The sequence below is a fragment of the Caretta caretta genome, chromosome 3, assembly GCF_965140235.1.
Source record: "Caretta caretta isolate rCarCar2 chromosome 3, rCarCar1.hap1, whole genome shotgun sequence".
NCBI lineage: Eukaryota > Metazoa > Chordata > Testudines > Cheloniidae > Caretta > Caretta caretta.
In genome coordinates, this window is record NC_134208.1 from 152,405,415 (window position 1) to 152,531,224 (window position 125,810).

The 125,810-nt window shown below is 44.1% G+C and overlaps 2 protein-coding genes across 3 annotated transcripts; one reads left to right on the top strand and one right to left on the bottom strand.

The window, feature by feature from the left end:
- Positions 1-33,212: 33,212 nt before the first annotated feature.
- KCNK5 (potassium two pore domain channel subfamily K member 5) lies at positions 33,213-101,713 on the bottom strand. Of its 2 annotated transcripts, none has more exons than XM_048843473.2 (5): positions 101,393-101,713; positions 42,743-42,854; positions 41,285-41,451; positions 40,033-40,201; positions 33,213-38,875 (listed from the first exon to the last, which is right to left on the bottom strand). In XM_048843473.2, exons 1-5 carry the CDS (start codon positions 101,576-101,578, stop codon positions 38,055-38,057), a joined length of 1,455 nt encoding a protein of 484 aa, XP_048699430.1. In that variant the 5' UTR covers positions 101,579-101,713; the 3' UTR covers positions 33,213-38,054. The 2 variants fall into 2 exon arrangements, with proteins under 2 accessions (XP_048699430.1, XP_074983132.1); XM_075127031.1 differs by lacking the exon at positions 101,393-101,713 and adding an exon at positions 99,790-99,897.
- On the top strand, positions 57,693-80,639 carry LOC125633754 (uncharacterized). Its single transcript, XM_048843475.2, has 4 exons — positions 57,693-58,064; positions 68,082-68,685; positions 69,274-69,672; positions 80,518-80,639. The coding sequence occupies exons 1-4, from the start codon at positions 57,693-57,695 to the stop codon at positions 80,637-80,639; spliced, it is 1,497 nt and encodes a 498-aa protein (XP_048699432.2).
- Positions 101,714-125,810: the final 24,097 nt, after the last annotated feature.

Consider the following 125,810-nt stretch of genomic DNA (forward strand, 5'->3'; position numbering starts at 1 on the left):
CTCTTCCCCGCTAGTGATGTGTTTGACTTCTAAAATAGTCATTTCCTCCTTTTGCCCCCACAGAATTTACAAAACAATTTGTGGTTCTCTCTCAAACCTTCCCAGCATCCCACACATGTGCATCCAGAAACAATCTGACACCCACAGATTTTTTTTTATTAATGCTCTCCTCCTACCCACCCCATCACATGTGAATTTGTTTCAAGCAGCTGACCTTGAATTTGCAAATAATTCTTAAACACTTCAAAAATAGCTTTTCTAAGTGGTTTACTGCTGGTGAAAGCTGCTGGACTGAAAGCATTGTCGAGAGTGAAGGCTTCTGGTCATCCAGAGACTAGGTAAACTATGGGCAAGCAGTGCAAGCTTCTCTCTCTCTCTGACACAATGTGCCTTATCACAGAGGGATCAGTTCAAAGGATGAGAGTGGAGTTTAGACTCTTTTAATCCTCTGCTGAGATGCCCAGCAAGGGGACAAACTCGTGTCAGTTTTGTCATTTGGACATTTGTCCACCGCAGACTGGATTAAAACCACAAACCCAGTCACACAGGGTGCCTACGAGTATGTGTACACAGCCGGCGGCAGCGAGCCTCAGCTTGGGCTAACAGACTTGGGCTCATGCTAGCACTCTAAAAATAGCTGCATGGACAGCGCTTTTGAAGTGGGGACTTGGGCTGGAGGTTGGCCTCTGAAACCCAACCACCACCCTTGGCTTCAGAGCCCAAGCTTGAACCTGATCTGCAACTTAAAAGCGCTGTCCACACAGCTATTTTTATTGTACTAGCACAAGTCCCGCTAGCCCAAGTCTGTCAACCTAGGCTGGGAGACTCGCTGCTCTAGGCTGTGTAGACGTATGTTAAGAGTCAGTGCTTTCAGTCACTACTGACCTGGGTTATGTTCAAACTGGCTGCTTCCGTTTCTGTGAGAATGTTTGTTCACAGCATTATGGGTCACGTTTTCTTACTGCTCAGTGCTGATTTCTGTCCCGAAGAATGGACTAGAGTAATTTCTACAGAAATGACTGACTTAGCATATCATCATATTATGAAGAAACCCACAAGCAAAAAATATCTTTGTGGTTTATTTGAGCAATGATCTGCTCTGGGCCTTATTCTGTGTTTCCTCATGGAGGCAAAACTCTCATTGCAATCTTCCCTCCTCAGTCCCTTCCCTCCCCTTCAGTGGGAGTTTTGCCCGAATAAGGATCATGGAGCTTAAGTTTTTTATGGGGGATTTTTTATTTCCAGAGTAGCAGCATTGCTATGGGGAAAGTCTGTAATAAGGCTGGTCAGACCAGAACTTGTGAACTTCATCACTCAACCAAAGGGCATTAAACAATAATTTAAAAGATTCAAAACCAGGGTATATAGTAAAAAAAGAAAAGGGTCTCTTACCTGACCCTTATGGACTGGCTCCTTTCTACAGTGGGGCCTAATGATGGCTTTGACATCACAGAACAGTGAATTCTGCCGCATCACAGTAGAGATGGAGACACACCCAGCATGATTTTTGGGAACCTATGGGGTTAAAATTAAAGGTAAGCTTAGAAAAATATTCACAAACCATAGCTAGTGACAGTAAAGGTCGTGGCAGGACACACCGCTTCCAGCCAAGAACTTAAAAGGGATCGACAAAGAGAAAAGCCTCTGGCATTCCTTCCACCTTCACATTGCCTACAATGATGTCAGTAACACTCCAATGCTCTACATAGTTTTCATTTTTATCTCCAAGAGATACCCAAAGAATGCATACCCATGATCTGTCTTTTCTGGGAATGACCAGCTGCCTTCGGTCTGTAAGGGTATGTCTACACTGCAATTAAACACCTGTGGCAGGCCTGTGGCAGGTGACTTGGGCTCGCAGGGCTGTAAAATTTTGGTGCAGGCATTTGGGCTCAGGGTGGAGCCTGGGCTCTGTGACCCTCCACCTTCATAGAGTTTGAAATGAACTCACATGAAAGCTAAATGTGTTTCATGAATGGATTCTGCCTCAATGGGCCTGATGGGCTAAAATGGATCTTGGTCCCAGAAGTATAAGAGTCATGGTAGACAATATTTATATTACGTTACTGCCCAGTTTCCAAAACGTGCTGTATTTCACACTGTTCTCCTACAAAGCAGAGAAAAGCTACAATCTGCTTCTGAAATGAGCCTATTATTTCAACAGAGGAAAAAGCCCCTGTGAAAATATGGAGACATGCACAATGTCAGGAAATAATATTCAGGCAATTAAATCCTCAAGGGTGGGCATGCTGGAGATTGTAAAGCCATCTTGTTATGAAGAATTCTGCTGTGACATAAAGTTTGCATATGAAGAAGTCACTTTGCATTATGTGAGAACTTGTTCTGGTGTGTAATGGAATCAGACAAATTCTCTCTCAGTCAGGAGCTTGTCTTGTTTCCCACAATAAAGAGGAACTATTGCTGCAAACACTTTCTATCTAGGATCAGAGGGGAACAGAGCAGGAAACTGCCTGGAGTGGTGATGCTTGTTTGCTTTACCTACTTTGCAAAGCCCTGAAAATTACACAGAAATGTTGACAAGAAGGGCAGGTAAACACAAAGTAGATGGAATTTTCTTTTTATCTGCAAGGACCAACAAGAGTCGCCAAAATCAACACAAGGAGCAGTTTTTAGTCATAGAAATCCTGAGACTGTTTCAGTGGTTCGGGATTTTTTTTCCTTCTCCCTCAGATTTTTACCTTAGGCACTTGCAAGTAAAGGAGCAGGCATACCTGGGCCAGATCTGTTAAGCAGTTGGAGGACTATGAGTAGCATTCTAGTTTTATGTTTCCACACATCTCCATTCACATCTATACCAGAGTACAACCCTGCTGTGTACCATGCAAGGATTTGCAGGGCCAAGATCTCAACGGGGATTGTGGCATTAATCTCTAATGAGAGCTCATTCGTCTTATGTAGGATTGGGATCCTAAGACAATGGCTACAAGGAGAGGAATTGGCTCTGTTTATATTAAAGGGGGATAGTGGTAGGGCTTGTCAAAAATTTTTATGGAAAATTGGGTTTTTGATTAAACCAAAAAAAAAAAAAAGTGTGTGAAAGAGAAGTGTCTGGTTTCCATGGAAAATTTTGAGTTTTCAAAAATATTTCAGCTCCAAAGCAAAAAACATTCAGATTTTGAACTGAAGTTTTCATTATTTTTTTTAAATGAAAAGCTGAAATATTCCATGGAAATTTTTGATAAAAATCATTTTTTAAAAAAGTTTTTGTTGACATTCTCAGTGGAAAAAACTCCTGTTTTCCAACCAGCTCTAGCTCCTAGCACTCTTATTTGCAAGAGGCTCTAACAAAGCTGTCCTGTTTTCTCTGAACTGCACACCTTGGGTTTGTGCCACTTCAGTAGACAAGCCCCATGCAAAGCTAGAGGGGAGCCAGAGTTGAAAACTCAGACCTCAGGGAAGTATTTGCGTCTCTCTGACCTATGTATTGGCCACAGTGGCACTAGTGCCAGCTTGAAATGGATAAAGATTAATCTCCCACCGTAAAAATTGCTGATTATTGAAAAGAAAATATCTCAGATGTTGATGAGATTATCGGTCATTAAGGTCCATCGAATACCACATTGTGTAGTTGGGCCCAGACTAGGGAAGGTAAGAGCACATAGAGAAGTTATTGACTCAGTAATGGAAGAGACATGGACAGAGAGTTGCGATCTTGCATATCTTGGCCTCACAGAGCTGTTCAGATTCTGGTTTGAAGATCCAATTATGTAGTACACTGCCACTGATAATGCAGAAACACAAGGTGGGGGAGGTAATATCTTTTACTGGACCAACTTCAGTTGATGAAAGAGAGAAGCTCTGTGTAGCCTGAAAGTGTCTCTTTCACAGGGGTTTAAGTAAGGCGGTATGGGTCGGTACAGCGTACCGGTAAAAGGTAGCCGCCGGTACCGGCCCGTACTGCTGAATTTAAAGCGTTGCCGCAGCAATGATTTAACGTCTCTGCCCCTTTTGCCTCTCCCCCGTTGGTGGCTGGAGGGGGGAGGGGGGGCAAAAGAAGTAGCTGCCCCCGGGCCATGATTTAAAAGAGCCCAGGGCTCCAGCTGGCGCTGCTGCAGAGTGCCAGGCCCTTTAAATCACCACTGGAGCCCCAGGTGGCGCGGGCCAGGGAGCGCAGATGAACTGACTGGGAGACACTGACCCCCCCAGCCCCGCCCCTTCCGCCCAAAGCCCCACCCCTTCCGGGGAGACCAGAGCTGCCCCGTATCGGTAAGAGCTCCATTTTACTTTCCCCCCTGCTCTTTCACCAACAGAAGTTGGTTCAGTAAAAGATATTACCTCACCCACCCTGTTTCTCAAATATTCTGACTACATGACTACAACAAAACTGCAAACAGTACTAATGCATTGATTACAAAAAATGGAACTCACCTAAAACCCCTCAGAAAAGAAAGTTTAATCAGGATAGGTTTATTACTGAAAGGGAGCAGGGACATTGGAACAGATGAGGAAGAAGCATTTATACTACCATATTGTGCATAGACTATTCTCAAAATATACCAAGGACATCTCATTTTATTATTTTACTTTCCATGCATGCAAAACTCTAAAGAACATTGATCAAACCCATTCCCACATTACTAATCTGTGAGTTGCTGTCCTCTCACAACCCCACTGTAGGGAGCATGGCAGAGACAGAACCACAGAGCGTTCATAGTGCGGAGTGTTATGAAGATCCTGTGCAGTAGCCCAAGACAGACTGAGGTCATAAAACATCTTTGTTCCCCACTCCCTGGGTTATAACTCCTATAGGGCACCGTACCAAATCTCTCTAATTTTAAAGAAATGTATATCTGTATTATGCTGGATCCCCGCTGTATATTGCTGCGATGCAAATATAACTCATAGCATAGCAGCATTTGTTGGGAACATATTGTTCAGCCAGAAACTTGTATGCTTGAATTTTAACCTAATATCCTTGCCATTTCAATGCTAGGGATGCAGTGATGAATCGTTATTAGCTCATTTTTTCCATTATGTTTTGGTCTGTCTCTTTAATACATTTGGTGCAACATTGGTAAAAGACAACAATGAAATCACTCAGAAACAGTCAGTGTTTACAGATCTGAGACAAAACCAGTGCTTCAGTCATTCCAGAATCAGATACCACTCACTTAGGGACCCAGTTCTCTGAGCTATTGAATGCACTCAACTCCCACTAAAGTCAGTAGCGCTTGAGGGCACTAAGCACCTAACAGGACAGGATCCTGGAAGGGATCCCACAATATTTTGGACCAAACCTATAACTGCCCAATAAAAAACAAAAACTTGCACCGAAGAACAATAGAGGAATAGTCTCATTAACTCCATGAGCTACAAGTACAGTGTATACATGTTTACACTAATATTTTAGGGTTTGGGGACTGATATTTCAGGGTTTGGGGCACCCCTCACTACCATCCTTACTCACAGTTTCATGACTGAGCACTACTCCTCATGAGTCAGGCCCCTTATGATGTTTAGTGGTAATCAGCTGCTGCCCACCTCCATTCGGTGATGTTTGATCACAAAACTGAGGGTTGGAGGATGTAGGACAAAGCATACACAGTTAAATAGGGAATGGTGGGCACTGGCTTTCTTAGTATCATGAACTGGCACTGGTGTCCCAAAAGGTGACGAACAAGTAGCATAGACTATTCCTGGACCACTCACTCTTACTGTAAAGGTTGAATCATCCCCACCGCTAAGTAGCATTTGTCATTTTTTTTCCAAGTCTTCCTCAGCCATTGTGTTTCATCAACAGTGGACTTGCTTGGATTGCTTCAATGCAAAATATAATCCAACTTCTTCACAGTGCCCAACCATCATTCTTAGCATTTAGCCTCCTTCAGAAATAGACGCTTTGAATGAAAACTCTGTGTAACTTCCTGTGAGATGAGTTTTCAGACTTGCAGTTCTTAGAGGAATAGTATTCTGGGTGAATTAGACTTCAATTTCCTAGATATTTTGAAAAGATAATACAAGTTTCTTTCTCAAGTTCTTAATAGTGGAGAGGGATCTCATCTGCTGAAGGTGACACATGGAAGAGTTGTATGAAGTCTTGTTGTAGCTGTGCTGGCTCCAGGATGGTAGAAAGACAACGTGGGTGAAATAATATGTTTTATTGGACCAAATTTTTGGGAGAGACAAGCTTTTGAGTTTACACAGGGCTCTTCTTCAGTTGGTGCAATAACAGATATTATCTCACCTACCTTGTCTCTCATGGAAGAATTGACATATCCTGCCTTTGGATTCCTTAACCTTTTCACACTGTTATACAACTGTTCTTTTAAGTTTTAAGAGTCATCTAAGGACAGAGCACTTACTCTTTTTGAGCTTTTTATGACTCAAAGCTTTTCTTGTAACAGATTAGGAATACTCAATTAAAAGAGACAATTTCAGTTTCTTACCTATTCTGTTTTCAGGCTGGCCTAATTATTTGGTACAGGTCCAGCAAACTACATTCATTCCCTAATTATGGCAGAACTTTATAGCAGTATTTTCTAAGGGCTCTTCATTCCATGTGGAAGTTAACACAGTAAAACCACATTTCAGATAGAACCAGTTGGGAATTTGGCAAAGTGTTTTTCCATCAGACAATTTGTCAAAATCAAAACTTTTCATGGGAAATGATCAGTTTCAACAAATATTTCAACTCATAAAAGTTTCAAAGTGTTTTGTTTCTAAGTTTTCAAAATAAAAAAAAATCAATTTTTCTGGTTCAAAATAACTTTGTTTTGAATTTAAGCTAAAATAGTTTATTTTAAAAAATGAAATTGCAAGTACACATTTTGAAATTATTGAAATGAAATGTTTCATTTGACCTCTACTAATTTCCCCCAGATTTTCAGTGCGTGAGTATTTTTGAGATTGACTTGTCATCCCGAATTAGGACAGGACATTTTTTTGATATCACAAAAATGTACATAGGATTGGAAAACTGTTTTTCACCCACCTCTAATTTCAAGCTAGATCCAGCAATTCCATCTTTTAGTTTTATTTTAGGTTTAAATGGCTTTCCTTCCAAATAGATACAAATCTGGTCTTTGTTTTAAAAGCTTGATAGCGATATTTTTGGCTGACAAAGTTAGTCCCTTGGACAACTCCACTGAAGTCGCTGGAGTTACACTAGGGATGAATTTGCCTCATTTTTTTGAGTTGGCCAGTTGTTAGATTAGGGGGTTGCGCGGGTGAGGGGGGGGGGTGTCACTCCTGTGGTCTACTCCTGGGTCTGGCACTGAAGCGCTGTGTAACCTTGGGAAACCTGCCTGTGTCTCTTTTACTCTAAAATGGGACTAATAATGCTTACTTGTAGGGGTGTTCTGAAGCTTCATTAATGAATATTTGTAAAACACTTGTCCATCCTTAGATGAAAGGTGATAGAGAGAGTCAAAGCATTCAAGAACTTTGCATTCTTTCTGTCTTCTGCAAAAATGCCTGCACCCTGCATAAATTGGTTACATCTGTGAGTTGAAAACTTTGTCTGTCTGATAACACTGTGTTAACCATAGACATTCTCCGCTGCAGTGTGAGATATCCGTATACCCACTTCCAGGCTTTTCTTTGTTTAAACTAGTGATCAAAAGGCACATTACGCTGTCACCATGCTGTGAATCACCCTCACCACAGAACAACCACTCTTTCCATCTGGGTGGAAATAATATATTCCTTGGAAGGGAGTGAGGTTTCTCTACAGTAATTAGTGAGTTGAAGGAGGCTATTCTATATTGAGGAAGGAGAGGAAAGAAGGTATATTGCATAGATGATATTTATCTATTGTCATTGCATTACTAAGATTACAGTGGAAGTTATGCTCTAACTTCTTCTTCCAAAGCAGTTGCAGAATGAGCAGGGGGAAAGTGCATTAGAATGGGAAGTACCAGTCTACCCTGCAAAACACGTATTGCTCCTCTCATCTCTAGTAAAACAAATGGAAACCTCTCACATGCATCTTCTTGGTCCTTACATTGCTTCATTTTCCAAAGTAAAAACTTTTTCCATTAAAACACTGAACTGTTTTTATTTTTGTTTCTTGTAAAGCTTAGGGGCAAAAAATCAGTAAAAATTATATTTTTCCTGGTGGCGATTGTTTTTGACTCCAATGGGAGGTTGTGGGGAGGAGGGGAGTCACTCAAGCTGCCTATCAGATAGGTCTATGATTAGTTGCCTTAGAAATGCCACAAGAGAACCCACATTGCAAAATTCAGATCTGGATTTCAAATAGTCCAGTGTTTCAGGGGGGGTTGGATCTGGGGGTTGGGGAGTGGGTTCATAATCCTGTCATAGAGACAGGTGTTGAGTGAAAAGTTTATATCCAGATTTTAACCCATCCAACTCAAACTTTAAAGGGAAGGGCGTTAGGAACCAGTGTTTTGGCTCAGGCCTATCTCTGTGCATAACATTAGCTAGCTTAGCCTGTTAGCAGTCAGGCTGGAGTTGACCTTGGTGACTTTACCTCATGATAAAAGTGCCTTGTCTTCGCTGTGATTTTAACTTGGGATCGCTCACGCACGTGAAGATAGGTCTACACTTGAAACTATGCTAGTGGCAAGGTGTCTTAACATGCTGTTGGCTTGCAATGGTAATGAGTGCCTTCAAGAATAATTTCATGGTAATTTATATTTTGGCTGGAATATGGGTTATAGTTACCTTTCTCATTAATGATTTTTAATAAAAGCTGCTGTAAAGTGCCGCTTTGATTTTTTTCCCCCCCTCCCCTTGTCTGCCATTTTGAACTGATCACTTGGGAGCGGTGGATAGCAGGGAGGGCTGTAATGGTGCTGAGCTGAACCAGCACCTAGGGCTGTACGGTAAGCGCCTAACCAAATATTTTGTAATATCCTTCATAACAACAACAATGATGGCAGCCTCCATCTTACCAGCCTGAGCTGCTGTCTTCCAGTGCTTATTCAGTTTGGGAAACCTCCACCACACCGTGCTCTGCCCGGGTCATCAAGGGGAACAGTTCCTATGAATTGGGGACAAGCTCTTCTCTGGGACTAGTGTCTCTTCCACCTTTCTTCTCCTTCTCCCTCTCCCTGCTCGTTGTCCAGGGCAGCCTGGGTTGGGTCTTTGCAGACATCCAGGTTGTTAACCCACACTCCACAAATGAGTCCATACTGAAATGGGACTCTGTGCTCATGGGTTCTCGGAACACAGTCCAATTAATCATATAAGAAACAGGTTGTTGGGGCACCCCTGGTTCTCTTATTCTTATCCTTGGCCTTCTACTAGCTCGCCTTCAGCCCCTTTAGCCTCTCCCTGAGATGCTGTGCATGTCCACTTGATCCCATGTTCTTCCTGCAGCTTTTTAGATATACCTTCCCACAATTCTTTGTATTGTTAAAGTCATGGATTGTGCTCACGTTGGCTCAAAGTTGCCCCAACTTTCTGGTGTTCTTATAGTCAGGTGGATGCACAGTGATAAACAGTCTTATCAGGGGCCATTGTTCTGCTGCTTCAATGACTAGAGATGGCCAAGCCTGGAGAAACTGCAGGCAGGGTGGGACTGTGACATCAAGCAGAGGGATATAACCACTTGGTCAGAGGCAGAGCCCCTAAAATGGATCATTCAACTATGTTTTTTTTCCCTCTTCCCTTAGAAATATTTGTAATTGTTTCTACTTTTTATGGGGGGAGGAAGTTGTTGGATAATCTCATCACCAAGTAAATCTTTAACCTGGCTCTGTTATTCACAGTGGTTACTTGGAGGCTTGTCTTTCTCCCCCCACACCCGCCCCTTTTAAAAAAAATGCTTTCATTACACAGCACTGCATGTGTCTTGGGTGTGGTGAAGGAAACATCAGATTAAAAAGAGCACATTGTGTTTCATTTAATTGCTATTGAAGTTCAATATTTTACCACTGATTTGCATATGAGTACTTCCTGGAGGAAGAATAAATTTCAGCAAATAAGGGCATGTTACTTATGAATGAGAGCATCCACACAGGACTTTCATGCGATTTAATTTATGTGCCTTAACTTCCACACTTCTAGTTAATTCGTCTTAACTTTCCTGCATGGCTCCATGTAGACAAGCCCTAAAACATTTGCATTGTAACCAGCGGCAGGCACTTATTTAGATCAAGGACCTGTGTACTCTGCCACAAGCTGAATCTAATTTCTGCAGCAAGGTACCTGATTTCTATAGCATACCAGTGCAATAGATGAGAAAATCCATCCGCAGATCAGTTCAAAAAATTGGAGATCTTTACTGAAATCTAAAACGGATTTTATGAGTATAATATTGCCTGGGCCATTTAATTTGATATTCAATTGGTTTTATACTGCCCCTACATTTTAAAATTTACAGACTGCTAAAGAGTTTTGTATTGAAAATACCTAACCACATTGCAGAAGTTATTAGAGTGGAGCTAGAGGCTTTGGCAGCTGTCTAGTTAACAAATGGCATTTTTGGCACTTGTGGAGGCACGGGAGGCAATTTGGGATTGTGGGATAAGCGGATTAGTTGGAGTTTGCTGTTAAAGTGATCAGTTGCAAAAAAAATAACAATGGAATCTTTGTCATTATTAGGTTCCAAAGTCAACATCCCTTTGAGGTGAATTAGGCAGCTTTCACCACCCTGCTTGCTGTTTTTCTGGTTGGCAGACAGTTTATACTCAGTTGACATTTGGAAAGTTTTCTTTGTAACCATAAAGGCCAGAAACAATTTTTTAAAAAATGAAAGCTCAACTTCTGGAGCATGTTCAGTGGCAAAGGGTAAATTCTGCAGCAAATGGCCACTGAATCATGGAGTACATGGGACCCTGACTTAGATGATTGCAAAAGTCTTCCTGAATTACCTGTACTTTTTTGTTTGATGACAAATTTGCCTTTTCTTGAGAGGTAATGTTATCTAAGTTCTATTGCAAGGTCTGCCACTGACTTGCTTGACCTTGGGCAAAACATTTAACCTCTGTGCCTCTGTTTCAGTACCCACTTTTGTAAAGTGCTTAGTTATGCAAAGTTTTACTGTGATTATCTCCTGCTCTCTTCTATTCTCAGCATGAGCACACACTTCACTCTGTGGTTCCCAGCTTTACTCAAAGCATTAGTTTCTAGTCCTGCTCCTGTGAGTTCTGTGTAGGCACTTCTCTCCAGGAGTAGCTATAAAATACACAGAGATATCAGTGAAGAGAGTCCAGCGAAGGGCAACAAAAATGATTAGGGGTCTGGAACACATGAGTTATGAGGAGAGGCTGAGGGAGCTGGGATTGTTTAGCCTGCAGAAGAGAAGAATGAGGGGGGATTTGATAGCTGCTTTCAACTACCTGAAAGGGGGTTCCAAAGAGGATGGCTCTAGACTGTTCTCAATGGTATCAGATGACAGAACGAGGAGTAATGGTCTCAAGCTGCAGTGGGGGAGGTTTAGATTGGATATTAGGAAAAACTTTTTCACTAAGAGGGTGGTGAAACACTGGAATGCGTTACCTAGGGAGGTGGTAGAATCTCCTTCCTTAGAGGTTTTTAAGGTCAGGCTTGACAAAGCCCTGGCTGGGATGATTTAACTGGGAATTGGTCCTGCTTCGAGCAGGGGGTTGGACTAGATGACCTTCTGGGGTCCCTTCCAACCCTTATATTCTATGATTCTATGATTCTATGAAGAGCACCTACAGTCCTCCTACCCTTCTCTGAATCCCTCCTCCTTCCCCATTCTCTGTTACTGCCTGTTTCCACAACCCCTAGGCTCTCACAACAAGGTATTACCATGCTTGAGTCCTGCTGCCCCATGCCCAGAGCCACACCCACTCTAAGGGCCTGTCTACACTGGGAAATTGCATTGTGCTAGAACACAGTCTTAAGGAGTTCTTATAACGACAATGATGTTAAACACACCATGGCACTCAGCATGACATGGACTGTTGTGTTTAACATCATGTCAGCTGGTATGATTAGGGTGACCAGATAGCTAGTGTAAAAAATCGGGACGGGGGTGAGGAGTAATAGGCGCCTATATAAGACAAAGCCCCAAATATTGGGACTGTCCCTATAAAATCGGGACATCTGGTCACCCTACCTGGGGTTAACCATGACCAGGGGAGATGATGTGAAACACAACGGTCCCTGTCTACACTGAATGTAACATCATGCTAGTTACCGTGACTCCTCAAAGTTGTGTTCTACCATGATGTAATTTCTCAGTGTAGACAAGACCTGGAAGGCTTTCAACATTCCATAGCTATTCCTGAAAACCTCTCCCTAGCAGGACCCAAGCATGGCCTAATCCCTCTTTTCCTTAATCTCTCCCCAAACAGTCTTTTTACATCCCATTCCCTTTACTAGTTCTCAGTGAACCACCACTGCCATGCTCCTGGAATGCTATAATCTGCCTTCTCTCTAATCTCTCCTGGCTGGGGATCTCTCACAGCCTCTGCAGAGAGAGACTATTCAAACTCAGAGTTGCTGCACCCAGCAGCTGTTCCTTTTACGGCTTCCTCTAGTTCATTCAGTTGCCAGACTTTGGTTCAGACCCAAAATCATTAGTCTCTCTCCTTTTGCCTGTTCTCAAACTATAAGAAAACAAATAATCAGTTAGTGAACAAAAAGCTCTCTGGTGCTTTTTGTTCTTGACAGAAGGTAATTGGGAATGTACTCCCATGGTAGGAGGGAGCTTTATCAGTTTGGAAAATGACCTTGCTCAATTCCATTGAAAACAGCATTGTTTTATGTCCATCTATTGTGAAGAGTTTGTTGAAGAGCTAAACCAGCTTTTGACAGACTTAGCCTCTTCTGCAGGTGCAGAGAGAATATTTTCTTCATTTCATTTTGTTCAACTAGTTCAGTTCAATGACTAGTTCATTCAAAGTTGAGAAATCAATTGGGAGATGAACAAACAGGAAAGCTTGTTTTCCTCTTCCCATCTATGAATAAAAATGAATGTGAGAGGATGAGATCTTCTAGCTCTAAAATCATGAAGGACATAGTGACCAGAAACAATCAGTTCAAGTCTATAATATCTACAGATAATATTTCTTTTGTTTAATAAAGCAGTTCATTTTAAATGCAAGACATGCTTTGCTAAACTTTTTTTTATGTATCCAACATGTTAGGTAGCTTTTATTTAACAAATGAAAAACAATTTTGAAATGCTGTTTTTGTGCATCTTAATTGAATTCAATTTCCATGCAAATGTAGCTTGACACAAATCACGAGTCAAAAATAAATCATCTAACAAACAAGAAATGCGTCATTCCCCATTTTCTAACCTAATAAAACAGGTAAATATTAAGAATCTGAATAAATGCATGTTTGGCTATATAATTGCTTAAATAAATGTGTATCGTTATGATGTATTCTCCTGGTTACCAAAAAGAAATACTAGTTTATATCAATCAATGAGAATCAGCCTTTCTTTATGAAAATAACTAAAAAGTACAAATGTAAAACAATACTGAAATCCATTATTTAAATCCTGGTTTCCTCCTTGATGATTTAAATCATGATTAAAATTGGTTATTTTAATCGCTTTGATTTAAATCACTCCATTCTGGTGTGCCTGCAGGTAAGGAGTGAGACAGGACCCCACCTAAAAACTTCATCCACAGTTACCCCATGAACACTTCCTCTGGAAGATAAATGGCAGGTACACACCATATTTAAACTAGCTGTACAGTTTATGGTGGTAAACTCACTATCTAGCTATCTGTGCTGACATAGGGGATGAAGAAAACTACATAAGTTTTCTAAAAACTGTTACTTTATTTATTTCCTTTTCAATATCATCTTAAGAGAAACCATATGAGGCTGCATAGTTACACCCAAGGCAGATGAGTTCCTTTTTTAAATTATGAGATTACAGTAAATAACTAGGGAATTAACTGGCATTAGCTTCTCACTGTTGCAAACATTTTATACTAACAAACTGTCCCATGCCATAGTCTGTTTCTTTTTACAGCATATCTTATATCTGGGAATTGTATCTAGTAGACATGGCCCCAAACCAAAAGCTAGGATCCAGAAATGCTTCCAAACTTTGCTGTAGGGTGGGAATGGACAGAGCTTTCAATCTGAACTGGGATCTGTCTTTTCACAAAAAACAGTGTCCTAACCCCTGTTATGTATACTCACGCGATTCTACTGTCAACTTAAATTACCCGTGTGGTTTCACATGGATAAGAATATCTGCTTTCAGTTCTAAACCGCTGTGTACTGTTGCTGCAGGCTATTAAATAGCAGCTGCATTCCACTCTAGGCACTTCATTTCAGCTGTGAGTGCAGTGATCCAAGTGTACAGTTTGTTAAAGCACTTTGGGATCCTTCAGGACAGAAAGTGCTATCTACAATTATTGATCTGTTCTCACATACATCTTGAGTCATGCAGGTCATTGACCCAGATCTCTCTGTTTTACCATCACATTAACCAGTAGGACTGCATTATGCAGACAAAGGAACGAAACAGTATGAAATATGACTGGCAGTTAGGTCTCACCAGCCAGCAATAATCTGTTCCTAACTAGCTTGTAATCAGACCTCACTATTTCAAAAAAGACCCACAATTTTTCTCTTGTTGAAACCTGAGCAGGGTTGGGGGAGGAGCAGTTAAAAACTTCCTTGTTCCATCCCACTACAGGGAAATGAAACGAGGGCTATAACAAGTGCCAGGATTCTGAGGACATCACACCAGTTGAACCAAGCTTTCTTCTCAGGATTGTCATTCCGGATCCCAAGAGAGTGATCTCATAGTGGACAGCTCTCTAAATCTCCTTGTCTCTCTGTCTCTCTGACACATGATTTTGAAAAGCGAAATTATTGGCGCTGTTGCCCTCATTGCTTCTTGTAGTTATACAGGATTCCAGAGGAGGGCAGACCGTTCCAAGTGAAGAGTTTATGCTTGATATGAGACTGAGAGACAAGGTGGGTGAGGGAGTAGCTTTTATTGGGCCACCTGTTGGTGAGAGAGACAAGCTTTTAAGCCACACAGAGCTCTTCTTCATGATCAGATGAGTACTTTTACTTGCAGAATTGAAACTCGTGAGTTAGCTTCTCAGAGTAATGGAATCACATGGAAGGGGTCACTTTTTCTGGGGAAGGCATTACTTCTTCCCAGGAAGATGACAGAAGCATAAATGTTGGGGAAGTTTGGAGATGGATCTGAATTCTGTGTGAAAACCCAGCCAGCTCTCCTTCCCCTACCCTGCAAAAATTGCCACCCAGTTGGAAAATTCTCCACAGCTCCAGTAAGTTATTGTGACAGGTGAAACTGACAATTCTGAGCAGTGAGCAGTTTCTTGAGGCAAGTTTTCTCCAGTACTTGATGGAGAGGGCACCCTCTCCTACTGCTCAGTCGTCTTTAAAAATCAGCTCAAGCGGCAGGGTGCAGATTTGGATTCTTAACAGCTCAGAATTTTGGGGTGTTCAGACTCAAGGTAGTGGCTTGGGTCTGCCTCTAAAACAGTTGGAATATCCTGGCACTTACCAGCAGTAGTTATATTTTGCTGTGTGTTTATGTTTCATGTTAAAGTACAAATGTCTCAAGGGAATAATGCATGTAGGAACTTCTACAGGAGCTAAAGTCCAACATCAACCTCTAGCTAGTATTATAAGAATGAACAAACCTACTTTGACAAAATTTATAAGATCGTAGGACACTAACCTAGGGCCTGATCCTACTTAGCAGAGGGTGAGCATTAATTTAAAGGGACATCTGTTGTTTGATGCATTCTGTTCAGATTCCTGTAGGGAATTATTAAAAACCATTTGATCTGCTGAAAAGTAGAATATGTTTTCAAACAACTCTCCTGCAAAGGTTCATTCACTGTGATGTAACAATCAGATTTTGCACTATGAATAAAAACACTGGGAGGTGCCACCTCTAAAAAATAACTGTCAATGTTTTTTTCATACGGTTATCCTTCATTTCACGCAAATCTTCAAAACCTCTCTATGTAACTCCTGCAGATTTCAGTGTGCTTGCAGAATTGGCCCTCTAATCCTAACCATACTGATGAAAACACCTTTTGTATGTTTGTCTCATTGTCTTTTAGACTGTAATCTCCTGGGGTGAGGGGAAAGGGGGGCAGGGGAGTGCTGTGTTCTCTCTTTTATTTGGGAAGTTCCTAGCTAATTGTGGGCACTACAAAAAACAAATAATAAATGCACTGAATTGCAGCAGGTTACTAGACAAAGGGAGGTTGGATTCTCTTTTTCCTTGTGATAGTAACTTTTGTTCATTGACTATGAACGTTAAATGTGAATTATTCATGAGTTAGGAGTAATAATGCGGTATTAAAACAATGAGATAATTAGGCTGCACTAGGTAGGCCCTGACTGGACCTTGGCATTCAACTCTTGGCACCACATTAAAGAAAAAAGTTTTGCTGTGAAGAGATGAGAGGCAAAACTATCAGTGGTTTGAAAAACATAGTTGCAGGAAAAGTTGCAAAATCTAGGCATGTTGCGTTTAGGCCTTGTCTTTGTCGCAGACTTATCTAGAGTTAAGGAGAAAACCCACTGTCAAACATGCTCCGCTCTCCCACATCAACAAGCCTCTATTTGTACCACATGACAAGGCACCCACCATGCCCTGAGGTACAGGGCAGACCTTGAGTGAGCTTATTCCAGATGTTGCTAAGCCCTGAGGTATCTGCAGGGAAAACACAACCGCGGCCAGTCACAAGAATAGATACTTCATGATCCCTCAGTTACTTCCCATAAGCCTCCTGGGCACCGTCTCCTGCGTACTATCTTTGCCATTTACCTGTGGTCTGATCCCTGACTGGAAGTGGTCTGCCTTCATAGGCCTCTGCTCACCATCCTCTAGCTTCATTCATCTCCAGTGTTTAATACAGCAGAACGGTGCCTACTCAGATGCCCAGGTATCAGTGTGTAGTCACCTGGCAGGAGAATCAGACCAGAATGTTGATACAGCTCTGGGCTGAAGCAACCAAAACCGCTGACTTTTAACTCCTCAAAGAAGAACCTCAAGGTGAGGTACCAGAAGGCCAATCCAGGACTACCTGACAACATGTTTATTTCATGAGGAACTGGACCATGTTCTGAGAAGCATGCCGTGTATAGAGCCTGATTTCAGCATGGACTTAGCTGTGGAGCCAGGATGGGTGTATGTTTAGAACTTAGATGTCTGAGAAGACATGCTCCACCCCACCAGACAGCCCTAAAAGGGTTGGTGGGTAATGACACTAGGTTGAGAGATGATCTCAACCACAAATCACAGGAACTCTTTCCTGACCCAGACCAGGAAGAGCGCAGTGGAGTGGAAAGGCATCACACAGAAGAACTAGGAGAGGACGTAGTCTCTCTGCCAAGTGAAACGGGCACAGACACCTCTGTTGTTATGAAGGATATTACAAAATATTTGGGTGGGTTTTACCTCTAATCCTAGCTGCTGCTTCAGCTGGGGGCAAATGCTGTCATTACACTTGTCCATCCATCCATCCATCCATCCATCCTGACTATGCTGCTTAAAATGGTGTGCAAGTGAATTAAAACCCATCTGCAAACCAGCATCTTATAGCAGCTGAATGCAATAATATTTTCTTAATGAAAAAACATTCATAGGAAAGTAAAAAGCTTCTTGACTATACCTAAGTCCAGGCAAAATGTAGCTTGCCAGAACACACTACCATCCAAATATACTTGCATGTTCAGGCACATTCCCACTAGCGTAGAAGTCAGTTTATTGCTGATCTGCTTTTTGGTCTGTTCCTGGAGGTTCCTCCCTCTCCCCCCCCAGCTCACTAAATATTACAGGCAGTCTCTGAGATTCCTTGGTAAAACAAGCCTCCCTCTGCCACCATTATAACTTGCAATCCCTGTCCAGTCACTTATCAGTTTATCTGTCACAAGAAATAGGAAGATTTCCTTTGCATGTAGAGAAAGTCTTCTCCCTAAGGAATAACTGGGCCCTCTTCCATTCTGGAATCTGAAGCAGCATGGTGTCTTGTAAGGTTGCAGCTGCCTGAAAGAGGTTTAATATAATCCCCATTGCCACTCTGTCAGCCAGGACATGGTACTCTCTCCTGTGCCCACCCCCCACCCTCCTTTCCCAAAAAGAGGTTTTTTGGGAGATTTGAAAAATAAAATCAACTCCCCATTTAATTTTCTGAGAAAATTCCTTTAGAAAGATTCACAGCTTGCAGGCGTTTGTTGCGTGAAAGAACCAGAAAAGAGAATGGCATTCTTCTGAGGTAGCAGTTGCTACTTTTTAGTTGTGGCTGTATACACAGAGTGTGGAACTAGGGAGTCAAGGACATGCCCAGTCTTTTCTTTCCTCGCTCAGGACCAAGTAAGACAGAAATAGTCTTACTGAGGGATGGGAGGCCAACTAGGAGACCACTCAGTGTCAGTGACAGGCTTCAGAAATTGAGTTCAACATCATGGAGGACCAGAGATGATGTAACAATGGAGGTGCAAAAGGACTGCTCCATCTGATCAGAAAAGCCAATGGAGTTGAAGGAGAAGCAATAAGAAGTTGGAAGAAAAACAAAGATGGAGAATAAGGTGTCTGAGGAGAAGTTGCTGGCGGAGTATCTCCACCATGATTGTGAGATGAGAGAGCAAGACATAGAGTTTCAAATGGGACATATTTGAGAGACTATTTGGGCCCATGAACCAATGGGGGTGAATCCACATGGTAGGGTCTCCTTGTTGAAACAGTCCAGACTTCCAGAAGATCATGGATCCTTATGCATCCAATGTAGGTGTCCATGAATATGGTGCAGTGATCTACAAGGATCTGCATAATGAAGGAATAGTATCCTTTCCTGTTAATGTACTTAATTCCTTGACATGGTGAGCATAGGATGGGTATATATGAGTCCCATCAATCACGCTACATAGTTTGGGAATCACATCTGTTCAAACCCCAAAATTATTTCAGGATTATTTCCATTTTTTTCCACCCCGGGGGAAAGCACAGCATTAATTGCCTTGAAAACCTCCAGCACCATGGATTCGTCTACCCTGAACTGATTACTGGCAGATCTGTAACAGTCTGGGGTTGCCAACTTCCACAGGGAGATAGCAACACAATTCTGGATTGTTAGTGGCTGCCGCTCTTGCATCTGGAAGTTCTGCTGCTCCAGGGCTGGGGCAAGCTCCTTACACAGCTCCAAAGAGAGCGGCTTTTCATATGCAAAAGTTCGGGCCCCACTGCTGCGCATCCCATGTTTCCATCAGAATGCAGTCCCGCTACTGTGTGCTTGTGCTCCTGGTTCAGAAGAGGTGGTCTGCATTGGGAGCATCTGCCATGGGAACCTGCCTCTGCTCAGTCCATCTGTTCATGGTCCCCATCTCTTATTGTTGTGCTCCTGCTGCCTCCATCTTCTCTGCTCTAAAAGCAGCCTCTGAAACACCTTCCACCATCTCTTGGCATCTCTCTGTGAAGGCACAAAAAAACCCCGTTGCCTCCATTGAAAGCTGCAGCCGTTGGTCTGGGTTACTGGGGCAAGGAGGAGCCAGACCTTTGACACGTAACAGCACACCACCACACCAGTTGGGTCCTGCCAGGAAATGAATTTCCTGTACCTAGTGTATTTTCTCTCTCAATCCCCTGACTGGGCAGACAAGTTGCCCCACAACACCCTGTGAATGAGAACAGAGAGCAACACAGCGAGTTGTAGCACTATCAATCTCAGGAAATGCACCCAGATAGTTGTGTTCCTTATCCCAGCCACATACAGCACCAGAGCGGATGAAAGACCTAACAGCAGAGTGCTTATATCAACCATATGGTTATATTAAAGTCAGTTATGCAACTGCTTACTGACTAACCCTCAATCACTTAACCAGCGGGGACCTAGCCTTAGACAGACTGAAATATACTGGGGGCAAACTTGATATTTGCCTACACATACATTAATGAACGTTAAAGCTACACAACGGGACCTCACAGCTATCTGTCAGAACTGGGTACAAGACATCTTATTTTCTTTTAAGAAGCTGGGTCATCCACATTGTATGTTGGAGAACAGAGGGTTGGAGCTTGAAGGGTTTCTTGTTCCTGATCTGGGATCTGTATTCAACCATGCTGCTTTGTTTTGATGAGTTCTGTTTTTAGTTCCTTATTGTTATGGTGTCCCGACCACTCCAGGCCCTGGGCAGCCAGAAACTGAAAGATATAATTATAAGAATGAGGACAGGAACCAATTATTTCCCCTTTCTAACAAGGTCAGGAAATGGTAATTAAAATAAACTTCAGTTAGAAAAATGGAGTTTGCCTATTAGGAAATACTTAAGAACAATTATACCTATTGGAAAAACCTGCCAAGATCACTGGAGTTAATCAAGGCTAAGGTTGCACCCTCATGGTCAAGGCCATCTCAGAGAGAACCCATGGTTGCAAGGGGTTGTGAGTTGGGGAGGGGTCACTCACAGGGAGACAGCCTGACATGCTCCTCACTCCTCCAAGTCCCATACCACCTCAGTCTGAGGAAGTGGAGCCTGTGCTACACTTCCTGGACCCCAAGTCTGCTTGTTCCCAGACCCTACCTAGACTCTAGACCTGGCCTAAGAAAGTCTCCACCCCACACCAGTGAGAGGCAAGGCAGGTGAGAAGGAAGTGGCTGCAGGGAAGGAGATAATTTGATGTTTTGTTTTGGGAAGTGGTGGTGGGAATAAGGGTCCTTTCCTCAATGGCTCCCAGTTGCCTTACTTTCTCCCTACTCAGGGTTTCTTTTGTGCCCTTCCCAGCTACTTCCTCCTGTTCCTCGTCTCTTTTACAGGTGTTCTCCAGGCTCCTCCCCACCCTTCCCAGCTGCTGCTGCTTCCTCTGGCTCACTCCTATTTTGGCCACTTCATGCTGAACCTGATATGAAGCCCCTCAGGAACCACTATCTTCATGCTACTGCTGCTTTCTGTTCCTGTCCCAGAACTCCCCTCCCTTCAGGTAGCCTCTCCTCAGTCAGTCTGCCCTGTTCCCAGTCTACCCTGCAACCTCTCTCTTCCCCAGTCACAGGCAACCTGACCTAATCTGTGGAAGTTATAAGTGTTTTCGTTAAATAAATAAGACACTATTTGAATTATAAAATGTGAGGGTGAGCTAAGAACCATTTCTTAATAGGACCCCAAATGAGGTGGTCTCCAGGGATATACTTGAACTGGTTCTGTGCTCCTTATTTAGGGATACTGAACTCTGTTCTGCCATGAAGCATGAGAGATAACTGGCTAACCCACTGGAACCCCCTTCCAACGGACTCTAACTGTGCTGATTCCCTGCAAAAGGAAGGTACATCCTCTATGAAGAACATACAACTCAGCCTTTCATTAAAAGTCTGGTTAGTGGAGACATTCAGCACAGGAATGCGGGCTTGATATCGTTTTCATTTCACCCTGAGGATTAAATTTAGTGTCTTACGTAGCACAGACCACAAACAATTCCTGACATCCATCCAAGGGATCCCTAAAGGTCCTGTTACATTGGCATGTATAAGAAATAAATGCAATACGGAGGGGAAGTATCGGTGGGGTTTTCAAGCATCGTACAGAATCTTACCACCAGTATTTCATAGCATAAAAGCTCGCAGTGCAAATTGACTGGGTTACGCTGGCTGCTTCTGACTCTCATCCCTTCTCTTTGTTTTCATTCTCTAGGTCATCCTGTCTTCAATGAATAAGCAGGCACATTTTGCTCCGTTCATTTTCTTTTCCTTTGTTGAATTGCTGATTTGGAGCCAAAGATTTGTTTGTGCAGGTGACAATTTAGCTGCCTATTTTGTGCTACAAAGACACCAATTTAGATCCCATCCACACTACAACTGCAATCATGTCAGCAGAGCTGAATACAAGGTAGTTCAATGTACCCCTTTCTTGAGCTTTAGCATGATTCTTAAAATAGAAGTAGGTCTCATCTACACTCCAGAAGGGGAACTGTGCTTTAAACCAGGTTGGGGCTGAGGTGGTGGGAGGAGGGAGCCCTGTGAAAGAGAGGTGGTGAGGAGTTCAGGTTTGGTGGCAGATGGGGGCTGCAGGGGGATGGAGCAAGGGCAAGTGGGGCTGAAAAAGAAGCAAATTCACTCAAAATAGGCAAGGCCCTTCTGTGAAAGCCATTTCAGGTAACACCAGACCCACTGGCAAATGATTAGATGTGCCCTTAACTAAGTTGCTGGCCCGGTGTACATAGGGTCCAAAAAGTCAGAATATGTCTATGCTATCTTTTCTTAATCATGAGACTGCCAGAATCAAACCCACAATGGATAAAATAACATGTACGTGCATCGGTGTCCTTAATGGAGAGAACCCCAAAACTGTTCAGCTGTGTGGCATGGGCCGCATATTGCTAACAGAGAGTAGCCTCTGATTCAAGCAGTAAGACCCTGTGCTTTTAGAACAGGAGAATCCAAGTATGGGCTCTGCTGTCAGTGTGCAATGCCAAGTGGCCATGGTGGGCTGCATAATAGGGACAGTTACTAGAGACAAGATGGGTGAGGTAGCATCTTTTAGGAGATCAACTTCTGTTGAAAGAAAAGGAGTACTTGTGGCACCTTAGAGACTAACCAATTTATTTGAAAAGAGGCTGTGAGTGGGTCACAAAAATTAGTGTGTGTTACAAAAATCTGTAACCCACTAACCCTCTATTTTTGTCCTCTGACTGCAGAGGTGCTAACGGGCCATTCCATCTTGAATGGTCCCTCACAACATGCGTTATTTACTTGTGCTAAACAATCTGGTCCACAGCATTTAGCTGTGATGCTCAGAGTACTTTTCGAGACCTGAAGAAGCTCTGGGTGGCTTGAAAGCTCGTCTCTCTCATCAACAGAAGTTGGTCCAATAAAAGATAGTACCTCACCAAGCTGTTTCTCTTATATCTTGGGACCAACATGGCTACAACTACCCTGCATAGGGACAAGCACGGCATACTTATGCAGAAAAAGGACAGGAGGACTTGTGGCACCTTAGAGACTAACCAATTTATTTGAGCATAAGCTTTTGTGAGCTACAGCTCACGAAATACATCACTTTGGATGCATTTTGTGAGCTGTAGCTCACGAAAGCTTATGCTCAAATAAATTGGTTAGTCTCTAAGGTGCCACAAGTCCTCCTTTTCTTTTTGCGAATACAGACTAACACAGCTGCTACTTTGATACTTATGTGGTTACAGGAATTGTTATAGGATAGGATAAATGCAGCACAGCAGAGGAAAGGGAAATTAGGATGCACAGGCAAGGGGAACATATTGATGGGAGCTGAAAGAGAAAGACAGGGGCCTTTCACAGCAGTAATATCCCTCTTTAAAGAAGAGCCTGGGTGATTACTGCATGAAGTCCACACGTAATAGCTTTTGGAAGCGGTCACTGACCTCTTAGTCCTAGGTCTTGTGGTTTTTGAAAGAATGAACATTTAAAGTAAATAAACTTTGACAGTCTCTGAGCCTTTTCCTCCCTTTCCCCTTCTCCTTCTCTTGGCCAAGGGAAGATAAGTTTATCACAAACATTTCCAAGACGATACATTGTATGAATGCACAAGGTCACATATTGTGTCGGAAAGCAGCAATTTATAAAGGAAAGCAAATTTTAAGCTTTAATCCATTTTTTCCTCTTTTTAAAATCTCTAACAGATCAAGTATTTTGAGATAGAAAACAACGTCTCTCATGCCTGGGCATTTTTAGGGATTGGCAGTGTCACTCTGCCTGGAATGGCTCACGACGATGAGTGCCTACCACAGGGCAGACACCCCACACTGATGGTATGTTCTATAATTAGGTTTCCCCAAGCCAGTAACAAATGTGAACTCCTGAATCACTATAATAGTCTCACCGTTCCCTTACCCCAGGCCAATCTGAATCTTAGATCTCACACGAAAACAACACCTGTGTAGCCACTCCTGTAATAAACTAACAAAGGTTTATTAACTCGGAAAAATAAAGTGTTATTTACAGGTTATAGCAAGCAAACACATCTGTGGTTCCTAAAGATGACAGATGTGTTAGTCTATCAATTCAAGATGTCTTTCAGGGCAGATCCAGGGGGTAACTTTTGGGGATCTTTGCGTCAGGTTAGAATCTCTGGCCCTGAGAGTTCACCCAGCAAAGGGATGGGAAATTTTCCTGATGTCTTTATTTTATTTCCTTTGTTCAGCCTCCAAATGCATAGGATGAGCTTCCTTGCACATAGCATTTCCAAGGTGCGATAGCCATTAACCAATCCTTCATACTGTGATGTTCCTTGATGGCCCATCTGATTTTGATAGCTCTTCAAGTGATGGTCCCTATTGTATTCCACTGAGGGTTATGTGCATGTGCCATGTGGCTGGAGTTGGACCTTTTCAAGGTCGTAGTGTCTGTAGGGCCACGAATGTGCCCTTGCATTGCTTCATGGTTTCACCAGAGGTGATAAAGGGTAGGGTGGACCGACCACATCTTCAGTTCCTTCTCACTGCTGCATAGTCTGAGTCAGAGCTTTTGCTTTTCTCTCATCCTTGGTGACACACTTTCCAAACTTTCCAGAAAAACTGTTTTTGTTCTTGTACATAATTAGGATTTTACTGATTTTGTGGTAGCTTTAGTGTTCATAGTAATCTTTGTAGGATTAAGGATTTTGGGATGTCACTTCAGTGGTTCCCCCCCCCCCAATCATCCCTCCCCTAGAACTTGTCTGGGTACTGGATTATGACGACAAGATTCAAGGTCTGCGCTTCCTGCCCTGATGTCCTTGCTCTTTTTCACTCATTGACTAGCATCAACGCTGTCTGTACTGCTTGGGGGAAGCCCACATCACGTCCAGGTGTAGTATCTGCCTCTCCTTCCCTGCCCTACACCTTAAGAAGCACCACATGGAGGTTGCCATGAGGCCTCAATCAGATCCTGGCCAAGGGACCCCCTCTGGACATCGGCCTGAGCAGTCCAGGAGTGCACCTCCTACCACCGAGTCCCAGTCCAGTTCTGCTGATACCAGCGCTATAGATCCCATGTTGGGGCCTAGCCATGAACCATGGAAGGATGCACACAATTATGGCAGTAAGTCTTCTTCCATACCCAAGAAAGACACTGCACCATCCATGAGTTCCGGCCACCCAGGAGGGGTGTGTTCCAAGGCTCACAAGAGCAAGAAGTCATTGCATCATTTGCCGGATCCGCTGGTCCCAGTTCCTGAATCGCGCACCCCTCCTACATCAGCTCGGCCAGCACTGTGTGAATTGTCAGTCCCTAGGCAGGTCCCCGTACTGGCTCCGGTTCTATCTGTGGACTGGGTGCCATTGATGATTCGCCTGCTCTGCTTCTGTTTTAGTTACTCTATTTAGCTGTATTTCCACCTTTCCTCAGCTCAGGAATCAGCTTCCTTTAAATCTCCTATGATGTTGTATGCTGGGCTTATAGCACAGATTCTCTGACAGCTTACTTCTGTGAACAGCTTCATGTGAGACACGCCCTCCCCCCTTCCATGCACATGACCCCTCTCAATCCTCCCCTCCCTCCCCCCCTTGGTTCTAGAAAAGCTTTCATGTGGCCCATCAGGAAACGCTCCACAGAGTACAGCCTAAGAAAGGAAAGCAGGTCTTTGATCTCATGAATTACTTTCCTGTTCCTCACTCCTTTCTGCTTCCTCAAGTACCTCCTGTCTCTTTTCCCATTGGTGGTTACAACATTCCCTACTAGGCTTGACCCTTAGCTGCTTATTTCTACAGACAGGCAGGCAAGCAACTATAGGAAAGAAGAGTCATAATCACATGACCAGCAAGCATGGTGTGGTATGTGCTTTGAGAGCCTGTGATCTACCCCACCTACCTGCCAATACTGAACTGTTCTCCATGGTATATTTATTAGTCCAGTCTAAGTGGGTTTTTTTGTTTGTTTGTTCTATGACTCAAAGGATGGGGCTTCCACTTTCTGTTGGGAAATCATGGAAGAGAATAGCAGGTCTCTCATAAATCGCTGCTTCTTAGTTTTATCAGAGCCCTCCTTGTGAACCCTTCTGATTTGCTTTGGGGTAAGCCACAACCACTGCATCACTTTATAACAGCAGATGGCCATAAAATTAGTCACAGTAAGCAGTGTTCCCACACAAATGCTCAAGGCATATTGCTTATTGCTAGTTTTTCATTCATTTCCCATTTTAGTCAGAAATGAAAAATCATGTCAATTTCCTTACTAAATTTGCCTTCTTTTCCAGCTGTGCCAGAGGTGGAGCTGGCAGTGGTCCCAGCCTGAAAGGAGTAGAAAAATATTGGAGGAGGCTGTCTGTGCCTGGAGTCTCGAGCTGCGCCCCCATTTTTCCACCGACTGCAAACATACAGGAGATAAGCAACAGGGCTGGGGGTTGCATGGGAAGAACAGCCTTGGCATTATAAATGAAACCCTATCATCTTACCTCACAGGGTGTGGAGGTTAAATCCAATCTGAGAAATACAGCATTCATTTCTGGCGGTAAAAACATAGCCAGCCACATGCAGGAAGGCAAAGAGGAAGTTTTCATTAGGTGGTCTCTGCTTTTTTTTTTTTAATAGCTGCTTTCTAGTTTTTATGAGACTTTCTGTAGACCTGCATCCAGGGGAACAAATTGATTCCCTCCACACTTTTGACCATACATATTTTTTTGTCCCGTCCACAGACAGGGTGTATGGTTGGGATAAGTGCTTCTCTGACCCCAGCATAGTTTTAAGCATAAGTATAGGCAGTGCTCGGCCCATAGATAGGCCCAAGAGTTTTTAAAAGCTGTGATCTGAAAAGCATTAGAAAATAATTACAATATTTCCTTATAAACCCAGAAACTGACTAGAAAGGTGTAAACAGAGATGCAATCAACAAGTGCCTTAAGCCATAGAACCTATAGGACCATGTAAGGACTCTGATCAGGGTAGATTGGCACTCCTTTTTTCAGTGTAGGCCTGTGCTCCTTTGAAAGAAGAGGTGATGCATTGAGTACAATTAAAGGCAGAGTGCATTGTACTGCAGTGCACTCAGGCTTAGGCAGAATGAGAGATAGGTTTGGGGATTCTTTGTTATTTCTCAAAAATAGTAGACTTGGCTGGAAAAAAAAATCAATGTTTTTCTCCCATGAACAATTATGGGGAAAATGCCCATTTGAGTTTTCTCAGTAAAAAAGTTGTTTTCTGTGAGAAATTTTAAAACATTTTTAAATGGAACGTTAAATCAAAATGAATTTTGTTTTTCAATTTTTGGAAATCAAAAGATTTCAGTTTTACCTTTTCAGATTGCCTCCCCCGAAAAAATCCAAAACCTGAAAATGGAAAACTCCTATTTTTTTCGCAAAAAGAAAAGAAGGACTTGTGGCACCTTCGAGACTAACAAATTTATTTGAGCATAAGCTTTAGTGAACCACAGCTCACTTCATCGGATGCATTCAGTGGAAAATACAGTGAGGAGATTTATATACATAGAGAACATGAAACAATGGATGTTACCATACAGACTGTAACCAGAGTGATCAGGTAAGGTGAGCTATTACCAGCAGGAGAGCAGGGCGGGGGGGGGGGGGCAACCTTTTGTAGTGATAATCAAGGTGGGCCATTTCCAGCAGTTAACAGGAACCTCTGAGGAGCAGTGGGGAGGGGGGGGGGGGAAATAAACATGGGGAAATAGTTTTACTTTGTGTAATGACACATCCACTTCCAGTCTTTATTCAAGCCTAAATTAATTGTATACAGTTTGCAAATTAATTCCAATTCAGCAGTCTCTCCTTGGAGTCTGTCTTGAAGTTTTTTTGTTGAAGAATTGCCACTTTAGGTCTGTAATCGAGTGACCAAAGAGATTGAAGTGTTCTCCAACTGGTTTTTGAATGTTATAATTCTTGACATCTGATTTGTGTCCATTTATTCTTTTACATAGAAACAGTCCAGTTTGACTACAGCCAAGCTCTTTGATACAACTGCATTTACTCCAACCCCTCAGACAGAGACAAACACCTACAAGATCTCTATCAAGCATTCTTACAACTACAGTACCCACCTGCTGAAGTGAAGAAACAGATTGACAGAGCCAGAAGAGTACCCAGAAGTTACCTACCCAGAAGGCCCAACAAAGAAAATAACAGAACGCCACTAGCTGTCACCTTCAGCCCCGAACTAAAACTTCTCCAACGCATCATCAAGGATCTACAACCTATCCTGAAGGACGACCCATCACTCTCACAGATCTTGGGAGACAAGCCAGTCCTTGCCTACAGACAGCCCCTCAACCTGAAGCAAATACTCACCAGCAACCACACACCACACAACAAAAACACTTACTCAGGAACCTATCCTTGCAACAAAGCCCGTTGCCAACTGTGTCCACATATCTATTCAGGGGACACCATCATAGGGCCTAATCACATCAGCCACACTATCAGAGGCTCGTTCACCTGCACATCTACCAATGTGATATATACCATCATGTGCCAGCAATGCCCCTCTGCCATGTACTTTGGTCAAACTGGACAGTCTCTACGTAAAAGAATAAATGGACACAAATCAGATGTCAAGAATTATAACATTCAAAAACCAGTTGGAGAACACTTCAATCTCTTTGGTCACTCGATTACAGACCTAAAGTGGCAATTCTTCAACAAAAAAACTTCAGAAACAGACTCCAATGAGAGACTGCTGAATCGGAATTAATTTGCAAACTGGATACAATTAACTTAGGCTTGAATAAAGACTGGGAGTGGATGGGTCATTACACAAAGTAAAACGATTTCCCCATGTTTATTCCCCCCTCCCCCCGACTGTTCCTCAGCGGTTCTTGTCAACTGCTGGAAATGGCCCACCTTGATTATCACTACAAAAGGTTTCCCCCTTCCTCCCCTCCCGCCCCGCTCTCCTGCTGGTAATAGCTCACCTTACCTGGTCACTCTGGTTACAGTGTGTATGGTAACACCCATTGTTTCATATTCTCTATGTATATAAATCTCCCCACTGTATTTTCCACTGAATGCATCCTATGAAGTGAGCTGTAGCTCACGAAAGCTTATGCTCAAATAAATTGGTTAGTCTCGAAGGTGCCACAAGTACTCCTTTTCTTTTTGCGGATACAGACTAACACGGCTGCTGCTCTGAAACCATCATATTGTTTTGGTTTCCAAAAACTGAAAGAAATTTCATTTCTAAATTATCCAAAAATGTGTTTAATTTCAAAACATCAATTCAAATTTAAAAAAAAAAGTTTTGAATTTACACAGTTACACCGTTATTCCAAACAACTATAGACTTTTCCAGTATGAAAATTAAAATATTTCATCAAAATTTTCCTGTAGAAATGCCAGTGTCAACAAAAACTACATTTTCTCATGGAAGTTTTTCAGTCAACTTTTTGTTTTTTGATGATCTCTAATAATATCTGACAACTAGTCTGATCAATATTTTTAAAATAAAATAGTTTTTGAAGATTGTCATATCTGGGGTCTTATACCATTCTTGACACCATTGTATCTGAGTAGCTAACACCAGCAGAAGATAAAACAGGTGTAAACCCACAGTCCAGTATGTCAACAGGATTCTGTCCATAAGTAATAGCTCAATTTGGAAATGTGAACATCAGAGAAAGGGCTTCCAGCCTGAAGTGGCTCAGCTTGTTTTCAAGTTCTGTTTGTGGGAGATGGTTTCTCTCTGAACTCTTTCTGCTCCCACTCTTCCTTCTGGGATTATCTTTTACCCCTTTTTATCTGCAATTGTTAATTTCTATGGGCACTGAGCCCAGTTTTTGTATACATTTATAGCTGAAGTTTGTATTAGGCACAATACTATGCCCTGAAGACAGGATTTGTTTTTTGTCTAGTTATGATGTGAAACAAGGATATCCCATCCTGGTGCTGATTATATGATGGGACTTTTAATATCCACTCCATCCCAGCCGCTTTGGTGGACTGTTACTCCTCCCTCCCCCATGGTGGCCAAAGAAGCTTCTTTCAGTTTGATTTTCTTGAGAGTTTAGGGCAAGGGTGGGAGGAATGAATGCCTACTTGAGCAATGTTACAAAGGCAACCTCTGTTCTGCTGGGAGTGTGCCTGCACATGCGTCAGCAGAAACGGTGCCAGATACCATGGGCAGGCTGGCGTCTGTCAACATGGAAACTGAACAACGTTCCCCCAAATACTTTAAATATCCCAGGCTGTGCAAAGTCTACAGGTAATAATTGAATCTAGACACCACAAGGTAAACAGCCAAAAGGACTCTAGGGAAAAGGAGGGGCTGAAAGCCTAATATCAGTATCAAGGGATGTACACTAGGAAGGGGTAGGGCAGACCTCCCAAGAGTCCCAGGTTTCATGGGATGGTCCTGCTTTGACCCACAAAATTCTCTATCTCGGTTTAAGTGGCTCTTGTCCCGGAGAGTTGGCTAAACTCAGCTGCCCTTTGCAGCCAGGCCAAATCTGTATGTGCTGTGTTCCCATATATTGCATCGCAATGCCTTGAACAGGGAGCTGAGCCCAGCCAGTCCTGCAGGACTAAAGCTGCTGTAGTGTGGGGTGATTTGCTCTGCAACTCTCCTCCTCTCAACCCCCCGCCAGGCCTCCCAGCCCCAGATGGCAGGATCCCTGCTGCCTTACCAACTTGAAATGTTGAGAGTAATGATAGGCTCTATAGACTCTTCCTCCTGCCTATATTCATGGCTGTCAGGGGTAAGACAGCTCTACAAGTTACACGTCACAGGAGCAAGTGTGTCGGGGGCCAGGGGATGCTCCCCTCATTTACAGTGTCACCAACTCTCAGGATACCTTTGCAAGTCATGAGATTTCAGCCAGAGCTGAATGGAGCCAGTCCAGTGAGGACACCAGAAGCTCCAGCCCTGTGGAGCATTACAGCGCTGGTTGGGAAGATGGCTAACTGGCTGGCTTCTCCACGGCCCCTGCCTCCCCCTCCTCTGCTCTCAGGAGCCAACACCATTCTTACAGAGGCCAAGAGGGGAGAGGACTGGGACACTGTGGGAGGGAGGGAGAGCTAGGGACCTGCAGCACGGGTGGAGGGGGTAGTGTCACACCCTGCCCAGGACGCAGTGAGAGCTGTCAGTCACAGCCACCCCAGGGCTGGAAGCTGGGCAGGATCCAACAGCTGTGGTTGCAGGGAAATGGACCTGATGCTGATGCAGGACAGGGACCAATTGGGAAGTGGACCAGTGGGGGCTCTTTCTGAGGTGCAGCCTCTACTCTGCAAAAACCCTGGATGTTTCATGTTATTAGAAAAATTTCCCCTAGATAGAGGCTCAAAAAAGAGGCTATATCCTGGAAAACCCAGATGTATTGTAACCCTAAGAGGGAACAGAAAGAGCTCTCCTCCCTGTCCTGTGAGTAACGGGGACAGCACCTCTCCCCTCCCTCCCTGCAACACCCACCCTGAGAAGCGGCAGAGGGGACCTCGCTGCAGCCCTCCTGCCCCTCCCCTGACCTGGGAAAGGGGGGTTAAGCAACCCTGGAGCTGCGGGAGCAGAGAGGAGGCGGAGAAGTGGGGGAAACGGGGGCAGGATTGATTTGGGGGTGAGAGCTTCTGCCTTGGGGGATCAACATCACCTTACCTCAATACCTGTGGGGGAGCCGGCAACACGAATTGACTCAGACTGGGGATGGGCTACCGGAGTTCAGAAACTAAAAACACAGACCCAAAGGCCCCCCCCCCTTTTTTTTTAAAGTCTCATGATTTAAGGTCTAGCTCATGATTTTTGAGTGGTTGGGGTAGGCAATACCACATCCCCTTTTCTTTCATTGTGCCCCCTCCTCAAGCCTGCCCTCAGCCAGACACCCTGCAGCAGGCACCTCCTCTTCCTCCCAGCCAAGTAGGAGCAGGAGCAGGAGCCAGAAAAAGGAGGCAGCCTGGACACTTGTTCCTCATCCCAAACCCAAGAACCCCAACTACTCTCCCAGGTGCCTGGCAGCTTGTGATGGGAGACCCTGGGGAGCAGAGGGAGCCTGGGGTCAGCACTGGGCTCCTCACCTTGGGCCACCACTACACCACTCCCTCCTGGCTGCCGCAGGAGCGGAGACACAAAGGGCTGATGGATATCTGCACAATGTCCCCACATGGCCGGGAGGCACAGCCACAAGCCGGGTGCCTGCCCACCGCTCAGCTGGATGGATGCATGCCAGAGAACCCAGCTGAAATGCAGGCAGTTGCGAGAAGGCTGTCCAAGGTGTGAGTTTGACAGGCCATACAGGACACCTGCCAGCCCTGTGTATTATGGGCAGGATTAAATTTTCCTCCCGTCTCCACTCATAAAACCACATTCCTCAGTAGTTACACAGAGTCCAGGCATGGTATGTAGGATCAGCTCCCTCATTCACACACTGACTCAGAGTGTAATTCCACCCATTTGCAAGAGAGAGAGGGGCAAAGTCTAATAAATATTGCACTTGCCTAGTAACCTTTCATTCAAGGGGTCTTATAGCACTATGTATCATCCATGTTTTACAGGAGTGTAAACACTGAGGCAAAGAGGTGAAGTGACTTGTTCAAAGATATATGATGAGTCAGCAGCAATCAAATAGAAACGAGACCCATGGCCCCGTTCTAGCCACTCGACAACACTACCTCATAGCAGCAGGGATGCCACCACATAAAAACTGGCAGGAGCACATCCCCAAACTTTCAGGCTCAAGGCTGGTTAGGGCCTTTTGGGGAGAGCACTCAAAGGAAATCACCAGTGTTACAGGCAGTTGTGTCTGAGATCCGAAAAGGTAAAACTTATCCTCACGAGTCAGTACTGAACAGTGTCCCAGTCTGGCACTTCCTGCCATCAACTGCTAGATGCTAAATAGCTGGAGAGTCAAATTGGCTATGTACATATCATACATATACCTATTAGGCCACATTCAGACTTGGGTGCCTAAAGTTAGGCATGTGCAGTAAGTGGCCTGATTTTTCTCAAGTGTTGGTCACCCCATCTCCCACTGATTTCTCTGGGAGCTGCTGGTGCTCAGTACATTAAACTGCTGGAGACAGAAAAGTGCTGGTAGGTCTTCTAGCCCATTCAATGGCCACTGGAGGATTGTTCCTACAGTTTTAATACAATTTTTTTTTGTCATCTACCTCCCATTCAGACATTGTGGAGTGAAGGATTTGGAGAATGGTTGTGGGTACACAAGCATATCCATATGACCTTTTGGCTAGCCTTCCAAATGCTGACCTCTGTTCCAACATGCCTGTCCTTTTGACAGACTTTGCTCCCTCAAAGTACAGTGTGTTAACTTACAACTTGCTGTATCAGGGCTGTAGCTTTTTGGAACAAGACCAACCTTGTCTGTGAACTGCAATACAAATGTCTTGGTATCATAGAAATAAGACTCAGTTCCTTGATGACCTCTCTACTTCCCCCAATTATGTCTGAAGAAAACAACTTGTACAATTCACGTTTTATTGCAAAATATTAAAATAAATTACATTTGACACAGAGTTATCCAATATTTACATACATTGTGATTCCAGTGACCATCACTAAACAAACAAAGAACAAACAGATGATTTATTTGTTCATGTGACGGAGTGACAGAAATGAGATCACCAGGACTGTATAGACTTTAAAAATTAGGGACTCTTTCTTATATATATATATATATAAGTTAAATGCATCACAATCAGTAGACTGAAGCCTAGAAAGCAAGAAGAGTATAGAAAAGATAGAGCTCTCAGGCTCCTATTAAGGTCAACAGGCTTCTGTATTACTTTTTTGTTCCTATTTTACTGAGAATGTTGATATATTTTTTATCTGTACCACTCAAATCAAATAGAGGGAAAAAAATCACATCTTATGCAGGATGACAAGGTGTTTGTCAGTAAGCACTTGTTTTGGTTTTATGGCATCCATTAAGTTTTGTGGCGTCCATTGGCAGCAATGGATTCACGTAAGCCCCCAGCACTGGAAGAACATGGCTCTTATTGTCTATTACTCAGCAGTTTCGTACCAATGTATCAGATTTCTTAGTCTGCCTGCCACAAAACACACACCCCACTGAAGTCCATTTAGTCACCCTCAAACCAGTCTAATTGGCGTGAGACAGAGGGGAGAGCTAAGTGGAAGATGAGGCTGCCTTGTCTTTTTAATTTGGATGTAGGAACAAAATTTTAAACATAACAAAGACCTGGCTGCAACTGCCAATGCCTTTGACAGCATTGGATCATCTTGGCAAATGGAAATCAGGCATGAAAGGGGAAACCATGCTCAGATATAATGGCCCAGAGGTGGCTGGAAATAGGTTAGCAGCCATTAGTCAGCTGGAAGGATATCCCCCCCTCCCTAAGTCTATATCTACCATAAATTTGGTTTTTTATTAAAGTTAGCCACTGACCACATAATCCCACCTATAAAACTGAAATTACTGAAGAACAAACCACAACCTCAGTTCACAAACCCCAGTGAAATTCTAAATGGTGGCAAACAGTAAAGTTACGTTTCCTTGAACTACTTCACATTATACAGAATTTTCCCCAAGCAGCATCTGGGAATTGAAACTAGCTATAGGCACTTTTATGTTGAAGAGCTAAAACACTGAACACGCTTCTGGTTCGCTACATGAGAATCAAAGGGCAAGAAGACAATGCTAGTTAAGGCCCCAGGATGTTGCTTTTCTTAAAACGTGGAAGACAGGTGGACAAAGAGGGCTGGCTGGCTTAGAACTCAAGCAATTCTGAGATGGCACCAGATCTGAAAAATACTTGGGGGTGGAGGGAAATCACCTCTTCGCTTTTGTGCTGGCCCTCTGCAATGTACCAATTAAATCCCAATTAATCTTCAGGTGCAAAGCAGGATTTAATTGGTGCATAGCCCTTGTGCTGGCCCACTGCAAAGAGGCGAATTTTGCCCAGTAGTGTTACAGTAAGGCACATGAATGGGTTGTCTTGAGTGAGGTGTGTTTATGTCTCCAAAAAAGAATTCTGTACTTAGTTCCATGGAAAGTTAATCAGCACCTGAAAATCCATGGTGTTTATAATGTAGGCTTTTATATACTATGTTGGGAAAGTCCAGATGAGGGCCATGTCAGCAGCGTGGCAGAAGGCAGAGAGCTGCACCTAACTTGATAACATGGAACAGATCACATCCCTCCACACCTTTAAAGACATAGCTGCAGTTTGATATGGAGATTGTGCAACATTCCATCTCAGTCAGAGCAGCCAAGAGAAGTGTCTGGGTCATGTAATTTCTATATTAAAGAGAAGCCACATTCTAAAGCTCCATGGACCACACTTCAGCTGCTCCTCTTCTCTACTTAACACGGAATACCAAGATGGACTTGCTTCCTCCATCTTTTTCAGTGTGCCTTTCTCCCCAACCCTAACCCTGTAGTTAACTGTCACTAAAACTTTGCTCTTTGTGTCAACAATGGAAGACAAGCTGGAGAACAAGAAGAGTTTTTTGGAGTGGTGGGGTTTTTTTTCTTTTTCTTTTAAGTGATATGCATTTCTTTAATGAGAATATTAGACCTGCCACAGTAAAAGTCACACCTCTATAAACGGAGCCCTGCCTCCCATTTCTTACGGTTGAAAACAACAAACAATAACAACAACACAGTGGCATCAAGATACAGTTATCACCCAAAACCCTCTACACAAGGAGGCATACCTGAGGGGCTTGGAGTCATAATGAAAGGCTGTGAAAAGAAAACCTATTAGAACTCATCAAAACCTTCCTAGTACAGACACTCTTTTGCAACTGTTACAAATCTGATCATCTAGTCATCAAGACTCCAAAAACCAGTAAAAGTATGAAATTACACCTTGAGTTAGATTCTCTCTTCAGCTATAATATTGTAAAGGTGGAATAACTGCTGAAACCAATTAAGTTAATTTCACATTTTTCCAACATTTTTAACAGAGCAGGATCTTGCCCTTGTTACAATTAGGTTACACACCTTCATGAACATAATACAATTATCCAAAGAGCAACCAATACAGACGTTCCTTGTTTTACAGTAGGTGGCTTCAGAACTTCTTGTCAACATGATATCTAACGGAGTGCTGGGTTCCCACAGTTTCTCCTCCTAATGTTGAAGGAGACTCCCATGATTCAAGCAGCAATGAATATTTACAGTTATTAGTAAATTTAGTCCTTCAAGGTTAGGGTTACAAAATTCCATACAATCCTTCTCACCGAGTTCTAGAGGCAGCAATATTTATGTCTCTCCTTCCCAAATCCATATATTGCAGTTTTAACTGTTCTCTGAACTTTCAAAATTTCTAGGGCATCTTGGAATGATTTAGATACTATAAAACAAAAACTTGCCATTTTAAGTCCAAAGGTCTTGACAATTATCTGTTCTAAAATACTTTGGATACTGGGACACTGTCCTTTCCCCTCCCACAGCACACCCTCCTCTGCAGTGTCCCAGTATCCAGAGTAGCAGCACCTCTTGCCAACATGTAATCAAGAGCCTCATTTGAAAGAGTTTTACATGGTGTATGTGTGGATCTCTTTTTTAAAAAAAGGAAAGAAAAACATATTACCGTTTTCTTTTTTACTCAAAACATCTGGGGTTAACATTTTAAAAAAACAGCCCACATACCCGACAATCAACCAAAAGCTCTAATTAGAGGCAAGAGGTAAAAATTTCAGATGTGCTCAAGTGACTTAGGAGCCTGAGTCACTTTTGGAAAAAAGGGACTAAGGGCTTGTCTACACAGAATTAGCATGCAGCAAGCCAGGGTATAAATCTACAGTGCACCCGCTTGGTGCACACTAACTGGTCAAGTGGACCCTGCTACAACACACTAAAAGTTCCACAATACGCTTTCATATGGGAATATGTCAAAGCACACTAAAGAGATTTTAGTGCATGGTAACGGGTCCACATGGCCAGTTAGCATACAGCAAACTAGTACACTGCTGATTCACATTCTCATCTGTTACGCACTAATCCTCTGAGTAAACAATCCCTAAGTCACTGGCACTTCTGAAAATTTTACCCAAGGTCTACCATTACACAACCTTCTTGGAAGTGGGGCAGAACAACCATTGAATACCCAAGTGGGTTATGCTTTTAAAAATACCATAGTCAAAATGTGACTGTTTTTAAAACCATCTCAACTTCAAGTCTAATCTGAAGTACCAAGTTGGGGAGGTACAGCAAGAGTTTCTGAAACAGAGATAGTGATCATACTGTACAGGTTTCTGTAGCAGTTCTTCAGGTCCCTTTGACAGGCATTGCAACATTCAGACAGGATTTGCTACTCAAAAGGTGATTTTACTCAAAAGGACAGTTTAACTAAAACTTCATCTGTACAGACAAAGTGTATTCAAGTATTTTCTCTAGAATACAGACAGTGGAAGGACACTTTCCATGTAAAAAGTCTGTCATATCCTTTGTGCTCCTCTTTACTTTGATCAAGGTGGCTTCCCTCCCACCTCCTTCTTGCACAGTTCTTGGCTGCTGGACACAGTGAACTTTAGCCACAAGTGCTTTTCATGCCCCTAAAGATGATTTCATTCCAGGCAGGTTCTTGTTTGCTAAGCAGGCTCTCTTTAAGCCAGTTCCTTCGGTGTTTTTTAGTTTAATATTTTTGTTCATAAATTCACTGTTCACCATTACTAACAGCACTGGCATAACCCAGAGAAACATCATGGTAGCTCTGAAGCTTCTTTACTCACCTCTGCCAATGCACCTCAACTCTGACCTTAAGTACATCCTGTTATTCCAGTCCCAAGCTTCTCTTGGAGATAGACTACCGGTTATGCCACATCTAGTGGTAGCAAGTTGGTGATGTGTGGCTAGGATAAGACCCCAAACTTATTTTCACTTGTGAGCTACGCAGAACTTGAATCCAGCTTTCTAGAGGTGAGAGGCTAGTGCAGTAATCTAACATGTTCTATATGCCTAAACCAGTTTGTCTGCAACTGTACAGTTTTACACCCAAATGAATTCTCCCATGAAAAGCATAATAAAAAAAATAGGTCCAGTGTAACAACTTTAGTCATTTCCTCCCGCTTTCTTCAAGAACTACAGAGTCCCAAGAGGAAGCAAGATACCTCAAGCTTTAAATTGCCATCTTGCAACTGTTCTAACATAGACAAGCAAAGCTGATTGGACTCCAAAAAACAAACAACTGTTGATGACGTTAAGACATAGGAGGTTTTTGGTTTGGGTGTTAGAAACAGGAGGTGCTAGTAATGAATCTGCCTTCCTCCTGCATAAATTTTGAATGACAGTATTAACCACCTTTAAAAAAATGTTGCCAAAATGCATGTTGCGTCACGTTGTTGCCGTTACATTGTTTACTGTGTTGTACACATTCATCAGTTGTTCATAAGGCACAGAAATCTCCGACTCTTTACTGGCAAAGGTAGATTCGTCAGAGGATGGGAACTTCACCAGTTTTTTGGGAGTCTCTGGATCCTCTTCAAGATTGTCATCCATGGAGGACTTTGAAGTTTCCTCATCATCTGAAAGATCTTCCTCATTGTCTTCTTCCTCATTTGCAAAATTTATATTGGCACTCTCAAAGATTAAGGGTCGGTAATCCCTGGAGTCCCAAGCTTCCCCTTCTTCCTCGCTGATCCGGTCCAGCTGGTTTACAAATATGGTGCCCTCAAAGGGGCTGTCTCCAGTGCATTTGTCATTTAGGTGCCTCATGATGTGACAGTTTTTGAGTCCTAGGGAAACCTTGTCATAATCGAATGATTTGCTCTTTGTGTATGTCACCAGGGCATCCTTGTGGGCATTCTGGATATTTGGTTTAGCATTTTCTGCTTTAATCATTTTGTCATTGCTTGTCTTCAGAGCCTTCTTCCCAATCTGCTTGATGAGATCATTGTAGGTCTCTTCCTTCTTGGAAAGGAAGCTGAAGATGTTCACATCCTTGGAGTTGCCCATCTGAAGGGCTTTTTTAGAGGGAGAGTGATTTTCAAAGGACTCTTTCCTTTTTTTCCTCCGTTTCTTGATTGCTTTGTGGACTTCCACAAACATGCTGACCTTCCAATTGACAAAGAGTGAAAGCCAAGCTAGGCCCAGGTAGATCCAGAACTCCACAAAATATCTGTAAAGGGCATGGTAATTCACGTCCGGGTTTACACCTATAAAGAATTCAAAACAAGAAAGGTTATATAACAAGAGTATACAAAGTTTAAAGAAGTTTTAGTCTGGATATAACTTGAAATCCAATGAAGAATCTTCAAGAGTTTTCAGACCACCATTTTCACACCTGTCTTCCAAGAGCAAAGCTGAAACAGAAAACATGTGGAGGTTTGCATTTAAACTCTCCTAGAATGAGCTACTGCATATGAATGATCTTTCTTTAAAAATGGGTTAGGGAGAAAGGACAATCTAGTTATCTAAAGCAGAAGTCAGTAATCAAGATTCTAGATTCTGTTTCAAACTCTCCTGGATGGTTTTGGACAAGCTATGCCCAAATTTTCAGGAGTGCCATCTAATTTAGGGCACTGAACTCTAGATATCTTGGGCTCAATATTCAGAGGTGCTGGTCACCCAGAGCTGCCACTGACTTTAGTTAAGTTATGAGCGCTTGGCACTTCTGGAGAGCAAATACAAACTCACCAAAGCAGAGCCTAGGTGGCTGAAGTTGGGCACCCAAGATTAAAGGTCACTCCTCAAAGATTAGGCCTCAACAACTCTGTGCCTCATTTTCTCTCATTTGAGAAAAAGGGACAATGCTTGCCCCAGTGATGCTATGAGGCTTGTTTCTAAAAAGTTTTGATTGCTCTAAAAGGGTGTGTGTGTGAGGGACCATGACCTAAAAGTTAAGGGCTCCATGGTTTCCTAGCTCTTTGGCCTAACCCAAGACTTTTTCCACTGATGGGGTTCGATCACAAGCCCTCTGGGTCACTCCCCACATGATGAGACACTTAGCAAAATCCTGTGCTTGCTAGGACCAGTGGAAGTAAGGGCAGTAATGGAGCAGTGTCTCCCACTTCACAATGCCGAGACAACTCTCCTTACCCCCACGCCCATCTGCTTCCCCCAACCTCTGCGGAGCACTGAGCTCAGGGTCTAGGAAGTGCCATTTTGAGAAGTTGCAGGGCTAGCTCCAGAGTCTCGTGGAGTAGTGCTGATCTTTAATAAAAGCTTCAGTAATGCAAAAGCCTCCAGATGCACCCAGATCTCAGGAAGTTGAACTCCCTTCCTCCCCCCCCCCCCGAGACTATTGACATTTACACTGAAGACAGACACACCTCAGGCAATATACAAATAATAAAATAGGGAATTAACTGACCAGCAACAAAGTCTCCAAATCCTATGGTGGTGATTGTGATGAATGAGAAATAGAGACCTTCAATGTAGTCCCAGCCTTCAGTCACCATAAAGACAAAGGGAGGAATGACCAGATGGACTAAGACTCCCCAGACAATGAAAATTGCTGTGCATGTAATTTGTGCCATTCGCTGTGAAGGATGAAGAAAAAAAAATAATTCAGACACACAAGTCAAGTTTTCTTCCACCCCAGCGCATTTTACAGTGTCCATCAATGTTAGCCTGAATACTGCAGTCCATGAGCATATCACCAACCCTGCACAGTGGCTGCTGGAGCAAAAGATAAGGAGTGCTCTGGTAGTAAGGCAGGGGGTTGCAAAAGGCCGGTGGAGGTAGGGGCACAGTTGACAGAAGAGGAGCAAGTGATCAGTGAAGGAGCACTATGGGGTTGACAGGAGATAGCACTGGAGGGTTCAAGAGAAAAAGGAGAGCCAGGGCATGTTATATGAATTAAACATACAGTATTCTGAATTCCTAGGCTTCAGTTCTATCAAAGGGTTTTGGGAACTACACAAGTTGCACTAAGGTGTAGGTGACACCACTAACACCTTTGAGAGAACAGCAGCCCTGTAATGGACATCAGCCTGTTAAATCTCTATAGGCACAACTCATTCTGATGCAGAGAGGCAGAACTTGGCCCCCACAGCACTTAAGCTCTGTGCTGGAGAGATGGGATGCTGTGGCTGGAGAAGCCACAAGAGTGATCACCATACATACTGAAATTCATGGCAGGCGTGGAGAGAATTTTAGCACTTTCCTTCCCATTCTCCACCAACTCCTGCACAAAACCCATTTACCTGCCTGCGTACATACATTTATTTCACCCTCAATAGTTTACTGTACCTGCTTGGTTTTACTGCATTAACACTCAGTTATATACACCGATTATACACATTTTTGTAACACTGTTTTGTAAATGTCTCCATATTCACTACAATATTATCAAATGTTTGTATTACCATATAACCCAGAGGCCCAATCAGGGCCCCATTGTGCTCCATGCTGTACAAACTCTAGTGGTCATGGATCCTGCCTCAGAGAGCTTACAAACAGGGCTGAGTTCTTTTCTCCATTCAATCCATGTAATCCTATTGGAGAATATGGTCCTTAAGAGCCAAGTACACTACCCAGATTAGCAGATAGCCGAAGAACTAGAAGTTCAAGTCACACACCAACCACACCCTGTAGGAGGAAAAAGAAACAGAAATCCATACCAGGCTTACTCCTCGCTTTGTTAGGAACTGGCCCAGCCTCTTGGCACGTCCACCGAAAAACTTCCCCAAAGCACTGATCCATGTCAAGCAGAGAGGAACTCCAAAGAGCCCATAAAATATGCAGAAGACACGTCCAGCGGGTGTCTTAGGAGCAACATTTCCATAGCCTGAAAGAGATAAAAGACCATTTACACAGATGCCAATTCAAGGCAGTGCAGCATATATATAGGGAGTTGTTCCCTGACATCTGCTGTACGAGAAGCCTCAGGTAAGACGCCCCAGGTAAGACATGTCGTTTATGAGATCCATTATGAACATCTAAGCCTTGCCCTGGTATTTCTGCAGATAAAGGAAGCCTGGTAGTGAAGAGGTGGAGGAAAGGTCGTGATAGAACACGGTGCCTGGGTCAGGGCTTTGGCCCTCTGATGGCAACAGAGTTTAGCAAATATTCTGAGCACAGCCCCAGTAAGGACAACTAGTCCCATTTCTAACCCTCTGCTAGAATTTTCTTAACTTCCAGTAAAAAGTTCAAGAACGCAAAAACTGGTTTAAAGAACAATGAAGTAAGGCTTTTTTCAAAAGGTTTTTAATAATAGTAACAAGCAGAACATGGTGCTGTATTTGGTTTCACAGTAAGGTTTCCATCTCCACTGGTCAATTTGTATGTGCAAACACTGCGTGTTCCTTGTAAGAACAAACAACAAACAGTGTCCCTGATGTTTTCCTGCATCTTGCAGAGCTCTCTGGACATATCAGCAAAGACCTTCTGTAAAAGCAAAGGCAGATTTTTGCAAGAGAGCAGCAGCTGATTTTGCAAGTTCTGCAGCACAGTCTGTCTGCATAGCCGAGATGAGGAATAAGCCGTACGGTGCAATAGGGTTCCACATGAACAAATCAGCAGTGAGATTAAGGAGAGCGCATCAATTCTGCCCAGCTTTCTCCAAGAAATACAAGAGACACACAGGAAGGCCTTCAGATCTGTCTCTTTCACTAATGGCAATGCGTTTATCAACAGCTTGTTTGGGAGTGTGTGGAACGGTACAGGATAGGAGAGTTTCACAAAATCTCATGCATGTGTGGATGTGCCAAGCTCCAAGAATATTCCTTTAAGTTAAAGGCAACACTCTATGCTAAATTTATATCACATAGACTTGCAAGTGTAAAACTTGGTTGGAACTAAGAATACATTAATCCCACCTTTTCAGCACACAGGATTGTATCTACTCAGCAAGGGAAACATTTCTATTATGTAGTTCAAGGATTTGAGTGCTGTGGACACAGAAATTGAAAAAAAACTGTCATCACCTCACCAAATGTGCCTAAAAGATAAATTTTCTAAGGTTTTTATTGATTTGTATACACTTCCTATAAGCCTTTATCTTCCTTTCAGTGGACAGCCAGTTGGACAAGAGATGGTACCAGTCAAAGGCCAGGAGACTTTACATGCTAAATACCCACCGATTGTTGTGATTACTGTAGCAGCAAAGATGACAGCATTAGGCCAATTCCAGTTGTTGAAGGTTTTGTTCCCAGTGATTGCAACCCCTTGCCCAGCAGCATCTGACACCACCTACAAGGAAACAATTTACAGATAAAATCATCTGGATGTAATGCCCAACATGAAGCTTGAAGTAGAAAGTTATACTCATCAAGTCTTCCCCTTAGTTCAACCTTGAAAAATGGTAATGAAATTTTACTGGACACCAGGCACAAAGTTTACTCTCCCATCCTTGCTAAGACTGTGGGAAGGGAGAGAGAAGGAGATACAACCAACCATATGAATGGCCATAGTGGGTCAGACCAATGGTCCATCTAGCCTAGTATCCTGTCTTCCAACAGTGGCCAATGCCAGGTGTTTCAGAGGGAATAAACAGAACAGGCAATCATCAAGTGATCCATCCCCTGTCGCTCAATCCCATCTTCTGGAAAACAGAGGCTAGGACACTTCAGAGCATGGTTTTGCATCCCTGCCCATCCTGGCTAATAGCCATTGATAGATCTATCCTCCATGAACTTATCTAGTTCTTTTTTGAGCCCTGTTATAATCACAACATTCTCTGGCAAAGAGTTTCACAGGTTGACTGTGTTGTGTGTGAAGAAATACTTCCTTTTGTTTAAGCCTCCTGCCTATTAATTTCATTGGGTGACCCATAGTTCTTCTGTTATGCAGAGTAAATAACACTTCCTTATTCACTTTCTCTACACCAGTCATGTTTTTTTTAAGACCTCTATCCTATCCCCCCTTAGTCATCCCTTTTCCAAGTTGAAGAGTCCTAGTCTTATTAATCTTTCCTCAGATGGAAGCTGTTCTTTACCCCTAATCATTTCTGTTGCCCTTTTCTGTACCTTCTCCAATTCCAATATATCTTTTTTGAGATGGGACGACCAGAACTGCACACAGTATTCAAGGTGCGGGCATGCCATGGATTTATATAGAGGGAATGTAATATTTTCTGTATTATTATCTATCCCTTTACTAATTCCTAACATTCTGTTCGCTTTTTTGACTGCTGCTGCACATTGAGTGGATGTTTTCAGAGAACTATTTACAATGACTCCAAGATCTTTCTTGAGTGGTAACAGTTAATTTAGACCCCATCATTTTATATGTATAGTTGGGATTATGTTTTCCAACGTGCATTACTTTGCACTGGGGGACACCACTATTTCTCTCTCCCCATTTTGAAAACTGACCATTTATTCCGAACCTTTGTTTCCTGTCTTTTAACCAGTTACTGATCCACGAGAGGACCTTCTCTCTTATCCCATGACAGCTTACTTTGCTTAAGAGCCTTTGGTGAGGGACCTTGCCAAATGCTTTCTGAAAATCTAAATACACTATATCCACTTGATTATCCTTGTGCACATGCTTGTTGACCCCTCAACAAATTCTAGTAGATTGGTGAGGCATGATTTCCCTTTACAAAAACCATATTGACTCTTTCCCAACAAATCGTGTTCATCTATGTGTCTGATAAGTCTGTTCTTTACTATAGTTTCAACCAATTTGCCTGGTAATGAAGTTAGGTGTACTGGACTGTAATTACTGGGATTGCCTCTGGAGCCTTTTTTAATAATTGACATCACATTAGCTATCCTCCAGTCATCTGGTACAAAATCTGTTTTAAATAACAGGTTACATACCACAGTTAGTAGTTCTGCATTTTCACATTTGAGTTCCTTCAGAACTCTTGGTGAATACCACCTGGTCCTGGTGACTTATTTCTGTTAAATTTATCAATTTATTCCAAAATCTCCTCTAATGACACCTCAATCTGGGACAGTTCCTCAGATTTCCCCAATCCATTAATGAAAATGTTCTTGCCTATTAAAACTTTTCTCCCCACAAGTAGAGTTTTGCAAAACTGCAGCAGTGTTTAAACAGGTTTACTTGGGAATAAGCTATAGCTAGAGTTACATGACTCCACACAGCTCATGCGCTAACTCCCACATTATATTGGTGAAGTAGTAGTCAGCTGGTGTCTAGCACAGCTACTGAATATGGTTTAGTGGGGACATATTCTGCAAAACAGTCAATCAAATTTTAAATCTTTCAAACATTGTTACAAGGCCTAGAATAGCTTGGACATGAACAGGGCCTAATGGAATCCTCTGGCCAAGCGACACAAATGCAAAAACAAAAAAGCACAGGCAAGTGCTAGTTCACCTGCTGTCCCTGGCAAAGGCTGATGAGCCAGCACAAAACTGGGCTCCTTTTGGTTGTTTTCCTTTGCTTAACTTTTCCAAGTTATTTCATGCTATCCGGCCTCTAGTTTCTTGAATCAGCCCTGCTTCTCATTCAGCTTTCTTTCTCATAACATGTCTTTGTATTAACTGAGCTCATTTGAATGCTAAATGTTTTTGTTTTTTTTTTATAACATTTTGCGGCGGGAAGGGTCAATATTTTTGTTTTTCAGAGCTAGCAAATCATCAGCTCAGGCCTAGAGGGCACTGAAGGCTCATGAAGAATCCTCACATTTGTGGGGATGATCTTTGGAGGTATTTTAGCCTAGACCAGCGTTTCCCAAACTGAATCACAGGGAGGTTGCACTAGAAACAACACCTAAGCACAGTGGCCACAGATAATGTGTATAGAAGTTTACAAGGTTTTAAATAAATAAATAATAATGCATCTGACCTTCCTCACTAGAAACGGTTGGTTACCCAGTTCACTCTTCTGCTCTGTCTACACTAGCGAGCTTACAGGAGCATAGCTGTACCAGTGTAGCTGCACTGCCATAAGATCACTTGTGTAGCCACTCTGTGCCGATGGGAGAGAGCTCTCCTGTCGACACAGTGCTCTCCACACCGGCACTTCTGTTGGTGGAACTTATGTCGCTCAGGGGTGTGTTTTTTCATGCTCCCTGAGCAACATAAATTATACCAACTAAAGTGGTAGTGTAGATATGGCCTTTGGATAGGTCTTCACTGAACTTTTGATTGCAATTAAGTCGAGGTAGTTAACACATTTGTAAAAGCTGGCATGCGTACTCCCCACACATTTGATCCTGGCTATAAATGTTTGTTCTTTACCTTTTAATTGGCAATCAATTATCTCAATTAATTCCAAATTCTAGTGAAGACAAGCCCTTAATAGAAATCCATAACTGATTAGTCCTTACTCTGCAATTCAAAATGCAATTTAGGACTTCTCCAGTTGCACTCCAGGCACTTTTAATGTAGGCTAGTCTAATCTAAGCACAGAGAAATGATCTCTTCTAGGGTCAGAGACAATACATTGTATGCTGTGTGTTCTCCTTACACTGGCCAATACCATGCAGGTCGGTACGTAGGGTGTGTGTGTGTGTGTGAGATGTGGATCAGATACTGTACTTAGCACAGAGACCCAAACCCCATGAATAAACACACAGAACTAATTAAATAAATATAATAAAACCCAGGTTATTTAATTTTGAGCCCTAACACATACAACTACCCTTCCTGCAACAACATTGTCCTCAAAGTGAATTTATTGGGTATGTGGTAGAGAAACACAATTAAAAAAAATTAAAATGCATTTCACTATTGGAGCCCATTTAGAGATAAAAAGAAGGGAGCTTTGGAGTCTGGATGAAGGAATAGGACTACAGATCTCTCTACTGGGGAAGTCTGACAAGCATGCAAGATTGTGTACAATATTTGTTGTAGGCTAAAGGCTATAGCTAGAGGCGCAGGTAGAAAACAGGGCTGGCCTGCTGAGGACTCTTATCAGTTGATAGAAACCACAAAGATGGGTGCTGCTGTAGGCAGATTTGTTGAAGCCACAAGTGCCCCTAGAAGGGGCAGGTGTTATAGACACAGCAAGGTTGACGGAAGAATGCTTCCATTAACCTAGTTACTGAGGCTGGAGTTCCTACATTGATAGAAAAACCTGTTCTGTCATTGTAGGAAGCATTTGTGTTATGGTGCCACAGTTAAGCTGCTGTAGCCCATACTATACACATGGCCTAAGTCTTTCAATTGCAGTAGCCAGTCAGGTCATACAAAATAGAAATACAGAGTCGAATGCCAGCTGACAGCCCATACACTCCTTCTATGCATGTTGAGCAGGAAGGAAATGAGAAAACTAAGGCCTACATGAGAAAGTTGCATTGATATAAACTAAGGTGTCAGTTTAAATTGATGTAGTTAAACTGCGTGTGTGGACACTTCTTTGATGCAAGAATGGCTTTTCTGTTTAGTTTAAGTCAGTTGGGAATAGGTTTAAGATAAACTGAAATAAGCTACTCTTGCCTCTTGCACCAAGATCAGCGAATGTCCATACCTACATACAAAGGTACGAGTTTCAGTTCAACAAGTGTGCTTTCTCTGTGTAGACAAAACCTCGGTGAAATCCCAAAATGAGGAAACTCTTGGAACAGATGAACAATTGCTTACACAACCCTCTGATCTCTCCTTTTTTTGGGGCGGGGGTGGGAGGGAGGAAATGAATGGAGCCATTCCAAAATGGACTTCATCAACTCTTGCTAGGGACTGCAGACAGCTTCAAAACCTCACAAATCAGTCGTGTCCAAGGCAGCTGACAGATACGGGGAACTCTGCATGGATGCCTGAACTTCATCCATCACCTGGAGAAGGAGATGTATATTAAAACTGCACTAGATGTTGGTCTAATACCATTCACGCTCCAATTACATCCCATTCTCCAAAACATACTGGATTAGTTTAATTCCTCACAAGACAACTGACCTCAAAATACACACTAAATCCTACATGTTGAAATTTCAGTCTTCATTGACATTGGGCCATTATATCATACCACATTACTGCACCCTCAACTTGAGCTAAGGAGCTCTGTTTACCAGTCTGTGAAAGCAGTTAAGAGCACTATCTGCAAGTAAGGGTGGTTTTAGTCATGTGAAGGAGACACAGCTCAAGAGGAAGAAGGCAGCTAGAATGGAAGAGAAGCCCACACCTTGCTTAGTGCCCTTCACAATGATTCAATTAATGTCCTAAGACAGACACAGGGCCAACAATCTTCTCAATGCTGTGTAAACACTTCAAAATTTAGATTAATAGACTTCCCCCCTGCCAAAGCTACAACTCCCTCTTGTCCACAATGACATGCAATTATCTATGAGCTGCAGTCTTGCCTGACGGTCTCAGCTTTCATCCTTGTCTTAGTACCTTTTGGCTGTAATAAGCCTGTGTGCCACAAGGCACATTCAACATATACAACCCAGCTGTAGGAGCAGAAGATAAAACATGCCTTTCTTCCCTCTCCCACTTCGTATAGAAGTAACGTCCCTTAAACAGCACAAGTTTCTTGGTAGGGACCAAAACTATTACTATTGATAGGGATCAAAACTATTACTTGGTTAAGGTTCCTCTGTAGGAAAAACGTGCAGCCTTGAATCGCATGCCATGTGTTTGATCATACCAGCATGAAATAAAAACACAGGAGATGAAAAATAAGTTAATTTTGGTGCAGAGGGAAAAATATGTAGCAGTTTTCTAAGCAGAGTGCAACTTCTTGACTTTTTTGAAACAATTATGTCTTTTTGACATCAGCAGATAATTCAAGCGGACACTAATAGCATTAAACAGCAAATACATTTTTTGTACAGAAGTTTGTTAGGCTGCTAAAATCTTTTTGAATTCAAATAGATTGTGTCAAAGACATCACCAACTTTGCCATTCCCCACTCAAGTATATAATTTCCTAGACTCTTGGAGTTATTACTGAACATAAACAGGGATTCTAGAAATGGAATCCAAGAAAGGGAAGAAACTAATACATCTTTCAATGATATCAACTGGAGTACGAACTAGAAGGCAAAAGATCATTCCAACATAATCAAGGTGACAAAGTTCTCTCTCTTTCCAAGGTACTTCCCCAAGATAAAATAATGCTCCAATGCAGCCTCAGGTTTCCTTCAGTGACATCTTAACTGTTAACTATTAATGACTGACTTGACTGAGGATTTACCTCAAAGGTCAAAGTGCCAGTCCAATAACTTTCTCCCCTCTGCCCAAGGCTGCATATACAGGAGGTTATCCATGCTAATGTGCCACTTAGATTGTCCATCAAAATAAGGATATGATTGCAAACAAGAACAAAAACATACATATTTTTAAAAAGACAAATTAGTTTTCAGGAAGATAAAAGGGTGAGAAAAAAAGAAAAAAGGATAGATGGATCTCTCTCCTGACATCTTCCTTTTCTGCTAGTATGGAAAGGAGGGGAAAAGAAAACTCGGAGAGCAAAACAAGAATGTTTGGAAAGGCTCAGCCTTTTTACACAACCAAACCATATGCACATATACTTTGGCTGTGCCGACACCCGCATTTTCCCTTCACATTTACTGCTACTGCAATATCAGCACAGCTCCAGTGCTAGCAAAGATGAGAGCGCCACTGAAGACAAGCCACCTACATTTCAACTTTCAGGCTGTCAGATTATGCTCAGAGCAGGTCTTTACGGCGGGTCTGTCTCAACTGTTGCCAGACCTGCTCTTAGTGCAGTGGTCAGAAATTTGAATAAAAATGGTATTGTGGAGAAGACTTCTGGGTCAGTGAAAAGGGGACAAAGGAGAGCATGTACCCAGCCCTCTGAGAAAAGAGCAAGAGAGTGGTAGGGGCTTGGATGAAGAATACAACCGTAGAATGACAAGCAAGCTTGGCCACAGAAACACCCCCCCCCCGCCCCGCGCTTGTCTACGCTATTAATTAAAAGCACCTGACCATGTTAAATTACAACTATTAAACAGTTGGGCCCTGCCTGTGTGAACAGCAGTGAGCCATACTGTAGCCAGATATACAAAAGGCATGCCACTTTAGCCCTAGTTTTTAAACTTTAAAAAACAACAACAGACTTTTACATTTTGTCTATGCAAATAAACCTGTACAAGGTCCGTGGCTTTTTTTTTTCTTCCTTCTTTTTAAACAAACCAAACATGTAACATAGTTATGGTCACATCCACAGCAATAAGATGCATCTTTGTTAAACAAATATAGTCAATTTTGCAACACAGCGGGCCTGTACAACCACAGAATATCATTCAGGAGTAAATGGACACTTTATTTTATGAAAGTCTGACTGCACATACATTAGGGAAAAAAATCCACAATACAGCTCTCCTCACAAGGGAGAAAAAAAATTGACATTGGTCTCACACACAGTCTCCTTGTTTAGACACCTGCAGTGATTTTCTGGCTCATCTCCCATCCAGGTAAGTTCTTTAATTGGCGTGTTATGGCTGTAACTAGCACAGCATTATCTGAAGATAAGTCAGTGCATTCAAAACTTTAATCTGCCCAGATAAGGCAGAAGAATGAGATGTACATTATGACGTACAGATTTCCGGAGCATTAGCTAGGTGGGAGAGCTGAATATGGTAGGTAACTACAGGGATGCTACAAGCCAGAATAGTTCACCCTGCCCAACAGGCACTTTATTTCTGCCTATAAAGGACAGCAAGAAACCACTTGGCCCAAAGACTAGGTCCCCCTTTAGATTAGCTGCATTTCATCTCTTTGCATAAACCCAGTCAAGTCATTATCCAAGTCATGCTGGGCAGATGTGATCACATAAGCCAGTGGCAGTTGCATAGATAATCTCTGCACATCCTTTCTTACATTTACCCATTAGATTCAGTGGCTCTTAACTTGCAATTTGTTTTATGTTGCGCTCATTGAACAAAACAGTTCTCCCAGTTTCTCACTTTCATGGCATTTTAAAATCCCGCAGTGGGAACAATGATCTTGTCCTAATATGAAATAATTCTCTTTAGTCAGAGAGGGTCGGACTAACCGAATCCTTTAAGCCTAGAATCAGCGCAGTCAGCTTTCTTTATACTCTCACCATGGCAGCACCATATTTACTCTATATGCAACAGTGGTCAGTACTGAATCCTGCATTTGAGAGCATACTCTATTGGTTAAACCAGTAGTTGCTGTTCCCTGTCAGTAGCCCTTTGCTCTGTCCCCTGCTCTGACCCCAACACTGAATAACCATAGATACGTTAGGCTTTGTCGACACTGGAACTTCATTGGCAAAACTTTTTTTGTTCAGGGGTGTTAAAACACACACACACACCCCCCCCGAATAACAAAAGTTTTACCGATGAAAACCGCCGGTGTGAACAGCAAATCCTTTTCCTGATCAACTACCTTCTACATAATATGCACTTAGTATTTGGCTCCTTTACAGCAGACTCAGTTAATATTTACTCGCCCACGTCACCAAAAAGCTCTGAATTCCCATAACCTGCTCATGTTTCTTTTCATTACTTACTGTACCTCAGATTTTAACTGAGATCTCATTTTTCATGCCTATATCCAGAGACTTGAACGTAAATTTAAAGATAGAAAACACTATGGATCAGTTATCTAATCACAGGTACATGCAACACCAACAATTTAGCCAATTACAATAAAATGTCCAGAAGCATAGGGTTTGCATTTATAATCAGATGAAACTTCACACTGCTATTCCTCTTTCAGCAGCAACAGAGTGAAATAGCAGAAGACAACTAATCCTCAGGCAATCGGCACCACAGTCACATCTTTGATTTTACTTACATCCCATTTCAAGAGGGGAAGGGAGATCAAGTCAACAAACGTGAAAGGAAAGAGTCCCAGGGCTAGATATGCTTGTATGTATGCATCCATAGGGTAGCAATGGCTCAGGCTAAGGGGAGAGAAGTCTCCACCTGTACCTACTGAAAGAGAACTTCCATCCCTCTTTTTTGTCCCTGGTTGTCAGGAAGGTCTCTGTAGTAAAAGCATTCATGTAGAAAGAACCTGAAGTGGGCTGCAATGGTAATAATGGAGCAGACTATGGTGGAGGGAGTTATATTCAGAGGGGGCAAAAAATAAAATAACCTTACTTGGAAAGCGCTTACTCAGACCCCTCTAGAAAGTCCTATATTAATGCAGGTGAGCATATGTACATTCCCAAGAAAATAAGAGACCCAATCCCAACATGTAGGGCAAAGGAGGTGAAAGCAATTCACATTGCATTATCTCCATATTCAGCTACCTAGAGACAGAGGCCTAGTCTATATTCAGAGTTGCATCAGTTTAACTCTAGGCATTATTTATGGAATTGAGTTAAAATAAAATCAATATAAACCAGATTATTAACCTAAATTAAACAGAAATAAGAGTGTTGGCACAGGATTTTGCACAATTTGAACTACTTTGGTTTAAAGCCACACCTAGTATTAAACCTGCGCAGTTATTGAACATGGGTAAGCCCAGAAACCAAGAGACAATATTAGAAGGATGCAAAGCCCTTTGTATGCTAGTAAAGAAATAAGTGTTTGGCCCTGAAAATAATCAGAGTTCATACATTCAGTAGCTTGAATATAATAATATCGTGACCTTTGCAATATTAAAGAAGAAACTGATTCACAGGTTCAGTTATTCACTAAGGCAATCTTCTTCTGGGAGATTCACAGTTGGTGTGAATGAGTTTAGGCACGTTACATATGATGGAGTTAAAGTCTGAAGATTTCAACAAACCTTGACTGTATCAGTACTAGCGGACAGTATTCCCCACTTGTCTGTAGCAGACAGAGATTGTTGTGTTAATTTTTAGCAATGAAAGTTTCATTTTATGAACTCTCACAATCTAGCCTTTGCTATGTGACCTGCAGTACTACAAAAAAGGATTTAAAGCCAACAGAGCCCTTTTATGTACTGTAACCTGATACAGTATACAGGGTAAAATAAATATTCTCATCTGTAAACACTCTTGGGCCAGGGGTGGAAGAGAAGGTGATTATCTGATTAGTGGCCTTATCAAAGTGTAAACTTAGACATTAAACTGTTTTCTGCCTTTTCCTCTTGATAAAAATTTATTTCTACACAAGTTTTCCCCTCTCATGTCTGCCTAAAGGGGCTCAATTTTATACTTTTCCCCTTATTTCTGAAAATAACCACTCTACAGTAAGGTACCCTTTGCTTGCCACCATCCTTGCTTCTGCTAGCCAAAAAACCAAAGTGGCATGGGACCAGAAATATGGTCAAGAAATGGAGAGAATACAAAAGGTTACAACAGAAGGCCTGTGTAGCAAAAATGCAAGAATGGTGGTGAAGGGGGAGGTTATAGCTCATGACTTCAGGGACAGCTGAAAAAACTGCAAAGGAAGGAACCAAAGCACATGTAGCAGTGTACAAAACAGCTGCATCCTTTTAAGTCTCTCCTTCTACTTTTGTATATTTCTCCCAGTCATTTGGTATGAGGCAAGTTGTTCATGGTATGTGTGTAATGTACGAATTCTCAGGAACACAGGACAACGGCTCCTTCCAAATGGATCTAAAATCAGCAGGAAAGCACACATTTTTGGTTATTGCCCATCCCAGTTTTCCGTCTCAGACATAATGACAGCATCATCCTGATTGTTCACTTGGCCCCTCAATCCTCAGCTGCTTGAAACACGCTGGCACATGACCAGGGTCAGTGTGCACAGCCAAGCAAGTGGGCCGTTCAGGAAGCCTCAGGCACTTGATAAAGTGTCTATGGGACTCTGGAAATCAACAGGACTTAGGATGGTTGACCTTTCATTTCCCCTCTCTCTTAGCATTATCTGGGGCTGGAATATGATTTTGATGTTCATCAGGATAACAGCCATGCCAGATGAGAAAAAAAAATGTTTAGGAGAGTCCTGGATTTCCTAATTTGCTTTTGTGGGAATGGTGTGTGACCTTTTTTTGTAGAAAGAAAAATAAGACAGGTTAATCACATTGTCTCAAGCTAACAGGCAACACTCTGGTGCCTTACAAATCTGTGAGAACTTAACTGTCATTTATGATCTATGTAGCATGTAGTTGATAGGAGGCGTGTGGGGCAAAGCCTCCAGGATATGAGTCAGCAGCAGCATTCATTTGCACCTGCACGAGGGAAGGATGGCGAGTTATAAAGCAAGTGAGAAATAAATTCCAGATTTTAAATAAGAGACAGCCGTTGGCTGCACAAATTCAATTCCTGCTCAACTGAGAGTGTTGTAAACAGACCCTCAGTTAGAGAAGATGCTTTGAGAGGTGTCTCCTCCCAGGCATCTAATCCCAGCACTCCAGATTTCAAGGTTCTCTGCATATCCTAGAATTTCTGTAGCAGTTTGATTCTTCCCAAGCAGAACATTAGCAGAATCCCATCTAGCAGCACCACATGATAATCGCTTTGAATAGTTTATGACACAAGGGGGCCAAAACCAGTAACAAACTGTTGAAATTTGCATGCAGAGGCTGCAATGTATTTCAAATAATCAGATGTCATCAAGGTATAGGAATTAGGTGTTGAAAACTGCAAATAAGAATAAGCCTAATAAAACCATAGTCAACAATACCTGAATAACTAATTAGTAACACATATTTAATATCACTGGAGAGAGAGTTCCTCCTCCCTCACTATGGGGGAAAAAAAATCGCAAAGAACAGGTGTTAGCTACACTGTTTACATTCCCAGATAACACATTTACACATAAAAAATATGTGTATGGTCTCTTTTGTAGTCATATACTGCCTTTAATAAAAGGCTGATTAAATAGTATCAGCTAGCAACAATCATTTCAACTATTGTTTTAACTGATTTTTTTATCTTAACAGAATCCCACAGCAGGCCAAAAGCAAAGTTAACTAAGTTTCAACTGCTCTTTTCCCAGTCTTATTCAATGTATAGCTTCGTGTACTACAGTGGAACACTAACAGGCTTTCACTTTGGGATGCATCAAAAATAATCTAGTAGTGGGTGTGTCAACATTTTAAATTACAATTCTGAAGTGTGCACGTGACCTGCTCAGTTTTCCTCAATCCTCAGAAGAAGGGGAATGTCTTCTCTAAACAGGGATCAAGTCAACATGACGTGACAAAGTTTTAACAAGATGAGCGCCAACTGCTGCTAGCTACGCTAGCAATTCTTTTAAACAAACCAGAGTTATCTTTACAGGCAGAACATGAAGCTTTAATGAGCCCTTAGACAAGTCATATGCAATTTAGTTATCAAATAAGATTAAAAAATAAAAACAAAGAACTTTGGCTCCATGGTACCTAACACCGGTAAGTGGTTAAGCTAAAAAGCTGCTCCTTTTCCATTTGCCCAGTCAGTTTCTCAGCTTTTCATGCTAATTATGCAACAGTGCAGCTCTGCACATAGATATTTGGAAGATCCAAGTTACGCTACTTATACTTATTGCTCCTAACTTTACTCTGTCCACAACCAAGACTTAAACTGAGCAAATTTCTCCTTACCTCATAGAGAGCGTCCAGCACAAATAGAGCCTCCAGCTTCATACAGAGATGTCCCTGCCTCTGAGCCTGATATTTGAAGTATACAAGTAAATAATGCATGCCAGGTTGCTGCTTTGCCTATTGCTTTTGAAAAAGGACCACAAGATATGATTTGGGAGATGGCAGGCCAGACTATTTTGCTGCTGTTTTTACAGCCTAAGTCTATTAATTAATTGCTCGGTATCTTCAGAATTCAACTTTGGGTTTTTAGAAACCACTAATGGGGATTTTTTTCTTCCTTTCCTTTGCCATTTCTACTCCTTGCAATACTGCTTTATCAGCAGACTGGCTAATTTTGAAGAAGGAAGAGAACACCTAACCAGCTTGCACTGCACAGGACTTTAGAACCAGTTAGGTTCCAAAGCAAGCAATAAAGCATAGATGAGGAGGGGAGGCTAAGGATCAGTGCTGGAGGTTCTTCCAAATTCACTTATTAGCCAGAAAATAAAACACAGAACAGATTGTTCTAGCATAAATACATGAAGACCAAGATGACAAACATAGCAAAGCATGTAAAATACTAAGAAACCTAATATGATATGGCAAAAATATTCTTCCCTCAATTACTGTACCACCCACTCCGTGCCTTGAAGAAGGCCATGTTTAGTTCCAAAACAAAAAAACAACATGGTTATCTAGAACAGGGGATAAAAAGAAAAAGAAAAGCCATGCTCTTGCAACACAAACATTAACGTTATTGTGGCCTAGGGGAAGTTAGTTTCAGGTCTTTGTACAGGTATGAAGAACAACTAAGGGAGATGAGCAACAACTGACAAGGCTTTGATCTTCAAGAGTATCTGTTCTGGGTGCCCAAAACCACTATGATACATATCATAACTGGGCTAAGGGAGATACAAATGTGAGTCAGTTGTCCAGGATTCCATCCTGCAGCCTCTGACTACATGAGCACTAGCCCCAGTAAAAAGTTATTGAAAGGGGTTCAGCATCAACCTCATACAGACACTGCTATTTGCATCTCCACTGAACTTTAGACCTTACTGCATGGTCTATAGACAACAAGCAGAAAACATGGGAAAGGAACCTCCTTTCAGTTCTACATCATTGTATTTGAAGAAAAAACTTTTGTTACTTCTTTGACTCTGACCAATACTAGCCATTTCTGGTTAATAAGTTACAGATCATCCTTGAAGAGGCTCAGGGGTGCAGGCTCCGAGTGGCACTTACCTCAAGCGACTCCCAGAAGCAGTGGCATGTCCTTTCTCCAGCTCCTATGCAGAGGCGCCGCCAGGTGGCTGTGCACACTGCCCCATCCGCCGGCACCACCCCTGCAGCTCCCATTGGAGCACCGGAGGGGGCCATTGGCGTGCATAGGAGCCGGAGTGGGGCCATGCTGCAGCTTCTGGGAGCCGCGTGGTGCGGCCCCTGACCCTGAGCTCTGGCTGGAGCGCTGGAATGGGGCTAAGCCACGTGGTGCAGCCCCCGACCCAGGCCGGAGCGTCATAGCTGGGCAAGCCCCAGACTCCCGCGGGCCATAGTTTGCCCACCCCTGGTCTAATGAGAAAAATATTGTCAACAGCACCTAGGAGGAGGAAAATAAGACCTATTTAAGAAATTCTGGAAACAGAATGGTAGCAAATCGGAGTAGAAAAAACCACTAGATAAGTAAGTCTTTTCCTTCTGCACCTCTACAAAGGTAGGATAGATTTCTAGGTGGTTACTCACAGAGAGATAACATTTTCAAAAAGCTCCTAGATTCCATTGACTTTATGGGATTTAGGAACTGAAGTGCTTTTGAAATTTTTACCACGAGCACATTTACATGGGGACACTCAGGGTAGGTCTACACTACAAGCGCTACAGTAGCACTGATGCTTTGCTGCTGTTATAGTGTAGACACTTAATACAGTGACAGAAAACATGGTTACTAACCTTTCATAACTACTGTTCTTCGAGATGTGTTGCTCATGTCCATTTCATGGTAGGGGCTCGCCACATGCACCGGTGCTAGAAATTTTTCTCTCAGTGGTATCTGTAGGGGACTGGCTCTGGCAACCTCCGGAGTGGCCAGCTCCCACACCAACTCCTTCTTGACAGAACTCTGACAGAGGGGAAGGAGGGTGGGTCATGGAATGGACATGACACCACATCTCGAAGAACAGCAGTTTCAAAAGGTTAGTAATCATTTTTTCTTCTTTGAGTGATTGCTCATGTCCGTTCCATTGTAGATGACTCCCAAGCAGTACCTGGAGTTTGGGCAGGAGTTCATGGACGTGTCAATTGCAACACAGCTCTGCCAAATTCAGCATCATCTCTGGCCTGCTGGATAATGGCGTAACGTGTGGTGAACATGTGTACTGAAGACCACATCGTGGCCCTGCAGACGTCCGGGATAGGGACATGCGCCAGGAAAATAGCTGAAAACACCTGAGCCCTGTTAGAGTGAGCCTTCACAATTGGTGGAGGCACAGCCTGCGCCAACTTGTTACAAGTGCAGATGCAGGTGGTGATCCAGTCTGAAATCCTCGGAGGACACCGGAAGGCCCTTCAATCCTGTCAGCGACTGCAATAAAGAGCTGAGTCAATCTGCAGAAGGGCTTGGTGTGCTCCAAGTAGAAAGCCAGAACACGTCTGACATCTAGAGTGTGCAGGCGTCTCACCTCGCTGGTTGTGTGAGGCTTTAGACAGAACACTGGGAGGAAGATATCCTGGTTGACATGGAAGTGCGACACCACCTTTGGCAGGAAGGCTGTACGGGACCGCAGCTGAACCTTGTCCTTGTAAAACACCTTATACGGGGGCGCCGAAGTGAGGGCTTTAATCTCGGAGACTCACCTCACCTCAGTAATGGCTACGAGGAATGCAACCTTCCACGACAGGTGGGAGAGGGAAGAAGAAGCCATAGGTCCAAAAGGTGGAACCGTGAGCCTGGAGAGGACCAGGTTACGGTCCCACTGGGGAACCGGGCCCCGGATGGGCGGAAAGAGTCTTTTAAGGCCTTCCAGGACCCATGTGAGAATACAGATCTACCCTGGATGCAGGGATGGAAGGCAGATATGGTTGCCAGGTGCACCTTGATTGAGGAAAAGGTGAGGCCCTGGTGCTTCAAGTGAAGCAGGTAATCCAGGATGAACTGCAAGGATGTCTGGGTCGGGGAAATATTCCACTCTGACACCCAGCAAGAGAAAATGCTTCCACTTTGCCAGGTAAGTCACTCTGGTGGAGGGCTTTCTGCTGGACCTGACTAGTGCAGGCTTGTTCTTCTAGGTTCAGCCTCACAGCATCCAAGGCATGAGGTGGAGAGAGGCGAGCTTCGGGTGCAATAGCTGACCATGATCCTGCAAGAGTAGGTCTGGGCAGCTAAGGAAGTGGCCATGGGTGCGCTATGGCCAGGTCCATGAGCATACTGACCAATCCTGGTGCGATCATAATGACCCGCACCTTGTCCCTCTTGATCTTCAAGAGAACCTTGCTGATGAGCGGAGTTGGTGGGAAGGCGTACATCAGGTCTTCCGACCACAACAGGAGAAGGCAGAGGCTCGCTTTCCGATGCCTAGACCTTGTAAAGAGCAGAACTGATGACAATTTCTGTTCTGTCTGGCGGCGAACAGGTCCACTCGGGGAGCTCCCCACTTCTGAAAGAGCATCCTGATGACCTCCAAATAAAGGGACCACTCATGGTGAGAGAAGAAGGACCTGCTAAGGTGTGTTCCGGATGCTAAGGAGGTGCGAGGCTACCAGGTGGATTGCATGCTGAATGCAGAAGTCCCATAGATGGAAGGCTTCTTGACACAGAGCCAACAAACGAACTCCCCCCTGCCTGTTGACGCAGAACATGGAGGCTGTGTTATCTGTCAACACCTGCACTACCCAACCGGACAGTTGGGGAAGGAAGACTCCGCAAACCCGGCGGATGGCTCTGAGTTCTCTGACATTTATATGTAACACGAGCTCCTCCCATGACCATAATCCCTGAGTCTGCAGTACACTGAAATGCACTCCCCACCCGAGGTCGGACGCATCTGAAATCAGGGAGACAATGGGTCGTGGGTTCACGAACAGCACACCTTCCATTACCAGAGTTGGATCGGATCTTTACTACAGGGAGATAGGGGAGATCCTGGATGGATTGCTGGACCTCTGCTAACAAGCCTGACGACTGCAACCAGGATGTCCGCCTCATTGAAATGGCTGAAGCCATAGACCGGGCCACAGAGTCCGCCGCATCTGAGCTGCTTGGAGGGCTGCCTTACTGCTCTGCCCTCCTCCAGAATAGCCAGGAATTCCTTCTTGGGCTCCTCAGACAGCAACTCTGTGAACTTGGCCATGGATTGCCAGATGTTAAAATCATAGTGGCCAAATAGGACCTGATGGTTGGCCACAGAGTAACTCTTTCTACCAAAAAGATCGAACCTCTTTGCCTTCTTATTCTTAGGGGTCAATCCTGGTTGGCCTTGTCTATCACGTTCATTGTCTGTTGACACCACCAGTGAGCTTAGGGCAGGGTGTGTGTGCGCAGGTATTCAACCCACTTAGTGGGGACATAATACTTCAGCTCCATCCCCTTAGAGATGGGTGGCAGGGTGGGTTTGCCAAAGGGCTTTGATCAGTGTCACAACTCCCTTGCGGACTGGTAATGCCACCCTCAAGAGGGCTGCTGCACTCAGCACATTGAACAGGGAGTCCAAGGACTCTGCCAGCTCTTCGGCTTCCAGCCTGAGATTCGATGCCACCCTCTTCAAAAGCTTCTGGTGGGCTTTTGCGTCATGCTGGGGGACCGTGCGAGAGGGCCTCACTATCGCCTCGTTGGGCGAAGAGGAGGAGGAGGCAGGTATAGATGGGCCTGGTAACTCCACTGCCTCTGCCTGGGGAGCTTCAATTGGAGCTGGCTGTCCCTGGGGAGCTTTATCTGACTCTGCTTCGAGTCAGGGGGCAGGCGGGAGACTGTGGCTGACCATCTTTCTGATGCTCCTGAGACTGACCAATGCCCCTGCAAAGGTTGGGGAAATGCCCAGGTGTTCCACAGGTGCCAGGTTGTTGGCCATTGGCCTTGCGGCCATGCAGCCCCTGGGGGACCAGAAGGAAATGCCGATGCCCTCAGTGGGTGGCCTTGGCCCATGGGCAGTTCTTCCTCCTCACTTTCAGAGCCTAAGGAGGGGGAGGCTTGTCTGGGGGACCAGGACGGGACTGATGTCGCCTGTCTACCCCATTCCCATCGGCTTTCTCTGCGAACCTCTGCTGGGGAGCTGCAATGTCTCTCAGTGCCGCGATTCCGGTGATCGGTGGCTGCGTTCGTCAGATTGGTGACGGTACCTGGAGATTGATGCCTCATGCTATGAGAGTGATGGCACTCCGTGGACCGGGAGCAAGAACGGAAGCTAGAGGATCAACATTTTGGAGACCGTCTATGCACCCATGGGGATCTGTACTGGCAAACCTGAGACAGGACTCCAGGGACTGGCAGACCAACCCTCCGGAATGGTGCCATAAGCCTGGAGACATATTTGGACGCTCCAGGTGCTGAGACTCTGGGGACACGCCTGCAAGGGTCTGCACCAGGCAGCCGGCAATTGACACTGGAATCCCAGTGAACACTACTAGAGAGCGGGGAACAACACTGGGAACTCTGGCAGGTATGCTGACCCACATCTGAGGGGTGGTGGCGCTGTTCAGGTAAGAGTTGGCAGGGCACCCGCTGTGGCAGGGAGCAGTGCCGCACTGATGAATATGGCTGGAAGGATCCCAAGGCGGGTTTTCCCATTGAACGAGGCACCTTATTAGTTGGTGTGGGCAGCACTGGAAGGAACAATATGTCCTTAGCAGCCTGAAAGTCCTCCGGCATGGATGGCACTGTCAGGTGCCAAGAGCCTCTGCCGCTTTCCGGGATAGTGGGCAGGTCTCGAAGGGGGCTTGACAGCTCAGTAGGTGCTGGAGCCCGGCCACCATCTGCAGAGAAAGAGCTGCCCCTTGGGGTCTTTGCCGTCCTCTGGCTCTCTCCTTCCCTTTGGGGGACGCAGGTGAATGCACTCTCCCAGCCTTTCTTTACTTTTCAGCTGGTACCGGGGATGGGGATCAGTGCCAGTCTGAAGTCAGTGCCGGCAGCATGCTCCACACTGAGGCCGCAGTGCTCGGAGCGGAATCCAATCTAGTCAGCCCCGATGCTGGTATGAGGGCCGACTCCATAAGGAGCGCTTGGAGACGAATGTCCTGCTTCTTGTTCGTTCGTGGCCTGAAGCTCTTACAGATGCGACACTTGTCACTCACGTGGCTTTCCCCCAAGCACTTTAGATAGCTTTTATGGGGATTACGGACTGGCATAGGTATCTTGCAGCAGTCCCAAGGCTTTAAGCCCAGGGACCGTGGCATGCCCTGTCCCTAGGATAAGTCCCGTACGGGACTAACCAACTATTACTAACTCTAACACTAAGGGAACTATAGAAGTTTTTAACAACTATACACAAAAATTTTGCAATTAGACACAGTTGAGAGAAGTAAGCTTGCCGAGGCAAGGAGACGTTCCAGAACTGTCACTGGCGGTAAGAAGGAATTGATGGAGGAGGGGCTGGCAGTGCTCCTTATACCAGCACATATTTATGCCACTCCAGAGGGCGCCAGAGCCAGTCCCCTACGGATACCACTGAGGGAAAAGCTTCTGGCATCGGTGCATGTGGCGAGCACACACACCTGCAATGAATGGACATCAGCAATCACTCAAAGAAGAAGGAGTTTTTCTGTTGCTGTAGTAAATCCACCCCTCGAGAAACGGTAGCTAGGTCAATGGAAGAATTCTTCTTTCAGCTTAACAGTGTCTACACCAGGGCTTAGGTCAGTTTAACTGTCTCTCAAGGATGTGAATTTTTCCCACCCTTGAGCAACATAGCTAGGTCAACCTAACTTTTAGGCATAGACCAGGCCTCATGAAAGTTATACTGAACTAGTTGAAAGGTATGAATTTAAAGTACATTAAGCCCCATGTACAGATGCTCTCATTCAGAAGTAAAGTGGCCTTAGATCCAACTATATACTAGAAGTGTTCTGCTGGTATAGTTTATTCCCATCCCCCGAGCAAAATAATCGATACCACCATAACTGCATCTATACTAGGGGCTTTTGCTAGCACAGTTCTGTCAGTCAGAGATCAAACTTCATTACACCCTGACCAAGATAGCTATGCTGGCAAAAGTTTGTATTGTACACCTGGCCTAAGGCTACTTTACTTATGAACGACAGCATCCACACAGGGGTTAAATGCACTTTAGATTCAGACCCTTAGTTAATTTGTCTTAAACTTCCCTGAATTTCACTGGACAGACATACCCATAGTTTCTAACAGCATGTCCACACTATGAAATTAGGTCGATTTTATAGAAGTCGATTTTTAGAATTCTGTTTTATACAGTCGATTGTGTATGTCCACACTAAGCGCATTAAGTCGGCGGAGTGCATCCTCACTACCATGCCTAGCATTGACTTTTGGAGTGTTGCACCGTAGGTAGCTATCCCACAGTTCCCGCAGTCTCCGCTGCCCATTGGAATTCTGGGTTAAGCTCCCAATGCCTGATGGGGCAAAAACATTGTCGCAGATGGTTTTGGGTACATGTAGTCAGTCGCCCCTCCCTCCGTGAAAGCAACAGCAGATAATCGTTTCACGTCTTTTTTCCTGGGTTGCCCGTGCAGATGCCATACCACGGCAAGCATGGAGCCGCTCAGCTCACCATCACCACTGCTGTTGTGGGCAAGTCTACTGTGTTATGTTTATGTTCTGTTATCAAGGGTAGTGACTCTGGGAAATGTGTGGGCCTTTTTAGATTTTAGGTGCATCATAGTCCTGTCCTTTGTCGCTGGTGAAGAAGTCTTGCAGCCGTCCGTTCCAGTCAGGTCGGCGCTGTAACACCCCATAGCACTTCTGTGGTTGTCACATTTAACAGCTCCAGGGCTCTTGCTCTTTTGCCTTGACACCTTGCCGTACCAGGACCTCCAAGCACTCGACACAGAAGCACGTGCAGCAGCTGGCATTGCTACACAGCAGCAGCTCCTGGGTGCCTTTGTAGCAGACGGTGCAGTAGGACTGCTAGCCGTCCTCGTCCATGGTGTACGGCTCCACCGCTTCCGCTGCAACTCTGCTCTCCTGCGAGCTGGAGGCTTCTGCCTCAGGCTGCTCGCCCAGCTCACAGCACCGCGCGGTCGCACCTACCCCAGCCTACCCCTTGCTCCCATGGCTCATGAAGCCTAGACAGTAGTAAGGAGCAGTTCAACTATAGGCTGAGCAAGTGCAGAATGGTGGTAGAATGTGCCTTTGGACATTTTAAAGCTCACTGGCGCTGTTGGTCAGACCTCAGCGCAACCAACATTCCCATTGTTATTACTGCTGGCTGTGTGCTCCATAATATCTATGAAAGTAAGGGGGAGATGTTTATGGCGGGGTGGGAGGTTGAGGCAAATTGCTTGGCATCCGATTTTGAGCAGCCAGACACCAGGGCGATTAGAAGAGCACAGCAAGGCACACTGCGCATCAGAGAGGCTTTGAAAACCAGTTTCATGACTGGCCAGGCTTCGGTGTGACACTTGTGTGTGTTTCTCCTTGATGCAAACTCACCCCCTTTGTTGATTTTAATTCCCTGTCAGCCAACCACCCTCCCCCCTTCGAAATAAAGTAACTATTGTTTTGAAACCATGCATTCTTTCTTCATTAATTTAAAAAAAAAAAAAAGAGATAACGGAAAAGGTAGCCCGGGTGGGGTGGGGGAGGAGGGAAGGACAAGGCCACATTGCTTACTGTACCACACTAAAAATCAAACTGTTTGAATGACAACCTTCTGTTGCTTGGGCCATCCTCTGGAGTGGAGTGGCTGGGTGCCCAGAGCCTCCCCCCGACCACGTTCTTGGGCGTCTGGGTGAGGAGGCTATGGAATTTGGGGAGGAGGATAGGCGATTATACAGTGGATGCAGCGGGGGTCTGTGCTCTTGTTGGCTTTCCTGCAGCTCCAACAGATGCTCCCCCATTAGCCTCAGCATCGCCTCCTGTCTCTGCTCTTCGCGCTCACTTAATTCTTTCCTGGCCTCTGCCATTGAATGCCTCCATGCATTAAGCTGTGCCCCAACAGTACAGAAGGACTGCATGAGCTCAGAAAGCATGTCATCCCAAGTGCGTTTTTTTCGCCTTCTAATCTGCGATAACTCAGGGACGGAGATGATGGGGGAGCGTAGAAACATTCTACGCTCTACGATTCTGAGGGGACTGCATGGTCACCTGTGCTGCTGAGTTCGCCGCACTGACCAAACAGGAAATGAAATTCAAAAGTTCCCGAGGCTTTTCCTGTGTACCTGGCTAGTGCATCGGAGTTCAAAGTGCTGTCCAGAGCGGTCACAATGAAGCACTCTGGGATAGCTCCCGGAGGCCAATACCGTCAATTTGCGTCCACATTACTCCAAATTCAACCCAGCAAGGTCGATTTGAGTGCTACGCCCCTCGTAAGGGAGGAGTACAGAAGTCCATTTTAAGAGCCCTTTAGGTCCACGGAATGTGGTTGGTTGTGTGGACGCAGTCATTTTAAAATTGACCTAATGCAGCTAAATTCGACCTAACCCTGTAGTGTAGACCAGGGCTTAGTCTTGTCTACACAAGAAAGATATTCCACAATAAGGCACAGGGTGAATTTAAAGCAGAATAGTTATTTTGAAATAGCTCCATGTGTGGATACTTATTCCAGAATCACAGTGTCTTTTTCAGGTTTAGTTTAATTCATTTTCAAAGTGGATTAAACCAAATCAGAAAAGGGATGCAGTATGGCATAGTGGATAGAGCACTGACAGGACTTAGAATACCTGGGCTCTATTCCTAGCTATGCCACTGACCTGCTGGGTGACCTGGCGCAAGTCAGTTCCCTTTTCTGTGCCTCAGTTTCCCCATCTGTAAAAAGGGGAGACTACTGACCTCCTGTGTAAAGTGTTTTGATATTTACTGAGCTAGGTATCATCATGATTCTGGAATAAGAATATCCAGAAAGAGTTATTTTGGAACATCTATTATTCCAGAATAACTCCATGTTTAGACAAGCCCTGAGTGGTTGATTCTTAACGTGTCATCAGAGGCGACTTGAAGAGCTGGTTTGTATTTGACTTTAAGACATTATTTCTGCAGCACCATGCATGCACACAGACACTGCTTTATACATAAACTTCCTGCCTTGGAGAGCTTACAATCAAAGTTAGGCACAGGATAGCAAGGGAAAGTGCACGAGGTACGGAAGAGATGAGCAATATAATCTTGGGAATTTCCAGTGTGCCCATTCTCTGCATACTTTTAAAAATTATGTAGTCTAAATACAAAAGAGCAAAGTATACCCCATCCATATCAGACAGTTATGTGCTAATTCCCTTAATAGTTCATGTTACCAGATGCTCCTTAAAATAAAATATGTACTTGGATACAATGCATTCTAAGGTATCTATATCTCTTCAGAGGGACAGTGTCCTTCAGTGCCGCTGTAAAGTAGTCTAAACTATTTGTTCAACCAGCATTAGGTAGCATCTCCAATAAAAATACTCTGGCACCACCAGTTCTGATTGATGCTGGTATTGTTCCCAGAGTGTGTGTGGGGGCGGGGGTGGGGGGGACAGGGGACGGTGAACAGAAGTTTCAGGGAATTCTGTGACATTTCCAACTATCACATGGAAAATTACAGCTGAACAAGAAGCATTAATGCAGTGAATCTGGCTGAGGACAGGATTCTTCCTGAGACATAAATGCCCTCTCTCTTTTTTGTTTTAATTTTTGTCCCTTGGCAGAGAGAACAAGGGCTGAGAATTTTAAAGGAAATGGAAAATATCTTGGGAAATAATGATCATTGACCTGACAAGAAAACACTCTCCTGTGGGACATTATCTTATTACAAATAAACAGGCAGAGAGTAAGCGAATCTCCCCTCACTTAACCCTCCCAACCCCCCTTTTCATTAAACTTCAAACACTGCAGAAGTCACAAATTGAGAAACAGGAGTCCCAGGAGGGGATTTTAACTGCACTTACGCCACAGACGTATTACTAAGTGATGGATGTTACACACACATGCACGCGCGCACAACAGTATTTGCCAATGGAAATGTGCCTGTCCAGGTAGATTAACATACAGAAAGACAAAAACAGACCCACTGGGAATCCAATTGACTTGGCTTAATTCTGTCCTTTCATAGAAGGAAGAAGGCTCAGGCAAGATGAGACTTACAAAGTAGACAAATGGGTACAACTTTTGTCTTGCTGGTCAGAGACAGAATCAAAGTAGAGAAGGAGATGTCAAAAACGATGAGAGTTTTGCCATCAACTTCAATGGGAAAAAATAATGTCCTTAATTTGTAGTGTACTGTTTTAAGATAAGCCACTGCAGTCCTTCTGTAAGCATAGAGGTAATGACAGAAGCAGACAGCAGGCATGTTGGATTTACCTTTCCGCAGCCCCCTCAGCCCATGCCACTTCCCACAGCCCCCATTGGCCTGGAGCGGCGAACTGCGGCCAGTAGGAGGCACCATCAGCCAAACCTGCAGATGCGTCAGGTAAAGAAACCGGCTGGGCTCGCCAGGGAGCTTACCCTGGCGGGCCGCGGGCCAAAGTTTGCCGATCCCTGGCATAGAGCATACATGGAACATCCAACAATCATACCTTTCCACCAGCAGGTTTCAAAGATATGCAGGAATTCTCCCTCAAGGGCTGCCAAAATATTACAAAGGTGTGTCAGAACAAAGGAAGGCCAAAGAGTGAAAATCACCTGGGCACCTCACTGTGGAGATAACGCAGCTAATAAAAAACAAACGAATACAGCATGCAGTAGAAACGTGCTCATTTGCATTTCTGTCTGGGAGACTCTTACAAGATGCTAACTCTTTGGGCAAATTTAAAAAAAAAGCAAGGAGCATGAATCACAAGATATATTTTCTTCCCTTGACATGTGCTTCAGTGGTGTTCCAAAACTGATACATGATGTTTTATGAAGTCTTGATAGTACAGTATAAACCTCTGCTATTAAAAAATAGAACCAAACTGCAGATTTCTTTTTGCGATAATCTGCACGATCCTTTACTTGTACAAAGTGCTGCATTATCAAAAGTTTGGACACATCTGATACAAAATACAAAGCTGTCCTCAGATTAAGGAAAGTGTGCATGCAAATATTTTAACTTGTTAATGAAGATAGGATCAAAATCAAGGTGTATAGTGCAACTATAAAAAAAGGAATAAAAATAAAAAAAAACAAAAATCAAGATATCCCCAAGCTACACATTAAACAAGAGCAGGGTGTTGTCTACATAGTTGTTGTGGCAAGAAAGACACCAATTTCATTACTTCCACTTTAAGAGATTCATTTATAAACACACTATATTTTGAGTTTATAAGGAACAGTTCAAGAGATGTTTAGTCAACATGTAAATGCTTAAAAAATATCCCCACTTTGTAAACAATAAACCTGAGTTGTACTCTGCCGAGTTCCAGCTTGGAATTCTGCCTATGGATTTTAGTATTCCTTCTTCAGATTCACTTGAAATTTGCAGCAATTATAGAGCCAGCCTTTCTTGCCACACAGCCCCTACACCCCTTCTCGCCACATAGCCCCAAAAAGAGATTTAACTTTCACAACAGTGAATTCCAGAATGATTTTTTATAATCTTCCTCATAAGGATGCTCAGCATTAGAACCAGGGTTAGTTTTTGTCCCCTCTCTCCCTTTTAAAAGTGAAGTAGAGACCAGACCACTGCTCTTAGGCCATATCTACACTACTAAGCCCTGGTCTACACTAGGACTTTAGGTCGAATTTAGCAGCGTTAAATCGATGTAAACCTGCACCCGTCCACACAATGAAGCCCTTTATTTCGACTTAAAGGGCTCTTAAAATCGATTTCCTTACTCCACCCCTGACAAGTGGATTAGCGCTTAAATCGATGTTGCCGGCTCGAATTTGGGGTACTGTGGACACAATTCGATGGTATTGGCCTCCGGGAGCTATCCCAGAGTGCTCCATTGTGACCGCTCTGGACAGCACTCTCAACTCAGATGCACTGGCCAGGTAGACAGGAAAAGAACCGCGAACTTTTGAATCTCATTTCCTGTTTGGCCAGCGTGGCAAGCTGCAGGTGACCATGCAGAGCTCATCAGCACAGGTGACCATGATGGAGTCCCAGAATCGCAAAAGAGCTCCAGCATGGACCGAACGGGAGGTACGGGATCTGATCGCTGTTTGGGGAGAGGAATCCGTGCTATCAGAACTCCGTTCCAGTTTTCGAAATGCCAAAACCTTTGTGAAAATCTCCCAGGGCATGAAGGACAGAGGCCATAACAGGGACCCGAAGCAGTGCCGCGTGAAACTGAAGGAGCTGAGGCAAGCCTACCAGAAAACCAGAGAGGCGAACAGCCGCTCTGCGTCAGAGCCCCAAACATGCCGCTTCTATGATGAGCTGCATGCCATTTTAGGGGGTTCAGCCACCACTACTCCAGCCGTGTTGTTTGACTCCTTCAATGGAGATGGAGGCAATATGGAAGCAGGTTTTGGGGACGAAGAAGATGATGATGAGGAGGAGGTTGTAGATAGCTCACAGCAAGCAAGCGGAGAAACCGGTTTTCCCGACAGCCAGGAACTGTTTCTCACCCTAGACCTGGAGCCAGTACCCCCTGAACCCACCCAAGGCTGCCTCCTGGACCCAGCAGGCGGAGAAGGGACCTCTGGTGAGTGTACCTTTTAAAATACTATACATGGTTTAAAAGCAAGCATGTGAAAGGATTACTTTGCCCTGGCATTTGCGGTTCTCCTAGATGTAGTCCTAAAGCCTTTGCAAAAGGTTTCTGGGGAGGGCAGCCTTATTGCGTCCTTCATGGTAGGACGCTTTACCACTCCAGGCCAGTAACACGTACTCGGGAATCATTGTAGAACAAAGCATTGCAGTGTATGTTTGCTGGCATTCAAACAACATCCGTTCTTTATCTCTCTGTGTTATCCTCAGGAGAGTGAGATATAATTCATGGTCACCTGGTTGAAATAGAGTGCTTTTCTTCAGGGGACACTCAGAGGAGCCCATTCCTGCTGGGCTGTTTGCCTGTGGCTAAACAGAAATGTTCCCCGCTGTTAGCCACAGGGAGGGGGGAAGGTTGAGGGGGTAGTCACGCGGTGGGAGGAGGCAAAATGCGACCTTGTAACGAAAGCACATGTGCTATGTATGTAATGTTAACAGCAAGGTTTACCCTGAAAGAGTGTAGCCACTGTTTTATAAAATGTGTCTTTTTAAATACCGCTGTCCCTTTTTTTTTCTCCACCAGCTGCATGTGTTTCAATGATCACAGGATCTTCTCCTTCCCAGAGGCTAGTGAAGCTTAGAAAGAAAAAAAAACGCACTCGCGATGAAATGTTCTCCGAGCTCATGCTGTCCTCCCACACTGACAGAGCACAGACGAATGCGTGGAGGCAAATAATGTCAGAGTGCAGGAAAGCACAAAATGACCGGGAGGAGAGGTGGCGGGCTGAAGAGAGTAAGTGGCAGGCTGAAGAGAGTAAGTGGTGGGCTGAAGACAGGGCTGAAGCTCAAATGTGGCGGCAGCGTGATGAGAGGAGGCAGGATTCAATGCTGAGGCTGCTGCAGGACCAAACCAGTATGCTCCAGTGTATGGTTGAGCTGCAGCAAAGGCAGCTGGAGCACAGACTGCCACTGCTGCCCCTCTGTAAGCAACCGCCCTCCTCCTCAAGTTCCATAGCCTCCACACCCAGACGCCCAAGAACGCGGTGGGGGGGCCTCCGGCCAACCAGCCACTCCACCACAGAGGATTGCCCAAAAAAAAGAAGGTTGTCATTCAATAAATTTTAAAGTTGTAAACTTTTAAAGTGCTGTGCTTAAAGTGCTGTGTGGCATTTTCCTTCCCTCCTCCACCACCCCTCCTGGGCTACCTTGGTAGTCATCCCCCTGTTTGTGTGATGAATGAATAAAGAATGCATGAATGTGAAGCAACAATGACTTTATTGCCTCTGCAAGCGGTGATTGAAGGGAGGAGGGGAGGGTGGTTAGCTTACAGGGAAGTAGAGTGAACCAAGGGGTGGGGGGTTTCATCAAGGAGAAACAAACAGAACTTTCACACCGTAGCCTGGCCAGTCATGAAACTGGTTTTCAAAGCTTCTCTGATGCGTACCGCGCCCTCCTGTGCTCTTCTAACCGCCCTGGTGTCTGGCTGCGTGTAACCAGCAGCCAGGCGATTTGCCTCAACCTCCCACCCCGCCATAAACGTCTCCCCCTTACTCTCACAGATATTGTGGAGCACACAGCAAGCAGTAATAACGGTGGGAATATTGGTTTCGCTGAGGTCTAAGCGAGTCAGTAAACTGCGCCAGCGCGCCTTTAAACGTCCAAATGCACATTCTACCACCATTCTGCACTTGCTCAGCCTGTAGTTGAACAGCTCCTGACTACTGTCCAGGCTGCCTGTGTACGGCTTCATGAGCCATGGCATTAAGGGGTAGGCTGGGTCCCCAAGGATACATATAGGCATTTCAACATCCCCAACAGTTATTTTCTGGTCTGGGAATAAAGTCCCTTCCTGCAGCTTTTGAAACAAACCAGAGTTCCTGAAGATGCGAGCATCATGCACCTTTCCCGGCCATCCCACGTTGATGTTGGTGAAACGTCCCTTGTGATCCACCAGAGCTTGCAGCACTATCGAAAAGTACCCCTTGCGGTTTATGTACTTGGCGGCTTGGTGCTCCGGTGCCAAGATAGGGATATGGGTTCCGTCTATAGCCCCACCACAGTTAGGGAATCCCATTGCAGCAAAGCCATCCACTATGACCTGCACATTTCGCAGGGTCACTACCCTTGATATCAGCAGATCTTTGATTGCGTGGGCTACTTGCATCACAGCAGCCCCCACAGTAGATTTGCCCACTCCAAATTGATTCCCAACTGACCGGTAGCTGTCTGGCGTTGCAAGCTTCCACAGGGCTATCGCCACTCGCTTCTCAACTGTGAGGGCTGCTCTCATCTTGGTATTCATGCGCCTCAGGGCAGGGGAAAGCAAGTCACAAAGTTCCATGAAAGTGCCCTTACGCATGCGAAAGTTTCGCAGCCACTGGGAATCGTCCCAGACCTGCAACACTATGTGGTCCCACCAGTCTGTGCTTGTTTCCCGAGCCCAGAATCGGCGTTCCACTGCATGAACCTGCCCCATTAGCACCATGATGCATGCATTGGCAGGGCCCATGCTTTCAGAGAAATCTGTGTCCATGTCCTGATCACTCACGTGACCGCGCTGACGTCGCCTCCTCGCCCGGTATCGCTTTGCCAGGTTCTGGTGCTGCATATACTGCTGGATAATGCGTGTGGTGTTTAATGTGCTCCTAATTGCCAAAGTGAGCTGAGCGGCCTCCATGCTTGCCTTGGTATGGCGTCCGCACAGAAAAAAGGCGCGGAACGATTGTCTGCTGTTGCTCTGACGGAGGGAGGGGCGACTGACGACACGGCTTACAGGGTTGGCTTCAGGGAGCTAAAATCAACAAAGGGGGTGCCTGTACATCAAGGAGTATTTCAGGCAGGACTTCACGGAGGGTTCCAATAAGAAATGGTGCACCTAAGTTATCGTTCTTATTGGAACAAGGAGGTTAGCCTGGCCTCTGACTGATACATGCCTAGATTTACCTCGCTGCACCTTCTCTGTGAGTGACTGCAGTGTGACCTAGAGGAATGAGTCCCCTAGACAGGGGAGGAGGCAAATGAGTACAAAACAAATCTGGTCTATTTCTTGTTTTGACCCACTCCATCTATCTTTTACATCTTTGGCTGGCAGCAGACGGTGCAGAAGGACTGCATGCCATCCACATCTCATGGCTGCTCGGCAGAAGATGATACAGTACGACTGCTAGCCATCCCCATCTCTTGCCTGCATGGCAGAAGATGGTGCAATACGACTGCTAGCAGTCCGTATCGCCTGCCCGCTCACCATAAGACGGTTCAATAGGACTGACTGCAGGACTAAAGAGAATGACCTGGTCAAGTCACTCCAAATTTAGTCCCTGCGCCCATGTCTGCCCAGGCGCTCCCAGCCGACGTGGCCAGGAGCACCTCGGACACGACGAGGACGACTACCAATCGTATTGCGCCGTCTGCTGCCAGAAGGCAATGGGTTGCTGCTACTGTGCAGCAAAGCCGTACCGCATCTGCCAGCACCCAGGAGACATAGGGTGACGGTTACCTGAGCGGGCTCCATGCTTGCCGTGGTATGGCGTCTGCACAGTTAACTCAGGAAAAAAGGCGCGAAATGATTGTCTGCCCTTGCTTTCACGGAGGGAGGGAGGGAACGGGGGCCTGACGATACGTACCCAGAACCACCCGCGACAATGTTTTAGCCCCATCAGGCATTGGGATCTCAACCCAGAATTCCAATGGGCAGCGGAGACTGCGGGAACTGTGGGATAGCTACCCACAGTGCAACGCTCCGGAAGTCGACTCTAGCCTCGGTACTGTGGAAGCGCTCCGCCGAGTTAATGCACTTAATGCACTTAGAGCATTTTCTGTGGGGACACACACACTCGAATATATAAAACCAATTTCTAAAAAACCGACTTCTATAAATTCGACCTTATTCCGTAGTGTAGACATACCCTAGGACTATGCGGGCTTAGCTATGGTGCTGTTGCAATGCCGGCATAAACCCGCAGACACAGCCTACACTGACGAAACGCCATTTCCCCAGCCAATGATAGCTAGATCAATTAAAGGATTCTTCTATTGACTTAGCTGCATGTTCACCAGGGGGTTAGATTGGCACAGCTAGGTCATTCAGGGTCATGGATTTTTCACACTCCTGTACAATGTAATTTAAAAGTGTAGACCAGGCCTTAGTCTCTTACTTTTGCTTTCTAAAAGCACGAGTTAGCATTTTTGTTTCTTGTTTAATGTACTAATAAACAAGACATGTGAAAAACCATTATCATATGGGATGACCATAAAAAAAAAAAATGAGGTGGGACTGTATTTGGGTTCCTAGATAAGAAATAGCAATTGTTCTTTCAGTGCATGATTCTGTTGCCTCTTAGAAAGTTGCCACTTTCGTCATTTTTTCAGTTTTACTTCACATCATGTAACTACTGTGTCCCTGCTGGAAGGTACAGCAGGACTGAAAGAGGCACCTTTATGGCTAGAAAACAGTTTCAAAGCTGTTGTAAGGCAAGTCTTTAATAGGGTCAAACTAACCAATTTTTTAACAAGACAAGACCAAGGATCACATTCTCTACTCTATCAAAAGAGACAGGATGGTAAGAGAAGGCAGGAAATTTTGCATGTTTCAGCCCAGCCAGGTGTCCTCACACTGTAAACTATCTGGGGCTGAGACCACTGTTCTTGTAAAGCACGATGGGGTCCTGATCCAAGACTAGGGTTCCTAAGTGCTACGGTAATACAAATAATACATAATAATGCCAGCCCCACGGAACAGGCAAAAGATTCAGCCTCCTAAAGCAGAAGACAGCCTGCAGGGTCTCCAGTGCCTCAGCACAACCTCCTCTGCTGCCCACCTTTCCCTGTAGTATTATAGCTCCTTAAGAAGTCATGCTATTGTTGGTCCCAAAATCTATGCAGTAGCAGCCATGAAAGGGATATAATGATTAATACTTCTTGGAACAACAGAGAAGTAAATTCTACCTCTAAAAATAAAACAGTAAAGTTTAGAGTATTTGCCATTTGTAAGATGAAGTGTGAACGTGACAGTAAAAATCAAGTAAGTACTTAGGAAGCCAGAGAACACTGCCAGGAGAAAGAAAAATGAAATGTAAAGGGGAGGTTAAAACTTGGAGCTCTACTTTCATTCTGCATTCAGCACAAATAACTGGATACGTTACTATCCTCTCTGGGCAAGAATTCTGATATGTTTGTGCATTTATCTCTTGGAGGCATGTCAATATTTTCACAGAAAGTACTGTTTAAGATCTGCTTGTGTATGAAGAATACCAGACAGTTTAGTTTTCCTATAAAGCCATAATTCATAGGACAGACAAAAAAAAAGTGAGGGGTATTAATGGGATGAGAGCAAAGACTTGTACTTTTCTGCAGAGTTAAACAATAACTTGCTGAATTATGAGTTTTAGTTGGATGGAACTGTTCTGTCATTGCAGTAGTGAAAACTGGAACTTACCACCCCCGGCACTCACAAATCCCCTGTGTAGATCTATATATCAGCCAGTCAAATGCTACTTCACTTAACACAGAATTTCCCTCATTTGCTTGTGAAGTACTTTAAAAGGGCTGTACCCTCTATATAAGCCATTAGCGTCTTGGTCAGATGACACAGACTACACAGTTTAAGGGCCGACATCGACTATTAAAAACAGACACACTCACTCTCACCTAAAGATGTACGCAAGAAGGCTAGGCTTTTTTACTTGGGCCTGGTCAACACCGAAAAGCTAGTTTGACCTAACTATGTTGCTGAGGATGTGAAAATTTACACCCCCAAGAGCTGTAGTTAGGTTGACCTAACCCCTAGTGTAGATGCAGCTAAAGTGGATGGAAGAATTCTTGTGTTGACCTTACTGTAGCAATGGAAAAAACCCTTCCATTGCTGTAGGAAGAGTCTACACTACGGTGCTACAGTGGCACAGCAGCAGTGCTGTATCTGTGCCATGATAGCGTCTGCAGTGTAAACAAGCCCTAGATCAGAACTCAGTTTCAGAAATGAATGCTCCGAGTTGCTATTTAGTGCCTCACAATCACTCTGTTTTTGTGATTAAGAAGCAGAGGAAACTAAGGCTGCATCTACACAAGAAAGGGTTTTCTGGTAAACTTATACTGGCAAATCCTCTTAGCGTAGATGCAGCTTATGCGGGCAAGAGTGCAGTTTTGCCAGTATATAGTTTCCTGAACAAAATAAGCTAGACCAGCAAAAGAGAGTCAGCGTTTTTTTGCTGGGCTAGAGGTCAGCTAAGGGTGTGATTTTTCATAGTTAAACTTAAGTGTTGACCAGACCTAGTTTTCATTAACAGAGTTGGCTGACCCATGACAGCAGGAGACATGAATACAGAACCCTAACAGGGCTTTTCATTCTCTTCTGTACAGAGTGCTCCAGACTCCTTTTCCTTAGTCAGCACGTGGGACCTTTACTTAGGCCAACTCTATACTAGGTGTGCTTTGTCATTTCATTATACCGATATAGTACCAGCACAATGCTTTTAGTGAGGACGCTACTTATATCAGAAAAATTTCATTTTTGACAGCATAGCTTATCTAGTTCACCTGAATGAAATAGCAAAACTATGCTTTTGCCAATATAGGTTAGTAGAACTGTCTACACTAGTGATTTTTGCCAGTACAGATATGTCAGTCACAAATCTCATCTCGTCGTATCCCTGACTGACACAGCTGTTCCACAAAAGGTTGCAGTGTAGACTTACCTTAGTCATGATCAGGACAAGAAAAGATGAAGCATAATTGTGTGTATCAATACCTCTTAAGGCATGTAACTCAGGAAAATTAAGCTGAATTAACTGTATGTGTAAATTTAAAGGTTTCAGAGTAGCAGCTGAGTTAGTCTGTATCTGCAAAAAGAACGAGGAGTCCTTGTGGCACCTTAGAGACTGACAAATTTATTTGCGCATAAGCTTTCGTGCATCCGACGAAGTGGGCTGTAGCACACACTAAAGGTGTGATTTTAAATTGATTTTGGTTAAACAGGTGCAAACCAGTATGGAGAGTTATTTCAGTTTAAGAGTGGCTTATTTCAATTTGGCTTAAGTCTATTAAAAATCAGTTTAAACTAAACTAATAAATGCCTCGTTTAAACCAAAACTAAATTGATCTAAAAAAAAAAAAAAAAAAGCAGCACACCTTCCGTTCAAGCAGCACACCTTTCTAAAGCAGACAAGGACTCATTAGCTCTTCTTGACTAGCACCCCAGTGTTAATTTCACTGTACCACTTTACCCATTTGCAAAATGCAGCTACACAAGTGTCTGTAGGAAAGGAAGTAAAATTGAAGAATAAGCTTCCCCTTGTAATTTCAATTGGATACAATTAAGCAAAATGAGAAAAAGTTTCAGATGAACAACCAAGCTGTCTGGCAACTTAACCTACAGAATTCTAAAGACCCCTTAGGTCACTGAATGTGTTGTGGTATAAGCTACTTAACACATTGATGTTTCTATCGGTCAACCTCTCACTTTACTATGGTAACTAATATATTATACATAGATCATACCTTAGTGAAGGCTACTAGAGGTTATTTGAAAGAGAAAGATGATTTAACTTTCATGTGAAAGATCTAACACAGCTAAAAGTAAAAAGGTTAAAGATTTTACTTGGCTCAAGTTAGTTTTGAAGGTTAGCAAAATTTAGCCGTTATTGTCAAGGTCTTGCTTCGGTAGGAAGAAAGCTGGAAGATACTGTCCAGATATTTTAATCAAATAAGGATTGATTAACATTAGTCGTCCCACTTTAAAACTACCAAGATATGGCACAGTTAGGAAGTTAACAGACAACAACTTACATTAAGAATTTGCTCAATTTACAAATCCAAATATGATGTTTTCCTAATGCGTGGCAACCTGAAACCTATAGCAGGATGAGCCAGAACATTATCAAGGATTTGAAAGTCAAGCCAGTGCTGTTGGTTTTTGTTTGTCTGTGGATGGGGGACTGATATCTCCAGTAACTGTGTCTGGAGAACAAAAATATTGGCCTAACAACTGTGGAAGAATAAAATCCTGCTCTTCTTCAACAGCTGCATGGGTGCCACAAGGCTAACAGGAGTAAGATGAGCAGATATGACTCAAACACACACAGAGTGCACAGGTGCTGAGTAAGGTGATGGCATTTTTTACTGGGTGACTTTTTGGACTACAAAACAGAGGCAGATATTGCATTGTAGGCTATACAGGTGTCCCGATGCAGTACCTTTACTAACTTTTAACTAGTTAACTACAATGGAAATACTTCTGCTGAAAACCCAAGCAAAAGTCTTAAACACATTAGTTTCTCTTCTGCTCTGGAACATTTCAATAAATAAGAGAGGGAAGCAGGGCAAGTTTCCAATGTCAGCAATGACAGGATGCATTTTAAGAGCAGCGAGGTGATAGTTTTATTTTAACAGGAGTAGTGGAAAAGTAATTCCACAGAAAAACTATGGCTACATCTATACTACAAACACTAGAGCTGCACAGCTGCATTGACGGAAGGGGTTTTTCTGTCGCTGTCGTTAATCCACCCCTCTGAGAGGTGGTAGCTAGATCAACAGAAGAATTTTTCTGGCGACCAAGCCATATGCTCAAGTCAGCTTAACTACATCTCTCAGGGGTGTACATTTTTCACACCCCTAGGCAACATAGATGGGTCAACTCAAGTTTTCGGTGTAGACAAGGCTAACTTTTCTTTGAGACTTCAGTTACTATGCATCCAGTTTAATGAATGTCCTGACCACCACACCGTGATGACCCCAGTTTTCCCAATTGTTAGGACAAAACATTGTCCAATATCCACCACAGTCCCATCTGTTGTGTCATGATTCCCTCCAACACAAGTTCCGCACTCAGCTCTGGACACTTTCATTATGAAAGAGGTATTGTGTATCTTGGATGAATGTCTGTGAACAAGTAAAAAAAACACAAAAAAACCCACACAAAATGTACACTCTTCTGCTGCTCTCTTACTATGTCCAGCACAATTGTGTTATTAACAGTGTGCTCTGTGGTGTTCAGTACACAGGAATAAAGACATTCCCTGCCCCCAAAGAGCATCCAATCTAAAAGCCAGATGCACACACACGAAGAAAGGATGCACAGGAAAATAAATCTGTTTTTCTAAGCAGTTTCTTGTCAGTTTTGCATCACATTCAGTCCTTGGGCAAGAACCCATTGTAAACAAGTTGTCACATTTAACTGGGATATATCCTGTGGAAAATATCTTGAATAAATAAATAAAAAGCCATTTTGTTTGACTGTGACAGCTTTAGCAAACTTACTTTCACAGCTTGAGTTCAGCTTTAAAGTTTGGCCTATAGTTGTTTTTACTGCTTTATTAACAGTTCTCAGTGGTTAACTTGATTATATCTTCATGTTGAGCCTTAGAAATACAAAGTTCTCACATACCGGTTTTAACATGCACTCCTACCGTCAAAGACAAGACTAGATTTGTTCGGGTTTCAGCATGGCAGTATCATGCAAGATATTTCAAAGTTGTGCCATCATGCAAAGCTGCATCGTTATGTCCCCAGATGTGGTGATGATATCAACACATTTCACAATAAGGGCAATTTTCTAATGTACATTAAGTGAGACAGTCAGCTTCCAGACTGAAAAAAAAAAAAAAATCTGAGGGGGACGGAGATAGGGAATCCCTAAGGGACAGGGGGAGATCATGACCCTTCCTTGCCTGAATCAAGAGCTTAGAGCACAGGTGGCCAAACTTGCTGGCCCTCAGAGCAGGAATATGACAATCTTCAGAAGTTCAAGAAATGGGGTGCAGATGCTGGAGCTCAGGGCTTCAGCCCCGCAGTAGGCAGCTGTCAGGGCTCAGGGCTTCAGCCATGTGGGGAGGGGGGTAACTCGGGGCTTCAGCTCTGCAGGAGGCACATGCCGGGGCTCGGGGCTTCAGCCCTGCTCCTGCTGAAGCCCTGAGCCCCAGCAGGCACACCCCGCAGGGCTGAAGCCCTGAGACTCCACTCCCTGCTGGACAGAAGAACTCCCTATCCCCACCACAGGGCAGAAGCCCCAAGCTTCCCCCCGTCCAGTCTGGTAGATGGAGAATAGGAGAGGGAGCATGGGGGGCTCTGTGAGCTGCAATTTTAACTGCAATTTTAACTGTAAAAGAGCTGCAAGTGGCTCACGAGCCACGGTTTGGCCCCCCCTTAGAGTGTACAGTAGTCAAAATCCCAGCTTCAGTTCATTCAAGCCACATAAGGCAAACGATACACAAACAGGGAGAACGTGTCTCTCACTATGGTTTTGCAGTGAATGAGAACCATCTCACTCTGGCCTAGCATACCCTTCTGCTATTCCTTGGCAGAATTGTTTGACAACATAGGTATATTAGGAGCTCTAAATATTCTTGAAAGACAAATATTTAAAATCCATTGGCTCTTTGTTGGAAGCTTTCTGAACATCAAGAATGCAAGCCACTATCCCCCTACGGCTCTAGAATTCTTGGGCCCTGATTCCAGTCTCTCTGACACTGGTGTAGCTTAATGGAATTACATCAGAGAGCATGTGACCAGATCCACTCCTTTAGTGCTTGTTTTATTAAAGAATCCACAGCTTGTGGCATAATTGTGTGGGTAGGAACGAGGAAGTCTCAGTGGCATCTTTCACATCTATACTTGCAAATATTCCTCAGCAGGAGGTTAAACATCACACCCCTCCCCCTCCCACCTCAGAAATAAGCTAATCTCTATAGTTGCTTTTTGTGCTTGAAATTGGTTTGGTTGAGGATATCATTTTGCTCCAATTTCTCTTTAAGAGCAGAAACACACAAGCAGGTCGGTGTTTTCCATGCTACATGGCCCAAGCTGACTGTTCTATGTACAGTCGGAACAACTTAAGAACTTCACAAGTGTTTTAAAAAAATATCAGAGAACATTACCAAAGGCATGGAGGTGGAGTCCTTGGCTGCTAGAAGGAGCTGAGATGAACTTGCTCATCATGCTACTCAGGTTGTAAAAGGAAGTCATGCTGCACCTCTCTATAATGAAAGCTCCAATTTAATTTTTAAATCTCACTGAGAAGCTGGGACATATGTGTCAAGCTTATTTTGATCTATATCCTCCCAACACTACAAAAGAAAGAACTATATTTAGTTCCTTGAAAAAAAAGGAGGTAATAATTAAGTGAAGATAAATTTGTTCTAGTTTCCTCATTTCCGCTGTGGACTTGTGAAGTACACAGTACCTCAAGGCTTCACAAAGCTTTTCACACTACGGACCTCATCTTAAACAATAAGCTGCCTCATGAACACTTCCTTTCCCAATTGCTATCTCACAGATCACCTCCACAACCCTTCACAATTGCATAAGATCCCCGTAGAAACTAGAGGAATTTGTTAGTTTTATACATGAGGTAAATATAATTTTTAAATAACCCTCCATCTACAATTCCTGATCTCTCCTCTCAAGAGAAGTCAGCAGGTACATACAAAAAAGTAAGAAATCCAAGGAGCTAACTGGAAATTAACCCACAAACATTTTAAATAAATTTCCATATGTCTCATATAACATCACAAATAGTCAAACCATTTGCAAAGAAGTACTAGGTGTCAAGAACATTTGAGATTACACTCAAATCAGCAGTCAAAACCCACACAAATTCACAGGTCTAAGATTTCACTAATGACTCCACTTCAGCTAGTGGATTTTACAACGCAGTAAAGTAAACCGTGGGGCAGTAATCAGTTAATTTCAAGAGCACCACTTAGCATAGAACAGTTTCAGTTTATTTGGAACAAGTCCAAAATGTCACATGAGAGTTATTGCCTGTTGAACTGTGTGCACTTCTCCACCAACAAGATAGTTTCTATGTATTTGCAGCATATTCTTACATATCCAACAGATTGCTATTGGAAGCAAAAGGCAATACTGATATTTAGGAGCAAGGAGCACAGAAAAAACCCCCGGAGGATATGGAAAGCTGAGCCACACTTGAATCTTCTAAATGAAGAAATGATCAACTAGCTAGCACAATTACTGTGAAGTTCCAGGCTTCCGTTTACTATCCTTTCTCTCCTTCCTGTGCTCCTGTAACAAGACTCAGCAAGTGTCTCTATTTACTCCTCCTTACATGCCACAGGATAAAGGAAGTCATTGCTCAATTAAATTTCCCTCTTTGCTATGCAGAAACATCTTTAGCTTAAGAGCTGCTCATCATCAGGGCACTTTGAAGGTCATCAGAACCCTAGAAAAATTATAATCAGATGAACTACACACCCTTCCTCTCAAAGGACACACAAGTTCAGTAAAAAGAAAAGGAGTACTTGTGGCACCTTAGAGACTAACAAATTTATTTGAGCATAAGCTGCGATGAAGTGAGCTGTAGCTCACGAAAGCTTATGCTCAAATAAATTGGTTAGTCTCTAAGGTGCCACAAGAACTTCTTTTCTTTTTGCGGATACAGACTAACACGGCTGCTACTCTGAAACACGTTCCGCAGTAAGTTTCTTTCTAGCATCTAGTCTGAAAGTGCATTACAAAAATATTCTTCAGCCGGAAAAGAGAAAGCAGCTGTTGTGATATCTGTCCAACTGACCAGCTGGCCATATCACCGCAAAGCTGAGTATGCATTCTTAAGTGTGTGCCAATAAAGCCAGGATGCTCCAAAAATATAATCTAAATCTTACATTTAACAGAAGTCAAACTAAGAAGTGTATCTTTTACTTTATCTTACTTTACTGAGTAAGATGTAAGGTCTAGGACCTTCCAAACAGATACTGTAGAGCAAAGTTATCACAAATGGACCAAATATACAACACACAGGTAATGGGTGTAGTATATTTATTATTTATATTATTGTAGTACCTATGACCCTCAGTAATAGACCAGGACCCACATTGTGGTAAGCACTGTTCAAACACAGAACAAAAGACCCAGTGGTCTTCTCTTACAATCATGCCTTGAAAATCTAAACCTGCTTTACAATTTACCTACAAAGGGATAGAGTGAACTTGATTGTGGCATTTTTTGCTGCTTTAAGGTGAAGATAGGCAGTCAAGAAGGCTCCCACATTACAAAATAATTTAAAAGCAAAACCCACACAGAGTTAGACTCTGTCCTGTGGCCAAAGAAGTGTCGCTATCAATCATGTTCACCTATCTTAAGAGACCTTTCCAATTATATTATGTCTGCACTAAGAAAAAAAGCTGCATTTTTAAAATATGATAGTTTAACATCTTTTAGGGCAAGCAGTAGTTGTGTTAGTACTCTCAACCTTCAAAACTTGTCCATTTGCCACACAAGCCATCAGAAGGGGACAAAATGACAGAAGCATGCAAATGCAACTCCACATTTGACAAATTATAATTGCTTCACCATTAAACCTGTTTTTAACAATGGATAAAAAACCAACCAGATTTGCATTCAGTTACAGATGTGTTTTTGTGTGTGGAGGCAGGAGTTGCTGGGGAAAGGTTCCTGGCTAGGCTGCTGCATAAGGGGGTTCATGGAGGGAGAAGTCAGACCTGTCGAGTTAGTTTAGGCTTGACTCTACCTCTCTGAATGGCTCCTTTGCTGCCTCTGTCCCCAATGCCCTCCTGAGGTGGGATTCACAAGGGGGACTTGGGTGCTGCAATGTTCAGCCAAGCTTTTAGGTGCCCAGGCACTTAGTGAAATTCACAGGCCCGAGTTAGGTGCCCAGCCTCCCTATACAATGCTTGGGGAGAATTAGGCACTTAGAAAACACATTCACAAAAGCCAGCATGCTGAATGGGGAGGTGCCTAAACTAGCCAATAGGAAATACTAAGAAGTGGGGAGTGGCCTAAGCCCTGCCCCTCAAAGGGAGTTAAGCACCTAACTCTGGGCTGGAGGGAGGCCCTTCCATCTACTCAGGATTCATAGCTGTCAACCCTCTTCTGGAGTCTGAGTCAGGGCAACCCTTTCTCAAAGATGCAGAGAGAAGCCTCTGAGGCCCATGGCAGATTCACACCCTGGCTTGACACAGTAAGATGAGCCTTGAATTGGCAGTATTGGGACCCTGAGCTGGCTACAACTTGTAACTTATCACAAAATGTTGTACATTTGAGAACTCTGTTCTAGTTTTCTCCCTCTCCCATCTTACCTCACTGGGGTGTCAGGAGGCTACATTAACTACTAGTTAGTGTAGTAGTTTGCACAGGCGCCAGCTTCCTCCAGGCCCAGGGGGTGCTCAAACTCCCGTTCCGCCCAGGCCTGACTCTCAAGCAACCTCTTCCCCAAGCACTCACCCCTGTTCCACCCCAGGCCACGACCATACCCTCTCCCCGGAGCGTGCCCCATCCCCACTCCTCCTGCTCCCCCCGCCCTCCAGGGCCTCCTGCACACTGTGGAACAGCTGATCGTGGCAGGTGGTAGGCACTGGCAGGGAGAGGGAGGAGTTGATTGGCAGGGCTGCTGGCAGGCGGGAGGCACCGGGGGGAGCAGGAGGAGCTGGCTGCTGGTGGGTGCTAAGCAACCATGGAGGTATCACTTATGGTAGTTTGTAAACTATAGAGACTGTCAGATGAAAGCTGCCTTGGGAATCCAAAGTAGCATTAAACAACAGATAAATACGTAGAGCCTTGTTGTGACAGACAGCCAAGATTCATATTTCTAAGATAGCAGAGGAAGTTTCCCTTGATGAAGCCAACTCAGACATATCCATTATCTAATTTTATTAGAGTATTGCACCTGCTGCGACTTCAAAAACAAGCTGGTTTATATATACATCACGCAGACACACAAGTCTGAAAGGCTTGGATTTTATTTCTGAGCAGCTGGAAACTGGTTACACATACTCGTGGGAGGGTACATTCATAAAACACGAACAGAATCCCTTCAGTGTTTGCCGGTTTCTGCAAACATGCCCAGCTCTTACCTCTCTTCTAAGAAGGCAACACGATCCTCAGAGCAGGGGTTCTCAACCTTCTTCTTTCTGAGGCTCCCCGCAACATGCTATAAAAACTCCACAGTCCACCTATGCCACAACATCTGGTTTTCTGCATATAAAAGCCAGGACCAGCATTAGGGGGTAGCAAGCAGGGCAATTGCCTGGTGCCCCCAACCACAGGGGGCCCCAGGCAATTATCTTAGGGAAAAGGAAGAAACACCCAAAACTTAGTTGCTCAGACTTCAGTGTCAATGAGGGCCCCATACAGTGGGGCTTCATCTTTCTGCCTGGGCCCCAGCGAGTCTAATGCTGGCCCTGTTTGGCAGATGTCCTGAAACCAGCTCACAGCCCTTCCTCCCCAGTGGGCCCTGGAGCCCTGGTTGAGAACCACTGCCCCAGAGTACAAGTTACTGTAACACCAACCCCACAACAAGGGCTAAGCCCAAGTGAATATAGAGAAAACTCTACAGACCTGCATGGTGATGGAACAGGAGCTTTTGAAATATCTCATGGTGTGATAGATTCAGCCTCTTCTGAAAGACTATGGTCCACAATTTGTTTATATTGCTTCCATGCCCCTTCCCTCTTTATGCTGTTTTCTTAGGGAAAAGGAAGAAACACCCAAGGTCTTTGAACTAGCAACAGCTTTCAGAAGCTAATGGACAATCAATTGCTCCTTGGGTCACAGGAACTCAGGGCGGAAAAAAATCAATGATTTAAAAAAAAAATAAATTAAAAAAAATCAGATTTTGATAAAATGCTTTTTAAGGAAAAAACCTATCTAAATATAGTTTTAATTAAGATACATTATAGCTCAAAGATATCATGGAATAGGGATTATAAATTCTATAGTATGCGACAATACATTCATGTAATGTTTAAGAAAAGTTTTGTAAATGAGTTCCAATAGTTCAATTTGATTTAAATCAAATTCACCCTGCAGGAACTTATGCACCCGACTGTGAGAGTCAAATAGGGACAGATGTGAAAACAGAGTTGCTCGGGCAGAGTGCTAAGGAATGGCTTATCCTGCTGTTAACACAGATTTTTAAAATTTTATTTAAATACATCATTTATGCAAATATATCCAGGGCTACAGTTATGCCACATTGTAAGAAAATACTGCCAAAATGTATGGAACACAACTCTTCGGAAACTGCAATATATATCCCAACTACTGGTTAATCAAAGAGGAATAGGAGCACTTCATACCAATACCAAGCTAACCCACCAGGGTTCTGCCATGTCCTTGCTTAACAAACCTGAACCTGAGGTAGAATGGAGACTACAGAAGACCAAATTCTGCCCTCAGACCACCAACTTCAGTGAATTTAAGGGCAGAATTTCTCCCAGGCTATTTAAATAGCTCTGTGATAAATGCTCACCATTCTCCTTATTTCTGCTACCTGGCAGATCAAACCAATGAAACTGAAGTGAAGTTCGCACATGCAGGTTTGTAGGGATGCGAATAGATAAAGGCACTTGCATCCAGATTCAGCAAATCATATGCTTAAGTCCTGTAGAAGGTCAGTAGAATTTAAGCATGTATTCAAGTGGTTTTATGAATTGGAGCCTTTTTGCTTAAAATGATGAGAACTACTTTTTAAAAAAAAAAAATTAGTCATTAATCAAGGTCTTAAGCCAAGGTAGCTGGGAAAAAAATTCAGATATAGTTAGTCATATGTAGGACACGTGCCAAAAAAGTTAGTAGCGAGATACTAAAAGATAGGTAATGAGCATTCAAGAATTTCCCATTTTGCATTTGACAAAATTACATTTTGAAATTCCAGTTTCTTTTTGATGAACATAAAATCCCCTATAAATGTTATTATTACATTAAAAAAACCAAACCACTGCCACCCAAATCAATTCCCCGTATATATACTCCACTTAATAGTCAAAATTAACAGTCTTAGAACATGATCTACATCCTTTAGAAACCAAGTCACCTGGATTTTCAGTTGGGTTAGTATTTTTAAAGGAAATTTACTGCACAAGGAGATCCCTCTAAGACAGTAGTTCTCAACCAGGGACACACCTACCCCTGGGGGTAGACAGAGGTCTTTCATGGGGTACATCAACTCATCTAGATATTTGCCTAGTTTTATAACAGGCTACATAAAAAGCACCAGGAAAGTCAGTACAAACTAAAATTTCATACAGACGAGGACTTATTTATACTGCTCTACATACTAGAGCTGACCGTATTTCCCAAAGTAAAAACAGGACACTGCGTGGGGCTGGCCTGAGCTGCCAGGTGGCGATGCTTGCCTGATCCCCATACTTGCCAGGGGCTGGCCTGAGTCCCCCCCCACACCCCCGCAAGGTGTTGGCCTGAGCCACCTGGAGTCTCTGCTCGTACTGTGCTGGCCATGTCTGGGGCTGACTGCCCAAGGCCCACGCCGCGCAGGGCTAACAGCCTGAGGCCCGGTGCGTCTTGTCTGTGCTCACCATGCCCCTGAATGTTCCTCCATGCCCTCATAGGGGGGCACACCCCACTTTTTTGGCAAAAATGGGTATTTGTCCTATTTGCTCTTGTCAACTGATGATCATTTTTGCCAAAAAGGTGGGGATGTCCAGGACAGGGCTTAAAATGGGGACTGCTGTGGATAAAATGGGATGTATGGTCACCCTAATGTAAGTACAATATTTATATTCCAATTGGTTAATTTTATAATTATATGGTAAAAATGAGAAAGTAAGCATTTTTTTCAGTGCTGTGACACTTTTGTATTTTTTGTCTGATTTTGTAAGCAAATAGTTTTTAAGTGAGATGAAACTTGGGGGAACGTAAGACAAATCAGACTCCTGAAAGGGGTACAGTAGTCTGGAAAGGTTGAGAGCCACTACTAAGAAACTACTATATCTGTAACTACTAGCCCCCCAGGAAGGCTACCACATGGTTCAGTAAAAGGAGGGCCAGCCTTACAGAAAATGGCACCCTGGACAAACTTGTATTTTGGCTCCCTTTCTTTATGGTGTATCTGTACTTAAACACACAGTCACATACCTTGAGTTTACTGGAGAAGCTTAAGTTACGGTAGGGACAGTGTGCACCTACAACTGAGACCAGTGCAAAAGGCACTGGCGCTGCCTGGCACTAGCAGGCAGAATGCCAAGCTGGTGACAGTGTGACGTGATGGGAGGATAGGGGGGTGGCAGCTCTGCGAGCCACTAACTGAAGCTCAGCACAGCACGTGCCCAGCACAGGATCTGCTTCCCTGAACTACCATGAACCAACCCCCAGGGAGCCCCGCTGCCTCCGCTCCTCAGTGCCACTCAACTTCAGGCACTGCTGTGTGCTCCCAGAGCACTCGCCACTAGCCCAGGTGCACTCCAGCCACCCCTGCTCCACGGGCATTTGGGGGCGGGTGAGCAGCTACCCTGGCTAGAGACTGCGCCAGGCAGCCCAGTGTGAGTGCAGAAGACACTGGGAAGAAGTAGCTCTCCCGGCCCCCGGAGTCCAGTGCATGGCACAGCCACAGGTGCAAGGCTAGCCCTGGCTCCAGCCTGCCCTGCAGGGCACTTCCCTGGGCCCACTGGGGCTCCCCTAGCTCGTCCCTCGTCAGAGGCAAGTTGCAACAACCTCCCCACCGCAACTTCAGCTCCCTCCCGCACCTGGAAGCTGGCCCGACCCACCCGCTCGCTCTGCTGAGCCGGGACATCGCACGGGGCAGGGGTTACCTACCCGGGTGCCGGCACCTTTTTGACCTCTGCACCCCACCCTTCCCAACAATGGTCTCCTAGGCAGTCACTCATGTCACCCACCCGTAAGGTCAGACCTGAGTAAAAGCATTTTTAAAGACAGCACTATGTTAAGAACTCCGTGAGAGGGCTACAAATGCAGTACTTTGTTTAATGAGGGACTAAATATGAACTTTCAGCCATGTGTCCCAACTATGTCTATTTTGTTTGGTTTGGGGCTTGTTGCTATTAAAAAAAACCCAACAAATGTTTTAGTTATTTTCTAAAGAGACTGCACAGTTGCTTGACTGCTAATGTCAGTTGCAACGTAGTTTGTTTTTGGTTGTCTCTCTATTTTGTTAGTATGTTTGTTCTAAGGATTTAACAGCATTGTGGGAAAATAAATCTAATTGAAAACAAACTGAACTCTTATTTACGGTGAAAGTAACATTTTGTTCCAAAAAGGAGATCAGTGAAAAATGGAATGCAATCCTGAATTTTTACAAGATACAGAAGCAAGGGGGGTGATGCAATAGCCGTAAGGTGGCATGATGTTATGTATTATTTCCTAAAATAACCAGGGGGAGACTACGTTAGCCGCACCTAAGGCTGAGTCTGTGCTAAGAAAACTGACAGTGGCAATAGGGGAGGCTGTAGCACTGATAGGGTTCAGGCATTTTTCCACCTTGCCATTTAACCCTACTCCAAATAGGATTAGACAATAAAGCAACTAAAAAACAAACAATAACAAAAAAATCCCACAAGACACCTAACCCTTCACCACCCTCCACCTACCCATTCTGAAATTATCTAAACTACAGAGTATTGCAGTGCTGTCTTCTACTGGTGAATTGTGGGTCTCAATTTTCCTAGTATAGATATTGCCTATTAAGCAGTGTAATCTAGTAGTTAGAGCAGGAAGACTAGGATTGACAGTTTTAGTTGGATGTATTCTTGGAGGTTTCATCACATGACAATCTTTAATTAAAGATTAATCTTTAATTCCTGGAGACTCCAGGGCAATCCTGGAGGGTTGGCAATCCCAAAGAAGATAGGAATCCTAGGTTCCATTCCCACCTCTGCAACTGGTTGCTGAGCAACCTCAAACAAGTCAATTAAGGCCCAAGTTCCTCAGTTCCCCTATTTCTAAAATATGTAAAACAATATTTACCTTTCAGGGATAAGACTTAATTTGTGCTTTAAAACTTCTTGGGCTCGAGATATTAACAATGATTATATTTTCCCTGAAGAAGAATTTTGTATTAGCAATCTCCTGTCCCATTCCTGTGGAGGCGGCTTGATTTTATTTTTTTTAAACCATGTAAGATTTGAAAATATTCCATGGATTTAAACTATGTTGCATTTTGCTTTGGGACAATCAGACAGCCTGGTGCAAACTATGAAGTTCAGATTACTATTAAATTCTGTCCCCTCCCCTCAATTCTTTAGACTGTAGCAAATCAGGAAATCAGGGCAGCTGTGCAGTTTGTGACACTATGTGACCAATTTACATTCAACACAGTTCTTATGGAAATATGCCAATGGCACCTTTCAATGAAGAGCAAATCAAATTTGATGATTACTTGGAGGGGAATGAATCACCACTAAAAATCGCTACTCCCTTTACTGAGTGTTGAGCAAGTGGAGTTAAATCTTAATTGCCTTTCAAGTTTTGGAAAAGTAGTTTACAGATGCTCTCAAACCTGACAAATATTGTATGCAAAATTAAACCTTAGGATGTTAACTTTGAAGTAATGAACCCTGGATATAGAGCATTCAAAGAAAGTATTTTATTTCTTTTATAAGAAGTGCAAATGAGAGGGAAACAAAACAATACAACCACATGTACAAGTCTGGTATTGAGACAAAATCCTTAAATCCTGACAGAAGTTGTCAACTTCTATATCTTCCTGTTTGCATACTCTCTGAACTCCCTTGCAGGTATTTTTCTTCAGAAAAAAAAACAAAAAACAAAAAAAAACCACTAAGCACTTCTTCATAGCACTGGGCTCTGGTCCAAATAGTCAAGCTACCTGGTTACTTTAGATATATTTTAGCCCTTCTGTTTATAATGGTGTAAGATTTTTTAATCAAGACCTTAGTTATTTGTTCAAATACCTAAAGGAAGCAAACATCAAGAGCTGGAACAGGCAGTTTTTCTCTTCCTTTTGTATGCTTTTCTCCCAAAATAAAAAAGTTTTCTACACATAGTTCTGAATTCTTTCTTTCACTGCCACCAGCAAAACTTTCTGGCATATCAAAGAGAAGTATTTTGACTGCCCCAACACCGCCAAAAGAAAAAGTTTCCAATAAACAAGGTCAGTAAGACTCATCGCATGAGTATAGTTCCCAATCGTTACCTCAGTGTTTCACAAGCTGGGTGGGGCAATGAAGAGCAGAAGAAAGAAATTGGAGCGAAGGGGAAGACTACATAGCCTCATATCTACCCCGCTCTGAAAATGCACTCCCACAAAAGAGGAAGAAAAACAGTGGGAAGGTCTTCAGAAGTCACCACCACCAGATGCAACTGGCTGCAATAGTAGGTTGTATGTACAAGTTTGCAGATTTCATTGTCTGCACACAAAAAGTTGTACCCCACTAGTGTGGATGCAGTTTTATCCTGGTAAAAAAGGGTCCATTACTGTATAGTTATTTCCATACAGGAACAGGAATAAGCTATACTGGTATAAGGCACCTTGATACCAGTATAACGCCATCCACAATAGTGGGGTTATACCAATACAACCATACTAGTTAACCCCCTCCCAACATAGTTATACCAGTACAAAAACTGTGTTTTAGACCAAGCCTTATGCTACTATCCCAGCAGTTCTCAAACTCGGTCATGACCCTGTTTTAATGGGGTCGCCAGGGCTGGCGTAAGACTTGGTGGGGCCTGGGACTGACGCCGACGCCCGAGGGCTTCAGTCCTGGGCAGTGGGGCTCAGACTTTGGGTTTAGCCCCCCACTGTTTGGGGTGGCGGGACTTGGGCTTTGCCCCCCACCCCGCCCAGGACAGTGTGACTTGGGCTTTGGCCCCGCCCCCGGGTGATGGGGCTTAGGCGGGCTCAAACTTCAGTCTCGCCTCCTGGGCTCCTGTAGTCATTTTTGTTGTCAGAAGGGGGTTGCTCTGCAATAAAGTTTGAGAACGGCTGTAAACTATCCCAAGCTTCTCTTCTATGCTCCTGTGGTGGCCAGCTCAGCTGCAAAATCATGCTGCCTGGCCCCGTGAAGCTAAATGACAACCTTCCTCACCGGAAACAACATGCAACTTTCTGTTGAGTTAGCCCTAGAAGATTTAGAAAGCAAAAGACTAAAAAAAAAAGTTTCTCAAGGGCATTTGGGGCCCTCTACTTTGTTTGTGCGCATCATTTGTTGGTAATTTAGTTAACTGTAAATTACAGTTATTCCAGATAAATAACCAATTAACGTGTGCGCTGTTTTGAAATTGCTCAGAATCTTCTTGGATTTGGAAAATTACACAAGGCATTTCAAGAAGTCTTGGGAGTGGACCCTGAGACACCAATTTCCACCACTGAGTACATGGGTGCCTCCCCACCAATCCCCAACATCGCCTTTCAGGCGTGTGTAAAGTTGTCAAAATAAAGACACACAGGGTTTGATCAGAGGAAAACTGAAACATGGCTTAACTGCTTTATCTAGAAGCATAGCGTCACCTGACTGAAAGCAGCCATTTACACTACCTAGAGACTCACTGTGCACATTGGTATAATTCTACATGCCTCAGTGAGACACACTTCAAAAATAGCATTTGTGAATCCTTAATAGGGAACAAGCATCCTTACCTTTATTACAAACACTACATAAGGTTATTAGAAGAGTAGTTTATTTTTCACTACATGATTTACTTTTTGCATTTCTCTCAGTGCAGGTGGTGAAAGACTGGTTGGATTCATTTGCAAGTTCTCATGCTCTAGCATATGCTGCAAGGTGTCATTCGTAAATTCTGTAGGAAATGTTTGTTACCCTGTTTCCATGAGAATGTATTTTAATTTGGTGCATTTCTATTATTAAGTGTAGCGAAACCTTGTTTTCCAGAATCTAAATTTTAGGCCAAATTGACCTGACACTGTCCCCCTTAAAAGCAATTTTAGTCTGTTAATAATCAACCAATCAATCAATATAGAAATACTAGTCTAAATGGAACTTGACAAGCAAATAAATTGATAAGGTCCCTGGCTCCTTGGAGCTTAAGATCATAGGACCAGATTCTGCAAGCCACTCCACAAAAAGAATTTCCATTGTTCCTGAGCCCAGTGTGTCTACTTAATTGGACAGTAAATCAGAACACAGCGTGCTGGGTATGAGACAAGACAGCATGCAGCCCTGCTCTTGGTACAAAGTCATTTCTTGTTATTTTTGTTTTCTTTCCCACCATCCTGTTACATAAAGCAGGTCAGCAGAGCTAACATTTTTCTGCATGTTTCTTGTGGTTTCTTGGGGTTGATTATTAGAAGGCAAGCTAAGTTTGGTGGACATTTGTTGAAAGGCTTCACAGAGAAGTGGGTTTTTAGAAGGGATATTGAAGAAGGGAGGACAGTCGACTGACACACACAAGATCAAGAAGGCTATTCAAAGCCTCATGGTGCTGCATTGCAGAAGGCAAGTACCGAGGGGAAAGGATACAAATGGAGCAACCAAGCAGAAGGCTTAAGAGGAGTACAGGGAGAGAAGGGAAGAGACAAAAGTAAAGATGTGTGTCTGGAGTCATGCAGGACCTTGAAGACAAGTTCAGGGAAGGAAATGAAATGAAGGGACTCAAACAGGGGCATGGCAGTTTGAGCAGTAGGAGAGGAAGATAATTTTGCCAGCCTAGTAGTTTTGGATGTGCTGGAGGGCGAGTACATTGACAGGTGGTTCCAGTAGTTAAGGCAGGATGACCAGAGACAGACGGAAAAAGGATGGATTTTAGAGATGTTATAAGAACCAGCAGGAATCAACAAAAGCATGGATACTGGTTGGGGGAAAGAAAATTTAAATATGACCCAGACTGTAAGTGATGCAGCTACCATGGGTGAAATCCTGGGCCTCAATGAAATTAATAGGATTTTTGCCACTGACTTCAATGGGGCTGGATGTCACTCCACGTTTTCATTCTCTGTGAGAAATGCCATGCACATGATGACATTATATACCATAGTTTAACAATAGTGACAGCAATATTGTAAGCCTAGATGACCTGGAGGATAGCAACATTATCATCAGCTGCTACCAAGAGGGCTGAGAGAAGGGAAAAATCAGCGTCACATTTTAGCCATGTTGAGTTTGAGCTTGCAACAGAACACACAGGAAGAGTCATCAGAGAGGTGGGACTAGATATTGAAAAGTGTGATTATTTTCGAAGTAGTCAACATGGAGATGGTGAATGAAGCCATAAGAACTTGAGGAGGTCTAACAAGGATAAGGGTGTAGAGCAGTGGTGGGCAATCAGCGGCCCGCAGGCTGCATGCAGCCCGTTAGGGTAATCCGCTGGCGGGCTGTGAGACAGTTTGTTTACACTGACTGTCCGCAGACACGGCTGCCCGCAGCTCCCAGTGGCATTGGTTCGCCGTTCCCAGCCAATGGGAGCTGCGGGAAGCAGCGCGGTCTGCAGGGACGTGCTGGCCGCTGCTTCCCGCAGCTCCCATTGGCTGGGAACGGCGAACCACAGTCACTGGGAGCTGCGGACAGTCAATGTAAACAAACTGTCTTGCGGCCCACCAACAGATTACCCTCACACGTCGCAGGTGTAGAGAGATAAAGGCATAGAGGGGGATAAAGGACAGAATCCTGAGGGGCAATAGAAGAAGCGTGACTGGGTATTGTCTTCACTGCACAGCTGGCCAAGGTGATGGGTGCCTGAGTGAGGCTAACCTGGGTGTGAACATTCCCACAGCAAAGCCTACCCTTGTTACTGTGTCCTCACTGTTTCTGCATTCACCTGTGTGTGTCTGGAGATGTATCCCATAGTTCTTTTTGCCAAGACACTCTAGAATTCACTCCCAGTCAGTCGTGGGAGAACTTGTCTGTCCTTTGAGGCAGTGTCATCAGTTTGGAGGTGCTAGGGGATCTAATGCCCCCCACAAGGTTTTTGCACTTGCTTAAAGTTCCATAGGCTACAGAGCCGGCAGGGGCCCTGGCCCAGCCACTTTTAAGCAGTGGTCCTGTTCTAAATCAGCACAGCTGCTGCCAGAGCATTGCTCCAGCTGTGTGGTCACAATGCCACTAAAATTTGACCCAGCCAGGCCAAACTTCAGGAAGTGGCATTGCGACTTGGTGCACAGGGTCGCAACACTGTTCAAATTTGCCCTGCCACCCCTCTGTCCAGACAGAAGGCCAGCCGGGCCCAATGGTGTTGCAACCTGGTGCATAAAAAGTCTGTTCCTGTATGTTGAAACACAGGGGAGTCCAACGAGAACCCAACTTGTGGCAACACAGGCTCATGTACCATGTGGATAAGAGATGGGAGACTCCCCGACTGGGAGAGACCTGGAGTACCTGTGGGAGGAGAGTGGGGAAGACAAATGGGGTTCTTGCTGGGGGGGTGGAAGGGGTGGGCAGACGGGAGGGAAGGATCAGAATTCCCGCTCTCCCCCACTTCCTAAATATCTGAATTCACACTACTGCTTTGAGGGGAATTGTGGAAGGGCATTGGAGGACTATTGGCACTTGAGTGATTTTGCCTCCATCCCCAGTGCAATGTGGGTGGGTTCGAGCCGGAGTTAAAGAGCAGTTTAGTCTGTAAGCTACAACCCAGCCATATAAACTAGTCCAGGGTTTAAACACCTCTAAACTCAGGTCAACGTTTTCTCTGCATGGACGGTAAGGATGGCTGGGCTAAAATGAAGGCAAGAGTCTGGGTTAACTATGCAGAGAAGACATACCCACAGAGGCAGATGTTGAAGGAGCATTACAGAAATGGAATGAGATCTCAGTAAGCACAGAATCATAAAAGCACAAGGAGGAGAGCCCGATCAACTGTGATAGAAGTAGCAGGCTCTTGTTTTCTTTGTCTCTGCATCTTTACACATACCCACACGCATACTTAACTTTTATGGATCACTTAACACTCCTGAGCCTTCATCAATCCTCTCCACTATATCCTACAAGGATATGCTTCATAGGTAGAGCCCTACCAAATTCACAGTCCATTTTGGTCAATTTCACAGTCACAGGATTTTAAAAATTGTAAATTTCATGATTTCAGCTATATAAATCTGAAATTTCATGATGGTGTAATTGTAGTGGTCCTGACTCAAAAAGGAGTTGTTTTGGGGGGGAGGATAGGGAAGGGGGAGTCGCAAGGTTATTGTAGGGGGTTGCAGTACTACTCCCCTTACTTCTGCGCTGCTGCAGAGCTGAGCAGCAGCTGCTGGCCGGGAGCCCAGCTCTGAAGGCAGAGCCGCCACCAGCGGCAGCCCAGAAGTAAGGATGGCATGGTAAGGTATTGCCACCCTTACTTCTGCGCTGCTGCCTGCAGAGCTGGGCCCTCAGTCAGCAGCTGCCACTCTCTGGCCGCCCATCTCTGAAGGCAGCAGCGCAGAAGTAAGGGTGGCCTGATATAGTATTGCCACCTTACTTCTATGCTGCTGCTGCTGGGAACGCACCTCCGGCTCCAGACAGTCTCTGCTTCCCACCACCTGTGGGGCCCCACCTGTCTCCCTGGAGCTGAGCCGCCTGGGACTGGTGCAGAAACCTGGCCAGTCTCTAGCAATCGGGGGGAGACACACGACGGTGTGTGGGGCTTGGCTGGGCCCCTCCAGGCAAGTGGGTCCTGAGGGAGTCTGGCCAGGGCAGGCCCTGGCCTGGATGATCGCACCTCTCCTGAGATGCCGGAGTGATTCCCTCCCCTGGGACCAGCCCTGGCAGCTCAGCCCAGCAGACACAGTCTCTTCCCAGAAGGGCTGGTGAGTGTGGCCAGGAAGCAGGGTGTGGATCTCTGGGAGGCCTGGGGGCGTGTCCTGGGCTGTGAGGGGGCAGGGAAGATCTCTGTGTGTTGGGGCTCTAGGGAGTAGAGGTTCTGTGTGGGGTGCACAAAGCCTTGGAAACAAGCAGGGAGAACTGGAGGTCCTGGTGATGTCAAGGAACTATGACGTGATTGGAATAACAGAGACTTGGTGGGATAACTCACATGACTGGAGTACTGTCATGGATGGTTATAAGCTGTTCAGGAAGGACAGGCAGGGCAGAAAAGGTGGGGGAGTAGCACTGTATGTAAGGGAGCAGTATGACTGCTCAGAGCTCCGGTACGAAACTGTAGAAAAACCTGAGTGTCTCTGGATTAAGTTTAGAAGTGTGAGCAACAAGAGTGATGTAGTGGTGGGAGTCTGCTATAGACCACCGGACCGGGGGATGAGGTAGATGAGGCTTTCTTCTGGCAGCATGCCCTGATTCTCATGGGTGACTTTAATTTTCCTGATATCTGCTGGGAGAGCAATACAGCAGTGCATAGACAATCCAGGAAGTTTTTGGAAAGCGTAGGGGACAATTTCCTGGCGCAAGTGCTAGAGGAGCCAACTAGGGGGGGCGCTTTTCTTGACCTGCTGCTCACAAACCGGGGGAAGCAAAAGTGGATGGGAATCTGGGAGGCAGTGACCATGAGTTGGTTGAGTTCAGGATCCTGACGCAGGGAAGAAAGGTAAGCAGCAGGATACGTACCCTGGACTTCAGGAAAGCAGACTTCGACTCCCTCAGGGAACGGATGGGTAGGATCTCCTGGGGGACTAACATGAAGGGGAAAGGAGTCCAGGAGAGCTGGCTGTATTTCAAGGAATCCCTGTTGAGGTTACAGGGACAAACCATCCCGATGTGTCGAAAGAATAGTAAATATGGCAGGCAACCAGCTTGGCTTAATGGTGAAATCCTAGCGGATCTTAAACATAAAAAAGAAGCTTACAAGAAGTGGAAGGTTGGACATATGACCAGGGAAGAGTATAAAAATATTGCTCGGGCATGTAGGAATGATATCAGGAGGGCCAAATCGCACCTGGAGCTGCAGCTAGCGAGAGATGTCAAGAGTAACAAGAAGGGTTTCTTCAGGTATGTTGGCAACAAGAAGAAAGCCAAGGAAAGTGTGGGCCCCTTACTGAATGAGGGAGGCAACCTAGTGACAGAGGATGTGGAAAAAGCTAATGTACTCAATGCTTTTTTTGCCTCTGTCTTCACTAAAAAGGTCAGCTCCCAGACTGCTGCGCTGGGCATCACAAAACGGGGAAGAGATGGCCAGCCCTCTGTGGAGATAGAGGTGGTTAGGGACTATTTAGAAAAGCTGGACGTGCACAAGTCCATGGGGCCGGACGAGTTGCATCCGAGAGTGCTGAAGGAATTGGCGGCTGTGATTGCAGAGCCATTGGCCATTATCTTTGAAAACTCGTGGCGAACGGGGGAAGTCCCAGATGACTGGAAAAAGGCTAATGTAGTGCCAATCTTTAAAAAAGGGAAGAAGGAGGATCCTGGGAACTACAGGCCAGTCAGCCTCACCTCAGTCCCTGGAAAAATCATGGAGCAGGTCCTCAAAGAATCAATCCTGAAGTACTTGCATGAGAGGAAAGCGATCAGGAACAGCCAGCATGGATTCACCAAGGGAAGGTCATGCCTGACTAATCTAATCGCCTTTTATGATGAGGGATGAAGGGAAAAGCAGTGGATGTATTGTTTCTTGACTTTAGCAAAGCTTTTGACACGGTCTCCCACAGTATTCTTGTCAGCAAGTTAAGGAAGTATGGGCTGGATGAATGCACTATAAGGTGGGTAGAAAGCTGGCTAGATTGTCGGGCTCAACGGGTAGTGATCAATGGCTCCATGTCTAGTTGGCAGCCGGTGTCAAGTGGAGTGCCCCAGGGGTCGGTCCTGGGGCCGGTTTTGTTCAATATCTTCATAAATGATCTGGAGGATGGTGTAGATTGCACTCTCAGCAAATTTGCGGATGATACTAAACTGGGAGGAGTGGTAGATACGCTGGAGGGGAGGGATAGGATACAGAAGGACCTAGACAAATTGGAGGATTGGGCCAAAAGAAATCTGATGAGGTTCAATAAGGATAAGTGCAGGGTCCTGCACTTAGGACGGAAGAATCCAATGCACCGCTACAGACTAGGGGCCGAATGGCTAGGCAGCAGTTCTGCGGAAAAGGACCTAGGGGTGACAGTGGATGAGAAGCTGGATATGAGTCAGCAGTGTGCCCTTGTTGCCAAGAAGGCCAATGGCATTTTGGGATGTATAAGTAGGGGCATAGCGAGCAGATCGAGGGACGTGATCGTTCCCCTCTATTCGACATTGGTGAGGCCTCATCTGGAGTACTGTGTCCAGTTTTGGGCCCCACACTTCAAGAAGGATGTGGATAAATTGGAGATAGTCCAGCGAAGGGCAACAAAAATGATTAGGGGTCTAGAACACATGACTTATGAGGAGAGGCTGAGGGAGCTGGGATTGTTTAGTCTGCAGAAGAGAAGAATGAGGGGGGATTTGATAGCTGCTTTCAACTACGTGAAAGGGGGTTCCAAAGAGGATGGCTCTAGACTGTTCTCAATGGTAGCAGATGACAGAACGAGGAGTAATGGTCTCAAGTTGCAGTGGGGGGGGGTTTAGATTGGATATTAGGAAAAACTTTTTCACTATGAGGGTGGTGAAACACTGGAATGCGTTACCTAGGGAGGTGGTAGAATCTCCTTCCTTAGAGGTTTTTAAGGTCAGGCTTGACAAAGCCCTGGCTGGGATGATTTAACTGGGAATTGGTCCTGCTTCGAGCAGGGGGTTGGACTAGATGACCTTCTGGGGTCCCTTCCAACCCTGATATTCTATATTCTATGATTCTATGGGTGCTGGGCAGTTGTGGTGGGGCTGTGGGCAGGAGTGGTGGTGGTGTGCAGGGCACTGTGCATTTGTAGCAGAGTCTGAGGTGGGGGTGCTGGGCATAGTGGGTCCAGGGGGCTCTGGCCATAGGGAATTGGGGGGAGAGGGGGCATTCCAGTGTTGGGCAGGGAAGGGAAAATGTGTGGCATGGCAATGGGCCCACCCCTGAGGGGAAGGGGCATGCTGGCAGCACAGGGCCAGGCGGGCCATTGTGCGTCTGCCAACTGTTGGTTTGTGAATAGTGCCCTCACACTGGGCTGGGTGGACATGCCATGCCCCTGGCTGGCCCCTCACTCCAGGGACCTACCCCCAATGCACCATGCCCCATTGCCCCCATGGGGGCCCACAGATATGTTTGGCACGAAGGCCGTAAAAGGTTAATCTGGCCCTGCTGGGATCAAACATATGGCCAACCCCATTTTCTTACTTCTCTATTCCTCACTGCTCACCTCCATAAACGGCTGCCCTGAGTGTACAGTAACTCCTCACTTAAAGTTGTCCCGGTTAAGGTGGTTACATTGCTGATCAATTAGGGAACATGCTCGGCGGAAGAGGGGGGCTAATGTCAGGGTGTCCCCCTCCCCCCTGCTTACCTCATCTTCCATAGAGCAGGGGGGACACACGATAGGGCTCAGAACTAGGGCTCAGGACTGGGACGGAGGGAGCTTCCTGGCAGCAGCTGCCCTCTCAGCTTGCTTATCTACTTAAAAAGGCAGTGTACTTAGAATGGGGTCAGCGTACTTAAAGGAGCAATGTGCATCTCTCTCTCACACAGGGTGTGTCCCTCTCTGTCTGCCATGCTGTCTCCCCTCCCTCCATTCGTGCTGCCTTGTAGAGTGTAAGGCTACTTTAACAACGAGTTAACCCTTGAGGGCTCAGCCAATTGCTAGTTCATCATTTAGCAGTAAGGCATTCCCTGGGAAATATTCCACCCTCTGACTTCACCACCTCAACCAAGCTTCACAATCATCATCGCTGTATACCAGTATTAAATTGTTTGTTTAAAACTTATACTGTGTGTGTGTGTATAATATAAATAAGACAATATATAGTCTTTGTCTGGTGAAAAAAATTTCCCTGGAACCTAACCCCCCTATTTACATGAATTCTTATGCGGAAACTGGATTCGCTTAACATCGTTTCACTTAAAGTTGCACTTTCAGGAACATAACTACAAAGTTAAGCGAGGAGTTACTGTACGTGTTTTTTACATGTAAAAACTATTGCATAGGCTCCAAAGAGCCAAACTACATGCCAATTAATGCACACACTAGATGCATAGCAAGACACTAACAGTTTAGTATTACTGTGTGATCTGTTGAGTCTTATTAAGTAGCTGTAAAGAGGAGTTATACATACAAGGAACGCGTCTCCCTTCCACCACCAACCACTCCTTATGGTTAGGAAACGGTCCAGTGCTATAGATGTAACAAATCATGGAGGTTAAGTGAGATGCAAAGAATAGACTTGCTATATATTACAAAGATTAAACTATACACTGCATTTACTCACCATATTATAAAGGGGTTCTTTAGTAATTGGTTATTAAAATATCTAGTATTTACCCCTTCACATATACTAAGCTTCATACAAATGAAGCTCAAATTGTAACCCTTCCCACCCAAGCAAACCATACAATTTTGACTGGGAAAAACTTGGGTTAAGGGGAAAGCAGACCAAGTTATTAAAGCTAAAACACAGATCCCAGGCAAACTTTTCAAAGTAGAACTTACTAAGCACGTAGAAAAAACAAACACAGGCCAAACAAAGAAGAGGATCAAGCGCACCAATTTCTTGACTTCATCTTTTGTTTCCCTGATTCTCATGCCACCACCTAGGCTCCAGATATCCAAAAGTATCCACACAGAGATAAAAAAGAAGAAGGGGGAATCTGTTAGTTTTGGTGGCTCAGTTAATCTTATTCGTTAAAGAGTTGCTACAGTAATGCATCAGCAAACAGTTCAGTAGTGTAATTCCACAGAGTAGTACCTTATTGAGGCAGCCTAAGGAGGAGTCAATACATTTTTGAAACCTAGGGAAATTAACACACACACACACACACACACACACGCACAGAGTTAAACTGGTAGTTGAAAAGGAAACTTTTACACCGTTCTGGTTAAAGGTTGAAAAGCAATTTTAGAAAACGGATTTAATTAGACTCTAACCACTGTTCCACAGACAGTAAAGACAAATTACACTTACAGTAAACAAACCGATGAAGTGAGCTGTAGCTCACGAAAGCTCATGCTCAAATAAATTGGTTAGTCTCTAAGGTGCCACAAGTACTCCTTTTCTTTTTGCGAATACAGACTAACACGACTGTTACTCTGAAACCAGTAAACCAACTGTATTTTAAAAAATTAACATCTCTCCCTTTGGTGGAAAACCTCACGTTTTTATTGTAAACTCAACTATTCCTTTCAGTTAGATGTGTTTTAAAATTATACAAGATACTACATTGTCTTAAAAGGACAAAAGAAAAGGGGGAAAAAAAACCTACCACGCACATCACCTGTTGATATAAACCCAGTCTGCTGGCCTGTGCCCCAGGGAAGCCATATGCCCTGCCTGCAACTGGCAAAAAAAGCTGAATGCTCAGCACTATGACTTTTGCAGTGTGGGAAATTTATAGAAAGTTGATTCAAACTCAGTACACCAATTAAGAGAAAGTATTTGTCAAACTCTCTTTTCTCATGTTAAAAATAAAATTCTTCATGAAATCTCAAATGTCAAAGACACCCCCCATAGGTATGAATGAAAATACTTTGTTAGAAAACCAAAGCTATTCCCCTCCCCCTTCCTTAAAGACAGACATACACCTCTTTTAACTGCACCCTACTTTCAAATGGGATTTGCTCTCTAAAACACACATCCCCAGGAAGAACGGCCCTCCCCTGTTAGAGATCTCTCCCAGAGATAAACTTTGAGATACTTAGGACCTAGGTTTTGCATGGCAAGTGTCCCAGCTAAATCAGGAACCTGCTTGGGGCAGGGACTTCTAAAGAGGCTCGTAAGACATTTACGGGAACACACAGCACTATCCCGATAGACTTTCATTCAAAGTTTTGGCGCGGGGCGGGGGGGGGGGGTTAATCGCATGACACGCACACGTGTCTCGTTTTTGGGAGGATGTTGGTTAAGGAGACATCAGCCTTAGCTCTCCCTGTCTCCGCGGCGGGTTACTAAGGCTGTCTTGCCTCACAGGGAGGATTTGTGAAGCTCTCTTAACCGCGCTTTGAGATCCTCACGTTCAAAGGGTCACACCGGCCAGCCCGCCATAGTCACCCCCAGAGCAGCCCGAACGGGTGAGGGGAAGCAGCTCCCCGCACTTACCTGCAGGATCTTCTCCAGCCCCTCCTGGCCCAGGCAGGGAAACTCCTTGAGCAGCTCAGTTTTCTTGTCCTTGTAATCTTCCGTCGCTGCTCGCCAGTTCGGCTCCTCCAGGACCTCAAAGATAGCTGCCCCAATGGACAGGTAGAAGATGATGGCAGAAGTCAGCAAGGGGCCCCTGTCTACCATGGTGCTGGGGGGGGGGGGCGGCTCGGGGACAGTGACAAGCAGGGCGCTGCCAATGCCTTGGCGAGGCGCAGGGAAGGGAACAGCAGCCTTGGGCTCCCTCTGGAGAGCGACTGAGAGACGCTGCTCTTCTTCTTCCTCCTCCTACTCCTCCTCCTCTTGCCTTGCCTTGCCTTGCTCTCCCTCCCCCCACACCTTTCTTCTCTCCCTCCCTTTTTGTCTGTGTGGCTCCCTCCCGCTGGCCTCTCACTCTCTCTCCTCCCACCGTCTCCTCCCTCCTCTTCTCCCCTCTCCCCCGGGCTGCCTCCGTCCCCTCTTCCTCCCCCCTCCCGCCTCGCTCCTTCGGCGGCTGTTTGAATTGGGTGCCCCGACTCTCCCCCGCCCTTCCCGGGCGGCGCATGCGGGGCGGCTGGAGGGGAAAGTTCCCCGCCTCGGCTGAGCAGCTCTGGGGCAGGTTCCCACCCCGGAGACCCAGGACGGGGAGGCCAGGGGGACCTGCGTTCAGCCGCGCTTTGCCCGCTCCATGTGCCTCTGCGACCCCGCTCCGCTGGGCTGCCTCCCCCGCCCCGGCAGCCACGTGTGTGCGCTCCGCCGTGCAGCCCGCCACGGCGGCCCCGAGGAGGGCGACCAGAGCCCCGGTAGAAAGAGTCTGACCTCCGCCTGTGCCCTGTGTGTGAGAGAGAGACACCCCTCCGCCCGTACTCTGTGTGTGTGTGAGAGAGAGACACCCCTCCGCCCGTACTCTGTGTGTGTGTGTGTGTGTGTGTGAGTGACACCCCTCCGCCCGTACTGTGTGTGTGTGAGAGAGAGACACCCCTCCGCCCGTACTGTGTGTGTGAGACACAACCCTCCGCCCGTACTGTGTGTGTGTGTGAGAGAGAGACACCCCTCCGCCCGTACTGTGTGTGTGTGTGAGAGAGACACCCCTCCGCCCGTACTGTGTGTGTGTGTGTGTGTGTGAGTGACACCCCTCCGCCCGTACTGTGTGTGTGTGAGAGAGAGACACCCCTCCGCCCGTACTGTGTGTGTGTGTGAGAGAGAGACACCCCTCCGCCCGTACTGTGTGTGTGTGTGAGACACCCCTCCGCCCGTACTGTGTGTGTGTGTGTGTGTGAGTGACACCCCTCCGCCCGTACTGTGTGTGTGTGAGAGAGAGACACCCCTCCGCCCGTACTCTGTGTGTGTGTGTGTGTGTGTGAGTGACACCCCTCCGCCCGTACTGTGTGTGTGTGAGAGAGAGACACCCCTCCGCCCGTACTGTGTGTGTGTGTGTGTGTGTGTGTGTGAGTGACACCCCTCCGCCCGTACTGTGTGTGTGTGAGAGAGAGACACCCCTCCGCCCGTACTGTGTGTGTGAGACACAACCCTCCGCCCGTACTGTGTGTGTGTGTGAGAGAGAGAGAGACACCTCTCTGCCTGTACTGGGGGAGGGGAGGTCAACCCTCTGCCTCTATTGTGGGTGTGGGTGAGAGAGAGAGAGTCCCCTCCGCCTGTACCCGGGGCGGGGAGGGGGTGAACCCTCTGCCTATACTGTGGGGGGGGGAGGGTGTGAGAGAGTGTCACCCCTCCATGTGTACTGTGAGGGGGGGGGAGAGAGAGAGACATCCCTCCACCTGTACTGTGTGTGTGTTGGGGGGGGTGAGTCACTCCTCTGCCTGCACTGTGTGTGGGTGAGTGAGTGAGTTAGTGAGTCACACCTCTGCCTGTATTGTGGGGGTGTGAGACATCCCTTTCCCTGTACTCCTGTGTGTGTGTGTGTGTGAGAGAGAGAGACACCCTTCCACCTGTACTGTGGGGGGAGGGATAGCTCAGGGGTTTGAGCATTGGCCTGCTAAACCCAGGGTTGTGAGTTCAATCCTTGAGGGGGCCATTTAGGGATCTGGGGCCAAAAATGGGGATTGTTCCTGCTTTGAGCAGGGAGTTGGACTAAGATGACTTCCTGAGGTCCCTTCCAACTCTGATATGCTATGCTATGTGAGAGGGTGTGTGAGAGCGTTACCCCTCCGCCTGTACTCTGTGGGGGTGTGTGAGAGAGAGACCTCTCCAGCTGTACTGTGTGTGTGTGGGGGGTCAACCCTCTGCCTGTACTCTGTGTGTGTGTGTGTGTATGAGAGAGAGAGAGAGAGAGACACCCCTCTGCCTGTACTGTGGCAGGGGGTCAACCCTCTGCCTGTACTGTGTGGGTGTGAGACACCCCTGTACCTGTGTGTGTGAGAGAGTGTCATCCCTCCACCTGTACTGTGGGGGTGTGAGAGTGTCACCCCTCTGCCTGTACTGTGGGGATGAGATGCCTGTACCCTGTGTTTGTGTGTCTGAGAGAGACCTCTGCTTACCCTCTCTCTGTGGATGTGAGACACCTCTGCCTGTACTCTGTGTGTGTATTGTCATCATCTGTGACAGGTAAATGGGGATTGGAGCACGAACCCCTATTTAAAACTAGTAGTGTCAGGGGAAGAAGGGTGACCCATGTTACTGGAGATCGGGTGAATCTAGAAGACAACTGATGTTTTTGGTGCCTGGGGGCTCTACACGCCTCTCCCCATATATGTGAGTGACCACCCATGTTAAAGGGGTGTGAGATCTGATCCTTTTTTCTCCTGGAGCTGAGCAGGGGTAAGAGGATGCAGTTCTCCTCATTTCTCCTGAGGAGGGGATAGACTGTCACTAGACAAGTTTTTGGAACATGCCTCTAGTTTTCATCTGAGCTGGCCAAAGTGGCGAGGACCAATAAAATGGGCAAGGGGCCAAAAAATGGGGAAAGGAGCCATGCACAGCTTCCCTTTCACCCATTTCCCTTGTCTGTGTAGATTTTAAGATCTTCAGGAAAGGAACCGTGTTGTCCTGTGTGGTGGTAAAACCCCTAGTATATTTCGTGCCTTTAATAAATAATGCATATGAAAGAGAGACCCCTGCCAGTGTTTTTCCATAATACATTCAAAAACTCCCAGCTTGAGATAGTCCAGCGTGGCTTGTTCATAAAGCCTTGCCCAGGAATTGAATTGACCTTTACTTTTAAAGAAGGGGTTAAAGAGAGAGGAAAAGCTGCAGCACTGTGTTGGATGAGAGTAGTTGGAAATGTGAGACAGTGGGAGGGTGAAATGTACTGAGAAAAAGGGTGGAGGGGAGAAAAGGGAAGGGAAGCTGGAAAGAAGAGACAGTGCAAGAAGGAAGAAAAAGGCAGCAAAATGAGAAGAAAAATGTGGAATAAGATAAAAATGAGAGAAATGTGGGGGGAAATCCTGCCTTAGGTGTGGGTGTTCAGTTACTGGTGTGTAAAACACAAAGTGACGTCAAAGCAGTGCTCTCATGAGACTGCTTATAGAAAACTAAATTGCTCCCTACATAAACAGCCTACTCCAACAATGAATACATTCATCACAGGCAACTATAACCTATAGCAGGTTCTCTTTTTTTCAAGCTCAGCAGTTTAGTAGCAGGGTGAGAGAAACTACTAATGAGGGATAGGATAGAGGTCTATAAAATCATTAATGCTGTGGAGAAAGTGAATAAGAAAGTGTTATTTACTCCTTCACATAACACAAGAACTAGGAGTCAACCCAGTGAAATTAATGGTCAGCAGGTTTAAAACAAACATAAGGAAGGACTTCTTTGCACAATGTACAGTCAGCCTGTTGAAATCATTGCCAGGGGGTGTTGTGAAAGCCAAAAGTATAACTCAAAAAAGAATTAGATAAATTCATGGAGGATAGGGGGTCCATCTCTGGCTATTAGGCAAGATGGTCAGGGATGCAACCCCATGCTCTGAGTGTCCCTAAATCTCTGACTGCCAGAAGCTAGGACTGGATGACGGGGGTGGATCACTCAATAAATTGCCGTGTTCTGTTCATTCCCTCTGAAGCATCTGGCACCAGCCGTTGTCGGACGACAGGATACTGGCCTAGATGGACCATTGGATTGACCCAGTATGAGAATTCTTATGTTCACTAAGAACATAAATCTGTCAATGTATTGATTGTTCAGTATCTCAGTCTTCTCTTGGGAATCCCCAATTATATGCAGGCTTCTTTAAAAGGAGCCACAGAACCATGGAAAAACTTCCATATGAAGTGATATTAGAAATATTGTGTTTGTTTAGATGAGAGATGAGACAAGAAGGGAGATGATAAACACAGTGGATGGGATAGAGAAAGTAAATCAGGCAAGTTTATTTGTTTTCTCTCCTAAAGCACGAACAAGAGTACGTTTAATGAAAGTGGAAAGCAGCAAATTTAAATCTGATAAAAGGGAACACTTTTTTCACGATGCACGTTTACCACGAGGAACTCTCTGCCATGTGTCCTTTGGACTAAAAGCTTAGTATAATTTTTAAAAAGCACTGGATGTTGATGGATAATGAAAACATCCACAGTTACGTTACACAGGATTTAAAAATAAAATTGAAAGGAAGGATCTGGGCAAGTTACTGTATAATTGCCTATTTTGGGCTTTTGCAGCTTCCTCTGAATTATCTATGAGCCACTGAGCTAGATAGACCACTGCTCTGATCAAGTTATAGCCGTTTTGTGTTCATAGATTATAAAGCCAGAAGGTACCACTGTGATCATCTCATCTGACTTCCTGCGTAACACAGGCCATAGAACTTCTCTGAATTAATTCCTGTTTGAACCTGAGCATACCTTTTAGACAAACATCCAATCCTGAGTTTAAAATCGCCAATGATTGAAAATCCATCGCATGTTCCTATTTTCTTGTTCTTGCACATCTGTGCCTCTTTACCTAGGGGTATTTGATATTTGACTGCATTTTTGAAATTGTACCTCTCTTGCTGACTACCTATAACTCTTTACATAGCTGAAATAACCATATTAAGGGAATAACATGAACATCCCAGAACATAGTGCAGATTTGCAGAACAAATAGGAATGAATACAGTTTCAGCACAGTTATGGAACATATGTTTAAGATTGGGTGGAATCTTTCTACTTTCCATCTCAAACTCTACCTCGACTATTCTGCTGAATCTTTCAGGAAATTGAGTCAGTTGACATTTTGAAATATTACTACACTTGTCAGACTGCTTCTTTGGGTTTTAGAGCGGTAACCCACACAAGAAAATAGTTAACCACAATTCAGTGGGAAGCAAATTCTACCCTCTAGAAGCAGAAGTGATCTTATGAGTCTGTCAGTTAGCTCCTGACTTCAATTTTCACTTCAATTTCTTTTGTCTGCAGCAGAACAAAATACAAGGCACATTTTCATACTGCACTGAAAGTGAGCGTAGCAAGAAAGAATGTGTCTAAGTCATGGATGGTTTTATTTGATACTTATAGTGCGGTGCTTTTTGTAAGTGGTTTTCCATAGTTGGCACCTCTCTTTGTTGCTTTTCTTGACCTCCTAAAAGATCCAATCTCCTTTTATCCATGGCCCTTTTTACTCGCTGTCTCCCTCAGATTAAACAGTGCTCCTATTGTTCACCCGCAGCACCTGTCACATGGGCCCCACAGCTTCCCAGGCCAGTTGAGATAATGAAAAGGCTGGGATGGCTTACTCAAAAGCTGAAACATTTCAGGGCTGAAACAGCAGATAGTACTATTGTGAGTGAAACCACAAGTGTCAACCGTTTGCACTGTTTGCAAAAGTCATCATCATTTCAGGCTTTCCAGTCCAAAAAGGAAATCCCTTTCAGCCAAGTTGTATGTCTAAGACACATTTGCTGTACAGATGTTTCCTAGAACAACCCTGAAATGAATAAATAAATGTTGTTTTAGATTGAGCACATGAAAATACTTTATGGTAAAGGAAACCTGTTGCATAGTGACAAGTGCTGCAGATTTTACTGAGTATGAACTGTGAAAGGTGCAATTAACTTCAGGCATCTATCTTCTCAGGCTGCATCACTTCTCACCTGGAAGTCCTTACTTTCCAATTGTTTCATGATCTCACTCCGGGTGATGTCCATCAACTCTGCATCTCTCACTCTTTTAACAAGCTTTGACCCATCTAGATTTGCTTCTCCGCTCTTGTTGCAAATCTTGTCTTACTTTTTTGTACCTAGAGAGGTGGAGGGGGTTGTAATTTGTTGCTTTGCTGCCTAAATACTCAGTTGCAGTTTCTTTTTTCAGTGGGGTAGTTTTTAATCTTCATGAGCAACTTTCTCATGCGGGAACCCAGATATCTTAGTTTATTATCTGTGCATGTCATTGACTGTCTTACTCCTCGCCTATCTACAATAGCAATCTGACCTTCAACGTTGGACAGTGTAGTCCTGTTTCTCTCAAACTATTGCATGAAGAAACTCTAAACTTCTTCCATCTCACTTCAACTCTTGCAGACAAACATTGATAATACCAATTTCTTATTATAAAACTCTTGATTTTAACATTCATATCAACCTGGAAAAATCTAAATCATGGCTATAAAAATCAATCAATTGCAGTATTTTCAGTCCTTGTATTCACTTTCTTTTTTTAGTTCACCATCATAATACCCACAAAATTTTGGCAGTCAGGCCTCATAATCAGGTTTAGTGGGACATTGTGGGAGAAAAATGGTGAAAATTGCCAAATATTCTGCTATTGTTTGTAATATAAAACATCTAACCTCCCAGTTGCAGATAAGGGCCCAGATAGGGATATGTATTCTGGAGATGAATGCATGACTGCACAGATGGTGTCAAAAGGAGGGCTTTGGTTTCCTTGACCATGGGATGCTGTTCCAGGAAGGTGGACTGCTGAGAAGAGATGGAGTCCACCTGACCAAGAAGTGGAAGAGCATCTTCACACACTGACTTAACAATCTAGGGAGAACGGCTTTAAACTAGGTTCACAAGAGGTAGGTGGAAAAGGCCCACAGGTAGATATACAAAAAAGTGACCTTAACAGAGGGCTCAGTGTTGTGGGGGAAATGGAAAATTACGCTAGGGTTACAGAAGCAATGAGAGCGAGAACAGTGGGCGAAACTGCTCAACATCTTAGATGTCACAAATGCAAGGAGTCTGGGTATGGGGAATACACAGGATAAGTTGGAAGTCGTAGTACACGAGCTAACTTATGCCTTTATCATCATCATTGAGCCTTGGTGGGATAACTCTCATGACTGAAATATTGGTATACAGGTGTATAGCTTGTTCAAGAAGGACAGACATGGAAAAAAGGGAGGAGGTGTTACATTATACATCAAGAATATATACACTTGTTCAGAAGTCCAGAAGGAGGTGATAGGCAGGCCAGTTGAAAGTCTGTGGGTGAAGATAAGGGGGGGGAAACGGGTGATGTCATGGTAGGGTCTACTGCAGACCACTAAATCAGGAGGAGATGGTGAATGAGTCATTTCAAGAAAGTAGACTTTAACAAACTCAGTGGACTTGTAGGTAAACTCCCAAGGGAAGAAAAATCTAAGGGAAAAAGGAGTTCAGGAAAGCTGGCAGTTCCTCAAAGAGACAATATTAAAAGCACAACAAGAAACTATTGTGATGCAAAGGAAAGGTATGAAGAATAATAAACTAATAATAAGTTATGGCACATAATGAGTACACTTAAGAAGGGATGTAAAAGTAATAAGATGAGATTCTAGAAATACATTTGGAGCAAGAGAAACACGAAGGAAAGTGTAGGTCCTCTACTTAGGAGGGAAGAATAGCTAGTAACGGTATGACATCAAGAAGACTGATGTGTTTAATGCCTGTTTTGCCTCAGTTTTCACTAGAAAAGGTTAATGGTAATCAGATACTTAATTAATAACAACAACAAGGAGGAGGAAGGAACGCAAGCCAAAATAGGGAACAAACAGGTTAAAGAATATTTAGATAAGCTGGATATCTTCAAGACAGCAGGGTCTGATGAAATTCACCCTAGGATACTTAAGGAACTAGCTAAAGCAATCTTGGAACCATTAACAGTTATCCTTGAGAACTCCTGGAGGACAGGTGAGGTCCCAGAGGACTGGAGATGGGCAAATATAGGACCTATTTTCAAAAAGGGGAACAAAAAGGACCTGAGGAACTATAGACCAGTCAGCCTAACTTTGATACCTGAATGATACTGGAACAAATTATTAAACAATCAGTTCATAAGCTCCTAGAGGATAATAGAGTTATAAGTAATAGACAACATGGATTTGTCAAGAATAAATCATACCAAACCAACCTAATCTCCTTCTTTTATAGGGTTGCTGGCCTAGTGGATAGTGGGGAAACTGCAGGTGTGATATGTCTTGATTTTTTTAAAGGATTTTGAAACAGTTCCAAATGATATTCTCATACGCAAATTAGGGAAATGTTGACTAGATGAACTTACTATAAACTGCATGCAAAACTGGTTGAAAGACCATACGAAAAAGTAGTTATCTATGGTTTATTGTCAAACTGGGGGGACATAACTAGTGGGATCTTGCAGGGGTCAGTCCTGGGCCCCATACTATTCAGTAATTTCATTAATGATGGATAATGGAGTGTGGAATATGCTTTATAAAATTTGCAGATGGCACCAAGCTGGGAGGGGTTTGGAGGACAGGATTAGAATTCAAAAGAACTTTGGCTAATTGGAGAATTGGTCTGAAATCAACAAGATGAAATTCAATAAAGACAAGTGCAAAGTACTACACCGAGGAAGAAAAAAATCAAATGCTCAGACACAAAATAGGGAATAGGCACTAGTACTACAGAAAAGGATCTGGGGGTTATAGTGGATCACAAATTGAATATGAGTCAATAATGTGATGCAATTACAGAAAAGGGTTATTAATATATTAACTGCAGTGTAGTATGTAAGTCATAGAAGGTAACTGTTCCACTCTGCTTGCCACTGAGGCCTTAGCTGAAGTACTGTGTCCAGTACTGGGCACCACACTTTGAGAAAGATGTGGATAAACTGGAGAGAGTCTAGAGGAGAGTAACAAAAATGAAAAAAGATTTAGAGCACGGGCGGTGGGTAAACATGCCCTTGGGAGAGGCTAGCCCTCGGCCCCTCTCCCTCTGCCCAAGGCCCTGCTCCTTCCCTTCTGCCCCCTTTCCCCGCCGGAGCACAGAGCACCACCAGCCCCAGCACCTGGCAGGCAGGTAGGCAACACAGCCGGAGCGTCCCCAGCCCTGGAGCACTGGGTGGGCTGCGCGATCCCAGCGCCAGAGAGATGGGCAGTGTGGCATGGCCCCAGTTTCAGGGTCTTGTGCGCACCACAGCCCCAGCCTGCTTACCCCAGCCTCTCGGCCACACAAGGGAACAACAGGCAGGAGGGGGTCTGGGGTGAAGCGTGGGCGGGGCCACTCCAGGCTGTTTGGGGAGGCACAGCCTTCCCCTGCCTATGCTACCCGCTGCCCATGATTTAGAGAAACTGACCTGTGATGGAAGACTACACTAACTCGACATGTTTAGACTTGTGAAAAGAAGACTGAGGGGGGACCTCATTGTAGTTTTCAAATGTGTTAAGGTCTCTTATAAAAAAATATGGTGATCAATTTGTTCTCTATGTCTGCTGCAGGTAGAAGAAGAAGTAAGCAGCCTAATTTGCAGCAAAGGAGATTTAAGTTAGATATTAGGAAATTTTTTCTAACTATAAGGATAATTAATCTCTGGAAGGGCTTGCAAAAGAAATTGAAAATCTCCATCACTGGAGGTTTCTAAGAACAGGTAAGACAAACACCTGTCAGAAATAGTCTAGGTATACTTGGTTCTTCTTCAGTACAGGGGGCTTGATTAGATGACCTCTCGAGATCCCTTCCAGCCCTACATTTATATGATTCTATGGTTGAGGAGCCTGTGTAATTAGTTTCCTAAGAAACTGTGAATTTCTGTTTGTTTCTAATAAACAGTATTACTGTAGTAAATATATAAATCTGCAAAAACTGTCAAATTCCATTGAGATTTTAATCCTCAACACTGCATAATTCTTCAGTTTGTTAACCTTATTTTACAAGCATTTAAAAGGCTTTTCCAGTGCCAAAATGTCTGTTGAGCGTTGTGTGCAGATTTTGGCTGCTCATAGGATTCCTTGCTATTGTAATAGCTCCCGTTCTCCTCATAGAAGCAAATGCATCAGACTAATTCCTGCAGGAGAAAATGAGACAAAGTTGGTAGCTTTTCCTCTTTACTGTTTCAGATTAATTAAATCACTTTTATCTGGCCTTCTAAGGATGGTCACCCATCCTGGGAAGAAGAACCCCCCAAAACAAACTAACAACAAAATCAGGTTTTCATCATCTCCTATTCCTTTGTCCCAAATCCTGCAGCAACATCTTGTGATCTTATACGAAAATGGAGTTACCGCCGTACAGTTTAGTAGGACATAGTGTTTTACACACTGATGATTTGTCATGATGTTGGAGATACAGTGAGATGAAGCAGCATCAAATTGTCATGATACAACACGAGTTGTAATGCAAACATCAAGGAGCTGTGGCAAAATGAGGGTAACGGGCATTGAGGATGCTTAGCACCTTGCAGAATAGAATCCTATAATAGAGGATAGCAATTAGAAGGAGCAGACTATGTATTAAGTCAGCCAGGCCTGATAAAGCTTGCCTCCCGCAAAGGTCTCTCAGTTGCCTATAGAAATGTCATCCTCAGGAATTTAATGGAAAAAAAGGAGTTGATACTATAAGCAGGAGGGATATTAAGAGGGTTTGAGGGTACTTAGATTTCAACGTTCATTGTGTCACACTGCTTCCTTCAATTGCATACCAAGATCAGATGCAGAGGTAGCAAGCAAAGTTCATTAGTTGATATGACTCTAGGGAAGCAACTTGCCATACAACTGGCTAACATGCTGACAAGTTGGAAGACCGGAAAGAATCCATAAGACCCATTGCTTCAGTTAAAGACTAGGCTTTTGCCACCACTATAAAGATCAAAGCTGCCTGGAAATTTTAGTTGACCATAAGACCAAGTTTGCAGGGTGCTGAATGCTTTTGACTCCCATTGACTTTGGAAGAAATTAAGGGGACTCTATAAATTGCAGCATATTCAATTATGCACCCTAGACCTGTTTGGAGGGGACTCTCCGTAGTGGTTTCTTCCCTTCTGCATAGAAGTTGTCAGCTGCTTCTTTAGCACCATCTCCCACACATTCTCCAGACCTTGCAGAGGCCTGTCTGTGCCAGAGAAGGGAACAAAGACTGGGCGGATTGGGGGTGATTGGGTCTGGGCTGGGGCACATATCAATCATTTATCTTCATTCTGTGTTACTGCATAGCCCTACAAGGAATCCCTGGTTATAGAGTTCCAAGATAGCCACAATGCCAGGGATGTGGTTGGGGAGAGAGGCCTGCCAGCCAGGAGCCAGAGCCAGGGCAGAGACATCTGCATGGATAGCACTAGTCTCCCACAAATACCTGGAGATCTGCCAGATTTGTGATGGTCCTGGGGCTTTTTCTATGCGTGGGGAGTCCTCTCCCCAGTAGGATGATGTAGCAGGATTCTCAGCAAGGGAATCTTAACAAGAGATTTCCTCCCTCAGGGTCCCCTTTCCTCCAAGGTGGATTATTAGGGCCAGGATCAGATCTGATGTATATATCACGCTAGCAACAAGGGTTATGAAAACTAATGATTATCAGACTGTCAGCTATATCTAATAGAGATTTCACAACTTATTTCCTTTTAGTGTTAGACTTTTCTGTTGCCAAATAGGAAAAAAAGAAAATAAAGCTATGCAAGGTATTTCACATGTTTCAAGTGTCTGATCCAGTTGGGGACACCAATGAATTCAGTCTTGAAGATGGCACTGCTATTAGAACTGAAAATTAAATGTTTTCCCTAAATGTGACTAAAATTCATTTGGTACAAAGACTCCCATAAAGATTATAGGTCCAGTCTGCAAACTGTTGTTTGTGTGAGTAGCCTTACTCATATATGCAGTCCCATTGACTTCAGTGGGATACTTACAACAATAAAAACTCTTCACATGAATGATGTTTTGAAGGATCTGTCTTTATATCTTTTTTTCTGACTTTTGCAACTGGGTAACAATCAGAATTAGTAAAGGGTGTGTCTGTGGGTCTGTAGTTCACTTTGCAACATCAGCCTTGATGATGCAGTTTAAAGGAGAGAAAGGAGTGCAAGATTTCATTTTACCCAAATGAGAGCTGCATTGGCAACATACCAAGAGCCTGAGAGTTGTACTCATCTTTCATAAAAGGAAATCGATTGCAGGTAGCAGCCCATATCTGAATATGGAAGTGTGTCCTGCAGATACTCCAGACCTCAGCATGCACTGTTTCATCTTGCTTCAAAGGGAGCTCAAATTGAGAATTGCAGGCAGGGTGCTATAATCTTGCATTGCTGCCATTGTTTGTTATTGATGGGTTGCCTTGAGCTGTGTTGTAAAGCTTTCTGGGATGCACGGCGCATGCATCACCCACCCCTGCAATGGAGAAAATATCATCTCACTAATATGAAACATGAAAATACTGATCTCATTAAGCAGAAACTTGACAGGTAGATTTACTATGTTTTATATTATTTAAATTTGTGCCTATATAAACAGATGACAATTGAACTTGCACTTTGACTGAAGGAGCTGTTAATTGTTTTTATAGCTCTAGATCAGTTAACAAATGAGTAATGTTTGCCAGTACAATAAAAAAACTAAGACGTGTACCTTTCACCTATTGCACTGTCTAGCTCAAGTAAAGCAACCTTTTCTTTGTAATATAAACCTAATTTAGGCTATGTCTACACTTAAAATGCTACAGAACTGCAGCTATGCTGGGATAGTACTTCAGCGTAGACACTCACTACAGCAATGGGAAGGGTTCTCCCATTGCTTTAGTTGATCCACCTCCCCAAGAGGTGATGGGTAGGGTGACGGAAGAATTCTTACATCGATCTAGTGCTGTCTACACTATGGGTTAGGTCGGCATAGCTATGTCTCTCAGATCTGGTCTACATGGGGTGAGAGAGGGAAATCGATCTAAGTTACGCAACTTCAGCTATGTGAATAACATAGCTGAAGTCGACGTACTTAGAGCTACTCACCGCGGTGCCTTACCTACAGTGAGTCGACTGCTGATGCTCCTCCGTCAACTCCGCCTGCGCCTCTCACTCTGATAGACTACCAGAGTCAACAGGAGAGTGCTCGGTGGTTGATTTGTCGTGTCTATACTAGAATGATTTATCTATACTAGACGTGATAAATCGACCTCTGCTGGATTGATTGCTTCCCGTCAATCCAGCGGGTAATGTAGACAAGCCCTCAGGTTTCTGAGAGACATAGCTATGCTGATGTAAGTTTTCAGTGTAGAGCAGCCCTTAGATGTATAATCATCTCTATGCTAGTCTCTTGCAGACACACAGGGCCAGATCACTACACTAATGTACATCAGCGGAAGATCTGGCCCTCAAATTTCAGAGAAGTACAGTCCTTCCACATAATGATGGGAAAGATCCTAGCTACATAATTATAGATTAATTAGTAATACATATTTATTAATTCTCTACAGTGGGTGGTAATCTCTTTAGGAGTCTAATGGGAGGGACTCAGACACTTTGGTGATAGATAGGCAACCTTATGAAAACCAAGATATATCAAATTACTTTGCCCTCCTTTTCAAGATTGACCATTAGCGGAGTATGCAGGAGTGCTGGCATTGGAATCCACTTGGAGAACAGTGTGGAAAGCTTAACACTGGAATATCCATTATCAGGGTAATGTTTAGAAGGCTGGCAGGAGGGATTTTACTGGAACACACTGGTAAGATAGGGTGGAGAGCCTGGCACTTAAGACCATTGACAAGACAGTGTAGGAAAGATGACACTAAAGCCCATTGTCTAAACCAGTGGTCCGCAAATTGTGGGGTGTGCCCCCAGGGAAGTGTGGAGGAACGTTCGGGGGGGGGGGGGCTATGCAAGCGCAGGCCAGCCACCGCAGGGGGCAGGGAGGGAGTACCACCCAGCCCTGCTCTGGCCCCAGGCGCCCTCCCCCCCCCCCCCCGGCCACTGCTCTGGCCCTAGCCGCAGACCCCAGCCGCAGCAAATCTGCCTTTCCTTAGTTTATCTAAATGAAAATTCCCATCTGGCTTTGGATAGAATCCCCAACATTTATGTATCCATTTAAATTCAAACCTCCTCCTGTCTTTTGCTCAGTTGCCCACTGAATGGAAAATACCTGTGAATAAGTTAAGTATGGGTGAGAGACTGTTAGCTTGGAAGTTTCTTGTGACATCTAACCAACAATTTTCCAGATCCCGGCATTCTGGTGTGATCATGGCATAGATTAGATTTAAAAAAAAAGCCATTCCTGCTTACACAACAGAATCTAACACTTTCACACAGTAACATAGTCAAAGTCCTTCCAAGCCAATGGCACATCTAGGTGATATGGTTAAGGCATATCAGTTTCATAGTTAACAGAACACAAGAGAGTGATGTGGCCAGCAACCTGTCCGACTGCCTTCGATAACAGATCAGATAACCGTTATGCAGCTGGATGAACTGTGGGAAATGAAGCAAGACTCCAGCCCCATAACCATCAGGATTGTAGTCAAGGGCCTTAACCACTCGGCCCCATACCTCATAGTACTATGCCCCTAGAACACTACATAGTAGTGTAGAAAGAGAGAAAATAAAAAACACTGGAATATGTACTACACAGGGTACAGACTGTCTTTGGCAGGGAGCTGGACTAGATGACCAATAGGTCTTTTCCATTTATGACTTCTGTTCTTCCAAGCCATCTTTTCACAATGGCTCAGTTTTCTAATCAGAGCCCTTATGCAGGGATAAAGAATAGCTCATGGCTGATCCTTAAAATATGCCAAAGGATGCATCCCTGAGAGAGTCACTGGACTGAATTATGGTTTCACTGCTACCCAAAAAGGTAAATAGCAAATAATTCCAAACTAAATAATTCCCTCCTCCCCCACACACCCTCCCTTCAAAAGAATATATTGTACCATGCAGTTAATGGGAGCGTTTAAGTGTTTTAATAACAATGAAAAGAATGATCAGAGAATCAATCCGTGCTGAGCTAACCGCAAAGTGCAAATCCAGCTCTCTGCCTTTTTTGGTCAGTATCTTTACACCATTTATCCCTATTTTTGAAATAGAGTAGCTAGGACAATTGGAGAACCCTGCACACCTGACCCAGTCTGTTTGTTTTTCACACTGAGATGCACAGAAAGAAAGGCATTATGGGGTTCTTTCTATTTTCTGTTACAGCAAGGAGCTGTGGCATCTCCACTCCTCTCCATGCATTTAAATTAAGTTTGTCCAAATGTGATCACTGTGTGAATGCAGGTTCAAATGAAAGTGAAAGCTTAGAAATTAACTGGAGTGCTGGGTGCAGGGGTTCAGACCCACCAGTTATGATATGCATTGTCTTTGGACACTGTAGGCTATTTAACATTGTTAGAGAACTTATTCCTTCACTCTCCCACTTCTCTGGTCCTTCTTGCATGAACAGAGAGCAACAATACCCAAAGTCTGAAGGTGCAAACAATTCAATGTTGATTGGGGTGAACCTCCAGCAAGCTTAAATCCAAGTTCCTTTTCCTTATTTTTGAATCCCAACTTACTTCCTGTTTGCCCTAATTTATATAGTAATATTCCTAGCTATACCTTAACCAATCATTCTACTGCACCTTCTCTCGTATGGGCATACTACACCTATTCCAATTAGTGTTCCAGACTTCCCATTATAGTGGGTCCGAGGAGGTTGGGTCCAGGTTGTCTAGTACACGGGGGAGGAGGGGGAGGAGCTTACTACATTACTTATAGGTTATAATTAGTGGCTATTCTCTAGGGGGTTGTGCCCCCTTTGATCATGTTTAGGATATAGATATTCAGGCCTGCCTGTAAAGGCCTATACTTTAAGAATTTAGGTATATGTTTATTATTTAGCTAGTAATAGAGATATACAAGAAAGAATCTGTGTAAGGACCGTCTCTCACTGTGACGGTCTGAGGCCCTGTTCGTAGGCCAATGCCTTTGGCTAACAAGCAGAGGCAGCCATAAACTGGGAAGTGAACGGTCACATCCTCACATTCCAAACTAGTCAATCTGGGGTGGTTAGGAAGGTGATCCAATCTATCATCTCCAGAGAAAGGGAAGAGCATAGAAGATGTAAAAGGAAATTTAGTTTGATAGTTTTTTGTCTGGTAAGAACTCACTTATCAATAGACACAGCTGGGAAACTCTTATGTCTTTAGAGATGTAGTTGTGAAATCCTCACTTCTGTATTGGTTTGGCATGATAGTTCCCACTTTGCTATTGTTTATTGGCATGGTCTCTGTCTGGTTCTGTGATTGTTTCTGTCTGCTGTATAATTAATTTTGCTGGGTGTAAACTAATTAAGGTGGTGGGATATAATTGGTTACATAATCATGTTACAATATGTTAGGATTTGTTAGGTAAATTTCAGTAGAATGATTGATTAAGGTATAGCTAGGAATATTACTATATAAATTAGGGACAAACAGGAGGTAAATTGGGATTCAAAAATAAGGAAAAGGAACTTGGATTTAAGCTTGCTGGAAGTTCACCCCAATAAACATTGAAGTGTTTTCCCCTCCGGACTTTGGGTATTGTTGCTCTCTGTTCAGGCGAGAAGGACCAGGGAAGTGGGAGAGTGAAGGAATAAGCTCTCTAACAACATTCCCCAGGCACCAAATCAGAGAACACAAATGCACTTGGAAGTGCTGTCAAAAGTACACTGATACTGAAAGGTAAAATCCAATTCAGAATATTTGCATAAACCTGGTAGTAATCTGTAAAGTGCAGTATCATCAGGTTTACAAATTACTACCAGGTTTATGCAAATATTCTGAAAGTTAAATGCTCACATTCATATAGTGGAAGTACAAAGGCCCCAGGATTATTGTTCTTTCTTGGGTGGAAATGGGGCAACATCTCACTCCCATGGAGCTCTGAAAAAGTTAAAGTTGGGTTTGAATAGGGACTGGGAGTGGCTGGGTCATTACACATATTGAATCTATTTCCTTAAGTTAAGTTTCTTGATTATCACTACAAAAGTTTTTTTTCTCCTGCTGATAATAGCTCATCTTAAATAATTAGCCTCTCACAGTTTGTATGGTAACTTCCGCCTTATCTGTATATATATAGATATATCTTATTACATGTTCCATTCTATGCATCCGATGAAGTGGGCTGTAGCCTACGAAAGCTTATGCTCTAATAAATTTGTTAGTCTCTAAGGTGCCACAAGTACTCCTGTTCTTTTTGCAGATACAGACTAACACGGCTGCTAGTCTGAAACCTCCCATTCCCCACATTCTCTATATAGCCAATCTTGCAGCCACTAGCTTTCATAGTGGTCCCAACACTTGCTGGACCAAGTGGGGAGCTGATGGACTGGGGATCTAGGACAGAGCATTAGCACTAGAGCACTGGGCTGGGCAATCCCTTTTTCCCTTTACCATTCTCTCTGAGTATTTTGTAGCGGGTGAAATTTACCCTATGCAGAGGGCCAGCACAAGGCCTGTGCAACACTTAAATCCTACTTAAGCCTCAAGAGGGACTAAGTAACGCATAGCTCTTGTGTTGACCTTCTGCACAGGATGGGAGTGAATTTCATCCTGACAGAAATTGCAGGTTTGTTCCTTGTGGCAGGGTCTTTACTTTTGTGGCTGTAAACCACACAAGCCCTTGGGTCTGTAGAAAAATATACATAAAGAATAAAAGTTGCAAAACAATAAAGCAGTGAGAACCCCTCGCACCCTATTTAGTTGGTTATCTGCATGCTTTGCTAATGGTTGGAGTGTTATACCAAAGAAATAAAAACCAACAGGATCTTATTAAAGGGAATAAGGCAAAATGCCACATTTATTGTGAATCCAGAAAGAATCATAGTAAGCAGTTAGTTATAACTATAACATTCCATTCAATTTCATATTTATTCACACATTCATTCATACACATACACACACACACAGGTTCTGCAAGGTTGTTATCATAGTTACAAGCCTTAGAGTTGCTCATGCCAAGCCACTGGCCAGATGGCCTGGACACGAGGAGGGAGCAGGGCCTTGTCAGATGCTCATCTGATGCTCCTGGAAGTTGGTTTTCAGAATCAGACTCCAAAGTTCTCAGTTTCTAGAGTCCACTTTTATACAAATTTATTCCTAAGGTAGTCTATGGGAGGGATAGCTCCGTGGTTTGAGCATTGGCCTGCTAAACCCAGGATTGTGAGTTCAATCCTCGAGGGGGCCATTTAGGGATCTGGGGCAAAAATTGGGGATTGGTCCTGCTTTGAGCAGGGGGTTGGACTAGATGACCTCCTAAGGTCCCTTCCAACCCTGATATTCTATTCTGTTCCTGAATCAATCAGCTGATGGCACATTCCTGGTGGCTCCATGCTGCCAGATGTTATCTTGTTCTTCGGTTCTCCCATCCTTGAGGCTGTTGGGTGGATTCCAGTTTCCACCTGATGCCTTCTTCAGCCGATGGACACTGGATTCTTCGGCTGGCACCTCCCTGATCATTCATTTATTATCCACACCAAGCATCCATCCACATACATCCTCTATCTCTATTTTAATCACAATTGTTAACAAAGCGAGATAAATACAACAAAAGGGCGGGGAGTCTCTATGTGCTGTTTCTGTTGTTACAAAGTATCGCTTTGAGTCTCTCTCTCTGTGTGAGTAGTTGTTGTTACAAAGTATTGCTTTGAGAACGGACTCTGTGTTAGGATGTACTAACACATTTAGCAGCCAACAACCAAGAGACCTCCCTCTTAATTAGTAATACCCTGGAATTTAAACTCTGGGGAATCAAACTCGTTTGTGATTTTAATACAGAACTTCTTTAATATGATTCAACAGCAGTCCGCTTTCTATTCAGAAACATTCCTGTTTGAGTGTCTGCGCCATAACATGCTTGATGATGATTAATAAAACATTGTGTCAGATTCTTTCCTGTGTACAATACATTGTTTTCCCTCCCCAACCTACTATGCAAGAGCTCAGAATGCCATTAAAGACAGCGGTTGTGCTATCACGGTTCAAGGCTCCCAACTGCACTTGCCGAGGCAGGGACATGCCTGGCTTCTCCAAAAATAACGCCCCAGAATAGAACAGAAAGCCAAGCGGAAAACAACAAGAGTTTCAATGTAAAAAAACAAAACAGAAACTCAGTGACCCATGTTTTTCAGAAGTCTCCTCTCCTGTTAGATAGCTCCACACAAGAACCTGCTGCTTAATCCCTGAGGGTGAAATTCACTCTGTGCAGCCAATCAGTATGAGTCCTATGTACCACTTAAGCCCTGAGGGACTTCAGTGGTGGACAGGCCTCCTGCTAGTCCTCTTCACAGGGGTGAATTTTACCCTTAATCCCAAACCAATTCAGCACACCCACCCCAGGCAGTCCGTGTCACTGTCCTCATATCCACATCAATAATGCATCACGCTGAATGTTTCCCTTGTTTTCTTATGTAGGAATCTCATTTCATAACAAAAAGTAATTCCAGGCAGCATGTTTCTTGGGTATTATTTCACTTCCCACGTGGTCAGAGTCACTCAGTTTTACAGCTTCAGCCCAAGGCCCTTGGTAATCCCCCCAAAATTGTTCTGCCTTGTGTCTTATTTCTTAAATATTACTTCCTGTATGCTATGTTGGAAAAGGACCATGGGGACCTGTTATCAAAATATTTGCTAAGTCCCTGGTAACTTTCTTATACAGTAGAATACTGTTCTCATTTCCCTATGGAGTCCTATCCTGAAAACCTTTGCAAGTGCCAAGGGATAGGTATCTTTAAAACAAACAAACAAACAAACAAACAAACAAATTAATTAATATTCTGCTGTGCAGCTCAGAGGATACACAATTTCCCTGGTTCCTGTATTCAGGGCTGACACCCTGGAAATGGCTCTAAACACTGTTAGATTCCAATACACAAACGAGAAGGCTTTCAGCACCACCAGTAGCTAAAATAGAGTGAAACAGGAGTGGGAACTCTCATTGCACCAGCCAAGAGGTGTTGGGAAGCCATGGAAGGAATGCTGCTTCCCTAAGTCAAGGAGAGATCCCCTCTGTTTTTAGCAGAATGAGAGAAGCTGTGCACCTTCTTGATCCCTCCTTATTTTAACCTCTGCATGCCACAGAAAATAGGTGTCAGGGGGCCCAGGTGATGGTGGTGGAGGGTTATTTTCAACCTTCTTAACCTCCATAGTCATGGAAAGTTCATTAAGGTGCAAGTTCATTGACAGTAAGCTATCACTCAAGGTAAAAATGCAGAAAACAAGTTGTGAATAGAATAACCATAAGTATTTCATTGTTTAAAACCCTTTATAACTCATTTGGTTTTGAAAGCCAGGGAAAAATGTCAGTAAAGAGTTTTTATTTAATGTGGTGAACTTTAACCATTGTAAGTTTGCACGGGCTGTATATACATACCCACATCACAAACACACCACACACCAAACAAAATATTCCAAACCTTGCAGAAAAGTGAAAAGAGAAAAACCCAAGTGAAAAGTTATCATATTAGAAATTCTTTAAAGCCCTTGTTCAAAGTTGGCTCCAAAATGTATGTAGGTGGCATAAAGCCAGATGCTGATTGAGCAGTCAGTATAGCAATACTTTGCATTTACATTGCACCTTTCATCCAAGGGTCTTAAATTGCTTTATAGACATTATTTAATCCTCACTACATCCCTGTGAGGTAGACAAGTATTTTCACAGGTGGGGATGTTTAAGTGACTTGTCCAAGGCCACAAAGAAAATCAATGGCAGAGCCAGGAATAAAACCCAGGAATTTTGACTCCCAATACTCCCTCCAACCAAAACCATTCATATCAACCATCTCATCACCAAAATATTTGGCTATACATTATCATAAATCCTACTGGAATATGATATTTTTGAGATGTATTGTTTTAGTTCTTGAATACTGTGGGACATATTGCTTACCAGGAAAGATCAGGGTTAAATCATAGGGGATCTAAATCTTTCCACACAGGCAGGACCACACTGTTATAAACACACATGGTTCACAAATATGTTACAGAACAATTCTTTAACATGGTTCGATATTGTAGACAATCCCTTAGAAAAGTCTGGATGGCCATATATCTTAAGTATACTAAGCACTGGGCAGTTGTGTAATCTTTTAAATATGTGTAACTATTGTAGCATATGGTTGAAATATAGCTGTAATACATGTTATGAGACAAGTGCAGTGTAGAAGGGTGGTTTTATTTTAAATTGCTGGACTGCGGCTCACGAAGCTGGGTTTAATTCGTGACTAGGCCGTAGATTTTGTGTGTGATCTTGAACAAGTCTCCTTCTCTCCATGTATCGAGTTTCCTATCTGTCTAATGGGAATGCTAATTCCCTAACTGATATGGGTGCTGCGAGGATAAATACCTACAAGATTGTGAGATGCGGAGATACGATGGTGAGGGGGCCCTGCATGTAGATAGAGAGTTCTATGGGAAATATATGATATAAAAATAAAAAATAACAGCTATTTAGCAAGGAGAATTTGGAGAGCTCTGCAAGTGAGAAAGGCTTTGGCCATATGAGCCTGGAGAACCAGTTCTTGTGAAAAAGATGCTTATACAGTTTCCCCACCCAGTGTGGGCTGGGCCAAAGTATTTGGAGTTAGTTGGTATAGAACCTGTTTCTTGACATAAGCAGGCACTGAAGTCAGGTTTCAGTGGCTAATGCTGATCTTGCCAGCATTTCTAGTTAATGTGTTTGTACTGCAGATACACCGATATGAACAAACTTAAGTCAATGTTTAACTCTACTGTTAAAAGCAAGGAGAATAGGACGGGGGAGTTGATGGCTTAAAGGGGGCTTGATAGCCAAAGACTACTGTCCTTGCAAAATTGATAAATAACAGACAGTCCAAATTTTTGTAAGAGCTCCAAGGTTTCCTGTGGGATTTCTTTAGATAAGAATTTGAAGGGCGCTGGTCATTTCTGAAGGTACATTCCCCGCTCAAGGTCCAGCATACGAGAAGAAACAAAGCTTTTTTTAAAAAAAAACAATAAAACAAACTATTTGTCCCTTGCTCTCAGAGGGATGGACTGTTTACAGGTTCTCCGCGGAAGCCTGTCGCTGATGGGTCATGCAATAGGAGAAAATTGTGATGAGGAGTGAAAACATAAAGAGCAGCGGAACTTTAAAAACAATTCCCCCCCCCCAAAAAAAAACAAATAAAAAGCTTACCATGTATTGCCCTTTAGATTAGCATCATGTCCTAAACATACAGTACTGCCTGAAAGAAGTGGGGCACATAATATTTATATTTCTAAATACCTGTTTAGCTCATACTTGTGAAATATTTTCCCATTATGATGTAATATCCCTGCACTTGTACAGTATGTTACTTTGATGGTGAACTATGGGCCAATCCCTCAAGATACTGAGCTCATCACCTTACAGGAGGTGCCGAGATCCCACTGGGCTCAGGTCAATGAGTGCTGCAATGCTTAGTCTCAAATCAACCAAGTTCAGAGCAGTCTTGATAGATTATTTCATAACTTTGTTTTGAGATTTAGGGCTTTTCTACACTACAGATGCTACGTTGTGGGACAACAGTATAGACACTTGCTATAGTGACGGAAGATCCATCACTGTAATTAATCCGCCCCCACGAGAGGTGGTAGCTAGGCTGATGGAAGAATTATTCTGTAGACCGAGTGGTGTCTATTCTGGGATTTAGGGTGGCTAACCTATGTCTCTCATGGGTTTTAATCTTTCACATTCCTGAGCAACATAGGATCATATTTTCAGTAGGGTTCCTTAACTGTGCCCACACTGCCTGAAGGTGAATTTGAAAATAATCTCACATCCCATCATGCAGGTCTCGTAACTGCACTCAACTAATGCAATTTGACTGTGGAAATGAGTTTTGCATTCACAAATTGATCCAGGTATGTATTGTGGGCAATTAAGAGAGATATCTGAAAATCTGCTCTGTACCAAAGTGGTTTTCTCCTCCCCCCAGCCCTGCATTTGCTTTATAAAAGTTGAAGTACAAGCAGCCACTTAGTTGTTTTAAATTAACTTCTGGATTTGTAACAGTACTAAAACTACACAGAACGGTACTGTGGAATATTGTATATTGATACCCTGTGGTTGTCTCAGAGCTTGGGAAAATGAGGGAGAACCCAGCATTGCCAACTGGCGCTGGTTGTACTGGAGAGTCAAAATAGCTGATTTATTACATTGGATGTTTGTATTTTAATTTGCACATCACTGCAACTTTTACTAATATTTTAAATGGAAATTTTCAGTTTACATGACAAATTTAAAATAATATTTAATCACTGCTGAAATTCTTTGAAAACTTGAAAGGGAAATGTATTTCCTTACTAGTCCCATTCCCTCTGAGCACTCACATTTGCTGACTTGGTGGTGGAGAGTTGCCCATGAGTGCTGGGTTGCTGGCACTGAATTTTTATTTTCTTTAGAAAATACAAATACGGGACATGGATTTTATAAACAGTTATAAGGACCTACAAAGTCTCTGTCATCTTTACTGCCACTTTCCAGAGCAGTGCTTCCCTTTCAACAGTGTAGACACAGAAGCAAGTTCGTTTATACACATAGGCCAGAAGGAAAGCTGGAGGAGTGGCATCACCAGCACTTTCTTTGGACATAGAGAATTCAGCTTTCACAGGTTTCCAGGGAACTCTAGTCACCTTCTAAACCCAGAGCTAGCTCTCAGTTACAAATAGGCACCAACTACAGGGGTGTTGTGGGGCTTGAGCACACATGGGGGAAAATGGTGGGTGCTGAGCATCCACCAGCAGCCCCCCTGATCAGCTCCTCCTTCTCCCCCCCAGTGCCTCCCACCCACTGGTGGCCCCACCAATCAGCGCCTCCCCCTCCCTCCCAGTGCCTCCCACCCGCCGCAATCAGCTGTTCTGCGGCATGCAGGAGGTACTGGGGGGAGAGGGAGGAGCAAGGGCGAGGCACAATCAGGGGTGGGACGGAATGGGGTAGGAAGAAGTGTGGCAGGGATGCAGAGGGGCAGAGTGGGAACAGAAAGAGGCAGGACGGGATCTGAAGAGGCACGGTGGGGTGGGGCTTTGGGGGAAGGCGGCGGAAGGGGGGCGGGGCCAGAGGAGGCACCCCCCAGCACAATAGAAAGTCAGCATTTCTGCTTACAATACCCCCCTGCCCTCAATATGTGTTCTTGTTTCCAGAGCAGCTCTCCACTGTTTTGTAGCTTTTATTAGGCTAAGTGAGAATATATGACATCTCCCTGGAAAGGTCTTTCAACAGGACGTCCTAAACCTTGTTTTTAAAGAGCAGACCAAAGCTCAGATAGTAGTAACAGTGCCTCTGACCATCTATTCTTTTGCTAGTGGCTG

Excerpts from the sequence above, each read along its gene's own strand:
- KCNK5 (XM_048843473.2), bottom strand. The coding sequence starts at position 101,578 with ATGGTAGACAGGGGCCCCTTGCTGACTTCTGCCATCATCTTCTACCTG. Across the intron at positions 42,855-101,392 it reads GGCTGGAGAAGATCCTGCAG|GTGGTGTCAGATGCTGCTGG; the intron begins GTAAGTGCGGGG and ends GTTTCCTTGTAG. Across the intron at positions 38,876-40,032 it reads ATTTGGAGACTTTGTTGCTG|GTGTAAACCCGGACGTGAAT; the intron begins GTCAGTTAATTC and ends AATTCTTTATAG.
- LOC125633754 (XM_048843475.2), top strand. The coding sequence starts at position 57,693 with ATGGAAGTGCGACACCACCTTTGGCAGGAAGGCTGTACGGGACCGCAG. Across the intron at positions 58,065-68,081 it reads GCACCTTGATTGAGGAAAAG|CGTGGCAAGCTGCAGGTGAC; the intron begins GTGAGGCCCTGG and ends CTGTTTGGCCAG. Across the intron at positions 68,686-69,273 it reads AGGCGGAGAAGGGACCTCTG|CTGCATGTGTTTCAATGATC; the intron begins GTGAGTGTACCT and ends TTTCTCCACCAG.